Below are 104,994 nucleotides of genomic sequence, written 5' to 3'. Positions count from 1 at the left end.
CAGATCCGGACCACCACATCATTTGTGCAAATCTTGTGCATCATCTTCAACGATTGTTGTTAAAATCTTCCAAAATTTATAATTGCCACTTCAAGTATTGCACCTTTTTTTTTTTAGTACTAACGCTCTTTTTCCAAAAACTTAAACATTATTATGCTTGACTTAGGGGATTTTAAAAGGAGTTACTGTATCTATCAATTTGGTGTGTATAATGAAATGGCAATTAAACATTTATATGGTTTCACAGTCACAACAGCCCTTTGAGGGGAAACAAACGGCAATATGATCCGTGACAAAAAAATTGACCAAATAAGTAAAAAATTGTACCAATTAAGTAAAATTAGGTAACTTCCCACAGCACACCAAACGATCTCTCAAGGCACACTAAAATGACACAACAGTGGATGGGAATTACTGGCTTAGTCAATCCCCAGAAGTTACTATTTCAGTTTAATTAATATTGTCTTGCCTCATCTAGATCCTCAGTGCCTTGCCACCTTAAGTCAATATGTGCTGTGGGGGTGTGTTTAAATGTGTGAATGAGAGTGGTGTTTTTTGTGTATTTATTACTATTTGTCCATAAATTTATCCAAAGGATTTGCTGTTGCATTTTTAGATTGTGAAATTTACTACCGGTTTCTCAGTAAAATGTGAAATTTAACGGGACGCATTAACTACAGAAGTGTACTTTTGCTATGATACATTTGCTCCTTTGCCATTAGGTGCCAGCCAGGCATTGTGAAAGAGTGAATAGGTTTACGCTTTTCCTTTTGCAGTAGTTCACTTTTTTTTACACTCACGTCAGTGACTTTGAAGTCAACTAGCATAACTAGGAGAAAGCTGGCATGTCTTGTTAAAAGAAGCGTGTCTTGTTCCAGATTAATCGACTTTAATGAATTTTTGATTATCCCCGGCACTGACTTCTTAAATCGAGATGGAACCACGATCATGTGCACGTACAAAAATAGCTGAGGCCACGCTGATGTTTCTCATCAGCCAAAGCCAAGTTGAACCACTGGGGGTTAGGAAACAATGGTTTCATTGTTACCACCGCCAAGGCGCTTGTTTTCCTGCTTGCTGTCTCACTGTTTGTCCGTTACCTGAAAGGATATTTAACAGACCTCAGTGAAGCGCAAAGAGCAACCGTTTGCACTTTTGTGTGACTTGAGCTGCAGCTGTTGTGTGTGTGGGTGTGTGTGTGTGTGTGTGTGTGTGTGTGTGTGTGTGTGTGTGTGCGCGCGGGTGACACGTGCTGTACAGTTTTAGAGGGCGGTTTTTAAATGTGGCTTGCCCACAAGTAGTTGGCTGGCTGTGAATGTAGCCCACTTGAGTCCCAATGCAATAGAAGTATGCTGTGCAAATGCAACCACATGCATCTGCTTCAAGTCGGTGAAACTGCATTCCAAGGGGTCGTGCATGGAAGGGCCCATCAACTCATTCTGCTGGCCACAGCGGGTGTCGAACTCCGGCCCTCAAGGGCCACTATCCTGCATGTTCCGGTGTATTACAGGGAGTTACGGACGTAATTGGTTCCACATCAGAGCCCTGAAGAGTAAAGTGGATTATATGTCCCTTTATTATACTACACTTCTGCAACAAATTATCACAGTGAAATGGTGATGAAATTCCGCCTTTTCACTGCTCAACAGGAGCTAAATTGTTATTAGTGAAGTCAGCCAAAGTGTGCCAACTAGCTTAGTTGGCATGCAGTCACGCCAGTGTGCACGTTTGGCTTTGTGGGCATTTTGTCATGTGGAAAGTTTGGCAAATTGTTCATTCAATCACTGTGTGAAAAGAGTCAGTGTCCAAAACTGCGATCAGGCCTGCCAACACTTGAGATTATGAGGTCATGCCAGCCTCCATTTAGATTTTCAATATCTGTTTATCGGTGGCGTGCTGTCAGGGCCTTCAAGGCCTTCTCTGCTGACCCAAACGCTATCGGAAGCATTGAGCCAAATTTACAACTTAGATGAATTTAATGTATAGTAAATGTTTGTTTTTGTTATTTTTTTGTCCAAGCAGACAAATGTTGCTGGCTATCTTTTGTTTCAACCTGAAAATGTATTATTTTTATTTTATTTTGGCACTTCAAGAGCAACATGTATGAGCACTACAGCTACCAGACATGTGAAGCAGACGTGCCAACCCCGAGTCAATCATGCTACACCAAGCTAATTAATTTGTCATTCATTCCCATGAGAACAAATAAACTATGTTGCCGGTTGCATACATAAGTTGGACAACTTATGCGCAGAGAACACTGACCATAGACTCTAATTAAAAGTTTAATATGCGCAGTCGGTCCTAAGGATATTGCTGAGGTAGGGAATTGAATTTCAGCCCCCGGTCAGTGCTGGATTTCACTTTCCTTTCTTTTCTTTGGTCCTTCCTCGGGTCTCCTGACGGCCTCACGGCTCTGGCTGGGTTCTGAAGTGTTCGGTTTAGGTGAACGGTATGGGATTTTTTAATAGGTTTTAGGTGAACTAATGAATACACACTCACACGCATGCACACACGCACAAACACTTACTCACCCACATACAAAATAAAAATTCATAAGAAAATATATATATATAAAAAAAAGAGAGCAATGATAATGACATGTCAAATCGGTAAAATTGCCGAATGAACAATACTGAGCTCAAAAAAAAATAAAAAAAAGATAAATATAAAGAATTTCAGACCTCGGAGTTACAATTAAATCCTCCCTCTGAGCCGAATTAGCTGAAGTCAGTTCTAGTTCAGGTTCTCGTGCCTGAGCCAAGTCAACCGAAGTCAGTTCTGTTCCCAGTCTCCCACAATCAGCCAGTCAAGTCTGCAGATGTTAAAAATGGCAGGACTCAGACACAAATCAACACTGTTGATTTCAAAGCAATTTTGAAGGTTTGCATCTAAGCTTAGACGCGCTTTATTAAATTGTTGCCTGCACTCACTGTGAAAGCAGACCTCACTTATTGACTGGTTTAAGAAAGGTGTTTGTTCTATCCCAGATAACATTGTGTTTAATTTTGGCTTTTTTTTTTATTGACATGCTTTTCATAATTCAAAGGTCATGGTACAGTATAATTCGGTTAAAATTGAAAACTGAACTCTATATTGCAATGTAACAACTGTAGATGTAACAAAGTGCTGTACATAAAAAAATAATTAAAATAATACAATCATTCACCATCTATTCTCTGAAATGCTTATCTTCCCGAGCCTTACTCACCTGACTTTTGACAATAATACAATCATAAATAACTAAAAAAGGTTTATTTCAAAGTAAAATATACAAGCTCCCTATGCCATATACAGCATACAGGAGGTTTCACACATCTTGTTGCACACTGTGTAAAAATACTACTATTACTACTAATAAAAGTATAATTAAAAAATCAAGTTACTAGTTAATAATGGTTTGACTGGATAGATCAATATTTATTTATAGCGCCCCAAGCGAAAATTCCACCAGTCACAACTGGTATTTATTAAGTTTCCTGATGAAACTATTTAAAATACATTCAACGATGTGATGAATGAAACTTTGTAACATTGGATTTGTTTCGAGAAGCGTGTCAAAGACTCAAAACATGTACATTTAGCGTAAGGTCTTCCTACATTCCAAGCGGGAGACTCGTTCGGTGGTCGCGCGAAGAAGTGACTGACATATATACATATACGTCACCATCGCGCAAAGCTCGCTGGGAAACGTAGTTTTCTTCGAAATGGAAATTTACAACGTATCGGACCAGAAGAGCCAGTGGAAATTTACTCGGCTTCCCTCCCCCTGTAATATGCAGAGCCATGTCTGCCGTTGCAGGATGTTTTGATGAAAGTCAACTGTTCTGCTGGCCTTGTTATCTCCCACTGACACTACATTTTTTTAATGATTAGATGACTGTCATGAAGATAGTCACATGTCACTTTATCACATGCACAATGACTGTATGAGGTTGTTATTTAAAATATATCATGTAAATAGTGGAATTTTCCACTAAAGGCAGAGTAATGTAGCAACCACATACAAAGATGACTCAATAACTTTGGCGTTGGTCAGTTTTGGGACAATAATATGAATGTCATGTTTCATCCTGGTGCATTAGTGTGCTTTTAAAATATGATACAGCCGGTAAAAAGGCCTTATTGCAACAATTCACGTTTTGTTTTAAAATGCAAATAAAACAATGACATGAAAACTCCCTTTTTATTTTATTGTTAAGACCCTGGGTGGGAATTCATTTATGGGACCAACCCACCATGCAATTTGAAAAACAAGTCCTTGCAAGAACATCAAACCCATCCATCCATTTTCTATAGCACTGGGATGCAAGTAAAACGTAGACCATCCCTAAAGGTGGGGTGCACCCTGGAATGGTTGTAGCCGGAATATTTTCACAAGTACAGGGAGAACTTGCAAAATCCACAGATGAAGGCAGTGCTTTGAACCCCCTGAATATCAGAACTGTGTAGCAGACATGCTAAACACTCAGGCAGTGATCCCACTATATAATCAAGTGTGCCGCAGGATTATTCAATTTCACTAAATTTGTAAGGTTGGGAAACACTTCACTAGGCCATGCTGCTAACATGTAACCCCAATGTATAGAAATAAACATATTGTTGAATCTAGAATGTTCTCCAGGCTTGATCCTTGAGTATTCGCTACCAAATCAGATCACAAGTTCTCTAATCACTCAGTTGCATGGGGAGTTCTAGTATTTTCCATGATTTTATCAAAGTCAAATTATTTTATGAAAATTCTAAGTGATAGAGGTGGTGGTATATGTATGTTACACGGTCTTTAGTTCGTTTTACAACCAATGTTTGTGCTAACCAATGTTAAAACACACACACACACACAAAATAAACAAGTGAGAGATGTTGCATTCAGGGGTGTGTCTTGGAGAGAAATGGGGAAGAAAATGCACTTGCCAAGTTCTAAAAACACAAGTGCTGAGATAACTGGTTTTGCCTTTAGTTATTATTTTTATTTTATTATTTATTTATTTGTTTGTTTTATTGTATTTTATTTGGGGGGGTTTACAGCCTGACGCGTCACGGGTGAGCCACACGTGTGGGGCGTGGCGGTAGAAATACGTCCGCTCGCTATAAGGAGAGGCAGCAGAGCAGCTTCGACTTGTACAAGACAAGCCCGTCATTCAGAAAACATCGCATCCAGAGAGACACAGAGGGACCACTTCTAACGGGGCAATGAAACGAGACAACCTGGGCTTCTCCTCCGCCTCTTCTTCATCTTGCTGTTGACTTGTGCATCCTCCTCTCCGGGGGGTGTTGCCGTTGCATAGCTGGCGCTAGCTTGAAAGGTATATGTTGTTTTGCTCATCACTATCAGCATATCCACCAATTTTACTTATGCGTGTGGATGCGTCTATATATTTTTATAAGATTTTTATTTTAAAAGACGCGTGATGAAAAATATTTGCTCGTAATGTAAAGCTTTAATTTCCTGTTTCGTGGTGCCTTCACGTGTCTTGTTAAATATCCAGAATTCGGACTACCCTATTCATTGTATATTTAATATATATATTTATGACATTAAAAATGCGTTGAGATGTCCGTTTTATTTATGTAAAGATACGGAGACTCGTGAGATACGCAGCAGGAGAAGACATGCGAGTGATAGCTCTAGACATTTCTCACCTACTACGCAGGTTGCCAAACTCAGGGGCCCAGAAACAAACTGCCTCGCGAGTCCCTTTTTTTTATTAGGGCACATTCATAATTTTACACAAAGAGAAGCCCGTTTACCCATACTCACTTTGACAAATGTTCACAGTTTTGTTGAAAATGCAATGTGTAGACTGGAGTTACTGCAAAAAAAGCCTTCTGTCACTCAATCTGTTCTCATAGGCAGCATGGTGCACTAGTGGTTAGCACATCAGCCTCACATCTCTGAGTTTCTGGTTTGGCATTCCTGCGTGCAGCCAAGACTTCTCATCTTGTATGATGATGACTACAAAAAAATGCTTTCAATGTATAGGCACATGTGGCTGTTAGAGAAAGTTCTCACTACACAGATTCCCAAATTTAGGAGCCCATAGCCAAAATGGGAGTCACTTTTTATTGCACCAGAGTAATAATTTGTCAATTTTTTTTTAAAATCATCTTTATTTTTTGATTCATTTGTTGCATAAATCAACCCATGGATTAGTGTTTAGCATGTCTGCCTCACAGTTAAAAGTTCTAGGAATTTCTCACCTTCTGCAGATGCCGAAATGGGTTGCAAGGTAATTGATTGGATTAGAGTAATTAATTAATTTTTTTTTAAAGCCTTTAAAAACAAAACAAAACAAAAAACTATTTTTATGCTTGACTCATTAATTTGCTGCCATAGGGCGGGACTAGTGGTTGGCATTTCTGCCCCACAATCTGAGGTTCTGCGTTCAAATCTCAACTACATTATAGGGCCATTTTTCTCCACTTCAAAATGTATGTTTAATGTGTATAATGTGTGTATGACTTAAAAAATACCTTTAATGTACACGAGTGACTCCACTACTTCTACAGAGGTTCCCAACTTAATGCTGCATTCACACCAAAACCGGTGGGAGGCGTTTCGGCGGCGCGTTTGCATTGTAGTCAAGGTACGTGGACCAGAACAAAAGTGCGTTGGGCGGCGCGCAGTACGCGTTTGGAGCGCTGGGACGCGGGGCGGCGCAGCGAAATCCGCACATTCCTGCCGAAAATCTGCACACTCGCATGTTCGCCAAATTTGAACTTTATTCACATTTCGCCTCGCGGTAGCCAATCGGCTTCGTGTACCGGCTACCTCACACACAGCGTCCTGTTGTCACCCCGAGCGCAACAACACGGCCAACCGGGACCGAATGGTGAGCAAGGAAGTAGCATACAAGTGCTGGTAAGTGTATTTACTTGCTGTTGAACTGTACCGAGGTAGCAGCAATGTTTTTCATCCATGTCAAAGTTATTTAGCATAACTGCCGGCCGCCGGATTGCCACTAAAAAAGCAGAAGTGCTATCACGTACCTCAAAAACCTCTCGCTGCTGGAGAAAATAGTACCCAGGAAGGAAGTGGAAGTAGTTGGCGATGGTAAAGTGTTCACCAAGGGACACGCCTCCTCCTCTCTGGCGTACGCAAATGCATGAATGAGGAAAAAAAACTCAAAAAAAGGAAGCTCGCCTTTCCGGTTTTGGTGTGAATGTAGCATAAAGGACCTGGAGCCAAAATAAGTCAATGAATAGTTAAATCTTTTTATTGATACATCGCTTGCATTGCATGTTTTTATCTTGTTGGCTGGTCAATGTGTATGTTATGGTAGTGCATGATGCTTAAAAAAGTTTGCGAGACCCTTTTAACAGGGTGACCTTTTATACAAATTGCTAAGTCAGTCCGTCACTTTGCACAGTGAATTTAAGCAGCATTGTTCCATCGCAGTTGCCTTGCAACCTTGCAAGCCTTTCTACGTGTGTCAGCTTTATTATGCACTGCAGGTAGCCAGGGAGAGGGTGAGGGAGTTGAGTCGCCATTAGAGAATAAAGTGTGGGCATATGCATTGTTGTACCACTAGGTCTAATCCCCAGGGTTTAGTTAATTGACTTCTGTCAGCTTTGTGCAGACTGGTTTTGGTGTCTTATTGCAGCAGAAAAACAATAATACCTGGCCCGTCTCCAGTTTCATTGCTCCTGCGGGGAGTTAGTTGCCTGACATTGTACATCCTGTCGCTAAAAGATAAGGGCAATACTAATTGATTGGTCAGCTGAACTTGAAGTTGGTCAGTTTTGTCTCGAGGTTAGTGCTAGATGTAGTTGGAAACCGTATGAACTTGTGTGAGCTGAGCTCTTTAAAAAAGAAAAAAGAAAAAGTGGAGCAATATTTTTAAAACTGTTCAGGAATACAAAACGATTCAGCCAGAAAAAAATGCCTCCGTGCATGGTATGTCAAATGAAATCCAATTAAATTCTCAAAACAGGCTAATGTAATGTAACCTATACAAACACTATTGCGTAAGATCTTTCAAAGTAGTCAATCCAAGTTCTTATTTTTTGGATAAAAATCAAACCAATTTTAAGTGATAAAGGGTTTTTTAGAACACCATTAAGTCAGTAATATAAATAAAAAATCATTCATTAATACTTTTTTTTCAAGGAATACATAGATTATTTTTCATAATATTCACACAGTCAAAGGTAAAAGAAAAAAAGAAAGTGCTTTGGTCTTACAAAAGTACATCCCCGACAATAATTCAATCAAAAAATTACTATGCTTCTTCGGTTCAGCTCTAACTTAAAAACTCAGTGGCTGTGACTGCTCTACACAACAATCTCTTCCTTTTTTTCCAATTTTAATGCTGCAGCCTGCAGGACACACAAGATGGCAAGCATGATAACTCAAGTTTACAACTTGATTAGAATATATCAGAAACAGATCCACTTGTGTCGTGACTTGGGAAAAGCAATTCTCATGTAATTTTTTGCTGATTAGTTTTTTTTTGTTTATAACCTTTGACTAAGATTGTTTTCTGAGGTTTCATCCTTTTTAATATAACATGCAGGTATACTTCACATTTTTTTTGGGCAAACGGGGCTCATTCAAGAACCGTTGCACATTTGTGTTTCCAGTTTGACTTCTTGATTGCTTACATAATGTTATTAAGATTCTTGACACGTTTACAGTGGCCGTGCTTAATCTGTTAGTTTTTCGCCCAAAAGATTAATCTGCGAAGACAGACCAATTTAAATGTTTTCCCCATGTTCACCTCACAATTTTCCACCACTTTTGAGAAAATGTGCATCTGCTGTCGATTTGTTTTGATATTAAAATGCCGAAGCTTATTTCATGTTTATATAAACGTTCAGCCTTTCCACCTTAAGTGCGATCTCTAATGAGGTGTTTTTCTTTGCCTTTGCTGTCTTGCAGGAACAAAAACTCAAAAAGTAGGATAACCTGAGTGCTGGTGGATAAGCCCATCCGAAGCACAGCTAGCGAATTTGACCTGACCGTGGATACTACAGCTTCCATCCAGACAGCAAACCAAAGCAGAGCATTTCTGCTGTTTTTGTTTTTGGTGTTAAATAACTGACACTGTTTCTATTTCTGGCAAGAATTTGTTATTTTCATGTCATCTGCGAAAATGGGTCCTGGAATGGAAACGGCCGACATTGCTGTGGTTGCGCTCTACTTCGTCCTAGTGCTGGTCATCGGCTTTTTCGCCATGTGGAAAGCCAACCGCAGCACTGTGAGTGGCTACTTCCTGGCCGGACGCTCCATGACGTGGATCGTGATCGGCGCCTCGCTCTTCGTGAGCAACATCGGCAGCGAGCATTTCATCGGACTGGCCGGGTCGGGAGCGGCGGGCGGCTTTGCTGTCGGCGCTTGGGAATTCAACGCCATTCTGCTTCTGCAGCTGCTCGGCTGGGTCTTCATTCCCGTGTACATCCACTCGGGTGTGTACACCATGCCCGAGTACTTGTCAAAACGCTACGGGGGAACTCGGCTGAAGGTCTACTTTGCTTTCCTGTCAATTCTCCTCTACATTTTCACCAAGCTGTCCGTGGACTTGTACGCCGGCGCTCTCTTCATCCAGGAGTCCCTCGGGTGGAACCTTTACCTGTCTATAGTCCTGCTCATTAGCATGACCGCCATACTCACCATCACCGGTGGGCTGGTGGCTGTTCTGTACACAGATGCCCTTCAGGCCGTGTTGATGATCAGTGGAGCGTTAACGTTAACCATCATCAGCCTCGTTAAAGTGGGTGGGCTGCAAGGTGTCAGAGCTAAGTACATGGAAGCTGTCCCCAATGTTACCGCCATCTTGGCCACGGGGAACTATACCTATTCTCCCTCCTGCCGTATCCAACCCAAACCCAACTCCCTGCGCATCCTCCATGGCCCCTTGGATGAAGACATCCCATGGCCGGGTTTCATTCTCGGCCAAACCACCGCCTCCATTTGGTACTGGTGCGCTGACCAGGTCATAGTTCAGAGAGTGCTCGCCGCGAAGAACATCGCTCACGCGAAATGCTCGACACTCATGGCGGGAATCCTTAAGATCCTTCCCATGTTTGTAATCGTCATCCCGGGCATGATCTCCCGCATCTTGTTCACAGACGATATCGCCTGCATCGGACCCGAGCACTGCATGGCCGTGTGCGGCTCCCACGCCGGCTGCTCCAACATCGCGTACCCGCGTCTGGTCATGGCCGTGATGCCCGTGGGACTGCGCGGCCTGATGATGGCGGTCATGATCGCCGCCCTGATGAGTGATCTGGACTCCATCTTCAACAGCGCCAGCACAATCTTCACCCTGGATATCTACCAAACCGTTCAAAAGAAGGCGTCCCAACGCGAACTGCTCATCGTGGGGCGCCTTTTTGTGGTGCTCATGGTGGCCATCAGTATCGCTTGGGTTCCCGTCATCATCGAGATGCAAGGCGGGCAGACGTACCTTTACATCCAGGAGGTTGCCGGCTATCTCACCCCGCCCATCGCCGCTCTCTTCCTGCTTGGCGTGTTCTGGAAGAGGTGTAATGAGACAGGGGCGTTCTGGGGAGGCATGACGGGTTTCACGCTGGGTACAATCCGACTGGTCTTGGCGTTTATGTACCGCCAGCCTCACTGCGACCAACCGGACACCCGACCTGCTTTCATCGTTCACGTCCACTACATGTACGTGGCAGCCGGTCTGTTCTGGATCTCGGGCTTTGTGGCCGTGGTGGTGAGTCTTCTCACACCTCCGCTGGATGAGCATCAAATCCGCACTACCACGGTGTGGGGACTTCGTCATGTTGAAAAGTTGCCTGACAACAAAAAGGACAGAGAGCTAATGAACACGCTGACTGAGAAGAACCTCTGCAGCGGCGACGCAAGCTTGCACAAAGGTTTGCCGCCAGATGTCAGAAAGGAAAGATGTCTGGACGGCGCCGATATCAAACTCCTGGTCCCGTCCACGGACCACGACCCGGCCACCCCCAGCGCAGAGCCGTCCCCCGCCAGCACCCCCGCGGACAGGTTCGCCAAACTGGACGAGGGAGAACGCCACGAGGCCAGCCGCTGCATTCGCCTGTTGGACTGGTTTTGCGGCTTCAAGGAGCCGTCGAAGGACGCTCAGCCCAGAGCGCCGCAGGACAACGCCAGGGTGATCGCGGAGATGCTGCACGAGCCCCCGCGAGTCAAACTGTTCCTCAACCTCGGCCTGCTGTTAGTCTGCTCCGTGGGCATCTTCATGTTTGTCGTTTTCTCGCTGTAGTCGATCGACCCTCGCAATCAGCTAACTGGTACCGACTGGTGGGGAGGCTTTCGCCAAGGTGGACGTCGCCGGCGTCGCAGGGGGGCCTGTTACAAACAGAGGAATTTATAAAGCTTTGAGAAGATCTGTCTGTAATATTTACAGTTGTCTTTTGTAGCATCTCTAACAGGGATCTAAGCTTATTCTAATCATTTTTTTTGGAATGATCAAAGCTTCCCCACCAACAAAATGTGCTCCTTTTCAAGACTTTTTCATGCTTATCTGGCACTTGCCTGTCCATTTTGTACAGAGCTTGTTGTTAATCCTGCACTCTGAATATCTTGTTGGCTATTGAGGATCATTTTACTCCAAATTAATTTGAATATTGGCCTTATTTGACATATGCACTCATCTTATTGTTGTTGTTTTTTTTGTATCGTGACAAATTTTGTGATTCATTTTTCTGTACTGTTGACTGTGACTGTAAGCTTAGTTACTCCTGTAGCATTTATGTGTTTTGTGGTAAGAGTTTATTTAAAATCATAGACCACGAGAAGTTGTGTTCTAAAGCTCATGCTTCTTAGATGTTAAATTTGAGGTGTGTCTGTTAATCTTTTTTTGTTTTGTTTTTGGGCCTGGACATACAATTAGCATACTTCATGAAATAAATCCTAACCAAGCCTCTCTTCTTTATGGGGGACCATTTTGACGTTTTGTCATTTAATCTTATAAAGCTTTGCCTTTTTACTGGTGACACAATTATTAAACACGAAGCACAAATTTGACAGATTGTTTAGTATGGTACTTAACCGTGTGTGTGTGTCGTTAAAATGTGTTATTTTCTGTTGTACTTTGATGTTAAATTTGAAAACCATAAAAAAAAAGTTTTTCATGCACTACTATAGCATAATAACAAAAACGATTTTGTATCCATCTATGTTTTATGCATATCTCATGTTACGTTCAAGAAGTGCGTCAAGTCTTGCATTTTATTAAAATGGATTATTTTGTAGTTGTGTCCGTCAAATAGCATTCTCAAGTGTATCTACTGTGTCCACATGTACGCACTGCACTGCTAAATGATTATTTTTTTGTTGTGCAAATGCAACTTTTGTATAACCTTTTACCAAATGTGTCTTAGTGTGAGTTTCTAGACTGGAAAAAAGTCAAGTAACAGACAAAAAAGTTTTCACACTCCAACTTGTGTGCTGTGTCATTAAATCCATCTGCTAAATCAGCTTTGTTGTGTCGTAGCTTTTCAGTTATCTCCATCTGAATAACTATTGGTCACTGTTGGATTGGGTTTAATTGAACAAGGTTCATTGTCTGTAGATACCAACAAAGAAAAACAACAACAAACCATGATGTATTTAATTGTGTTGTATCAATGTCGGGTGCGAATGATGGTAGATTGATTGTGACTGTTATAGTGATGATAACTGGGAAAGAGCTTTAAACATGTCATTTTTTAAAATTTGTTTTTATTTTTTAGAGAGAGATGCATTGTTATTTTTATGGAGTTTCTTTGAAGAGATTTTAAATAAAGGATTTTGTGGAAACAAAAAAAAACATGATTGCTGTTCTGAATAATTGAGCAATTGTTACAAATATGGTAGCCCATGTGTAATATCAGATTCTACAATCTTGTAAAAAAAAAAATGAAAAAAAGTTGAGTAATTGATTCATTTAATTAATTACTGTAAACCTCTGTAACATGCGCTGTTTGAAGAAGTCAACCCTAAAATTTTCTTTACAATAATATGTACTATGCATCCCTACTATTTTAAACACAGTATTCTGATTAATAAATATTACATTTGTGGAATATGAATTGAAGGGATACTTGACCATTTTCAGCAGTAACATTTGATTTGTCCAGAATTAATTTGATAGCTTTGTTAATTTTAATGTACAATTATTACCTTTAAAAACTTTAAGCAGCAAAATCCACCCACTTTTATCCATCTTAGGGGCGGCCATTGATTAAATGCACTAAAAAGTTAGATGATCACTGCAGATGTACTTTCTTTACCATGTATTTGTTCAAAGTACCTGGGAGCTAGCCTATTCTAGCTAAGCTGACATTAGGCGAAAAGCAGACTGGTCGCCTGCTGTAAATCACAATGTAACATTTAGAGACAAACACAACCCCTGCAGATTTTTTATGGATCATGTGGTCTGCAAAGCATGAGAAGACCAAGCATCTGTTTGTAGATATCCTTGAACAACTTCTAATTTGAACCAGATGAGACGACTTTCACCTGAGGGAAATAACTCATTTTGTTGCCATGCGACATCCAACGATATATTTAGTAGTTGTTTCGTTTCTGTTGCTTTTGACAAGGATTACAAAATGCCTTGGCGAGGTTTTATTAATCTGTTCAGTTGCAGAAGAGGATTGGCTGATTGCGCCAATCTTTACTCTGGATGCAGCCAGCCGAGAAGTCAAGTTTATGACCTCACTTGATCTATTAGAGATGCTGTACTTCTGCGTTTTTATGTTTGATACCATGAATTGGTTGTTTTCAGTCTTAAGGTGAGCATGATCTGTATTGGCATTTAAATGGTGACTAGTTATAACACTGTCCTGTGACTTATAGCAACAAATTCACCCAATGTAGCATGTGCTTTTTAAGGAACACAAGGAACATGTTATTTATAACGTGTTATTTTTATTTATTTATTTTTTGACACTTTAGCCCTCTCTTTTCCTGAAATAAAAAGCAGCAGTTACAGAGGATTTCAAACCACTTTTCCCCTCCTAAACCCTCCACTTCCTCATTTTCAGTGAGGAAGTCTTCAGTCTCGTCTTGCACGTGTTACTGTGACCGCATGATCCGTCACATTGGGCATCATTCTTAAAATCATGGGCTTATCAATATCATTCACATACTGTACATACAATTGAGAGGTAATAATGTGTCAGTATTATTTAGTGCATTTAACACATAGCTGTTAACTACAACTACAATAATAAATGTTAAACAATTACCTCATGATGCGCATGTGTGCATTTTATTGGATTTCATTATAGTGTGCTAGTGTATGTGATGTTTTGAATCAAGTGAATGTTGATACAAGAGGTATGCCTCAGTTGAAGGACAAATACAACTTTTAGGTGCATTTGGTATTCTAAAAAAAATATTGATTAGTAAGCATGTTACAACCTGTTAAATGGAACACAATTCATATGTTCCATTCTGAGATGATGGTTCACTGATGATATGTTCATTTTTAAAACAAAACATGCTATCAGACATAATTGAAACAATCCATGAAAACACACAAAACCCATTAATGGAGTTAATCCCACAAAATGAGCACCATTATTGGTCAAGTTGTTTCTTGCACATACATTGTGGTGTATAATATCGTAGATTGTTTGCATTGATTATCCCTTAATCCTCAAGGCATCCCACATTCAACAATGTACAAAGCCTTCTGCGAAACACAGAGGAGGCTCGATTATGTTCTGGGGCCGCTTCGCTACAGCCGACAAGTCGTGTCTTGAATGAAAGACCATCAAGACATTCAGTAGCAAAGTGTGCTTCCCAGTGTTAGAAAACTTGGTCTCAGCCACAGGCTAACTGGGCAAGGACCCCAACATTCACTGTAAAAATACATGTTGGCAATACAGTACATCAGACTGAGAACCTTGAATCTAGATTCTATTCAACATGCCTTATATAATCAGAATAGTATTTTCTATGCATGTTATATGTATTTTGTGGCCACAAATGGGCATTTATTTATGTGTTTATTTATTGCAATTTATTTATTTTACTATGTCATGTTTTGGATACTTGATCACTACTTGTATGTACTGTCAGTATACATGGTCAAATGCGTAGAAACAATCATTTACAGCTTGATGACATGAACTTGAACTCGCATGAGGACACATTTCGAGGTGTATTTTTCAAAATGTTGGCTGAGATGCATAACATTGTTTTGGAGAGGGTCAGAACACGTTCTCCGGCGTAAAAATATTATCGTCAACAATGCCCTATTGTAGCGCTACGCTTCTGTTTAATATCCCTCAGGAAGATAGGATGTGCTAGTATTCCCGCATGCAGTACTTTATCTTGTTTTGACGGACTTTCATTTTGACTCAATTCACTCAGCCCAGCACCTCTCCTACGCGTTTTAACCTCAGCCCTCCCTCTCTCTCTCTCTCTCTCTCTCTCTCTCTCTCTCTCTCTCTCTCGCTCTCGGACTCTGTGTCTCTCTCAAGAGGAAACCCCATGATATTGTCCTGGTGGAAAACTACTGGCATCCAGGGCCAAGCTTTGTTCATTGTCTCATGTTGGACGGGCCCAAAAACAAGTGTTTTTCTGTAACGAATGCAGCGAAAGGACTTCATGCTCTTGTACAATATCATTAGTCACGGTTTGTAATCAAGCAGTATAAACTTCATAAGAAGCATGGATAGAAGCAAAAACACCCAAAATGAGTGTGGCGATTGCTATCGGCTTACAAAGTAAACTCAAGGCGACACGTTTCCTTGCCTGAAGGCCCACTGAGTGACTTTTTCATCACAGGGGCTGCTGATCTTTCTGTTCATACATTCTGAGGCACTGCTTCCCGTCATGCCGCATTACCAATAAAATGGTTTATAAATTGATTGATAGATTGATGATTAAGATCGTGTTACCATTTGGGTTCAGGTCTGTGAACAAAAGTGGGAGACCACATTTAGTGGCTTCTTTTGCATGGCGTGGTTTTGAATCAAAACAGCAACAGGATGACGGTGGTTAAAATGGCAAATAACTCCTCATACAGATTATGTTCCCAATCATGAATTTTTTATGTGGTGGGGAAATCTTTGTGGTGATTAGGTTACCAAGCAACAGCTCCAGATTCTCAAAGGAACCACGTGGTTCCCAAAGGTACATGAGCTACTGTACACTAGTCTCCTCTGTGTATTCTGTCTTAACAGCAACATTCACACGTCCATTTTCTTAAGTGCTTGTCGTCATTAAGGTCACAGCCAGGTGAGCTAGGTCCTGGTCTGAACATATTTATAGTACTGTATATGGAGAAAACCCACGCAAGCATGGCAAACACATTCTAACCACTAAGACAACGTCAGTAGAATCCTGGGAATATTTCATGGAATTGTAACTGCATTATTTTTAGAAAAAGGAAGTATCAGCTGGGACACAAATTAATTTCGAAATCATTGATTTGTGACAGGGTTTGAAAAGGAAGCAGGCTAATTAGTGGTCACATGGTAGTGTTAAGTGGTCTGATTCATTCGGATTGTCCTCGGGCTTCTCCCGGATCTTGGATGTCAGTCAAAAATGTGGCAACGAGAGGACAGGACCTCTTCCTTCTTTCATAAACACTAGATGTAATTCTGCAGGCAAGCACAGAATTATTCCCTGTCAAAAAACACCTGTGGACAAAGTGTGGTGGAATTCCTTAAATTGTGCCCGTAAATCAATTTAATAGCCCCTCGATGACACAAGAGAAGCTGTTGATATAAAATAAGCAAGGAAGCTGCATATTGTTTTCAATCTGAGCATTTTGTTGATATGGCAAAATAGTTTGAAAAATGTTATGAATCTCCTCAGTTACAATGTACACAAAGCAAAACAAGCCTTTAAGTCTTTATGGCATCGGGACTTTGAACTCATAACTAGAGAATGTAGGTGAAGGTGAGTGGAAAACTTAAAGACACGTGAGCGATGCCTCAGGTTACAACAAAAAGTCTGTTTATGTTTCAGCTGTCTGATGTTTGGACCCTTATTTGATCATTTTCTTTTGTCTTTTTCAGCCATCTGATTGGCCCTAAATGCCTGCGCCTGATGCTAATGATGAGCTTAGCATGGCTAGTCAAGTCAATGCAATTTTACATGGACAGTGTCAATTCAAAACACAAGTTATTGTAGAATACATTCTCCTCAAGTACCGAAGCCCAGAGGACATCGGAAAGGTAAAACTCCCTCTCCGAAGGAAACTTCCAACGGACCTAAGACTCTGTGAGGGATTATTGTCTGCCTTGACTGGTTGAGTTGAGATGGAGTGATAGCATAGCGAAAGATAGGATATAATAAAAAGAGATAACAAGAAAGAAGCAGGTCACTTGCAACTAAGGGGGATAAAGAAAAAGGTTAGTGATATCATGGCAGCCAAATTAATAGATTGGTCATCACAGTGAAACAGAAGAACATAAGTGTCCTTATCACGGAGACAGACATTTGAACTGAAAAAAAACCATGGCGAGTAGTCTAACTGGAATCTGTGTTAAAATTGAAATTAAACGGTAAATTACACACAATGTGGATGAGTAGGAAGAAGAGTAAATAAATAGCTTGTATAATGCAAATATCCATCAAACAACAAAAAAAATGTTGTAATTGTCCATCAACACCAACATCAAATAAAACCAGTGACATACTTTAGTTGTAAGTGAACATCACTGCAGTATGGCAACTTGACTATAATAAACTAAGCTTGATTATCAGCTTTAGCAAAGAGGAAGGTTTTAAGTTTGCTCTTAGAAACCTAGTTTGCCATGGACAATAAAATGTAGATAGGCAACAGTCATAAGTGCTCAAATTTAGCCTTTAGGTCTTGACAAACACATATCCTAATAAGCATAGGTAAATTTTTGATGTCAGTGTTTTGTTGACTTTGTAAGGGGGAAGGAGCATGACAAATGATAAATACAAATATAAATGTATTTAGTTGAACTAACTTTGCACATTTTAATTTGTTGTTTTGGTTTTACAGCGATCAGATTATTCCAGAATGTTGTCTCCCATAGCTAAAGATTAGCACAGCGTAGCTAGTTAGCTTGCTATAGATGATATCATCATACACGCAATGATTTAAAAAAAAATGATTTATACCTTGTTTATATGTACTGGAAATATACACACTTTAGGGACTATTTGTTTGCCAAAAGTGATCACATTTACAATTCCCAATTTTGATGAAGTTGATACATTGTGTAAATCTCAGCTAAAAACACAATAAAATAATTTTAAAATATCCTTTCCAAGGCTTGATAAGACTTGGGGACCAAAAAAGATCTTAAGAGTAGCTACAGCCCTGTTCATTGCCACGCAAGCAATCGAAGTTCGGGGATTGGGGGGCATATCATTTAAGGTGTGGTTTGCGGCTGACGACCATGTTGGATGCCCCCCCTTTGGTATACAGTCAGACTTGTCAGGCAAGTGGACGCCCCTGCTTTGCATAGCCCGTGTGCAGTCAGGTCTAGGCCAATATTCACAAGATACACAAAATATATCATGTTCAAACTGAAAAAAAAAGGCAGGAAAGGGGCATGTTTACCACTGTTACATTACCATTTCCTTTAACAATGCACAATACATTTATTATTTTCTTATACTTTCTTCATATACTGCATTTCAAATTCAATTCTGCTGTTTTGTGTGCGTGTTCCGCAATTTTCCAGAAAGTAACCTTATCGTCTCTTTTCAGGTGTGTTCACCCTCATTTAAAAGGTAAAAGGCGGAGCTGGATGAGGGCGTGGGAGCCTGTGTGGAAAAGTACAGGGGGGAAGCATCCCCAGCTTAAGTCAAGAAAGTGATGGGTCATTGGGATCACTGCATTGCCTTCCTGGTTAAGCCGTTGCCCTTCCCAAATAAGCAGGTGCACAAACAAGGGAGAGACAAAGTGCATGTTGTCGTCATTTGTGTAGTTGTAATAGTTGTAATATGTGGTATTTACAGCTAATGCGTTGATTAATGCACGTGTTATGTTACGAATGCATGTGAAGGTAACGTTTATGTAACACGCCACTTGATGAACCATCCTCTTTCCCCCCTCCCCCGCAAATGTCAGCTTTGCCTCGGCGGTTGCGTTGTTGTGGTCTTGTCTGACGACCGCCGTTCAAACGGGCCTCGCGTGTTAGGTCATAGTGCCGCCGGTTTGTTGAGCCCTTAGTGTGTTTGCTTGACACGCCACACCACACCAATGCTGACTTGGCAGTGCATCACATGACACATTTACAGTCTTTTGAGTTTGCCGTTAGAACATATTGAATGAGCAGCGATATAGAGGTCACACAACTGCAATCTCATCCCTTGATTTGTTCATATCTGCAAACTAATTACACGTTTTAATTTTAATATAACAAATATTTTTTGAAAATAATCTAAGTATAATGATGGCGGCGAAATATTTTAAAATTCCTAACAGTCATGCATTTGTAAATTATTATTATTCAGTTTTGCCTAAACAAAACGGAATTAAAGCTGCTGAACACAGAAAATTGAATTTCGAATTGCTACTGCCACCTGTGGTCGAAAAAATTAAACTACACACACCCTTCTTCACGTACACAATGCACACATGATGTCACATCCACAGACAGGGGGCGGGAAATTCGAACCCGAATCCAATCTGAAAACTATTGGCCAGAGTACCCATTGCGAACAGCTAGGGAAGATGTTTCAATCATAAATAATATATAATAAAATATATTTTTGGGCAAATTGTTATCCACAACATAATTTTAACGAACCATAATCCTAGTTACAAATGTCTATAAGTCATTTCCCCTTAATTTAAGATAAGTGAAATGTGACATTGAGATATATTGAATTTAGGTGAATTAAAGATATATTGTATTAAAATGATGATTAGTCTTCTTTGTCATATTTTACACTTCATAACGCACCACACATTTTCAATAGGAGACGGGTCTGGACTGCTGCCACTTTTTTACCACAAAGCCATGCAGTTTTAACGTATGCAGAATGTGACCTGGTATTGTCTTGCTGAAATAAACTGAGCCTGGAAAAGTCACTTCTTGGATGGAAGCATGTTTCTCCAAAACCTGGTTGTACCTTTCACCATTAATGGTCATGTCATGCCATAAAGGAACCAACACACCCACATACTGTCACAGATGATGGCTTTTGAACTTTGTGCTGCCTTCTTTTGCGGAGTCAGTGCTTTTGGCCTGTTTAAGCGTTTCAAGAATTATTCCAAATATTCCGGATTTGATCCCCTGGTGTCCTTTCAACAGGCATTGTGTCGTAACATCGTTTTGGTACGTGGGAGCCAGCAGTAAATTCCTGAGGTTAAAAACATGCCATGACACTGGAATGAGCAGACCTGAAAAAAGTTGACCGGAAATCAGAGGTAGTAAGCTCCGTTTGAGTTCTTGTGCCAATGTTATGATTAGTTGGCACCGACGCACCCGGTCATGTTTGATTTAGCATTACAAGAACAATGCCGCGTGCCAAATAAGTCACATTTCTTTGCTGCGTTTTTATTGGCTCTGGTCAGCTGGTCACCACTCCTTTAGAATGTGGAAATTTACAAGCTGCAAGCTCATTTCCACTTTCAACTCTACTCCCTGTGTGTTTATGTTACAAATGGTAAATTTCCCATTTGTCCACAAATCTACGTATACTATTAGTCCACATGTGTTGGTGTTAATGTTTTTGACCCATCTAAAGTGTTGAAAATGGCTAGAGCTCTTTGACGAGGTACAAGGAATTCGCCCGACTCCCGCATACACCCAGAAACAAATGAATCGAGCCTTCTTTGGGTGTGGATTGACTCCAGGGCGCATCTCATGGCCAACACTAATATTGCACAATGACAAACCAAGGCCTCGTTGTCAACAAGGTGCCTTAACTGAACATGTATGAAAGTCATGCAACAGTGTGAGGTCATTTGTTTGCCCCTTTTGCCTGGAGAAACTTCACGAGTTGAGTGCAAGAAGGACAAATGTCAACATTCTCTTGTCTTGGGCTCCCCCTATAGGTTGCTATTAAGCGGCAAAAGAATTCCAAGAATTTTAATGAAATATAATGAAATAATTTGTCATGCTGCTCACGTAATTTATCAGTTTATGTAATCATTATCTAATTTAACAAATTATTTTATATATACACTTTATTCACACATTAACTGATACTTATGAATTATAGTTTGGTATTCCTATTACATGTTGTTTATTGACAATATTGACTTGATTACATTTTTACTTTATATACCATATATTCATATTTTATCTACTTAACAGTCACAGAGAATTTATTGATTTTAGTAATTTACCAATCAGCACTCTGCTTTAAAAAATAATAGTTTTTTATTATTTATCTACAGTACCTATTTGTTTTATTAACATCTACTTAATATTTGTTTTTACTACACAGTATAGAAATTTGCCGTTTTTGTGTGTTTTAATTGCTTTTTATATACATTTTTATATACTTTATTTCAGTATATACACATGTAGGATTTAATTGAAATTTTGTTCCATAGTTATACACATTATTTATATTATTCATATTCATATACATTTTGTTCTATATTTTTTATTATTTAGTATTATTTTTTGCCTTTATGTCATTTATTTTATTTCTTTATCTATTTATTTATATTAATTAATTTTATTAAATCTGTTTTCCAGATTTTATTTATTTTCATACAGACTTGATTGATTTATGATCTAATGCTTTTGTCCCAAATTTGAATATATCATTCATGCATTTTTATAGATGATTTATGATTTTTTCATATTTTATTTATTCCTTAATGTCCTCAACTTAACAATGTGCACTTTAACTTTTACCAATAATGTTGTTTTCTGTACATCCAGCATACAAGTATCAATCTACAGTGTCTTGAAAAACTATCAACTTGACTGCTCTTCTGGAAGACCCCCACCAACCCTTAGTGGTGTTTTGGATCATCACCATGACAACGGGAGGTGCAATGGGACAGCCGGATCTGACCCAGACGGAGGAGATCCTCCTAAGCGTCATTAGGTATTTGTTATCCGGGATCACATGTTTGGCGAATGACGCCTAATGCGAGAACTGCGCTGCGCCTCACAGAGAAACTCAAAAAAGTTCCGTTCAAAGCACATTTCAGATGTGCAGGTGTACCTAATGTTGTGGCCATGGCGTGTAGGTCAGTCAGTGATCTTTTTGGAATCATGCTGTGTCTTGAGAGGACACATCAAGCTGAAACAGAGACACTTAATGTTGTTAGTCCCTCTAAGTGAAAATGCCTGCTGTGGAAAAACAGAGCAATACATCCGCCTCGCATTACTCGCTTTGCTTTCCTTCTTTGGACTCAAGTGTCGCTTGCTGCTTGTTTAGGTGTCTTGTTGCCTTCACTTTTGTCTTGTTGTGACTCTTGTCACTTTCACATTTGTTTTTGTTTCCTGTTCCCTGCTCATTTGTAGGAACTGTTGTCCTCTTTTTTTCCATCTTAGGTATCTTGTTCTTCTAGTTTTGAGGTCATGTTACCTTCAATTCGTCTCCAATATTGTCTATATGGCCTTGTAGCCTTTACTTTTTTAATGGGTCTTAGTGCATACATTTTTGTCTTGATTATAATGGCTTTATTTTATTTTTATTTTTTTATCTCCACTTTCATCCACTACTTTTGGTTTGTATGGGTTTTATATCTTCATTTATGTCTTCAGTATAGTTGGTATTTATTTATGCTTTTCTGTTGGCCTTGACGCCTTCAATTTGGTCTTTAATATCATTTGTTGATCTTTTTGCATTCTCTTTCATCTTCAGTATTTCCCCCCTTTTTGTGGGTCTTGTTGCCCTTTTGTTGTTGTTTGTTTCCCATAATCCTTTTCTGCTTGATTGTGGATGCCTTCACTTTTGTCTTGCATATTTCTTCAGCTTGTTTAGTCTTCCTTTGGCCAATCAGTCTTCAGTATTGTCATCAATATTTTTTTTTACTTCATTGTGGGTCTTATTGCCTTCACCTTTGTTGCTTTTGTTTTCTGGGCCTTTTTTGCCTTCAGTTTCACTTCAGTATGTATTTTTTCTGCTTGTTAGTGAGTCTTTTTATCCTTCAGTTTCACTTCAATATTATTGTTTTCTACTTAGTGAATCTTTTTTTGCCTTCAGTTTCACAGTATTTATTTTTCTGTTTGTTTGTGAATCTTTTTGTCTTCACTTTGTCATCAGTATTTTTTCTTTTTATTTTGGGATTTTAATGCCATCACGTTTACCATGAGTATTTTTTTCTTCTTGGGTATGCTTCCTACTTTCACTTTCATCTTTAATATTACTTTTCTGGTTGTGAGTCTTTTTGCCTTAACTTTTATGTTAGGTTCATCAGTTAATGCTGGGTTTTTTTCAAGGTTGTGGGGCTTCTTGCTTTCTCTTCTTTTTTTTGCTTGCTTGTTTTGTCACCCTAACATTTTCTTCAGTATTGTTTGTTGCCTTCACTTCAGTCTTCAGCCTTAATTTTCTACCTGTTTATGTGTCTTAAATGGTATTCATGTGTGTGTGTGTTTTTTGTTTTTTGCCTTCGCTTTTGTCTCCGGTGAGTGGAACGGATGCTCTCTTGGGTTGGGAGGTGGGGATTGACTTGACGGTTGAAGAACATTCCAATTCCCTTGCCTTCTAAAAGTCCTGACTTTCTTTCACGGTATGTTTATAGTCAGTATCTGTCTGTCCTATCAGTTTTGTAGCAGTCACATCATCAGTTAACATCAGCGAGCCTCTTGCTTGAGCATCCATATATATTTGTCGTGACCTAATGTATTATTCAACAACATTTGTGTCTTTTTAAGACATTTTGTTGCAAAATCTTTCCACACTGTGCCCCAAACTAATAACAAAAGGCTTGTAAGTGTTCAAGTTGCCCTTTTGCACACACCTGTTGACAGATATGAGCCGTCACCTAAAATACTCTCCCGTTATCTCCTCAAAGCACTAAATCACACATCTACTTTGTTTTTGGTCCTCTCCCAAAATAACCAAACCCCCTAAAGCTCGACATCACGGCCATCCAACCGTCCAGCCCCCCGTAAGATGCCTCTCTTTCTCACTCGGACGTTTATTTTTAGCTTTTAAACAACTGCTCTCCTAAAAATGGGCCTACCCATTACGGGTGGAGGTGGAGCGCTGCTATGTATGGCTTTCCTTCTCCCCGGTCAGCCCCCTTCGCAGGCCGCACCGTGCGCTCCTCTGTCGAGGCGTGAAGGAGCGAGAGGAGCAGGGGGAAGTAAGGGATGCAAGGAAAAGTGTGATTTCTGGGGATAACTCGGGACCGCTGATGGACGCTTTTCTTGAATCTTCACATTTCCTCTTGTAACCTCTCCCAGGGCCTGCGTGACCTTTGCGGCTAACAACTCAAAGCACACTTGTGGGACTTTTTGGAGCTTGTGGACGCCTTAGCTGAGGATCATGCTTTCCCTCTGGTTGTTCCTGCTCCCGTGCCTGGGCCTGGTGCCCGTGGCCCCAGCCGAGAAGGGCCTGGAGTTCCCGCAGTACGACGGCAAAGACCGCGTCCTGGACATCAACGACAAGAACTACAAGAAGGCCTTGAAGCAGTACAACATGCTGTGCCTGTTCTACCACGAGCCCGTGGCCGACAGCAAGGAGCAGCAGAAACAACACCAGATGACCGAGCTGGTGCTGGAGGTTCGGAGAAGGAAGCATGATGGGAGATAGAGTCTATTTAAACATAACTACAACACATTAGAGATTTGCATTGCAAATCATAGGTTTCCATGTAGGACTGTACTGTAGATGGACAGTCCCGAGGTTTGTGGGTAATGGAGTTGTTTATCACAATCAAATGATAAATTCAAACTGTAATCCGGCACGGCTGCTCAATTATTTATTTTCAAGTACACTCTGACACTTGAAGGCCACATTCTTCCTTGAGGAGAGCGTCATGTTGCTGCTAGGTTCAAACAGACCACTAGATGGCACACTACCAATAACAGTAGCGTTAAATTGCTTCACAATGTAAGCGCTGACTTTTGGAAAGGGTAAGCACAATACAGTGATAATAGCGAAGAGGATTATTGTGATAACATACATTCAGTACATAAATAACTGTATCCATATTTAACTTCTTTAAGTCTTTATATTATATAAAAATAAAGGGCCCTTTTTCAATAGCAGTTGCTTTAATTGCTAAAACATAATTTATTCATAATTTGATCATTTTATTTCCTTTCATTTACATTCCAGATTTATTTGATCTTACTTTCATTTCAGTTCTGTAAATCTGAAGAGTTTATGAACATGTAATTGTATTTATTTATATTATAATATGTATATTATTTATATTAATTAATGTATGTATTTATATTTCAGTTTTATCAATGGGATTATATGAACATGTAATTTTATTATTACATGTTACTTAGTTTTACTACACTTAATTTAATTTTACATTTAAATAATATTTCCTTATGTTACAGCATTTTCAAATTTCTGTAAATTCCTGGATTAGGGCTCAATATATGAAGAGGTTATTTAATTTGTCTTAATATATAATTTAATAATAATTAATCAAACGTTCTATTATTATTTTAATTTAATTTAATGTTTTAAATCAATTTTATCTGCATTTTATTTTTGAAGTCTTAGAGCAGGGGTCACCAACATGGCAGGCCACAAAGTCCACATAATTAGCCTGTGAGCCGCTTCTAAAAACAACTCAGCAGTGATGGGACATTGTGACTTCCTGGGAATGTTTTACAAGTGATCATTTGAGAATGCAAATTTATGAAGAGTAATGTGCTGCATATCGACATTTAGGTAAATCATGAGAGAAATGTGAGAAATAAATAAATAAATAAATAAATAAAAATTGAATCAGTCATTTTTTGGACTATCCAGTTTTGACCTGAACTGAATAATATTACATTGAATAATATTACATTTTTTACTTGTGATAACAATGATCTTATCAAGCCATATGTATTTCCAATTCAAGATCATTTACCACGTGGAATAGTGTAAAGAAGATTAAAGTTAATCTCCTTTTGAATCACACACAGTTGGAAACAATGTGCACAATGCAGCTCGTGTTACACACAGAACAGTCGTGACCTCTCGCTTCAGATTGACTTTAATCCCATGCCAGCAATGCATACTTGATATGTGCTAGTGTACTTGAACATTATATTACTCCGTAAAAACAAAAAGTATTTGTATCGGCCCTAAAGTAGTCATTCAAGTTGGAAAAACTTTAATTAGTATTTTCTTAACATTTATGGAAAAAAATTATATTTAGCAAGCCAATTTTTTAATCCAAAAATAACAACAGCTCAGCAACAGTTCTATGTTGTGAAATGCGGGAAAGTCAATGGTCACAAACGCAAAACGGTACAGTAATTTTGTCGTTCCACAGTGAGTGGCACATGGATGTAGAATAACTGAGGGACAGACATGCAGCCCTACTGTACCTCCGTTTGTCATCCAAAAGCATTGTGAGACAAATATAAATCACCATGTCAGAGCGTTTGCTTCGGAACAACTGCCACACTCATACTTCAGTGCTATTTTTAGCAATCTAGCTAATTATGTAACTATGTCTCTGTGCCCTCCAGGGTACGATAATCTTCCCCTTCATCTTCCCACTAAGTGGCTGCATCAAGTCATTAAAAGACTATAAAATGCCATTGACAATTCATCTCATATATTATTTTTTTTTGTGTTTAACGTGCAGCTAGTGGCCCAGGTCATGGAAGACAAAGATGTCGGCTTTGGAATGGTCGACTCCCAAAAAGATGCCAAGGTGTCGAAGAAACTAGGCGAGTATACTGTACAGCACGAAGGATGGTCTCATAAATAGGATGCAGATTTATGTTAATTGTTTCACTCGCCTCACGGATTATACGGCAGTGTTAGGAAAGGGTTAATAACTGTAGAATAGGATAATAACAATGATGGCTAAAAAATATATGATCAAGAACTTATTTACTTTGAAACTTTTTTAATAATGGTTGCTCTGTTGTTGTCAATCAATTTTCTATTGAATTGCATTAAAAAGCCATTCTAATCGTTTAATTAACTTAAATGAATGTAATTCTACTTGATTTATTTTTCTGAGTTCTCCAAGTCATGAGAATGTCATTTGTCATCATTTTGTTTGATTCGATTGCTTTTCCGTTGGTTTGATTTGATTTGCGTTTGCTGTGTCAGGCCTGGAGGAGGAAGGCAGCGTGTACGTGTTCAAGGCCGATCATGTGATTGAGTTTGACGGCTGGCTCTCGGCCAACACCCTCGTGGAGTTTTTGCTGGATGTGAGTTCAACCACTCGCAACCACTCCCTCATTTCAAAACTAACGTCGAACCCCATTCGCATCTTGAAACCCTCATTTAAAAGCCCTGACACAGGCTTGAAAACCTACTTTGATAGTGAAACTGGGGTTTGGAACCCTGACACTTTTTTTAAAGGCTAGGCTTCAAATTCTAATTTGAAACTATCTTGAAATCATAATCATGACTTGAACCAATTTGAAAGCATAACCATGGCTTGGAACCCTAGTTTTAATTCATCGCCCTACTTTGTAACCCTAGCCCAGTTCTTGACACCCAACTTTGAAACCTTAACCTTGTCTTAAAACCTTGACCCAGGTTTCAAACATAATTTAAAGCCTTAATCCCGGTATTAAATTGATTGATTGATTTAGAAAACAAATTTTGAATTATAATTGTGTTTTTTTTTTAAATCCCTAATCCCTAATATTTGAAAGACTAATTCTGTCTTGAAACCCTCATTTAAAACCCTAGCCCATTTCTTGAAAGTATACATTGAAACCCTAAACCTAACATGAGCCCTAATTTGAGACCCTATTCCCCAATCTCTAAAACTAACTTTAAAGCTGTTTCGGAGCCCTAATTTTAAACCCCTATTCTGTTTTAAAACCCCAATTGAAAACTTTGAAACCCGAGCCCAGTTCTTGAAACCCAAATTCGAAACCTAAATTGTTAACCCTAATGTAGACATGTAACCAAATTTGAAACCCTAACCCTGGCTTGAAACCCTACATTAAAAAACCCTTACCTTGTTTTAGTTAAAACCTTAATCCAGGTTTCAAGACGTAATTTGAAACCCTAATTTAAAGATATAATCCTAGTATGAAACCCAAATTTAGAACCCAAATTCAAAATTGTAACCCTGTTTTTAATCCCTAATCCTGATTTGAAACCCTATTTTGCCTTACTTACCCTGTCTTGGAGTCATAATTTAAAACTCGAACTGGTTTTGACTTGAAAACTTAATCCTAATTTGAACCTTTCATCTGAAACCATAACCCTGTCTTGTTACACTAATGTGAAACCATAACACTGGTTAGAAAACCAAATTTGAAACTCGAACCATGACTTGAAACCATACTTTGAAAAACCTCACAAGTATTTCAGAATAACCATAATCCTGGTTTGAAACCCTAATCTAGAACCCAATTTGCTAAGCACTACACTGCTGTGCTGTCAAATGCCTTTACTATATTCAATTGTTCATTAACCCCCCCCCCTTTTTTTTTTCCTGTAAACAATTTTATGATTGTTATACTGCAAATCGCTCACATAACCAACAAAAGCATCATGTCTTAGCTTCAACCATCCAAAAATGTTTGTCCTCTCTGCAGCTTTTGGAGGACCCCGTGGAAATAATCGACAACGCTTTGGAGCTGAGGGCCTTCGACAGGATGGAGGAGGACATCCGCGTCATCGGCTACTTCAAGGGCGAGGACTCGGAACGTAAGTGACAAAAACAAGAAGTTTTTATATTTGAAAAAACAGGTGGAGTTGTCGCAGTTGTTCGTAGTGCTCAATTTTAATCAGCCCAAATTCGGAGCCATAACCCCTGGGCGTTATTATATTTTGATTAAATTCTTGTAATTTTTGCCAAAATCAGGCATTTCCTTTGAAGTGCGATAACTTAGTCATTTATGAATATTTTTTTCACTTTCAACCGCTCAAAATGTTCACTGGCATCAGACCTATCTATACATATATAGTTTTAAAAAAAATGTTTTTTTTTAATGCCCTCTATGAACAATAATAGTAGTATTATGCTAACAGCAAAATTAACTATGCTGTATATATATATATATATGTAAAATAAAGGTCTAATTTGAATATTTCATATGACATAGTTAGAGGCTCAAACAAGTCCATAAGTCATAACAATATAATTTTTTTATGCATGCATTTTGTATTCATTTATTAGCCTTTGGCGCCACCTAGTGGATTTTTGTGTTAACACTCTCAACACACAAATTCCTCTATTTTCATGCTTATGACTCGTCAAAGAAGCGATTGCATCAGTAATCACAGAAAATGCATTATAACACATCAGGTTTACAGCATATCAAAAACTGTGATTTATAATGGGAGTCAATGAGCCAAAATCGGGCATTATTACAAGAATTTCGTGTAAATCTCTCCCTCCTGTTTGGTAATAATTATAAATTACAGCATGGCGCCAATTTGAACTTCTACATTTTTTAACGATCCTGGTAAAATGTCAGGTCCCTAGTGTATTTTTTTCAAATGCTTTTTCTTTGATGAAACACAGAAAAACATAAAAATGCCAGAAAATGGACAAATAACGCCCAGGGGTTAAAGACAACAACGTTGCAACATGCTTGCTAGGCCAGTAGCTGTACAACATGCCTTAACATTGTCTAATAGAAAAACATGCTTTGCTGCCATCCTGTGGCGTCTGTAGGCAATTACACCGTAAAATAACAACTTTTTGGGCCTAAAACAGTAATTAAGGTGGAAAAATGTTAATCTAAAATTGTTTTTATTTTGTTGTTGTTATTATTCTTATTACTATTCCGCCCACCTCGGGTGGATGCCGAGGGCCAGCACCTCCTTTGCTCGCCACTGTCCCACTATAGTAGTAATATAAAGGAACACAGTGCTTCCTCATCAGTGCAATTTTGCCGCCTCATCTCAGTGGATTTGCAGCTCCATTTTTATCCCATCCGCACGATGCAGCTGCTGTCACGTCCGTGACCCGGAGTGTGGGAGCAAAAGCGCGGCTCAAAGTTCATCTATTTACGAATGTCACACGTGTGGTGAGATAACATTCCTTTTTTTTTTTTTTTTCTGTTAGATTACGACGCTTTCAAAGAGGCAGCCGAGCAGTTTCAACCCTACATCAAGTTCTTTGCCACCTTTGACAAATCTGTAAGTGAGCCATCACAAGTGTGGTCTCCCTTGGAGCCAAGTATGTTTTGAATGTATTGGTCACTTCAGGTGGCCAAAGAGCTGACCCTGAAGCTGAACGAGGTGGATTTCTACGAGCCCTTCATGGAGGAGCCTGTCACCATCCCGGGAAAACCTCATTCTGAGGACGACCTGGTCGACTTCATCCATGAGCACCGACGGTAAACAGCCAACCATGTGGAAACAGGAAACGCCTCCTAACATGTATACTGCATTTTCACTCGCTTCGGACATAAATACACCTCCATTTTGTTGACAACTTTACTGAGCAATCAATTATGTTCCGCTTATCAGAAGCTAACTGTGAACTAAAGCTAACCTTTGCATTCAAGTGGAAGTCAACCTTATACATTTCTTGACAATAATATGTTATATGTGACCTCACTAGTCTGCTGTAAACATGACATTCTGATTAATATTACACTTGTGGAATATTAGTTATGAAGCAAAATCCAGCCGTTTTTATCCATCTCAGGGAGCGGCCATTTTGCCACTTGCTGTCGACTGAAGATGACATCACAGTTGCTCAAGGCTCAGGCAACGACCAATGTGATGTCATCTTCAGTCGACAGCAAGTGGCAAAATGGCCGCTCCCTGAGATGGATAAAAACGGCTGGATTTTGCTGCTTAACTCATATTTCACTAGCGCAATATTAACCAGAATACCGTATTTAGACTAGTGGGGCGGCATAGAACATATTATTGTCAAGAATTTTTATTGGTGGGGGTTGATGTCCCCTTTCAACAATATTCAGTGCAGCTCTGCTTAACACCTTTCTTTCTTTTTAAAATGTATTTATTTGTATATCATTTGAAATTACATTGTATGGCCTGTGTTAACCTGCATTTTCTTAAATTTGGTCAGAATTATAGTAAAAATAAATAATAAGAATAGTGAGGGATTTGTTCATAAATAATACATAAAATAAATAATTGTTTGCTGCAATTTTTGTTAACTGTGGTAATATTTTTTAATCATTCATATTTTTTTCCCATTTTTTAAAGGTAAAAAACATTTAAAACATAGTTGTATGGAAAACTGATAAATGCTATCACCAACGTGAAACATTGTATATTATGATCACCTTAGGATCATAATAATAATAAGGGCCGGTTAATCCATCACAATTTATCACAACAATCCGGCGTGTTACCATGGATACCATCATGGTGTTGTATCGTCACACGTGTCTTGTGTATCTTCAGGCCTACTTTGAGAAAGTTGCGTGCAGAAGACATGTTTGAGACATGGGTAAGCCTCAATGGAAAGCAAACTTTATCAACAACTTTCTATAGTATCTCCGCATTTCTTTTTGCTTTTTTTTTTGAGACGCTTGGTTCGTTTTCAGGAGGACGACATCGAGGGCATCCATATTGTGGCTTTTGCAGAGGAGGAGGACCCGGGTAAGCGAGACCGTGTCGTTAGCTTAAACAGTTATCATGTCTTTCAGCATAATAACTAGCTATATGATAATCCGATAAGGGCCAATTATGTTGTACAGTGGTTCTTAACCTGGGTTCGATCGAATCAGTCTCAGGGGTTCAGCGGTGGTCAAGACACACACCCGATGTAACGATTCATGATTGTACGTCCCGCTTGGCCATCATTGGCTGCAGGTGATTAAGCTACAGCTGCAGGGAATTTGGTGCGCTCGTGAATCGACTTGTGGCTGTTGTGATGGTACGTCGTGTGATTTATTTATTATTATAATCCCTTCATGGTAACTGTGTAAGTGATTGGATGAATATGTGCTATAATAACCCAAGAAATGTGATCTATTTTTGTGCCCACAAATTTGTGAGCATGTTAGATCTTTATTGTGGCTACAATTCAATGTGTTATGTCTAGGGCTGTATAATTAGCAGTTCTCAGAATGCAGCAAGTTTAACGCCTCTGCCCCACAGCAACAAATAATACTGAAAAACAGTTGCATAAGAAAACTTTGATGGCTTGCTGCCATCACTATTAAAAGAAGTCAAAGGACTTCCTGTTTGGACAAAATGCAGATGTTCATCATTGTGGCGGCGTCCCCCTTGAGCATACTAGATTTAGTGGAAGTGGTATACTTGGAGGAAAAATTGTCTTCGACGAATACATTGAACATTGTGACTCTAAATGTTTTATTTCTGTTTATCTGAAGAAACAAAATGGACGTTATACCATTCATCAATCTGATTAAACTCTTGTATCCATTGTGTGATCAATTAATGGATTCATTTTTAATGGTGAGGGTGTATTATATTATATCATGTGGTTTTTGATATGGTCATATCATACGGAGGATAAAGAATAAAAGCACACTTCTGTCTCATGCAAAAGCTAGCTTTTGTTACTATGGCAACTGTAAAAGCTAAAGCATTGAGCAACATATCTTTTTTGTAGCGTTACCAGAGAAGGAGATGTTTGCTCTTTTGCGTCCAGAATGCAAATGAGCGCTGCTTACACAAAACCCACCACGGACTGATTTTGTCTTCCTTTCAGATGGTTTTGAGTTCTTGGAGATCTTGAAGGAGGTGGCCCGGGACAACACGCACGTGCCTGAGCTCAGCATCGTGTGGATTGATCCTGACGACTTTCCCCTGGTGAGGATTCCTTCATACGTTTGACATGTCAACGACAATTGGACGATCCGTTCAATCAATAATTTGAATGCCTCTAGTTGATCCCCTACTGGGAGAAGACCTTCAAGGTGGATCTCTTCAGACCGCAGTTCGGAGTCGTCAACGTTACAGATGTGAGTTCATCAAGATATGGCGTGCGTGTGTGTGTCTGCTTTACTAATGTAACACCGTGTGTGTGTGTGTGTGTGTGTGTAGGCCGACAGCGTGTGGATGCTGATGGACGAAGTGGAGGATCTGCCCTCAGCCCAGGAGCTGGAAGACTGGATCGAAGACGTACTCTCTGGAAAAGTTAACACCGAGGATGATGATGATGATGACGACGACGACGATGATGACGACGACGACGACGACGATGATGATGACGATGACGATGATGACTAATTTGAACCAGTACATTTTCATAACCCCAACATCAGCAATTGCACTTCAGAACATGTGAACAGTTACTGTAAATTACGTGTATTTAATAAGCATACATGTATTTTTTAATACAGTAAATTGACTTTTGTGATTGATCATGGCAGTCATGCATAAAATCCATCTGTTAATAAAAATACAGTAAACATGTTTTGCACTCACTGGCAATAAACCAACCGGGGTGCTTCATGTGTATTTATCTTTTCTCTACATTTTCATTTTTCAGTATTTTAATATTTACTCACAGACGGGATACTCGTCGGTCACTCCGTATATAATATAATGCTCATTTTTCATTGACTCTGTCCACCAGGTATACATTTTGTGATTATAAATTAGTAGCCTGTGCTTAATTATATGCCATGCCTTAATTAATGCTGAAAGTACGTTAATGCCACACCTCAAATGGGCACAACGCTGTATTCCCTGCAACATAAATTTAATTAGGCATAATTTACTTAAGCAAACATTCCTTTATAAAGTATTCATGTAGTAAAAATGTCCTCAAATTGATTCAAATGGGTATACAGGTGCATCGAAGTAAATTAGAATAATGTGGAAGATATGTTTCAGTAGTTCAATTAAAAACTTAACACAGTAAAATGTTTCTTCTTTTTTTTTTAACTAGGTTTTTTTTTTGTAATTATACCGTTTACAATTACAATTGTTGTACAACTAACACACACTCAACATTCACCATATCAAGTAATTTGAATATTATGTACGGTAATATAAAAATTAAGTAGGAATTGGCCTTCTGAAAAGTATGTCCTTAAGCGTTTAATAAATCTGTATGAGTTTCACTTTTTGAATGGATGTTTTTAACCATACTGTGCAGCCATTTCTACAAATAAATAACTTATGAAGGAAAATAATTATTCAAAAAATATATAATACTTGGAAATGTCAATACAAATGCTTTTTATTCAGCTTTTTTTTTTTTTTAACAAAAGCAACTTGGACAAATTTTGTGTGACGTCATGTTCAGTAGTACAAAAGAGGCATCATGACAAATGTAGGACACACATACAGTACACACAGTTTGAGATAAATGTTTTAAGTCAAGACAAAGTATGTATAGTCGTCAACATTATAAAACACTACCCTACATCAGTGACAATAGTACGTAACTAAATGCCAGTATTATATTTCAAAATACAACTTTCCCCCTTAAATGTAGTTTGACATGTGCTGTTTGTCAAAGTGGTCAATAGATGGCAGGAGTGAGACGCTCTGTGATCCAAAACTGCAAAATTCTATTAAATTCATATATCTTATTACAGAAGCATATTGCATTCACTTGAGGAAAAAAAAAATACTTTTTTTGGAATTTTTGGTGTGTATTTTTTTTAATTTTCTTTTTTTCTGATTTTTCCCCCCCGTTTTTTGAATATTTATATATATATATTTTTTTTACGTCTGTCGTAAAAAATATTCGGAAATACAGGAAACAAATATTCAGAAAAAAACATTTAAAAAAAAGAAAAACATTTTCAATATATATATATATATATATATATATATATATATATATATATATATATATATATATATATATATATATATATATATATAAAACAGAAAATAAAAAAATACTCAAAAAACAAAGCTGCCCCTTCACCCCCCAAATAAATATTATAACATTTTTTCCCCAAGTGAATGCAATATGCTTCCGTTACATTTAAAAAAAAACACACAACAAAACTTTTTTTTTTTTTAAAGAAATGTTCCCTGTAATCACTCAATATTCATATATAATATGTAAAGTCCCATGCTGCTGAGAAGTGTTGTAATACTTTGTGATATAAAAATGAAATTTAAAAAACAGCATAGTAAACACTCAGACATATGAAACATCGACTGTGGTGATTCCAGTGTTTGATGTCATAGACAAATTCACAATCTTTGCCTGCACAAAGGAAAATAAAAAAAAGGTTAAATTCAAGCAATGGACAGTATTAATATAAAAAGTATGCAGGTAATAAAACACATTGACGTATAAATACTGTACATATTGTATACCAAGAGCTAATTCAAAACTAGCAGTCAGGTTTTTATGATTGGCAAATGTGCCCCTCAATAACACATTTTTTGCATCCTAAAAAGTCACACGCTCGTCCACATGCAAACACAACAATGAGTCTTTTTTTATAGTGCATACAGAATGTCAAGATAGAAAATCCAGATATCTTCCTCTAATCTGTCAGATTATGTAAACAAAAGACAAAAACAAACAGAGCCTTTTTGAGAAGGTAAATGCAGTAGTTGTAAGAGTCCAGTAGGTCCAGACGAGTGACCATCCGCTACACGGAAGTTTCCGACTGGAGCAGAAGCACGAACTTGTGCGATTTGGGGTCGACGTACTCCTCGCTTACTCGGATGTACGGGATGCCCTTGACGGTGACGGCGAGATTGAAGTCGAGGCACCTGAGCACAAATTCGCTGCCGTCTTTCACGCCGCTGGTGACCGACGCCTCGCTCACCAGCGTCCACTGGTCGGCCATCCAACGCTCGGGGCCGTACTGCAGGGTGGGGCCAGGCGACAGGTACGTCTCCAGGAAGGCCTGGCGACAAGGAAGCAAACAAAACATGCAATGGATGCAAATTTGGGAGTGAAACAGGTGAGACAGTCACTATGTGAGGAGATGAAAAAGCAACAAGTTTACCTTGGGGCTCATGTTATTGATGAGGCAGAAGGCCAGGTGCTTCTGGATGCTCTCCATGCTGTGACACTGCTGCCTTCTAGTGGTGCGGAGGTACTTCTGCAGGGCACGGGCCATCGAGGGGAAAATGGCCAGAGCCGCTTCCCGCACATCCATGATGTCGGATGGGCTGGCGCGCTCATCCTCCTTCTTCATGCGCCGCACGTGAGTAAAAGCCTCCTCCACCGCCACCACCAACCTAAACAAAGATGTGGATTTTGGGATTACAGTGGTGCCTTCGACTTCAATTTGTTTATTGTTTTTGTTTGAGGATAAAGAATTTATTATTATTATTATTATTATTATTGTTAATATTTTTGAGAATTGTGGTCGTACCTGTCTACGGGTTTTGTTACAGGGTTTGAAGCATGTGGGAGCGGTAAAACTACAAAATGTCTCCCTAAAACGGGGGGCTGCAACCTGAGGCTCTGGAGCCACATGTGGCTCACTGTGGATCTCTTAAAAAAATAAAATAATTAATATTTTTTACATACAGTAGTTATTTTTTATTTTTTAGATAAAATATTATTCAAATGAATTAATGATTAAAGGTGCATTGTGGCGTTTAAAAAAGTAATATTAAAGCTTTTTCTACATGTGCGTCATGTCCGCGTTGTCCGCATGTGGCGTTGTGCTAACATTAGCTTGTGATGTTAGCTAGCGTACGACACTGCACGCATGAGCTGCTAACTTTCCACAGTTGGGATGCTGCAGTTACGCTTTGGGCCAGAGGTGGCAGTCGCGAGTAAAAAATAAAGTGACTGCATAAAGGTTCTTTAAATAAAAAATTAATCATTAAAACATAAAAAAAGAGTCAAAATGTTTAAGTTGGTGGAAAAAGACACAAAGGGTAGATGAAAGTTAGTTAGAAAATTACCATAAAATATCCATTAAAAAAAGGCAGAAAAAAATGAAGAAGAGAGGCAAAAAAATTACCATAATATGTCCATAAAATTGCCAAAAAAGCCAGAAATTTTACAGAAAGGCAGACATTTTTTTAAATGAAAAATGAAGTATATAATGTTTTTTAAAAAATCTAAAAATCTAAAAACCGAAAAGTTAGAAGAAAATGAAAATCAAATTATTTGATGCTGCATATTTTTCTGTTATGGTGCAGCTCTAGTGAGCTTCAGACAATTTTTGATTATTTATCTGACCTAAAATGTCTCTTTTAACAGGAAAGTTTGCCGACAACTGCCCGCTAGCCAGTTTCATGACCAAGGTCCACATACAAGCGTCGTCTTTGGCTTACCTGGCTTTCCGTTTGCGTACTCGTCTCTCGTAGTCGGCCTCCTCGTAGTACAGCTCGTTATGGGCGCTGTCTTTGCGTTTGGCGGCGGCTGCTGCGATCATGGCCTGGGACTGGTTTCCATTAGCAGGCTGCGCCCCCGCCGCGGTCCCCGGAGCTGCGCTCAAAAAGAAGAGCCAGGACGAGGACTGAATTGATGATATCACCTTGAGCGTGAGGAAGCGAGCTCTCGCAGATTAATCGACCGTGGCTCCATGTGGAGAACAAAGGGTGGAAGGTGGAAGGAGAATATCGAACTTCACACTGATTTGTTAAAAAAATATTGTGCGATGTAGTGATTTGAAAACGTTGATTTCTATTTGATAACCTTGTCCAAGATGTACATTTGACAAGTCTACTCTGGACTGTTGTTTCTCTGGTACAACCTTTGAATGACAAGTGGATTCAAGTAAAACATATTATTTATAACAATATGTTACATAAACACAATATTCTGATTAATATTGTGTTTGTGGAATATATATTAAGCAGCAAAATCCACTTTTTTTTTGTTTTTAACCATCTCAGGGGTCATTTTGCCTTACCACAGTGCAGCTTGCATTTAAAATAAATGATAAATTATTAAAGATTTTCTTTTAAAGAAAAGGACAGTCAGGTAAATTACATTACATTGAATGTGATGTTTAACAAATAAAATATATCTAAGACAGTCCGTTTTTTTGTTTTTTTTTGCCTTACCAGAATAAAGTGTAATTGCACATCCGCCACAGTAGGTGGCAGTGGTGGTCTCATCACAGGGAGCAATCGCTCCTCTACAGATGTGTAATTACAACGTAGAATATTTTTTTCTTGTAACAAAAAATATTGAGAAGCACTAAACTTATATTGTTGTAATTAATATAAAAATAATAATTAGTATGCTTGACATTTCATTCACTAACATCTTACATGAAATTACATAAAATATATTCATATATTATTATAGTCAATAATCTGTAAGAAATCAAATATATATTATATTAATTTATTAGGAATCTAAATTTAGTTAAAACACATTTAAAATCGCACTTTTTATTACCTTATAATACATTTTAAATGTCATTTTTCATAGATAGTGTATATATTGACTAATTAATTCATTGGCTATTCATAGAAATAAAAACATGAATTACTAATGCATATTTAAATACAATATATACATTTAAATGATAGATTACAAGGAAGGAGAGGAGGCTTCCCTTGACGCCCAAATCTTTTTATGGCCACGCAGATGAAACATTCATGGCCGTGCACGTCATCCAACATTAAGACAGATCTGTTACTTTACAGCTTTGCACCACATGAGCTCATGCAGTGGAGCAGTGGAGCTCATCATTATGAGGGTGATAAGCACAGGAGCATGTTTTTTTTTTTTTTGGGGGGGGGGGTGAAGTAGAAGTGGGGTAAAACCGGTAGTTTAATTAGATGTGAATCGTGAACCTGATTTGCATGTGTGTGAAAGCACATTCGTGCAGGTGAGAAAGAGGGTAAATCTTTTTTTTTTTTTTTTAAGTAAAAAATGGGAAGCAAGAGGAACTGAAGTGGGAGTATGTGAGGAATGAGCGCTTCTCTGATGAATTATTTAAGGCTTCAAATGCCGCCACCCCCTAGAGGCCTTTCTGTTGAAAAGGGGGGAGGGCCGAGGAGGACGCCGATCTCGGATGCGAGCATCACGAAAGCCTTTGTAGCATTTGTGGCGTGAAAGACAACAGTGCAACATTCTACCAACTGCAGGAGCTGATACAAATTAGGGCCTGACCAATCAGCTGATATTTTCCGGATTTTGTTTTATTTTTATGAATATGTGAATGTCACGATCTCAGAATAAGAAATCATGAAATTTGCCTTCACAGTTGCAACCAGTCCAAGAAACGTAAATACAACAATGACCAACAGAGGGAGATAGAACGGGAAGCCTGACGGGTCTCTATAAGCGTCCCAAATTCCTTAAATGAGGAAAAAAAAAACATGAGAAAGGGGGGAGGGAAAAAAACAAAGCTCAACCTCTGCTCCTTTAAAGGGGAGGGGGCACAGCATGAACCTGGAATTTTTTTTTTGTGTGTGTTTTTTTTGCCGATTTAAAAAGCACTAATATCAGCCGATTACTCGGTCAGGCCTTAATACAAAGACTTTTTAAAGTGCCTTGCAAGGTAAGTACTTACTCTCCCGCAGCAACCTTCTCAGCCTGCTTCTCAAAGCTGCTCACAGAGGAAGCGGACAAGGAAAGCACAAAATCACAACAACATTTTTTGATTGTGTTTAATATGTTGCAGTCCACAGTGGACTAGTGGTTCGTACTTCTGCTTCAGGGTAAGTATCCTGGCTCGGCCTGTCTAATTAGTAATAGTGTTATTATTGTGACAGTTGGCAAGAGCCAACCAGCAAACCAATTGTTCTTTATTATGGATGAGCTGTGCTTACCGTCAACGTTGTAGACTTTTAATCCGGCCAGGTGCTTGGCGGCGCGGTGCTTGGACGCCGAGAGGAGCGCCGGGTTGTGGAGCGGGAAGTCTCGGTAGTAATACTCCAAAACGGTGAGAGCTGCGTTCTGAACGCTGCGTGACACAAAAGAAACGCAGGTGCTGTTGATTCACATCATAAAATGTAACGACCTCCGTCGACGGTCCCTGCTTACTTGCCAGCTACTCATTTGTTTTTAATGCTTAGACTGGCCTTGCACTCACCTCTGAATCACTTCATGAATCATTACAGAGTAGGGTTACATTCCCCCCCACACTACTTAAATTCTACTTAAAGCTTTTATTTTGCCAAGACATTTTTGGCAATTGTATGCTTTGTGGGAGCACTTTTGGGGGAAGCTCTTTTAAGCTACATGCTTTAAATAACATTTTAAGAAATGCTATAAATATAAAATATATTGTAATTAAAAATAAATAAAAATAAATGTTTGATTGATTATTAATGATTTTTTTATTTTACATAATAATAATAATACATATTATTATTAATGATAATATTATTAATATTATTATTTTTATTAATTTTAATAAAAATACATTTAAATACATTATTTTAGTGTAATATTCTTGCATATAGCTGTATGCTTCCAACGTTAGAATGCTTTAAATACATTTTTAATAACTGTTATAAATATAAAATATATTTTAATTAAAAAACTAAATAATAAATGAATTTTGATTGATCATTAATGAAAATTGTTAAATTTTGCATGACAATAATAATAATAATATTATTTTAATAAATTTTATTTAAAAGATATATTTAAATAAATTATTTTAGTATAATATTCTTGCATATAGCCGTATGCTTCCAACGTTGGAAGAACACTTTGGAAATCACCATTTTTTTTCTTTTCCGCAGTGGAAAAAGCATATGTGTAGCAATGCCTTTACTCATATAATATATCTCATGCCCTCATTTGTTTTCTCCCACTCATGCATCCACACTTGATCAAATGAGAAACACAAGTCTGACAGCTGTGTCTCCCTCTAGAATGTCCCACACAGGCAAACTAGACAAGGAGACTGACTGACTCGGTTACTAGTTATGCCACTTTCACCTCTCTGATATAGGCCACCAAATTCACAAACATGCTAGACTAGACTTGCCCTGGCACGTTTTTACACCGTGCGCACGGGCACCTGTCAACGAAAATAAGGCCCAAGATGTTTTGAAACGTGCGCACAGTTTCCATGTACCTGAGCTGTCCCATGTTGTAGTGACGTGTCTCTCCGTCGGTGGATCGGATGACGCACACGCTGTAGCACGGGCGCAGGTGGCGGAGCTCCAGCAGCACCACCGCCAGGTAGTGGACAAAGAGTTGTGAGTCCACCAGGGAGACGGCGAACTGGACCACACCGTGGTAGTCCTCGTCCTGCAGTGGAGAACACGCACAGCACATCACTCAGAGAGATATCTCTTGAGTGTTACACTGCTACTACAAAGCAGTTAGCATATGCTAACATAAGCAGAATAGCTTCTGTCTTCACTTATGGTTTTTCTTCAAAATTTTCTTGCGACAAGAAAAGTCAATAAAACTCTTTAGAGAACCATTAAAACGGTTTAGAGAACATTTGCGACCTGGAGCTAACTATGACGTGAAATGAATTTGCTAGCACCGCAAAAGTCCTGTAATCACAAAATGCTGGTCATTACCTTCTCTGGTTGAGAGTCCTATCAACCTAACTAAAATTTAACAATGCTAAACATTAACAGAAGCAACAGAACATGTCACTTTTAGAGTTTTTCTTTTGTTGCAAAGTTGCATGGTAATTTGCGTTATAAAACATTTTTGAACTAACTGAGAGACATTTTTTGCTTTAATTCACAAGCAAAGATTTGAGATATGAGCACTCAACTTGACTCACTTGACAACAAGCAGACGTTTGTCACAAAGTGAAAAATTCTTGTTTACGGTCAAACTAAACGATAAGCCACCCCCCACCCCCCCAGCTTTGCCTTAATAATGTCCACTTAGCTTAATGCTAACACACAATGCAAAACACTGAAGACAGGACAACAAATAGCATCAATGTTGTGGCTCTACAACCCTTAAAGTAGCGGCTTTGGAGAATATAACAATGCTCTATGGTATATTCCTTAACTTTTGCGGAAAATGATTACTATTACTGTAGCTTACTTAGTTTCTTCTTCATGTGTGTCTCTATGACTGTGTTTTACTGCCCCCTGGTGGCCAAGGCGCACACACCAGAAGGAGCGGCCAACGTCCATTTAATTGAAGGAAAAAAAATGTAAAAAGCAGTTTTATTCTTTACTATTTGTTCTATCTATTTGAGTGCTAATTTCATTAAAAAACAACAACACTTTTTTAAATGTATTCATAGCCTTTCTATTGATTTGAATGGTTGAAAGATGATTTGAGATACAAAAATTGAGGTTGGTGCGGCATATTGCGTTCACCTGTGCATCGAGTATCCTGACGCCGTAGAAGAGCCAGTAGGACATGGTGAGCAATAGTGTGAGCGTGGTGAGGAAGGCCCGGCACGCGCACACTCTCGGCAGGCTGGCGCGGGCTGGCCGGAGAAACAGCGCCCAGATGGCCGTGAGGAGCATGAGGAGCTTGAAGGAGAGCGACAGGAAGAGACCCTCGCAGGCGGCGCCGCAAGGTTGCAGTCTTTCGGGCCACATTATTACGGGCAGGAGCAGGAAGACCAACGGGGTGGCCAGCACCAGCAGACCCCCACACAGGCCCACAGCTAAGGGGAGGTAGCGGCGGAAGCTTCGGGTGCGGTCCTGTATGCCCTTGCCCAAGCCCACCACTTCCTCCTGGGAAATGCTTAGCTCGGAGGTGCCGGTCACTGCGGTGGTGGTTTCCCCCCAGTTATCATCCTAGAGGTGAGCAAGGCATCTTCATTTATTATTTCAAACATCTCTGCTGTGAAATTCTGCTTTTTTTTTCATTTTCTCATTTTATCATACAGTGTTTAATGATTCATGGGGGATACGGATCGAGCTCTACTGTGAACGAAATGTTTTAGAATTAGCAAAAATGGTGAATGAAAAGGTCGGTAACTTTCAATAAGACATATTTGGTGCTCTTTAATACTATTAAAAAAAAATCTTCCGTTGCATTTACCTTTGCATTGCATTGACCAAATACCAGTAGAATTCGCAGATGATGCTTAGCAAGCTGGACTACAGTTGCCACAAAATGGCGGCAACGCACTTACTATTTAAATAAAGATAACTTGACTTGACTTACATTAATCTCTCGTAGTTCCTTGACAACAAAATGCCACAAGATGGCGACGAATCACTACATGAAGCTCTTAACTCATTAAAACACCAAAACGGCGAAATAAGTTTTTAATACTTTGTCCGTCATTCCCAAAAACGTATTTATATGTTTTTTTAAACTTTATTTTTATGCAAGAGCATACAGAAGGCTTTGATGCGGCTTCTGACATTAAGAGGTGGCTTAAAGCAATGGTGGTTATTACAAAAAACGGCCAGCCGGTGGAAGCAGAGTATAAGAGATCAACCAGGGCCATGTTGCAACAAGCTCTTTTTGGCAGTGTGTTCAACAGGTTTTTGAATAATGATAAAACTTAGCAATATTCTAATGCAAATTGCTGCAAAACAGAAACAGATACAAATATACTTTTTTTCCCTGATGAAAGAAGAGACTCCAATCTTTCTTTTGGTAGGTTCCATGTTTTTATAGCAATAGAACACAATATTCGGTGGGACTTGCAAAATCAGGCATAATCCAGTAAAACAGCCAGGAGCGAAGGGGGGTTGCTTCAGTGGAAATGGCTGGAAGTGAATGAGTTAAGGGCCGGGGGTAGTAGATGCAATTCCGCCCTGAATGTGATACTGGCTTGCATGCTGACATATAAAATAACTTCATCAGTCATTTGTAAACACAGGTTTGAATTTAGGTTAGCAAAAGTATTGGAACATATGGCTGATGGATGTTTCTAGTTGCTCAGGTGTTGCCTTTTAGATTGTTTGCTTAAATATTACAGTAGATTGCCTTTGGGTTGCACTTGTGAAAATGGCATTTGCTGTTAAAAAACAACAACAAGAAGACAAGAGATCTGTCTATTCATCCAAAAGGATATTGCATTTAACATTAGCCTGGTTTTTATTTATCTATTCATTTATAGAATAAATATTTTCTTTGTTTTTCTCAGGCTGCTGCACTTACTACCCCTCAAGTCACAACATCACAAAGTACTTCAAATGTTACATTTTTTTTTAAAGTTGCATTGGCCTTAAAAACACAGATGTACGGGCTGCGGGAATTAAAAACGGAAGATTCTTGAGAAAATTGCGACCGCCTCCAAGGCATCAACTTTTAACACAATTTCACATTTTATTCTATTAGCTTCAACAACTCCTTCCACTCTTCTGTGTTAAATGTGTTTTGGCACATGCGTCTCTTGTACTATTTATTTATTGGACATTTTGGACATTAACAATGAGAAGTCTTCAAACATGCTTTGATGTAATGCCGGGTGACACGCACACAGGAAGACACACTCGCTGACACAATGTACAAAACACACACAAAATATAGATCAAGCCTTCCCTCACACGTCATAATATATTAGAGTCATATTCCTCTTCTTCATCATCTTATCACATCTGCACCACAAACACTTTCCGATTGTCACTCATTCTCATTAGCTATTCGCTGTCCCTTCAGTGTGAAGAAGCGGAGCATAAATCTCCCAACATGTGAGCGCAGGATAAAAACAAGATATGATTACTGGGGTGTCAGTTTTGAGTCTGAGCTGTGAGATGTTGGATGAAAGCCTTCCCACCATTTAGCCCTATGCTTAATGAATTCCACTATGGTGCTGCGAATGGGGGAGGGGGGGGGGGGGGAAAGGAGATTTCATGCTTGAATGTGAAGGTCGCTTTTAATGCTCATTTCATTCCATTAATTGTAGCATTTTAAACAACCTAGCTATAACGATACCCAATCATGTCATTAGCAATGCTAAATTTAGCAGTATTGCTATTATATCACCATAACGTATCATGTCATTAACATTACAGCGTCAGACCGGAGCAATCAATCCACCAGCATTCCTCAACCAAAGTGTTCACAAAAACAAGCGTTCATGTGACCAGGTCATGAAGCTGCTAAACAATAACCCTCTGACAGAGCTAATACACGGCCGCCATTAACCCTCCGAGGATTAATCCTCAAGATTATCGCCGCACTAATCAGGCCGCCGGATCGCTACGTTAATGCAAAGAGTGGACAGAAAGGCTCAAGAAGGAATTACTGCAGTGTCAGGCCCAGTCAGATACTCCACTAGGGCAACTTGCATACATTCACAAAGACAAGCCATAAACCTCACTGGTGACCTTGGAGGTTAACACGGTATCAGTCACCGCACCTGGCAGACAAAAGGCCTCCTATAGTTAATGTACACTTTATTGGTATGACATGCTTAATATATAGAAAATGCTACATTGGGATGTATAGGACTTTCTTTTAAATAATCTGTCATTGAGTTTTGGGGATATTTAATGTAGTAAAATACAATATTATATTTTTTCTGCTGGGCAAAATGTATTTATTTTTGCTGTTTTGGACCCTTTTCCAACATAAGAACAACATGGAAATGTTTTTTGGGGGTTCTCTCATGTTTTTTGTTGTTATCGTGGACGCCAGGAGAATATGGCTGTAGCGTATAGTCAACCTATAAATTTAGCTATATGCAACATTTTGAACATGAACATCATGCAAATCAACTTGCGATTGTGATTGGTTCTAAGAGCCAATCATGAACCAGAAGTGTTGACATCATCCAAATGATGCGTTTGATTGGTTTAGACATGTGAATATGTTATGTCCACTGGCTTTTATAATAGTGTACATCGTATACGCAAATGAGCAGGGCATGAGAGTCCGCAGTCAAAAATAGATGACTGAATGTGGTTTGAGTTTAGTTGGAGCCAGGAAACCCAATCTGCTGCCCTCTGGCATCGACTCACAACATCCAAAAGCTCACAAAGCGCTGCCGGCCTCGTGTCAGTGACGCGCGTGTGAACATGGCGGATTATTCTTCTCAGCTTTCCTCAAAGTGCCGAAAACTGATCTAAGGCAGTAAGAATGCGCGACTCCCTCTTTGCGCGGGAGCTCTAATGTGAAGAACCGGTGAACGACCTGCCGAAGGTGATGGACGGCCTGCCGGTGTCGCGCCAACTCACTACGAGCACGGATTAGTTTACGATGCGCACAAAGGACGGAAGCTACGAGCTGGCTATGGCTATGAGTCACATGACATCCTGGAATGTGTGTTTTGTCTCGGAGGAGGCAGGAGGAGGAAAAATAGGTCGAGCATTAGAATTCTTCAAAAAGTCTGGATGGATGCTTTTTTTTTTTTTCCAGGGATGCTATTATCTCATTGGTACACCTGTGCCATCGCCATCAAGCTGTTTCATGTTTCGGTTGACACCTTAGGGCAGAGGTGGGCATTGAGGGCTGCAGTCCTGCAGATTTTGCATGTTGCTCTTCTCCAACACAGCTGATATATGATCAGCTCATCAGCAAGCTATGTATAAGCCTGATAACGATCCTGTTGATTGGAATCAGCTTGTGTTGGAAGAGGGAAACCTCCAAAACCTGCAGGACTCCGGCCCTCGAGGACCGAGATTGCCCACCTCTGCCTTAGGGTATTACTTTTATTACTATTATATTTTGTGAACATTTCCTCCCTATATTGTTTGCATACAGTGACATCACAACATCTCAACCTCATTCTCTGTATATATGGTTGTGATATACGGGTCAAGCTGCACAAGAGCAACAATAATCCTCCGTGATCCTTTGACACTATTGTATATGTTGCTGAAAAGTAATACATGGATTAAGCATTGTGACTGAAGCTCACGTTGATGCACTCGTGTCTAATACCTGGCCATCGTCTCCAGGATCCGCCCCCGGCGAGGGCTCCCCCGGCAACGGCTCGCCGTTGTGCACCGGCGAATCCTGGGAGGACGTCTCCGGGGGATTGAGGATGACCGACTTCTCGGAGCGGCTGCTGTCTTTACTGCCACTGGCCTTGTGACGTTCGCGGCCTCGCTCGCTGGATGCAGGATGAAAAAGATGGCGGGAGGTCAACGGAATGTTGTTATAGTCACTTTAGAAAATTATATATTAAAAAAAACTGGAGTTGCATATGGAAATGTATTCATTTCATCCTGCAGGGTGAACTAAAGATTAAACCCAAATAGTCGTCTCATTTGCAAACCAGACCGAGCGCATCAGTGATTCGCGCCGCTGAGCTGTGACGCTCCCAAATCACATGACTGCCTATCTACCCCCTCCCGCCAACTCATCAAAGTTATCAGGAGGCCCAACTAAGCACCAGAAGTGACGCGGAGCTCACCCGTGTCGGTTTGACCTTCCTGAACGGCTGGAGTAGCCCGAGTGGGTCGACTCGGTGTCCATTCCGCTGGCGTTCACGGGGTCACTTTCTCTTTGTGGAGGAAAGGAGGTGAGACGTTTGGTGGCGATCCTCGGGAGGACCGCGGAGGTTGCTATGGAAACAGGCCTATAAAAGACCTCAGCGATCCACAGCCACTGACTACAACTTTGTACAACTTCCGTGGCAACCGCACTGACCTGGAATACGGACACACACACACACACACACACACACAGCTGCACCAACACAAGCTGTAATAAAACAAGAAACTGCATTTCGTTAACTTAAACCAAGTCATTTTTAGCTTACATTCAAAATATCAATAATAAAAAGTTTAAAAAGTATATATATAATCATACAGGTCATGCATTGAATTTTTTTTTAACATGGATGAACTTAAAAAAAGAAAGAATCTGTCACACCTGATATGCTATTTGAACTTTGACTCATGTAATTAATACATTAATGAAATTAAAATAATAAAGTTTTTTTTTTTTACTTACAGAAAATAATCCTCCGAAACCCTGGTTTCAATTCATACCCAAATTTGAAACCTTAACTTAAAACCCTGACATTCTTTCCCTAAAATTGGCTTGAAATCCTACCTTGAAACGTGAGCCCTGCCTTCAAATCTTAGCTCATTCACGGCCATTGACGGCTATAGACGCCAAAAATTCCTTTAAACTATTTCTATTAGTTTAACATTTTTTTTCCACCTTTGCTAACAAGAGTATGAAAACTTAGAAAAAAAAATATTGTAAATTTAGAACAGATATAAAATTTGTGATTAATCGTTAGTTAACTAGTGAAGTCATGTGATTAAATACAATTTTAAAAAATTATCGCCTAACGGGCCTAGTTAAAAAAATATGTATTAAAAATAAGGGGTGTTTAATTAATAATAACATGATAATTATAATAATAATATAATATAATATAATATAATATAATATAATATAATATAATATAATATAATATAATATAATAATAATAATAATAATAATTTTATATCTCTTATAATAAATAAAAAAAATTCTAGGTTTTCATAAAACATGAAATGAAATGAATATTTTTTTTTAAACTGTTCATATGAATTTTTTACGTCATCGATGGCAGTGAATGAGTTAATTAGAAACTGAAAACCTAAAATCAGGCTTGAAATCATAACCCTGTCTAGAAACCCTAATTTGAAACCATAAACTGACAAAAAACATAAGCTTGAAAATTAATTTAAAATGCTAAACTCCACTTGAAACCTTAATCCTAGCTAGTAACGCAAAACCCAACTTGAAGCTCTAACCCAGGCTTCTTGCTAGTAGCACTGATGACTATAATATTTACATGAAATTCCACTCTGACTTGTCGACACAAAATAAATAAATTCAATTTAAAATACAAAAAAAAAAAGGCGCAGATGTTTGACTGCGGCAGGCATGAGGTTCAAGTGTGCGTTAAATGACACTCATGTTTTATTCATCTCATGTGGACACACAGCCGACTCATTTCCAATAATCTGTCCAGACTCCCGCCCGTCGTCCTTTCCATTTGCACACGCTGATGTCCCGTTGCTCGGCCATCCACGACCATTCATTACGCTGCCCGTCTCTACGTCGTTGCCATGGCAACTACCCGTCTATCACCATCACAAGTCCAGTCTTGTACGTACAGAGATTATTGTCTAAACAGATTTACAAGATGTTTGTCATCTCTGATTTTAGAGTTAGTCTGTCTTTAGACTTGCTTTACAAAATGATTGAGGTGATCATTTTGAAAAAGTAAACTCATATTGTTCTGTGGCTTGTGCAACAATGTCGGCTCATGAATTTATGGTACCTGGGCGATCCAATTTTTAATCCACATCTTAATACCACCAATATCATGTTGTATTGGAAACCATCAATACTGTACAAAAACACAGTTTGACACCACGCAACTGTGCCGCAGGCATTAAATGCTAATGTTTGAAAATCGCCACAGATGTGTTTTGCTAGACGACCAATCATAGGGCAGAAAAATTCTGACAGCATTGTAGGCTAGCTAGCTGTCCCTGTGAGATGAATTTAAAATTTAAGAACGATTACAATTGCTAATATAGTTTATATAGCGACTGATTCTGAAGGGCAGATTAGATTGACATGGCAACAGATCTGATTGGATGAAAAAGCACATCCACATATAGCAGTGCAGCCAATAGAAACACTACAAGATGAAGAGAAAAGAATATTGGGAATAAATAAATGACATTTCATTGACCGAATATTAGCTTGTAAATGTTTCGATAACGTTTATGCAGGTGTACCACTTGCACCGTATTGAAAATCTTATGTGGCGCCATTTGATTACATTTAGTGTCTTATTTGGGCTGACATCTGGAGCGTCCACTGTTGCCGTGGCGACGCCGCAAGCAGGGGGGCCCCAATTAAGCAATAACAATCAATCAGACTGGGAGATGTGCAAGATCAACTTGCTGAATGGGACAGCGCTCACAATGGCCTCGTATCACACCCAGTAGCCGCCCGCACGCTTAGATGAATAAGCTGATGATTTGATTAAAAAGTGTTAAACCCCCCTGCGGTCACCGACCTCTGGGCCAGAGGAAGCGGAATGTGGGCCAAGGAAAGAGGTGGCACTGAACCAGGCCATGCGGAAAAAATGGCCGCCACAGGGAAAGAAAAACGATCGCTTCAAACTGACAGATTAATATTAACAATAATGCCAAGTGGGACTCGTGATGCACTTCCTGGTCTCTCAATGTCAAATCTCTCTCTCTCTCTCTCTCTCTCTCTCTCTAAAAACCTAAAATGCTAGTTTTCCTTTGAGACATGTACAGTAGTACACAGCATGATGTCCAGTGATGCATGAGTGCGGATGCGTGCGGTCGAGTGCGCCAGGATGAGAGTGAGCAGCGCGAAAGTGACACTAATGTAAAACAAACACTCATTAGTGTGTTTATTTAGCGGCTGAGGAACTACCGTCGTCATGCATGAGCACAGCCACTCGTCAGGCGGCTTTCCAAAAGACAAAATGCATATTATTTGCGTACTATTGTACTAATATTAGACGCAACAAGATCCAGATTTGTAAGGTCACATCTCTGTAAGCTGTGGATATATTTCACATGGACAGCAAACCATGTGAGGAGAACATACAAACTCCACACTGGAAAAGAAAAGCACAACATTTCTGTTTGTGTGGCAGAAGCACTAACCAAATATAAACGCAGCAGCAATAAGAACGGCAAGAGGGTTCTTCGGCTCTAGTAACATTTAGCCTCCAAACAGTGCCAAGAGAGAGTCAGAGTGAGGTTTGGAATGTGAGATTCCCTTAATGCAATTCCGGCACCTGAAATGACCCGGATCAGCCTCACACTTCATCACATGCTGGAGCCTGGTTGCCATGGCACCTGTACATCCCCCACCAACTCCGCACCCCAACCTTTCATACTTATGAGCTGCCTACTTTCCTTCCTGGAGCGTTTATTATTATTATTATTTTATTATTATTATTATTATTATTATTATTATTATTATTGTTATTATTCCCCCAAAATAATAATAATAAAAATATTTTTTTATGTGGGCCACGGGCCATGCTGATCACGGATTAAGTTAAGAATTATTTTTTTATGTATAACAAGTTGAACAACAAAATAAAAATAAAAAAATCTGTGAGAATTGTATTATTAATTATTTCTAATCAATTGCCAAAAATAACAAAATGTCCAATACCTCCTCTTTTTACACTCATATATGTTACTTGTTTTATAATTTACACTAAATCAACTAACCAAACATTCAATAAAATAAGTGAATGGAATTTTTATTTTTATTTTTTACATTTCAAAAGGAATCAAAATGGCCGCTCTTTCGATCTGACCTGGTTCGGCTTAAAGGGGAAGTCAATCCACCCCTAAATATATATTTTTTAACAATAATATGTTCTATGCAGCCCCACTGGTCTAAATATGTCATTCTGGTTAATATTGCGTTAGTGGAATATGAAAATTCAGCCATTTATTATCCATCTCATGGGACGGCCATTTTGCCACTTGCTGTCAACGGAAGATGACACCAATGTTGCTCAGGTCTCAGGTAACAACCAATTAGAGCGTAGCTTCAGAAAACAGGTGAGCTCTGATTGGTCGTTGTCTGAGCCCTGATCAACATTGATGTCATCTTCAGTCGACAGCAAGTGGCAAACTGGCCGCCCCCTGAGATAGCTAAAAACGGCTGGATTTTGCTTGAATATTAATCAGAAGGTCATGTTTAGACTAGTGAATTCACATATAACATATTATTGTCAAGAAATCTTTAAAGTTGACTTCCACTTTAAAGACTGGAACTGGCTGTACGTGGCCCGCAGCCCATACTTTGCCCCACAAAATGAATGCATGTTCCCTCTATTTATCCACAAGTCAACTGTACAGTCAGATATAGTTCTTATAGAATCGGATTTTCGGTTAAGTAATAAAGATTTAGGGGTGACGTGTTTTAAAATAATTTCAATAAAAGTACATCGCGGTGATCCGATTGATCGCTCTGATCAATAACCCACGCGCGGAGCATGTGTGCATGCATTCGCGATGCATGCAGGCCGTGTAAGGCAAGGCTACATCCAGCTGTGCACAGCGGTGTAGACGGACGGAGCGGAGGCACCCTGCCCTTTTCTTTTAGCCAGTGACGGACTGCACCCGATCCTCTATTATCACACTACAATCTGTGTGTGTCTATTTAAAATGGCATTTTGCACTGCGTCACGTGATCAGAGTCCTGATTTCACACGCGTTTATCTTGTCGCAGGTAAAAAGACGTTCAACTTGAACGAATCGCCTCGCGTGGATTACTTGAAGCATGAATTGATGAAAAGATGACTGTTGATGATCAGGCGCCTACCTTTCCTCCTCATCGTTCCTTCCGCGGTGGGGCGAAGTCTCTTCCCTTACTCGAGCCTGGCCATTGTGCTGCTGACAGGAGCGCAAGGCACCATGGAAGCAGCACCGTACATACACGCACACACGCACACACACTCGGTGTATTCAATTAGGGTGTGTGTGTGTGTGGGGGGGGGGGGGGTAGTTTGGTGCCGCCAGAGGGCGCCCTTTAAAGATGGTACAGTTGGGTCATTGGACGTTGCCCAAGACGCATACGGAAGTCTGTCTGCACTCATGGACGTACTGCGCATGCGCTTGGCATCGCCGTTTCAAAACTGTTCGACCTCCCCCTTATATATATACTGTATATATATATATATATATAACAAAAAACAAAACATTTTATAAATAAAATAACAAATGCTGTAATTAGGCTACATGAAAAATAGTTGTATAAGCCTATTTAAATAAAGTAAGTTTCCTCATCCTTTATTTATCCAGGAATTGTGTTATTTAATTACAAGATCTCATCTTCAAGTTTTCAACATAAAAACCAGAGCTTCCATATATGATGCTTAATAAATGGAACAAAGACATTTTTTCCCCTCAAAATCAACCAACCATAAACACACAAGGAAATTGTGTGATGGCAAGACGCATCAGGTAAAACAGTTGCATGTTTTTTGTAAGAAACTGTACTTGTAGCATACCAATGAAGACATTCACAGTAGAGAGTGCTTCTAAACAAATTTCATTCTATATATATATATATAAAAAAATGGTGGTTCAAAGAATGGATGTCGTATTGGCAAGGAAATATTTCAACCCAATAAACAAGGAAGATTTACAAATAGCAAAAAATAAAACAAATATTTACTCGTAAAAAACGAAAGGGTAAAACTTATGAAATTAAACACAAAATAAACAACTCAATACTTGATAAATGGTGGTGGGAATGATGTGAATTCTGACAATTAAAGTGGGTCAACTGTACATAGGATTGAAGTGGAAACAAAAATAAAATACATAAATTCCAATTTGCAATCGGACAGTTTGAATAGGAAAGGTAGTTTGGAAATAGGGAATTTTTCAATTTTAGCATTCAAAGTTTTATAAAATAACAAGTACATTTTTTTTAAATAAATAATTTGTATGCCAATGTTATAATGATCTTTTATCGTCTCTTGTTTTTATTATTTCAAATAATGAAAACTGGTTTCTAAGGTTTAGAGAAATCTACTTGGGTTTAAGCTTTTTTTTTTTTGTTGTCAAAACTGATTCAAACATTTAAACATTTAAACTAAATCACCCTTCAATGTCCATAACCTCCCCTGTCCCATTTGTGGTCATCTCTGATGTGGTAGCATGCCGCCCCCCTGCAGCCAGCCTACTTTGTGTACAGTGTGTAGACAAAGCGCACACCGTTACTCTTTTTCTTCTTCTGCTGCTGCTGCTGCAGAGAACATGAAGAATGCCCCCAGCCCCCCAGGCCACATCACACAGCAGAGATGCACACAATAAAAAGCACACGAGGAGGAGCAGTGCATAATGCCTGAGACTAATGGAGAAGGTCAACAGTGAGTTCACATCCACAGCATGATCCTCAGATGATTCTACGCTAATTTGTCAAGTATATTAACTCTATAAAATGACAATGTAATGTCTGATGGAGTTTTGTGTTTTAGGCTTTTCTGTCGGCATTGTGAGTCTTTGGACTCATTTGAGTGCATGTAGGCCTACATCTGTGTTTGTGTCTCCAGAGAAAGGCTATAGATGGATGGTGGTCATCTGGAGAAACACCTGCCACCCCATTTTATGCACCCTCCCCCACAATAAAATCCTAAGAATTATTTGACAGAACGTCGCAATGGAGTGCAATAAATCACGTGGGCCGTTTGACTGCTAATAGGCTCCATTTAAAAACGAAACCCAGAAGCTCTAGCTTTGGTCTGGCGCTCACGGACACAACTACAATAAATACTGTAGAAGGGGTGGATAGACCAATTGAGATGTTCTGGGTTTGAATCTCACTGAATCATCATCTGGCAACGGGGACCAACAATACTATTAATAAATTGGTCTTTTATAATGTAGAGCTTTTCCAGACATAGATCAAATATGCAAATGAACTGAAATAGTAAAACAATTTCTCTATCTAACAGTGAAAAAAAAAAGCATTTTCAAAAGCAAAAATGTTTTCCTCAACTTTCTGCAACATGTCAAGTTAAAATTTTTGAGCATGTCACATTAATAATCATCAAGTAACTGCTTTTAAAATGGGGTTACAATGGGGTCAGTTTACTACAGATTGGCTCTTGCTTTTTCTTGATTTGGTTTTGAATTTGCATTCTTAAATTAGCCACCAGAGGGTGCTGCAACTGTAAAAACAAAAAACAACGAGGCCTTTTTGACACATAATGCCCCTATTAGACAAGATACAAATTGTCATTCCAGGGAAATGTTGATCCAAACAAGCAGCAAACTGCACATTAATATGGCATGCGGGAATACTAAATTAGGGAGGACTTTAATACTGATGTGAAGTTTAAAGCAATTAACTTGCATATGTACATTCTCGACAATTTGAAATGGAACACAATGAACATCTAGGTTAAAAAAATCTGATATATAGGTTTTAAAAAAGTTAATAGCATTTTGATTAGCTAAGAAAATCAGGATTTTTTTTTTAAATAGCTATAGCCATAAATAAACACAGCAAATAATAACACAGTCGATTAGAGTTGATTATGCTAATAAAGAAAACTAATCTCTCCAACTATCCACTGTTAAAGTGCCCTTGAAGTGCACTAAACCCTAACTTGCTTCCATGTTGCCATTGTAAATGATAAACTGTTATCAACTGCCTTACCTGGTTAAACAAAGGAAATTATTACAACCTAATTATTATAAATAATCTGTAGGCCTAACAATTACAACCAGTATTATGTTTCCGGGGATTTCAAAATTAAGAGTAGGTGCTTAAGCCAAAGAACAAATAATACCATATTTAGATTGGTTTAATAACAACAATTAGCAAGGAATCAACATTATGCATCTAACACGTACACACAATAACCCCCCCCCCCCACACACACACACACACACTCACACGCACAGAGCTTAATTTTGTAATTTACACATAACAATAGAAGTGCACGACCTGTGATTGTGCTTGAGAGGAGAAAAAAACTATTTGACTTTACTTTGTGTTTTGCCTCTTACTACTAGGTTCTAAACCGGCAGTCAAAATAGGACATTTGAAATTCAGACCGCTAAATAAATAAATAAACACAAGTAAACAATGCCAACGTGCATGGCACATGTTTAAATATATTGAATGTACCCCCCCCCCCCCCCAACACACACACACACACACACACACACGCACACATGCACACACGCACACACGCACACACGCACACACACAGGCTTTGTGACGCTCCCTGGAGGCACTTCAAAGGGCAAGGTTACGTCCTTGATTTCACACACACGCACACCAAAAAGGTTTTATGACGCTCCCTGGAGGCACTTCAAAGGGCAAGGTTACTTCCTTAATTTCTTCTTTCCTGCGGCGACGGCAGGTAATCGATCCATGGTCACCATGTCCGTAAATGTTTGGAAGTACAGGTATATCCTTATCATCCTCACCCTGTTTGGAATCATCTTCCTGTAGCGCATCATCAACATACAGGAGGTAAGAGAAGTTTGTTACAACTTTTTTTTTCCCTTTACAGCCTGCTACAATTTATAATCTGATAGAATTTGTAAAATGTGTACCATTTTTAAAGATAACATGACACATTAGACAACACTTAAAAAATGGAATTCAAATAAGGCATTTCAAATAAGGCATTTCCTTTTCCCCCAATCACTCACGCATACTGATCATATCAAATGGCATATGAATTTAAAGGAGTTGTTGTTAGATGGTCTATTTAGAAGGGGCAGCTATTCAATAGCTTGATGGCACACTAGATAACTACTTATAGGCGTGAGATTTGGGCCATGTTAACCTTATTTAGCCCATTAGCTGCTAATCTTAATGGAATGAGTGGTGGATTCAACTACATCTTACTTTGATTGAGTTTTTTTTTTAAGATAGGGGCCTACAAGTATTCTACAAACAATCAATTTTTATTTCCTGTCTCACAAATGTTCAGCGTGGCTACCACTTGCAGCACGGTCCACAAACAGTGCAACAAAAGAAATTCCTCCGAGATGCGGATCAGCCGATCTATGGAGGTGGTTGCTGTTAGTCAAGTTTCAGATCATAGAATTCTTTTTTTTTAATGAGAAAAAAATACTGTCAAAGTTGAAGATGAATTGAAATATTTTAAGTCATAAAAAATGTACTCATTTAACCTATAGATATAGATATATATGTACAGTTGAGTTTGACAGTTGAACATTATATATATATATATATATATATGCTTTACAATAAATTGTGTTTACAAGTTACTTGTCTTCATTAATTATTTATATATATATATATATAAAAAATCCCAATCATTTTTATTTTCTTTTGAGGACTATATGATACACCCCAGGAGTTATTGTTCAGTATGACCGTCTATATCTTATTGTCATGTAAAAGATCCTTGCTGATCTGAATTTATTAGAGATGGGAATATATTGTCTGTTTATCAAGTTAATTATGACGTGTACTAGTATGTGAGATGTATAAAGATTGTTGATTTGAAATTTGGAATTGTTGATGTGAAAACTAAATGAAAAAAAAAATCTCAACTTCAGTGAAATTGCATAATTTCTTGCGGCACATCTGATGACTTGATCGCATATCTTGTCACTCCCTCAGAATTGGAAATAGTGTCAGCACTGTACAAGGTCCAGAACTGGAACCAGCCATCAAATCTGTCTGAAAGCCTCCCACAAGTTCACCACAATCCCAACATCTGTTCACATCTGGGCAAGCCACTTTCACCTGAAGAGGAGCTTGAGGAACGCAACTTGTTGGACTCCATCGCCTGGCCGCAGTCGCCCTCTGGCTCCGCACCGCCCAACCTGTCCCAGACAAGTGACCCGGCCCACAGTTTGTTTAAAATCGTTCCCTCCCAAAACAACCAGCATTGGTACGTGGGCGACCAGCTAGAATTGCAGGTCCAACTGCGCGACTTCAAAGGACGACCTAAGCGATATGGAGGCGATTTGCTGTTGGCTCGTTTACACTCCTCAAAATACAGGGCGGGTGTGGCCGGACAGGTGTTGGACCATGAGAACGGACTTTATTCTGTTCGATTCCCGTTACTGTGGGCGGGCTCGGCTCAGGTAAGCATCCTGATGGTGCACTCGAGCGAGGCCATCGGCGTGTTGCGGCAGCTGAGGGAGAAACGGCCCGTTCGGGTGTACTTCTCCAGCGTCTTTCGCCGAGGCAATCATTCCGAGAGGACGGCGTGCAACATCTGTCTGCCGCAAGGCCAGGGGCCACTGAGCAACTACACGGACCTTCACACCGGCGAGCCGTGGTATTGCTACAAGCCCAAAATGCTCGGCTGTGACAACAGATACAACCACTTTACGGGAGGTTTAATCAAAAACCTCATCACCAAAAAGGAAGCATTGCTCTTTAAGAGGTTGATACACTCAGTGATTGTTTGACATTCCAAAAGTATTTTTAAACAGAACAAGCCGTTGATCCCAAAATCCCTTTAGGGTATTGAAAAAAAAAAAAAAATATATATATTATTTAATTATTTACATAAGTTCGAACTAAAATTAGCAATTACCTCATTCACTACGAGCCATTTTCACTGAAGCAACCCACTTCGCTCCCGGCTGTTTTACCGTATTTTGACTGATTTTGCAAGGTCCACAGGCTATTCTGTTGTATTGACTATAGCTAAGTTTCATCCCTAACCCTAACCCTAACCCATTATTCACAAAACTGTTGAAAACACCGGCAAAAAGAGCTTGTTGCAACATGGCTCTGTCTGATCTTTTATACTCTGCTGCCACCTGCTGGCCATTTTATGTAATAACTACCATTGCTTGAAGCGACCTCTTCACGTCAGAAGCTAAGCCTTCTGTATGCGCTAGCATAAAAAACACATAAGAATTATATAAATATGTTTTTGGGAGTGAAGGACAAAGTATTAAAAAACGTATTTACATGTTTTGGGGTTTGCATTAGTTAGTTCAAACTTAATTTTTTGATATCAACATCAGTTTCACCGAATACAGTAACTTTACAGTAATTTCTTTTTCTCATTTAGGTTCAGAAAATTACATTTCAGTCAATTTTTCACTTCCTTCAGTTCTGAGAAGACTGGACCGAGTCATCTTTTGATGTGAGCGGTATATGTACCTGTATTATCATATCGTCAACAAAGCAGTGAAAGGAAATTATGATATTTTTCTAAAAATGTAGCCAATTGGCAACATATATGAGGAAAACAAAGCTGGGCCTAGTATAGAGCTTGAGGCACTCCACATGTGAGGCGTCATAGAAGTAAGTGGAACCCTGAAAAACTTGTGGTCAATCCCTATGAAGATTGTACCTTATTTTCTGCCTCTACAGTATTTTACTACTCACACAAAAGTTGATGGTTCTACCTTGTTCATGAATGATACGTGTGATTTTCATCTCTTATAGTTGTAGCCTCATTGTTGTTACTTTTGTTTAATATCCACTTTTTTATGTCAGTGGCAAGAACGTCAAAGTTCCTATCCACGCTTCCGCAACGGATACCATCAATGTACTGCCATCCAGGAAAGGTAGTACTACAGTATAGACCTTCAGACGAACAATTCATTTTTTGGGGAGTTGGAAATTTATTCACATCATTGTGCCTGTCGTCAATTTAGAAAGCAGCAGTCAAAAACCAGATCCCGTGAAGCTGGTGACATCTGGGTATTATTACCAGGACTCGTGGAGGTCACTGGGCGACATCCCCATGCGCACGTTTGGTGGGGCGTCTGCCATCACTCAGTGTTTGACCAACAAGTTGGTCTATATGTACGGTGACTCCACTATGGGCCAGTGGTTCAAGTACCTCGTCTTCTGTGCTTCCAGGTGAGCGCTTCTGGCTTATAACCCACTGAGCAACTTTCTATCTTAAGTAGGCACAAGGTAATGCTTTGCATATACAGTACCGTAGTATAATGGCAAAGAGTTATTTGCTGCCATCTTGTGGCGAAACATAGATATTACATGTCTTTACTTATGACAAAATGGATGGATGGATTTAATAAACAAGTGGGCTTGCGCTTGGACACATTCAATTCAAAGCCATCATGTTTGCCTTCAAGACCGATCAGCCCCCCCCCCACCCCCCCCAGCTGTCTCAGATCCGTTTCCTCCTTTCATGCCTGTCCCCTCCAACCGTCTCACCAGCATTCGGCTGCTCAGCTTCTTTTCTTTGAAACTCACTACCACCTCAACTAAGAATAGATTAATCACCCTACCCCCAATTTCAAATCACAACTAAAACACATCTGTTTAAAATTAACTGCCTATCCAACTAAAACCATTTGCTCTAGTGCCCTCTGCTGGTCAACCACTAACATAACATTGTATAGCAATATTCCTCTTTAACAAAAATATCCCTCTAACCCTAACCCTAACCCTAACCCATTCACACTTAAATAGTCTGTTGCCCTACCAGCCATGCTCAGTGGCAATGCTCTGGTCAGGCATGGATCACTGCTTAATTTTATGCATTTTATCTCTTGAGCCAAGGAAATGACAAGAACCAATTGAGTCAGCTGAATTCACACCTACAATGGGAGCAAATTACCCTTTTTTGTTTTGAAATACGCTTCCATTTGCGAAATTATGAACGCCCGGTATAAACTGTCTCTCATAGCACAGTTCTGCCAAGTGAAGCACTGGATTTGCATTAATCATGAAAACGAGCCCAAATACTCAATGCCTGTCAGATATCAAAACACTTAGACAACAGAGATGCTATTTTTATTGATCTATTTTTTAATATTGATAAATAATGAAAAGGAATGTCTCCAGGCAAACTTGGAAAAACCTAGTAAAGTTTTTGAGTAGATTTTATTTTACTAGTATAAAAAAAAAGTAACTCAAGCATTGAACAAATTCATGACCTTCAACTTGGGAGACAGCCACTCTACCACCTGAGGCTGAGCCATGCCACTCATGCCACTTGCTGTTTCCCACTATACTGCATTGCTGGTGTGTCCAAAATGAGACCAAAAACTGGAATTGCAAGGATTCTACCTGACACCATCAATATACTAACACACTCCAGGACCGGCCGTCTCCCAACCTGAAGTTTGTGATTCAACCCTTGTGTTGTAGCCAATTTACACAAATGCTGTGTTGTGTGCTTGTGTGAGTGTTTGGTGAGGCACTAATTGGTTGCTATGGATACCTGTACACCTGTGGCTTGTGAAGCAATCAGCCAGTCCATTATATAGGGCAGTGACAGGTGTGCAGTGTTTTTGTTGTTTTTTTTTTTAAACCACAGGAGGCTGAACAGTTTTTCAACCGTCAGTGCATGTATGCATGTGACCATTTAAAAGCGTTTTTAGCATTTTTTGTATGACCCTTTTTGTCATTGGACGCCTGCCTTTTTTGTTGGTATTTTTATTTATTTTTTTAAACCTCTTCAACTGACTATAAATAAATTGTTCACAAACGTATTTCCATGGCAGATATCATTTTTACATAGCACAACACGTTGGAAACATCTTCAAGACTCTCATGCGGCACTTTTGCAGTAGATTGCCGCTACGCCTTGTATTTTTTAAATTTTTTAAATAAACTGGTAAACTGTACTCAAACTCTTGTAACATTTACTTAGAATTTTTGAGTAAACAATTTTTTTCCCAAGTGAACATTACTATTTTTTTATCTTTAAGTTTTTTTATTAGAATTATTTATTTATTTTTTTGAGAGTGAAAAGGTGAAAATGGCTGTTGTTGAAGCACATCTATTAAGGAGATATTTGTGACCTTATACAGGCCCTAAAGTGACTATGGATGATTGACAATATTATTTTTTTTTTAGTGCTTGTGACCACACAGTGTTTTTGTGAAAAATACTGCACCCCCAGTCATTGTATTCTGCCCTTGCAGGATTAAAGAATCTCCCCCTGGAGAATCCCAAATACTTTGGGCCTTTTATGGCAGTGGACAGCAGCCACAACATTCTGCTCAACTACCGCTTCCACGGCCTACCCGTCCGCAGCCAGCCCGTCATGATCAGCGAGCTGCACTACATCGCCAACGAGCTGGACAGCCTGACCGGCGGTCCCAACACGGTGGTGACAATTGGCGTCTGGGCTCACTTCGGCACCTTCCCCGTGCAGCTGTACATACAGCGCCTCCGGCACATCCGCAAGGCGGTGGTGCGACTCCTGGACCGGGCCCCGGGGACGCTGGTGGTGGTCCGTACGGCCAATCCTCAGGCCTTGGAAGGGGACATCAGCCTGTACAAAAGCGACTGGTTGATGCTGCAGCAGGACGTCGTGCTCCGCGCCATGTTCAAGGGTCTCAATGTTAAGCTGGTGGATGCTTGGCAGATGTGCTTGGCGCAGCGGGAACCTCACGACCTGCATCCTCCCATGGCCATTGTCAAAACCATGGTAGAAATGATGTTGTCCTATATTTGCTGTGATCGCAACAGGAAGAATGTATGACTCAATCGCGCATCTCAAAAGAAGAGAAATTTGTGTGATTTGTGAGAATTTACATAAAGTGTGTGTGTGTTTTGCCGATTTAAAGATCAAATCTGGGCTCTGTCCTTCCTGGCTGGAGTTTGCATGTACTCCCTGTGCCTGCGTAGATTTTCTCTGGGTCCTCCAGTTGCCTCACACATTCAAAAAAAACAAAACATTCATTATAGGTTAATTGAACACTGAATGGTCCCTATAGTTGTGAATGATTATTTGTCTTTTTGTGCACTGTGATTGCCTGGCAACAGTTTAGGGCAGAGGTGGGCAATCTCGGTCCTCGAGGGCCGGAGTCCTGCAGGTTTTGTAGGTTTCTCACTCCAACACAAGCTGATTCCAATCGTTATCAGGCTTATGCAGAGCTTGCTGATGAGCTGATCATATATCAGCTGTGTTGGAGAAGGGCAACACGCAAAACCTGCAGGACTGCGGCCCTCGATGCCCACCTCTGGTTTAGGGTGTACCCCGCCTACTGCCCGAAGCCAGCTGGAATAGGCTCTCACGTTTCGTCAAACCTGTTTATTTCCACCTATGTTTGCCTGCCCTACGTGTGTCAACCAATCAGTGCCCTGAGCCACTTGTATCCTGCCCAGGTGTGTACCGTTGTCATTAGTGACCTACTTACATCCTCGTTAACATACTGCAGTGACGGCAGGTAATCAACACGATCCAGTCATGCCTCTAAATGCTTGGAAATATGTGCTCATTATTCTCACCTTGTTCGGGATCATCATCTTGCTGTACAACATCACCATTGGGGAGGTGAGAGACATTTATTACATCGTATTTTACATGCTTGAGTTACTAGTTTACATAGGCTGGCAGAATTTGTGAGATGTGTACCATTATAAAGAAAATGTATCAGGCAAAGCACATTTATTTGATTTAAAAAAGAAGTTAAAAAGTATTTTTAGAGTAGGATGTTCAGTGAGTCTTTTTCTACACCCTACCCCCAAACACACCTAATGGGACTATAACAACCGAGTGGACCTTATTTCTTCTTGCCTTTTTTTGTTTAAAAAAAAAAAATTAAATTATTTTCTATTAAACATACAGTATTGGACAACAATCATAATTTGAATTTAGAACAGAACAAAATTATAAGCCTTTTTTTGTTTAAAAAAAAAAAATTAAATTATTTTCTATTAAACATACAGTATTGGACAACAATCATAATTTGAATTTAGAACAGAACAAAATTATAAACTCAAGAGAACCTACTTAAATCAATTATATTACCAGTGTGAAAATGTTCTTTTAAAAATCGGATTGTTGATTGATTTAACCTTAAGCTGAATGCCAATAGCACCAGAAAGTTTCAATCAAAAGATTGTTTTCAACATCACGTCAGTCAATTAGACATCTTAATATACATCAAATTTACAATAGCACTAAATACATTTGTGCTAAGAAACCTTGCATTTATGGCTTACAATTTTTTTTTTTACGACAAAGTTATATGTATTCAAAGCAGTCATCCATTCAGCTGAACAGAAGAGTACAGCAATAATACATACTTGTCAGACCACATAATTGCTCTTCCTAAGGGCTCACCACCTGTAGGAGGGGCCAAGGAGGTCGAGTGCGTAGCAAGCTGGGTGGCAGCCAAAGGCGGGAGCTTTCCCCGACTACAGAAGCTAGCTCTTGGGACATACAATGTTACCTCTAGGCGGGGCTCATCATGATGCTGGTGCGGGCATACTGATGCTATCATACTGAGAACCTTTTTTGTCTAAATGTGAAAGTCCAAGTTCAATCTAGCATACTGAGAACCTGTTTTGTCTAAATGTGAAAGTTCAAGGACGATCTAGTTTACTGGCAAAATGCAAACTCATTCTGTACCTCATGGGATGACAGAGGCGTTTCCTGATGTTTTGAATAAAAAGGCTGTGTGGGCAAAAGAGGACACACATTCTTGGATGACACTGCTTTGGTGGTATTCAATTGTGTGACCAGAGATCTCTGTAATAAATCAACCTTGCAAGGACCCTCTTCACAAGAGTCTCATCTTTGATTTATTTGAACACGCAAAAGATTACAAAATTAAAGGAAATCCTTCAGTAGCCTCCCTCTGTTTTCGGGTGGGGGAGACTGGTGGTGTTTTGTTATTGGACTTCTGTGCTCGTCACGGATTGTCTAACGAACACCATGTTCAAACATATTGGTGTCCATATGTGCACTTGGCACTAGGACACCCTAGGCCGCAGTTCAATGATCGACTTCGTAGTCGTGTCATTGGATTTGCGGGCGCATGTTTTGGACACTCGGGTGAAGAGAGGGTCAGAGCTGTCAACTGATCAGGGAGGGACTCTGAGTAGAACCGCTACTCCTCCGCATTGAGAGGAGCCAGTTGAGGTGGCTCAGGCATCTGGTTTGGATGCCTCTTGGACGCCTCCCTGGAGAGGTGTTTCGGGCATGGCCCATCGGCGGGAAGCCCCGGGGATGACCCAGGACACGCTGGAGAAACTATGTCTCTCGGCTAGCCTACGAATGCCTTGGGATCCCACTGGAGGAGCTGGTTGAAGTGGCTGGGGAGAGGGAATTCTGGGCTTCCCTGCTAAAGCTGCTGCTCCTGCGACTCGTCTTCGGATAAGCGGCAGAAGATGGATGGATGGTTAATTGCTCAGGGGAGAATTTACATAAAGTGTGTGTGTGTGAGGGGGGACATATATTATTGTAAATTTTTGCCGATTTAAAGATCAAATCTGGGCTCTGTCCTTCCTGGCTGGAGTTTGCATGTACTCCCTGTGCCTGCGTAGATTTTCTCTGGGTACTGCATTTTCCTCACACATTCCAAAAAAAAACATGCATTATAGGTTAATTAAACACTGAATGGTCCCTATAGTTAAGAGTGTGAATGATTATTTGTCTCTTTGTGCACTGTGATTGGCTGGCAACCGGTTTAGGGTGTACCCCGCCTACTATCCGAAGCCAGCTGGGATAGGCTCCCCCGTCTCGTCAAGCCTGATCATGCCCACCTATGTTTGCCTGCCCTTCCTCGTGTGTCAACCAATCAGTGCCCTCAGCTACTTGTATCCTGCCCAGGTGTGTGTCGTTATGTCATTAGTGTGTCTGTATATAGTCTCTCGTCTCCCCTCGGTCTGCGTTGATTGTTCCTCTGGTCATGCTGTTGAGTTGTCGTCGTCGTCGTCCCACCATCACACGGTTTACCTTGCTTGTTTTTTTTAACCTTGTTTTCTTGCCCAACCAGAACCTTGTTTCTTTCCTTTTTTTGTTTCATTAAACATTCGTTTTGAACGTCACTGCTGCCTCCTCGTTCTGCTTCGCCTCATTTGGGTCCACCTCCAAGCCACATCGTGACATATTCAAAATAGTATTAATTTCCAACATACACTTGATAAAAATAGAACAAAAGATTTAATTAATAAGATAATGTCAACCGGTCCCACATTTGAATTTGAGCAATGAGTAAATTTCCGTAAAAGTTTTAAATTTGCTATTACTTCATATAGTTGTGTTGAGTTTGCTTAGTGCTATTATGCCAAATATTATGTTGGACTAATTAATGAATCATATTGAATTCACAAAACGTCATTACATTTATTAAACATCATTATGTTGTATTTTGAGTTTTATTTAATTTAACGATCATCATTATGTCAAATGTATTTAACACTATTTTGTTCCAACAACTAAAATCCATCCATCAATCCATCCCACTTATCTTCATTAGGGTCGCAGGGGTGCTGAAGCCTAACCCAAAAGTCTTTGGGCGGTAGGTGAACCCTGAACTGGTCGCCAGCCAATCGCAGGTCACACATAGGACAAACATTCACACTCACATCTATGGACTGTTAGAGGATAAGCTTTTTCCTCCGCGTGTTCATTTAATTTCGGGTAGTGAGAAAGTTGGTTATCTGAATACAGGCTGGAGATCGATGAACAGTTCCTTCAAAGCTTTTATTTCTACAGAATATTCTGGGCACAAGTGAGTTACAGACAATGGCTGTAGCATCTCACAAGTGCGAAGTTACAGAGGACTTACAACATTCTTATATCATCTTGAAGGGCGGTACCACAAAGTTTCCAGTAAACAGTTAGGAAGTTAACCGGACGTGCACGATAACATTCAAGGACCCTATCCAGACACAGAACAAAGCCCATTTGATGAATAGAGGAAGTTATTCAATCATGACTACACCTGGCAGGGATAGCGATAACACTCACAAGGATATATCCGCAGATCAAAGCTCTACTGAGGAAATGAGGAAATTAAAACAGTTATGACTAAATCTGGGCAGAAGACACACTTCAGGACTTACATTTTTTTTTTTAAGAAACTAGTAAAATTTACTCAAAAACTCTCCTTGTAAAATGTACTTTTTTACCCTATTTATGGGTGAAATAGCTCTCTCTCCTAGTTTCCCCCCCCCCCCCAAGTATATATCACTCCCCATTTTAAAAGTGTGTCTGTGCCTGTCCGACTGAAAATTGGCGAAAAATCTCCTGACCGCTCTCCTCTTGTCGAGTGTTAAGCGGTGGGCATGTGACAGGTGGATGGAAAATGCGCCGACACAAATTTAATTAAATTAGTATAATAATTATACTTATAATTAGAGTTATAATGCACCAAATTTATACAGCACTTTTTTTTAGGCACTCACTCTTTTTGGATACATCATTCATGCACTCTCACATTCACACTCACAGCTGCCCTGGGGCCGTAATGGAACACAAATTTTTATTATTAAAAGAGCATTGATTCAATATTTTCAGCATAAATACATTACACATGAATACTACATCAATGTTCCATTTTCTTGAGTGTAGGGTGGTGTGAAAGATCTTTTTGCATACTGCAGACATATATCAGTTGTCACTTCATTTGCCTGGAAACACACACATACACACACACACACACACACACACGTCGCGCTTCACTGACAGGTGTACCGACACCAAATGGGATAAGAAATTAACATTGGCATTTAAACGCAACAATTAACGTGAGGAGCTACAGATAAAAGCTCGCTAGAGAGGAAAAAGCAAAACATTGACTTTTGTTTGTTTTTGCCTCATACAAGATGCATTCAGAACCACCAGCAAAAGTAGGACATTTGAAACTCAGATGCCCCCCCAGAATAATTAAACATAATGCCAACAAGCATGCAAACAATGTGGGCTTTACAATGTTTGCATATATAATTTTAAGAGTCAATAGTAATAATCTTTATTTTATTTTATGGCTCTCCCCGTGGAGGCAGTCCCTTAAGGCCTAGATACACCAATCCGACGTCGGCCAAATGTGACCGACGTCGGATTGGTATATATAGGTCTTAACTGACAAGCTGGACCTTGGACTCAGGTTACTTCCTTGTTATCATACTGCAGTGACGGCAGGTAATCAACACAATCCAGCCATGCCTCTAAATGCTTGGAAATATGTGCTCATTATTCTCACCTTGTTCGGGATCATCATCTTGCTGTACAACATCACCATTGGGGAGGTGAGAGACATTTATTCCATCGTATTTTACATGCTTGAGTTGTTGTCATTAGTTTACATAGGCTGGCAGAATTTGTGAGATGTGTACCATTATAAAGACAATGGATCAGGCAAAGCACATTTATTTGATAAAAAAAAAAAAAAAGAGCCCGTGCTCGTGTGTGAGCAGAGAAATTCCGACTAGATATAGTCGGACTCTCTTCCACACACGGCGTGGGCTCTGGTACCAATCCGCTCGAGAGGGGCTGGACTCTCTTCCACTCTGGAGTTGCCCACGGTGAGAGGCGCAGAACAGGTGTGGTCATACTGATTGCCCCTGACGGTTCCTGACTGTTGTTTGTGCATTTGGACCAAACAGCAGTTCAGAGTACCCACCCTTTTTGGAGTCCTTGCTGGAGAGCGCTCCCTTTGGGGACTCTCTTGTTCTGCTGGGGGACTTCAACGCTCACGTGGGCAATGACAGTGAGACCTGGAGGGGCGTGATTGGGAGGAACGGCCCTCCCGATCAGAACCCGAGTGGTGTTTCGTTATTGGACTTCTGTGCTCATCACGGATTGTCTATAACAAACACCATGTTCAAACATACTAGTGTCCATATGTGCACTTGGCACCAGGACACCCTAGGCCGCAGTTCAATGATCGACTTCGTAGTCATGTGATCGGATTTGCGGGCGCATGTTTTGGACACTCGGGTGAAGAGAGGGTCAGAGCTGTCAACTGATCATCACCTGGAGGTGAGTTGGCTGTGATGGTAGGGGAAAATGCTTGTCAGACCTGGCAGACCAGAACGTATTGTGAGGGTTTGCTGGGAACGTCTGGCGGAATCCCCTGTCAGAAAGTGTTTCAATGCCCACCTCCGGCAGAACTTCTCCCTTGTTCCGGGGGAGGCGGGGGACATTGAGTCCGAGTGGGCCATGTTTCGCGCCTCCAAGGTTGAGGCAACCAATCGGATCTGTAGCCGTAAGATGGTCGGTGCCTGTCGCGGCGACAATCCTCGAAGGGGATGCCGTAAAGCTGCTGAAGAAGGAGTCCTATCGGGCCTTTTTGACCCTGTGTATTTCTAGGCGCAGCAGTGGTGTTGAGGGGGTCCAGTTTGGTGGCCTGGCATTGCATCTCTGCTTTTTACAGATCATGTGGTGCTGTTGGCTTTATCAAGCTGTGATCTCCAACTCTCACTGTAGCGGTTCGCAGCCCAGTGTAAAGCGGTTGGGATGAAGATCAGCACCTCCAAATCCGAGACCATGGTCCCTCAGTCGGAAAAGGGTGGCGTGCCCTTTCCGGGTCGGGGATAAGATCCTGCCCCAAGTGGAAGAAGGAGTTCAAGTATCTTGGGGTCTTGTTCACGAGTGAGGGCAGGATGGAGCGGGAGATCGACAGGCGGATCGGTGCAGCGTCTGCAGTGATGCGGACTCTGTATCGGGCCGTTGTGGTGAAGAAGGAGCTGAGTCGAAAGGCGAAGCTCTCTATTTACTGGTCAATCTACAGTCCTACTCTCACCTATGTTCACGAGCTGTGGGTCGTGACCGAAAGAACAAGATCCCGGATACAAGCCGCCAAAATGAATTTTCTCCGCAGGGTGTCCTGGCTCTCCCTTAGAGATAGGGTGAGAAACTTGGTCATCCGGGAGGGACTCGGAGTAGAACCGCTACTCCTCCGCATTGAGAGGAGCCAGTTGAGGTGGCTCGGGCATCTGGTTCGGATGCCGCTTGGACGCCTCCCTGGAGAGGTGTTTCGGGCATGGCCCATCGGCGGGAAGCCCCGGGGACGACCCAGGACACGCTGGAGAAACTATGTCTCTCGGCTAGCCTACGAACGCCTTGCGATCCCGCTGGAGGAGCTGGTTGAAGTGGCTGGGGAGAGGGAATTCTGGGCTTCCCTGCTAAAGCTGCTGCTCCCGCTACTCGTCTTCGGATAAGCGGCAGAAGATGGATGGATAATTGCTCAGGGGTTAAGTAATGCATTCTTAAATGTTATTTGAAGAACTGGTTAAGGTAGATTTGTCACATGTGGATGGGGCAGTTACTACATACTATAGCTTGATGGAATGATAGAAAATGCTTGAAATTTTGGGCACATTAATGTGATTTCACCATCATTTTCTAAGTTAGTGGTATGATTTTGGATTTGACTGTATTATAATGGGATAATGTAAAAAATGTATTAAATATTGCAAAAGAGTGTCAGTTCAAATGTAACATCCTAAAGCATATCTTGTCATCTCCTCAGAGCTGGAAGTACGATCTAGTGCCACCACCGTACAAGGTCCAGAACCAAAACCTCACGACATTTTACCCCAAGCGCACCATCTGTCTCCATCAGGGCCAGCCACTGTACCTTGAGGAAGAATTGGAGGAACGCAATTTATTGAACACCATCGCCTGGCCGCAGCCGCCTTCTGGCTCTGCACCACCCAACCTGTCCCAGACGAGCAACCCGGCCCACAGCCTGTTTACAATTATATCCTCCCGAAGCAACCACAGTTGGCATGTGGGCGACCAGCTTGAAGTGCAGGTCCAAATGCGTGACTACAAGGGCCGACCGAAGCGCTATGGCGGCGATTTTCTGCTGGCTCGGTTGCATTCCCCAAAGTTAAGGGCAGGTGTGGCCGGGCAGGTGTTGGACCACGAAAATGGACTTTATTCCGTTCGATTCCCGTTACTGTGGGCGGGCTCGGCTCAGGTAAATGTCCTGATGGTACACTCTAGCGAGGCCATCGCCGTGCTGCGGCGGCTGAGGGACAAACGACCTGATCGGGTGTACTTCTCCAGCATCTTTCGCCGGGGCAATTATTCCGAGAAGACGGTGTGCAACATGTGCCTGCCGCCAGAAAAGGGGCCACTGTGCAACTACACAGACCCTAACTCTGGCGATCAGTGGTATTGCTACAAGCCCAAATTGCTCGGCTGCAACACTAGATACAAGCACGCCATGGGAGGATACATGAAAAACGTCATCACCAAAAACGAAGCTTTACTCTTTAAGAGGTTTGTGCAATCAATGAGTGATTAAAGAGATTTCAAGCAGAACAAGATGTTGAACAAAAATCACACTATTTTGTAAAGTTATAAATTAATAGGCAACCAATTTTCAGTCTAAACAGAGACTGTTGATGTATATACTATAACATTTTGAACATTCCTGTGTATGCCTCAACTGCCATTGATTGTGATCTTATTGTGCCTGTTTCTGTTGCATCTATTCAAACTCACTACTTTGATTTCTTTGTTGTCAGTGGCACGAATGTCAAAGTTCCCATCCGAGCTTCCACAACAGATACAATCAACGTGTTGCCTTCCTTGAATGGTACTACAAAACTTCAGACTAATGATTCTCACTTTTTGATGTGTTGGTAATTTATTCACATCATTGTGTTGGTCAATTTAGAAAGCAGCAGTCAAAAACCGGATTCCGTCACGCTGGCGACATCTGGGTACTACTACCAGGACTTGTGGAGGCCATTGGGAGACGTCCCCATGTCGCACTTTGACAAAGCGAATGCCATTACTCAGTGTTTGACCAACAAGTTGGTTTACATGTACGGCGACTCCACCATGCGGCAGTGGTTCGAGTATCTCCTCAGTGTGCTTCCAGGTCAGCACTTCCATGTCATAGCATTGTGCAGGATTGGCAAAAGTGGCAAATCCAGGTCCAGAAAGTTAAAAAAAGAACAAAAAAACCCTGCCACAGTTTGGCTTTAGGCCCAGATGCTAGCTAGCGAGCTCCCTAGCTAGCTCCCCAGGTACTCGTTTACTTGCATTGGAGCTAGCTAGCTAGCTAGCACAAGGGGTTAAAGCCAAACTGTGGCAGGGTTTTTACTTTGTGGACCTGAATTTGCCACCTCTGCAGATTGGTGGTGGACAGTGGTGTATAAAGTATTCAATGCCTGTACTTAAAGGGATATTCAGTGATCCCTAGTGCCATCTAGTGGCATTAGAAGCACGCAGGAGCACACACACTACGGTGGCTCAGAGAGACCGCATTTCTCAAGCCTATCACCAATTTTTATTTTGTGTAAGCGACTTGGCAGCCATTGTGAAGCCCGGCGAGCGACGCCAAAAGACCGAGTGAGGTGGAATTAGCCAGAGCAGCTAACAAGAGCGGATAGCAGGAGTTAATTGGAGCCATAGGCTGGAGTGGCAACAAGAGCGGCTAGCGGAAGGAGCTAGTAAAAAAAAAAAAAAAAAAAAAAAAAGCTAGTAAAAGCTTGCAAGAGCAAAGCAGAAAGTGACAAGCGACGGGCCCGAATCACAGGACGTTAGTGATGACCACCTGCAGGCCCAAGCTGTGGAAGGTAAGCTGCGGTCAACCCATTGGGTCCGACACTCGATGCAATACCACCCGGGCGAACTATTTGCGAAGTTGTCCTTTGGGCATCCGTAGCAGGAAGATAGCAGTGAAACATCTCAGCTCTAGTGCGACTACAGCCATGTAATATAACTAGTGACCACTAGACCTACGATTATATATTTAAGTGAGTACAGATACATGTGTAAAAACTTAAAACTGGTAAAAGTAGAAAAAGAGAATAAAGATTTAGCTCATTTATATAACAATGTACTCTTACTGTATATTACTGTTTGTTCTGGAAATTTTGGGAGTTTGTCCCTGTGAGTCGACAGAGTGCATCAAGCAAACAATGTCTTCCTCGCCTCACTTCACATAAAAGCCTGAACGTAGCCCAATATAGTCTTTCAACACTGCTGAGGTTTAAATTGCTTGATTTAAATCTGCCCTGCAGCCTTAAAAAAAATCAACCTTGAGAATCCAAAGAAGTCGGGACCCTTTATGGCGGTGGGTAGCACCCACAATATTCTGCTCAACTACCGCTTCCACGGCCCACCCATCCGCATCCAGCCCGTCATGATCAGCGAGCTGCACTACATCGCCAACGAGCTGGACAGCCTGACCGGCGGTCCCAACACGGTGGTGACAATTGGCATCTGGGCTCACTTCGGCACCTTCCCCGTGCAGGTGTACATACAGCGCCTCCGGCACATCCGCAAGGCGGTGGTGCGACTCCTGGACCGGGCCCCGGGGACGGTGGTGGTGGTCCGTACGGCCAATCCTCAGGCCTTGAAAGGGAACATCAGCCTGTTCAACAGTGACTGGTTGACGCTGCAGCAGGACGTCGTGCTGCGCGCCATGTTCAAGGATCTCAACGTTATTTTGGTGGACGCTTGGCAGATGTGCTTGGCGCACCGTCTACCACACATCTTGCACCCACCTAGGCCCATTGTCAAGACTATGGTAGACATGATGTTGTCCTACATTTGCCGTAATGGGAACAGAAACAAGTTGAAAGCATGAAAGGGAGAAAGAGTATTAGATGCCTACAGTTGCCTAATTAGTGACAATTTCACTGTCTTCATTTAGTGTTTTTTACGACCTCTGGAGCAACTATTTTTGTATTTCTACAGCTCAGCATTTATCACTGTCTACAAATGTGACGTTTATAATGATTTTTGTTTTATTTTCAAATAAAAGCTACAAAAGCTTTCCTATTTTCGAAATCAGTGACATGTATTTAATTTTTTAACATGATTGTCCTCTTTTTTAAAGTGACCTTTTTGTCCAATTAATTATTAAATCAATAATTGTTAATTATTAAATCAACAATAAATTGACTCAAATTTAATATTTAAATTAATTTTGTATCAGAACCTCGAAGCACCACATCTATTTTTAAATGAGTTTTATCAGGACAACAGATGAGAACTCGTTGAATCAGTCATTAAAATGAAGGCTGTACCCTTTTTACGCTGTTGTGAGTTCTTTGTTCAGCTTATAGATTACTATAAATTGATGAAACACACACAGTCATTTTCAGTATAATCAAAGAAAAACAGGAAAGGAGACATGGGACCCACATTTAAACTCATTTAACATTTAACCTAACCACATTGGTTTAACCCAATTCGAGGCACCAATTTGTACAGTCTGGTTAATATCTGCGAAGTTGCACTTACAAATGGTCTGGTGTTGGTCCGAGACGCGGAAAGCCTGGATTGGGGGGTCGCCAAGCCCGTTCTTTGGAAAAGAAGATGAAGAGGGAGAGAAAGAGAAAGAGAGTCCGGCTGGGCAGCTGAGCCTCATGGCGGGGGAAGGTCGACCTGTTGGCTGCGGAGAGGCCTTTTCGATTGTTGATAAAGGGGCACCCCAAAATATGATGGAGCACCTGCCTGTACTTGATAAGCATTAGGTTAGAAAATCTGTCCTAACACATCCATCGACAATTATAATATTTATAGAATATATATATAATTTCAGTTAATTTAGTTGTTTCTTTTACCTGTTGTAATTTACAGTATGTTGTGATTTTTTTTTTGTCACATGGGGGGGGACTAGCATATTCTAGATGAGGTTTATAATTTTTTCATAATTTAATTGTTTTGCGTTCCATACAGTGACAATGAATGAATGAGTTCAATATAGAAAATAAACCAATAAAAATAATAATAATAAACTTTCATCCTATTGAAGTTAAAGCCACACTTGATAATACCAAAACCGTACCTTAAGCCTTCTGATCATTTTTTGTTGTTTTACCTCTGTTTACCATAAATGACACCTCATGGCTGTAGGGCGAGCCGTGAAGCTAAAAACCTTCTTATCCTTGTGCACAGAATTGATTTAGACAAGTAAAACAGTCGTTATTTCCCCTCGCAGCTGTATCGCACCCACTTACATTTGTTATTGAACCGCTCAAGCGTGTCTTCCTCTTGCAGGCCAAGCAGACGATTGACTTTGGATGCTGACGATGAAACTTGAGTGTTTCTCCGAGTGCGGCTGGCCGTCACAGTTCAGCGCACATGGCTTCATCGCTTTGAGGCCTGCAAGAGATTTTGGCAGCGTGACTCTCACCAGGATGACAAACATGTAAGAGCTTGATGAACTGCACATGGAAAGGAAAGCGCGAGAGGAAGTGGATGAAGACGCGTGCAATCACATTTCCTGTTTAAATACAGCAGGTAATGCAGTTAATGCCAAAAAGACATCAGACCAGATCAGCAATTAAAGAAAAATAGGCAAAGTAAATCCGGATAAAAAAAAAAAAAAAGCATGATTATTTGTTGCCTGAAACAAATGTGAATGTAATATGCACAGCTTTTTCCTCTCCTTTTGTATTTTTTTTTTTTTTTTAGATATAAGCTGACTTTGCGCTAGTCTTGACACACTTATTAAGCAGAAGAAATACACTTGCTGTTTTTTTCCTCTCCATGAGTGAACATTTTTCTCACATTTTAATGAGTTAATTAAAAATGATGTAATTTAAAATTCCAAATCGTGATGTGAGCACTTTGCCTCTCAATCAGCGTCATGAATATTTTGTAAAGGCAAACCTTGTATTGACTCTCATTATGTTGTGCAAACGTACTTAATGTTTGTGATCATTTTCCATGTCTCGAATAAGAGGCAGTGCTGTCTTAAAGGTCACAGTTACAGTAAATGCTAATGTTTTGTTTACATACATTCTTTCCAGTGACATTCATCTAGTAAAGGTTGCTGTTTGCATGCTTTAAGCTAACAAAGGTGTGTTTAGTCACCCTATACACAAAAGCCAAAACACATGAGTCACCGTGGCATCAACGCAGGAGCACATGTTCTGCAAAAAGGCCCCTTTAACAATATTAGAATTTTTGTGGTTGTATCGTATTGTATCGTATTGTATCATCATTAATAATTTCAGTAACGTTTTAGTTTGGTGATGCATTGTGAGTTTTTTCTAATGTAAAAAAGCCTATGTGTTTGGCTCAATAATTAGTTGGCAAACATATTGTATGGTAGGCCCACCCCTGCACAGTTTCCCTGCCTCAGAGTTGAGATACTCTGGGTTCATACAGTGCCTTGCAAAAGTATTAGCCCCCCTTGAACTTGTTGACGTTTTGCCACATTTCAGGCTTCAAACATAAAGATATGATTTTCGTGTGTTTGTGTGTGTGAAGAATAAACAAGTGGGACTTTATACGTGGGATTTTATACTTAAAAAAAAAAAGTGAAGTGTGCGTGAAAGTATTTACTCCCTTTTCTCTCAGTGCAGCCAAGTGATTCCTGCTGATTTCTGAATGATCCAATATTGAACTAAATGACCGATGATGATAGGTAGAATCTAGCTATGCATAATCTAGTCATGGGGTCAGCAACCTTTCCTGTAAAAAGAGCAATTTTAGGTCAAATAAATTAGTAAAAATCTCTCTGGGGCTGCAAAACATTTGAATATTGTCAGGAAGGAAACTTCATTTTTCATGTATTTTAGACTTTTCTGCCTTTCTGTCAAATTTCTGACATTTTTGTCAATGTTATGGACATAATATTGTCATTTTCTGTCTCCTACATTTTTGGGGGGCATATTATAACATTTTTATTGCCTTTTTTGAAATCAATTCTCTGATATTTTTAGCAATATTGTGGACATTTTATACACATTTTCTGCTTTTCCTTTTTGGACATTTTAGGGTCACTTGTTGGACATTTTTGTCATTTCTTTATTATTTATTTTTTCTACCTTTGCGTCGCTCTTTTTCAGATTTTTTTTTAATCCTGATATTTTTGAAATATTTAATGATTAATTTAATTGAATATTTTAACTAAAAATTAAAAATACATATGCTAAAAAAAACCCCATATTTTTTAAGATCCACTGGGAGCCACAGGAGATGGTCACAGGTTGCACACCCCTGATCTAGTCTCAGTATAAATGCACCAGCTCTGTGATGGCCTCATGGATCTGTTAAAAAAAAAAAAAGCAATCAGCATCACAAACACCAAGGAACACACAAGGCAGGGCCGGGATAATGTGTGTGTAAGTTTTCAAATGGCCACAAGATGTCCCTACAGCAAACATTTCATATTCTCCTAGAAGCTAAGTCTGAATGTGTTATGGGAAAACTGTGCGCCACTTTTCTACATGATAGCCTCCGATCGGCAGCTGTGCTCGCATGCAACCGATCTCCTTTGGGCGGGTCACCCGTGTGTCTTTCATGTTGTACAGTATGACACAATAAGTGTGAAACATACCAGCGAGGACACAAACAAATCCCACGTGGTGAGCGTATAGCTCAGAGCAAAACACATGATCCCTCGCCATCCACTATGCGGTGCCGGCGCGAGTGTTGTTAAAACATGCAGTCATAAACAGCACATTTGTTGTAAATCTTGAACAGTGCCGCAAACGCTCTGCCGGCTTCCCATCATGCCCTCCCTGACAAGGAGGGCTAACTCTTGGCATGCTTGCATAAAAGTTGCATGCTAATATGAAGCAGATGCACAGTTGCTGCAGGATAGATGGCACATGCGAGATATTTGACTTCCAGATGTGTGCCAGCTCGTGTTTGCCTTTGATGCGCTAGCTTTTTTTTTTGTGTGTGTGTGTGAGCATCCTCCAACTTAGTTCACATTAAAAAAACGGCAGCAGTCAAGCAAAGGGGATTCTGCACTAGCCTTAGGCCTCATGTGGTTTGAATTGTCCAGGGAAAAACACATTCGCACAAAAAAATAATAACCACCACTGGATACTAAGAATGGGAAATAGACATATGTGTAAGCGTGTTGTGTGCTGATTAACCCTCACTATAAAGCTTGCATTTTATTTTGTGGGATAGGCTACTATCAAACTCACTGGTCCCTTATTCCCCTAACGGGATTTGGAAAGTCTAGTTACTGTGGTGTACTGTCTGCCCATGTCTCGACAGCTGTTGTGTGTATGTCTACAGACTACAGTAGTGGTCTGCAACCTGCGGCTCTGGAGTCACATGCGGCTCTCTCCAGTGACTCCCTGTTGATCTAAAAAAAAAAAAAAGATTATTATTATTTGCATATTTATTTATTTTTTTAAGATAAATTAATAATTAAATTAAACATGAATAATTAAATATTTAAAACTGTCAGATGGTGACTGTTTTAAGTTGTCAGAAAAAAAGAGACTAAAGCTAGATTAAAAAGTTTTTTAAATTGCCTAAAAATGTTTAAAAACTGACGATAAAATGTCCAAAACGGAAAAGAAAAAGCTGAAAATCACCATGAAATGTCAAAAAGCCAAATATGTCAGAGAATTGAATAAAAAAGGCAAAAAGGAAAACATTCAAAAAGTAACCATCAAATGTCCAAAACAAAAGAGGAAAGGCAGAAAATTACCATAAAATGTCTTTGGAAGTGCAAATAAGTCAGAATTTTTTTTTTTAAGGCAGAAAAGAAAACATTCAAAAAGTAACTATAACATTTCCACAAACAAAAGAAAAAAACTCCAGACAGATTTGTTTGTTTGTTATTTATTTGGCCTAAAATGACTCTTTTGACAGTAAAGGTTGCTGACCCTTGGTCTACAGTACCGCTATATACACCAGTGTCCATATAGTTATTGGTTATTCAGAATAGTAGAAAATATTTTTTTTCCCAATAGAACAAGTAAGCTTTGCTGTCCTGTACTACTGGCCCTGAGGAGTGAATGTTCAGTGCATCAATGAAGACATGAATGTAACACTCTGGACAATTCAGGTATTTTACACATATGGCCTGTCTTGCTCAAATAATAACCGTGTACTGTACATCCAACAGAATGGCATCCCGCACTAGTGCCACTTCCAAATTCTGTCACCTCCAATCTTCTGGGCTCGGTCTAACGTCTCCCGGGAAGGAGAGCGCCGCCATGCTCCAGGCAGCCGACTTGATGGACTCCTGGAAGAGGTCCCTCTTGGTTTCTCACCCATGGACTGCTTTGATAAAAAGAAGGGCTTCCAGCTGAATCCAGAGGTACAGAAGGGACAGGCTGGCTAGAAGTTTGGCCTCACTCCTGATAGCCAAATGGGGGCTGGCCGCTGGAGTGTGAAGTTTATCAACATAACAATAAAGCATCTACACCTGACTGTTACTTTTGATTATATTGGAGCATTTTATTCAACTTATGTTGTCAAAATATAGGCTTGGGCAGTGTAGCTGCACAGTATAATTTATGATTTAAGACTTGCAGGTGGACTTTTGCATTCCAAAAGTTTAGATAAGGTCAAACTAAGTTCACTGATAATGGTGATTGTGCATTTTAGGTTCGTCCCGAAATAACCATATCTTTATTAGACACCTGGGAAACTAACTTAGGTTTGTTTGTGCAATCTTTTGTGGACACAAATTAGAAGTGGTTTCTTCCTTGGATATAAACAATGGATGTCGTGCTACAATCCATTTGTGAATGCCTGTCAATCAGATTTGTCCAACCCCCCCCAAAAAAGGCAGTGTTCTTTTCTTGGGTCAAAAGGGCATATGCTTGATGATGAGCTGTTGCGTCTCCTTTCGCCTTTTCGATTTCCTTGTTTACCCAGAAAAAAAAAGGTTTTATCTGTGTTTCTTCTGATTAAGACTGATCAAATAAACATGTACCAACCAATGAACCAAATGTTTCTCAATTTGGCCATATTGGGTGACGTTTTTTCAAGTTTTTATTTGTGGACAAAAGGCCCAAACAATTACTTAATTAGAAAGTGAAAATGAATATTATTGGTCTTTCTGTTCTGTTTGGCCTCGACTGCACTGTAGCACCCTCAATATCTGCCTTGTCTTCCCTTCAACTGCCTTGAGGAATGCTTTAATGGCTGAGAAGAACAAAGTTTGGTCTTCAACACTGAACAAGACTCTCTTGGTTCTTCTCAGCTCTCCAAAAAGGTCTGTAATTCATTTTTAAGATTTCGAGTTGAAAGCTTGAACGAGTCAATTTCATGTCAGGGCTTCCTTTGAACAAATCATCTTTTGCCCGCCATCTGGTTTCAAGTGTTCACCTCCCTATTTGCAGCCAGGCCAAGTGTTTCTGCTTTCTGCAACATATCACAAGTGGATGTGCACATGGCTTCCAGTCTGTTATGGAACAAATGAGACATACACTGCTGACATGGACATGTTTGGCTTTAGCTTCCTGCTTCCGTAATCCTGTTGGCAAGCAGCAAACATCACATGTAAAAACGACATGACTTTTTAATTATATGCTGTTACAACTGACTGTCACAAGAGGAGAACAAATCCCACGTTGAAGATATTGCAATGGAAGGCTTTACACAGACTATTGTCAACAACTTAAAACCATAGTGTTGGCGTAGAATTGCCGGGTTTTGAAGTGCAGTCTGTTTACATGTCAGGGACCAGTCCATGGTCTCTGATCTATTGTCAATCTCGCCGTGCCATTGTCCATCCAGTTCTCCCACCATGCAACTCAGGCAAAGCCATTTTCAGACGCTTCAATAGCAGGAAGTTGGCACCGTCTCACCAGTCGCCGGAAAGGTTAGTCCTACTTTTCTGGAAACCTAAATATACAGTACACTCATTCACAACTTAGCAATATAACGGTGCTTGGAGCATAAACAGCACCCTTTTTCCAAAGCATACATGGTTTACTCAATTCAACTCAACTCAACTGTATATGTTTATATAGCGCTACAGAACACATGCCATAAAATATTAACAATAACACAGCCATAGAAAAGAAGCTCTACAGTAATTTTGTCCACATTCCATCGGCTCCTTTAACAAATCTTGTTTATGTTTCACACTTTTGGATGATATGACATTACCATTCTTCAACTGCAATGACTTACATTCACTATTTTATATTAACAGCTCATTCATTATTTCTTTTTTCCTTTTTTAATTTATTTTTATTTTTAGCTGCAGTTTTTTTTAAAGTACTCTATGAATAACAGTGAATTGACCAATATTTTTAATTAAAGGGATAATTCACTCATTGAGCCATTTTCATTTGTAAAAAGTTAATATTTTGTCCAGACTTTATTTTGATAACTTCATTGTTTTTCATGCACAATTAATACCTTTAAAAACACATTTTCCTACTTGCTGTCGACTGAAGATGACATCACCTGTGCTCAGGAAATAGGTAACGACCAATCACGACTCACCAGTTTTCTAGGTTTGGTCAGCAAACTGAGCCATGATTGCTTGTTACCTATTTCCTCAGTCCAGGTGATGTCATCTACAGTCGACAGCAAGTGACAAAATTAATTTTTAAAGGTATAAGTTGTTCATGAAAAATAATGATGTTATCACATTATAGAGAAAATATTTATAAAATTTATAAAATAGTATATATAAGTTAGGTAGCCCTTTAAAAAAATATTATTATTATTATTATTATTATTATTATTATTATACATCCTAAGATTCTTTGCATTTTCATGAGAAATATTTAAATATGGTGTTACCAAATTTAAAGTATTCCTGTAAAAAATATTATTATTATTATTATTATTATTATTATACATCCCAATATTCTTTGAATTTTCACGAGAAATATTTAAATATGATGGTACCAAAATTCACTTTAAAATGTCAGTAATGGGTGTTCATGCTTTTGGCTATCCAAAGTCATCTATGCTAAATTTTCTAGACCCTGAACAATTATGTGATATTTGATGGTGGTAGTAGTAGTAGAATGTGTAGCCACCTTTTATGAGGTTTATATGAGTTTTTAAGATGGCAAACAAACGTACAAAGTCACATTCAGTTTGTCCCCCACCTCTTAAAAAAGGTTGCGGTGACATTTTTGAGAAGCGTATTTGCTTTCTTGCCAAAAGTTAAACAAGACGTTCTGTGAGTCTGAGCTTTGCGGTTGTGTCAAACACAAGCTGCTCTGGCAAATGCTATTGAAAATGCACACAGTGGCAGCTTGAAAATCTATGAATGGACTGTACATTACCCAAAAATAAACCAAATCCAGCTAAATAAAACTATCAACTAAACAAAATCCAGAGCATTCTCCGGAACTTGACCATAACAGTGCACCATTGAAATCATGTCACTATAAAGGAAGTCTAAGAACGTGCAAACGCTTGTTTTCTTACAAGCAAGGTGCGATTTGAGTAATCGATTCATTGATGTCAAGCAGAGCCAGATGTGTTTTTGAGTGCTTAGTAAATGGCCTCCTGTGTTTGCGCCACATGTCACAGGGTTAACAACAGGCCAGCTATTACGCAGCAAGACCCACAAGTCCAGATAAAGTGTGACTGAGATGCTAATATGAAAAAAAAAAAAACACAGGCTGACTGAGAAATGAGGTGAAATATGTTGTATCGTCCATCGTCGCAATCAGTTACAACTTGAGGAAATTGGACACGGTTACAAATATTACGAGAGGCGGCGGCCGGCAGGAAAAGGTTTGTAATGAAGTACTGCTGGTGCCGCCAGGGCCAGTTTATTTACTGATTTGCCCCCTCTTTTACCGCTGTGTCACAGTGTGGCCATTGTGTGCTCGCCATCATTACGGGACCGAGGAATTCAATCTGACATCCGAAACTGCACGGCTGCTACTCACATCCAGTTTATCCTTTACTCTGCACACCTACCGGCCATTTTAAAAGTCTATCGGCAGCAGAGTGAACTAGTAATTTGTTGTAATATTTATTTTTTTATTTTTCTTTCTGGAGAGCTCAGTATTGTTCATTCGGTAATTTTACCGATTTTACATGTCATCATCATTGCTCTCTTTTATTTTTATTTTTATATATATATTTTTTAAATAAATTTTTATTTTGTATGTGGGTGAGTATGTGTATGTGCATGTGCGTGTCATTAGTTCACCTAAAACCTATTTAAAAAATCCCATACCGTTCACCTAAACCGAACACTTCAGAACCTAGCCAGAGCCGTGAGGCCATCAGGAGACCCGAGGAAGGATCAAAGAAAAGGAAGGAAAGTGAAATCCAGCACCGACCAGACACCACCCACCACCCACCGGGCCACCAACCAAAGTCCTTCACCAACCACAGAAACATCCAAATTCCAACAAATCAGGGAGACCAAAGGAGAGACTGAGGAAAGGAAGGAAGGACAGACGAAGCAGAGTGAGATCCACAGACACCAGCCTCCACCGATTCAACGACCAGAGGAAGAAGCAGATTGTGTCTGAGTTTCGATAGATGCTGTTGTGGTGGATCTGGCATGCATGAAAATCTCCACCAAAGAGGGGCGCCGTCGTTGTTGTAATATTTTGCTTGTTGTCAGATGGGATCAACCCTAATAAGGATAAACCCTAGAGACAATGAATGGATAGATTAAAGATGTCTTGACTACTATTGCAGGTCTCATCAAAGAATGCAAAAAACACACGCCAAGCATGTGGTTTTCAAAAACTTTGACGAATAAGCTCAAATGACCACCCTAAAAGCTAAACCAATATTTGGAGCCATATCTGAGGTGTCAAATATATTGTTATATACAGTAAGTGGCGCCCCCATGACGAGTCACTCCAAAGTCATACTGCGTTATCAGCTATTTTCCTCTGGAGTCTTCGGTTTCCTGTGCAGCAAAGTGAAGGTCACCCACCACTTGTTTTCCAAGAAAATGTCAGTTTTTGTTTTCATTATATAGAAGAAAGCAGTTTAGCATGCAATGTCTTGGCTATTCCAGACAAGCCTGTCAAAAGTGGTATGCAACTTTGTGTGAAGAGCTCTTTTCCAAAACGAGAGTAAATTTAATAAAAGTAAATTGAAAGATAAATTGTGTGAAAATTACAAAGTATTAATTGTAGTTGAAAGATAAATGAATAAAAAGAACACTTGAACCCGGGAGGGCGTGAATTTTTGAAGCACGTTGAGATTTATATGGAAAAGTGTTATCTGAAAGTACCCTCCATTCATTCAGATGGAAAAGAGGAACTAATGAAATCCAATGGGGAAATGCAACAACAACAAAAAATCACTCAACAACGCCACCTAGGCGTGCAGTACCCTCCATTCCCCCGCAGATAAAAAAATATGGATATATTCAATGTATTACAGATGCGCATGATGGCTTGGAAAAGCCACATTTGTGATGGATGGCAGACTGAGGATGAACTTTACTGCCCTTACAGAGCTGCGTTAAACATGTGAATGATTAGGCCCTAATTATCTTCTGAATTGTTAACGACATGCAGGACAAACATATTCAATAATTTGTGAAAATGTGCACAAAATGAGCTCTTGCACTTAATGCTGGGTTGCTGTTCAGCACATCAAATCACAATATGTGTTTATTTTCTAACCATTTATTGTTGAAAGTGGATCAAATATATTAAGATATTGATCTGTACATTGTCTCAATAAAAAAAAAAAACGTAAATATAGACATATTTTTTTATTATTTTAAAATAGCATTTTTTCATACATCTGATTGGGAAGTCGGTCTCATATGGCCCCTCAGTAGTGCTGACAAAAAGTTATGACCCCTAAATCATTTAAGTTGCCCATCCCAAACCTAGTGCTTAGCACATCTGCCTCACATTTCTGAGTTTGTGGGTTTAAAATCTCAACTCTGGCCTTTCTGTGTGGCGTTTGCCTGCTGGATGGTAAGGATGATAAGGATCAATTTAGGTTGTATATCTGGCTTTCAGTGTTAAATTTCCCAGTGTTCAATCAAATATGCATAAGCAGTGTTATTTTAACACTGTCAGAGTAAATTTCCTTGAGTGTTTGGGTGGATGTTGGGTGTAACCTGAATAGCACTAACTGGAGTGTTAAATTGACCACACCCTCATTTCCGGTGAAGGAGAAACTTTGCAATTTTCCAGCACGCTGTCGACATTTCTATAGTGATACATCCAGTTGTTGTTGTTGGGGTGGCCTGGGTCAGTGGAAGAGTGGTCGTCTCCCAACCCTCAGGTTCGATCCCAGGTCAGTGTGACTATGTTAAAGTATCCTTGAGCAAGATACTCAACCCCCAGTTGCTCCTGATATTGTGTCATCATCTTTGAGGGCCTTGTAAGGAGGAGAATGGCCATATAAATGAAGCGTCATTTACCAAATTAAAGTATTAGTAGTTTGAGTATTTTTTTTTTAACACTGACACTAGTGCAATACACTCCTAAGTGTTTAAACACCCGCTAAGTGTAGTTTGGCACAGTTAAATGTTTAACACTGACACTAGTGTAGATTACTTTCAGCTCTACTCAGTGTTGATTTTTAACACTACACGGTGTTGGAGTAACACTGGTTAAGTGTGAAAAACACTTGGCCACTTGAAAAGTGTCAGATTTACACTCATTGGTGTGGACACATATAAACACTTCCACTTCTCAAACTATCTGTTTTGTGAAAATTGACCCAGTAGTTTCTGAAATAGGAATCAAAGGAAGGCAGACACACCCCTTTTCGCCGAAAATATCAACACTCGTTGGGCCGTAGCTCCCAAACCTTTGCTCCAATTGAGCTAAAATTTGAGATTTTGTGTTGTGTGAACACTGTCAACAAGTACACCAAGTTTCATTAAAATTTAAATCTGCTTGGTTAAAATGTTCAAATTTTTATTGGTGATTGGGCATGGAACAACCAATCACGATCAAGCACTAGTTCTTTAATGTTTCTTCAATGATGATGAAAAATACAACCCGAAACCCACATAATTCTTTTCACAAACCAACCAAGCAACAAATAATTGCTGGGAAAGAATACCTCTCACATTAATGTTTTTATTATCACCAAATCCCAGTGTTGACGCACTCTTGCCTGAGAAAACTCTCAGGATGTGATAGCAAACGTAACAGCTGGTTGGAATAATGGTAAAAAGACATCAGCAGCTGCGGAGGAACAAGTCTACAATTAAAGCCGAGCCGGAGTGCTTTAGCTCTCTGTACGAGGTCCAAACTGTGTGAAGGAAAAGAAAAATAATAACAATCACAGCCTCCTTCCTTTTTTTTTTCTCCAAGCAACTGGTGCAGGATGTGTCTTTCAGGCCTTTTCATCCTCGTCTCCATCCTTCTTTTGTGTGCGTCTTCAGTGTGAAAATACACAGGAAACCTCTTCCGCAAGCAGACTTTTCACACACTTTTTTGCTCATTAGTGTTGTGAATGTTCACTGGAGGCATTTTTCAACACCCCCCTCTCACCTTCCTCCCTCCCCAGCGGTTTCACAAGTCAACCCTCGCCCCTCCCTCAAGTTGCCCTTCCCTGACAGGCACTTGATTCAGGTCGACTGCCTATGATAGTATCCAGGCAAAACCTACTCTGGAAAAACTTCCACGCAAGGCCTGTCACTTTGGTTTTGATGGATGGAAATCATGCCGACCCAGGCTTCCACTTAGGATCTGATGTATGGAGTGCCTGGTCCTTGCTGCCTGACGTGAGCGATCACATTTACCAGCAGAAGGAGGACTGGGAGGTCCAGAGAGAGGCGGCTTAGGATGGTGGCTTGCGGAGTCGAAGGAGATAAAATGAACTGGCAGCCTTTTAACTCCTCTCAAAATCTTTTCTATACCTCCATAATGAGAAGCAGATCTGACCCAGCAGCACACTGCATACATCTGCTTACTCGTCAGTCTTTTTTTTTTTTTTATAGCTTATGTATGTCTCTCTGTCACTAATTAATACTACAAATGGCAGCAATTACCTGAGAGATGAAAGTGGGTCTTACAAAAATGCAATAAAATGCAGTTTGCCAGAGCATAAAAGACGCTTTACCATCTATCACTAGCATGCTGAAAGCCAAACCGATTGTCAGCCATATTATGTGTCACACCGACAAAGTTTTGAAGTTAAGCCCGTCTGCGTGATCAGCTCTTTTATTCTGGAGATGCGAGTGATCACATTCCTCTGGACAGCACGGTTGGACTACGGGTTAACACGTCTAACTCACATTTCTAAAGTTAGGTGTTGAATCTTGGCCTATTGTTTGGCACCTGCATCTTCTCCCACACTCTAAAAAGAGAATTGTTGAACCAACTTAATAAAATTGCTTCAAGGGGGTAACACGATTGAACCAAGTTAATCCAAAGTTAATGCAATGTATATTAAGTTTAATGAATTCATAATTATTTAAACTTAACTCATTCACGGCCAGCCATTTTCCCTGAAGCAACCCCCTTCGCTCCCCGGCTGTTTTACTGGATTTTGACTGATTTTGCAAGGTCCACAGAATATTGTGTTGTATTGCTATAAAAATATGAAACCTATCAAAAGAAAGATTAAAGGCTCTTCTTTCATCAAGAAAAAAAGTATTTTTCTATCTGTTTCTGTTTTGCAGAAATTAGCATTAGAAGTGGGAAGCTAAGTTGAATCTTTATTCACAAATCTGTTTAAAACTGTGGGGAAAACAGCTTGTTTTAATGTAGCCCTGGTTATCCCTTATACTCTGCTGCCAGCTGCTGGCCATTTTTGTAATAACTGCCATTGCTTCAACTGTTCTCTTCAGTTCAGAGTCTGCATCAAAGTATGCTCTAGCAAAAAAAAAAAAAAAAAGTATAAATATGTCTTTGGGACAATATTTAAAATAGAACGTATTTATACGTTTTTTGGGAGCAAATTTGTTTTAATATCTTTATTTTGGATTAATTAAATTAAATTAATATATCACTTTGGATTAACTTAATTGAATCGTGTGTTACCACTTGAAGTAATTTTGTTTAGTTGGTCAACAATTCTCTGTTAAATCTTAAATTGGTTCAACAATTTTCTTTTTAGAATACTTGTGTGGCTTCACACACAGGTGTGAATGTGAATTAGAGATAGACCGATGTTTTTTGTTTGTTTGTTTTTTTAGGGCCGATACCAATTATGAGTGGACAAGGGGGCCGAGTTGATATTCATTTCACCTAAAAAGGGAAAATATTGGCGTCAAAAGTTAAAACAAAAATACAAACTTGAACTCTTACTTTACTGATTTCTTTTCTTTTTTTGTTAGGGCATCTTCACTGATGTTGGTATTTCCTGACAGCTTTGTCGTGCCATTTGATCTACCAGTTCTAAAACTTGTGAATGTGTGTGTGTGCGCTGTATAAATAAAGTTTGATTGATTGACTTAGTGGAAACCGCGTTTAAGAGCAAGCTCCCCACTCTGGAAGCTTGAGGCGCACCCAGGCCTAAACTCCAGATGCTTCCCGGGTCGTCACATCCTGACTGCTGCAAAGCTGTACGTCGTCAGACCGCCAATAGGAACCATCTGGTTTTCCTTTTATTCCTCATCTTAATTTTCAGCCTCAAGGTAGTGTGAATGCATGCTTACTGTCTGTACATCACAGTTTAGATTCCTTCTCATGTTACTCCATCGACGTATTTATTCAATGAACTTGTTTGAGCCTCTTGCAAGTTGTGTTTACGTCCAATAAAACCGGCAGTGTTTGGTTTTGCGTGCAAGCTCAGCTCTAGGGACATTTTCTTGTTTGCAAATGGAAGGCCATTTTGTTTACATTGAAGTGACTTGTTTAAGCCTCGGTGCACCTTTAAAAGTGATCCAATGAGGGGATGACAAATTGTCGGATTTTGTCATAGTTTGTTTGTACTTTGTGCTTATAAAACTTTCAACACACTTGACACAGTAACAAAGTAGACACAGATTGATAAAATAATGAGGAAATATGGAATAAAAGGCTTGCATAAGATGTATTTAAAGGACAATAAATTACAAAGTAGCAGTTATAATTACAGGTATATGAAAGTAGAATGGACCATCACAACTTAAAAGGAACCCCGACTGTCATGACAAGTTTGCTTTATATTCTTTATTTGGTTGTTTCTAACATAACTATGAGATTCTTTTTTCAAAAATCATTTCCAGTTTAATACATTTTGTAGAAACATTATTAGAAAGACTACAGAAATCAGTGATAAATTACTGTTGATATGCTGAAATCAGACGATAGGGACAATTTAAAATACAAAAAAATGGCTCCAAACGATTACTCGATTAAAATTAAAATTAAATTAAATTAAAATTTATTTGAACTATTTCTATTAGTTTAACAATTTTTAAAAGGGGAAAAAACAGACCAGATATAAAATTTGTTAACTATTGAAGTCATGCAATTAATTACAATTAAAAAATAATAATTGCCGGACGGTCTAATTTTTAAAAAAAATTGAAAAAAGATTATTAAAAAATATATATATATATATATTTTAATAATCTTTTATTTTTTTGAAAAAAGATTATTAAAAAAAAAAGAAAAGAAAAGATTATTAAAATTTAGGTCGTCAGGCGCTGAATTTTTTTCATTGTAATTAATCACATGACTTCAATAGTTAACTCATGATTAATCATAAATGTTATATCTGTTCTAAATACGCATACTCTTGTTAACAAGAGGGGATTTTTTTTAAATAGAAATAGTTCAAATGATTTTTTTCTAAAGCCATCAATGGCAGTGAATGAGTTAAAATAGTTGTCGATTAATTTGATATTTGATTACTTGTTGATTAGTCAATTAATTTTGACAGCTCTACTTCAAATTGATGATTTATTTGACTTTAGAAAGATAAGGAGACAAAAGGGACTTTCCACCACATGCTCAAGTCTTTATAAATCCAAAGAAGACAAATCAGTAGCCTAAAGAATGTACTCTTAACAAAAATGAATGAGATGCAAATTTCCAATTGAGTACTGAACATAAATCAGGGATTGACAAAGAAAAATCCCGTCTAGCATTGATTCCCCTTCAGGCAGCATTTCTGGGGACAATTTCACTCACTCTACTACGGCTCCCTGGGGAACACCATCTTTGACAGGAGCAGATGATAACCTCAATAAATATGCTGACCCCCCCCCCCACCCCCCCCCCCCCCGCCCCAGCACTTCTGTCTGACTTAATGGTTTTTAGTGGTCAATTGCGTCCCCGTAGCCATTACATGGTCATTATTGACATTCAGTCGGGTGGCTTCCATTGTCTGCTGCTCACAAAAAAAGCCGTTTTAGGATAGAATATCTTTATCTTTGCAGACAACAGCGAGGTCACTACCACAGGAAAAACTTTTAGAAAACATTATTTTGATTTTCATTATAGGTTCTAGTTTCAGAGCTTTCCACATGGCAAAGCCTGACGGTGTAGATCAGTTTATCTGATCGTCTGTAGTTATCAATGTGCTCTCCTACAATGACCAAAATGTCCCAAAAATCGTATTTTTTCTGGAATTTTTGGTCAGTGTCACACTGTATATGACAAGCCGATGTCCATTCAAACACAGACATAGAATGTCAAGTGATCATGTAGAAGATTATGCAAAAACAATTGAATGATACTTTGTGAAAGAATGTGGAAAACCTTTTCAATCTGTTGTGAATTGAGAGGCTCAGTGTGAAGCTATAAAGATTGGTATTCAGCAAATTCACAATGTTTGGCCTTGGTGGAGGTCTGTGCTCTCCCGAGTGCCTTTCTCACTTTGACCTTGAGATTGTGCGAAGACGTTTATTGTCAAAAAGGCAGGCAGGAAAGAAAAAAAAAAAGTCAAAGGTGCGAAAGGCAACACCTCCAAGTAATGCTAGTAGTTTCTTAAACGCTCCAAAACACGAGTGCATTCCAATGCGCTTGATGGACCATTTTTCTTCTCTCTACCTCCAACACATGACAAGACAATAGGGGTGAAAGTTAGCAGCCTTACCTGTGAACTTTATGTCAGCAAGCACGCATCTGGTATGTGAGGATAAGATTACTAATTTGGCCTGGCGGCACCCCTGGGCAGCTAAACGAGATGAAGAACTTGTCCGTCTTGCAGCTTGTAGACAGATGCTGTCATTCACAAATCCATATTGGATGCTCTCACCATCCCCTGGAGCAAGACGTTTCTATGGCTATCACTTTTTCTTTTTTTCTTTTAAACATAATCCCTCTATGACTGTGTGTGCGCGTGAAGAAATGCATGCAATGGGTACGGTTGAGGGAAAACAGAACTTGACTTTGTCGATGAGTTACTGCTGCCCTCGCAGATGACAGACATCGTCAATGGAGTGAGCCACAGATGGTCACGGTCAAAACGGCGTAGCAGGAAGGCACTGACAGATTCATTGAGGTCACAGAAAAAAGAGGAGAGAGCGTCTGCGTGACTACAATTGGAAAATAATTCACATTTATGTGTGGGGTTGTCACTCTTACAGCCACTGATGCTTATGTACAAATTCACAGCGGGAGACGACCATTGTGAGCATCCTATAATCATATCACTTGTTCAACAAAACAAATTGGTATTCAAATTTAAACTGTATTTGGAATGAGAAAAAAAACATTGAAGTTGAACACCATTTTTGACCTGTATTGAAATCTCAAGGACTTTTGATTTGTCTCATCAGGAGTCGCTTGTATGATTTATTTGGTAGTTTTTACGTCAGACATTTTTAGTGTGATGCTCGCTGTTCTCTTTTTTCTTTTTTTTGTCAGGCAGCTCTGTGGAAAACCCTGGGTCCATTGGGTCAGGAAGTTCAGTGCTGTAAGTTGACAGAAAATGCCTGCATGGAGAAATAAGCAATTCAAAAATTCATGTGGTTGTTTATAATAGCGCCTGCTGCAGAAGTGTTAATTGGGCTAATGCTATCTTATACGCAGTATGGTGGACTAGTGGTTAGCATGCCAGCTAAGTAAATTCTCCATTTTTGTTTTGGTTTGCATCCTATTTCCCGAACAGTTCTGCAAACAAACACAAACATGATTTAAATACTGTATAAGATATGGGCGATACCATCAGTTTTATTATTGATATGAGAAAAAATATTGTCACTGATACCAATATTACTTTTAAAAATGTAATGCTATTTTATATGATACTGATAGGTAAAATAACTAGTTCCAATATTATTTAAACTTCACATGGTAATTTGTGATTTTTTAACCATCTGACAGAGATTTTTTTTTTAAATGCATTAGTCCAAAACCCATTAAGAGTATGACACAACTTCCCAATGTACAAAGTTATTTTTATTTTACTTCAAAAATGGTAAATCACATTATTTCTTGATTTTTATGTCAAATTAGTTATTCACTTGTATTTCTGATCAGAAAATTAAGTTTTAGTAGCTGAATGTTATGCTTGACTAATGTCTGACTTCTCAAGATCCCAGCAATCAAATTTGCATATAAAAAGCTGAATTTTGTCAGTAATTCTTTTATTCTTTTTCAAATAGCAAAACTAGAAGAATCTACTTTAACGCAATTCATGAGACTGGATGTTGACAGATGTGCTAATCACTATACATATATTCTTCTTTCTTTCATCTGTATTTTAAAATATAATGGTTATTCTCCCTAACTTAGTCAAATATTGATTTTCTTTTTCTTCCGAGAATGCCATTATGAGAATGGCTGGTATTTCCCAGTATTGATATTTCAGGATCGAACAGCCTATATCATGTGCACTCCCAAAAAGAAAATATCCGCGGCGGTGTTACGTCTATGACTCCAATGTGACCCCCGGTGGGATACAATTACCAACTCTTTAGTTCCCCTTTGTGCTATTACATGTTATAGTGTGTTCCAGCTCATTAGCAAGGCATTGCCATGTTCACATTAATGGGTTTGCAGCACAACAACAGGATTTTTTTTTTCATGATAAAGTTAGGGACCATTTAAAACTCCACCATGCAAAAAAACACTTAGTAGTTTAGTGTGTTCCTAAAGAGACAAGGGCTCTCACAATTTATGGCTTCTTCCTTGTTTGATGTTTCCCTCCTCATCTCTGACCATTCTATGAAATTACCTCCCATACAGAAAAATAAAGAACTTTTCTTTATGGTAATGTCATAAAGCCGCTTTATTGTAGGACGTGTCTTTCGGTGGTTTTCTTTTTACAAAATGTAGCTTGTGAGATATGTCAAAGAGATAATGGCTCAAATTCTCTCCAGCATGTTTTGACAACCAAGTGTTTCACACACACATTAGGAGAGATGCTCTGTCAATGTCAGGAAGGTCTTGACAGCTTCATTTTTCAAGCGGGACGCGGCCTCGCTGCTGAGCTTGCACCTGCATGAACAAATCCTCAAGGAACACAAAAGGTCACCGTGTTTATAGCATGCAGGGCGTCACGAGTGATTAATAGAACTTACATGACAGCGCAAACCCAAAGTCCAGACATTTGGACTTAAGGAGGTTTTTCTTAGAATCAAAATATTCATTGGTGGCGAAATCCATTTTTGTCAATCTGTTATGATCATTAACTATTTAATATTTTTATGGCTCATTTGAACTATTTCTATTAGTTTAACTTTTTTTTCATTTTTGTAACAAGAGTATGAAAACCTAGAAATTAAATTTTTGGGTACATTTAGAACAGATATAAAATTTGTGATTAATCGTGAGTTAACTAGGGAAGTCATGCAATTAATTACGAATACAAATTGTAATCGCCTGGTGCTTGATGAATTTTTAATAATCTTTTCTTTAAAAAAAACATAAATAATTTGTAAACATTTTTTTTAAAAATCTTTTTTTAAAAGAAAAGATTATTAAAAATATTTAACAATTTTTAATAATTAAGTAATTAATCGCATTACTTCACTAGTTAACTCACAATTAATCACAAATTTGATATTTGTTTTAATACAATAAACAAAAAATCTAGGTTTTCATACTCTTGTTAACAAAAGTGGGAAAAAATGTTTAGCTAATAGAAATTGTTAAAATGAATTTTTGACGTCTATAGCCGTCAATGGCAGTGATTGAGTTAAAGTTCACAGTGGAAATTAAATGCTGCGAAAGTCAAATTCTCTGGGAAAAAAAGCCTCAAAGTTCACGTGCGTGATGAACTCTGACTTCCTCGGGCATTCCTAAAAAAAGTGGTGAATTGAAGACTATTGTCAATTGTCCATAAATTGGAATTGGAACGTGAGTGTGAAGGGTTGTTTGTGTATTTGTACCCTGCAATTAATTAGCAATGTCAGCTGGGATAGGCTCCAGCTCACCCGCGACCCTAATGAGGACAACCCCTATAGAAAATGAATGTATGGATGGGTAAAAAAGAAAGCAGGAAGTATAGGAGGGATGTGAGGGAGAAAATGAAGAGGAGGTAGTTTGAAGACGTGTATGAGAAGGAGATCCAATGAATAGAGATTTGCACAAAAATAGTCTGTCAGACCCCCCACGATCGACGTGGAGGCTAGACCACAATAGAAAGAGAAGTCATTAGCAATAAGTCACTCAATCTTTTTTCCTCTGCTCGCCTCAACTGCCTCTCCCACACTCTCCCCTTTCGATGACGTCGCCACGGACCCCCCACTCGCCGTCACCCACCCTTTTCCTTCTCCTTATCTCGGGGTCGTTGTGTTTATAAATGTGTGTAATGAATTTAAATACTGTTGGCTGAAAGAAATTATGACTCAAGAAAAACACTTTGTAATAATGGACCAAAAGGTCAGCGTGTGTTATTTTGAGCACCAACACATAAGAATAGCAAGTCCAATTGTGTTTAAAGTGAACAACGCAGTCTCGTGGGATTTAGCGCTTAACAACGTGGACTAAATCTGCGACGCAAAACACTTGAAATCTTATCAGGAGTAAACGGAAGTGAGACTCCTCTGCCAAGACTGGCAGACAAGCAATGGGATTTCCTTCTGTTGTTTGCATAAATGTACCCATGGTAGTACTGAGGAAGACATTTACAAGTACACGAGTACTTATTTAGTTTAACGGTGCCACAAATAGTGGCCTTCACTCTAGCAGGTGCTGCCGCTAGGTAGCTGTAATTACCTTTATGCTATACTGTACTGTACTGGGCCAGGTCACTTGTAGATACTGTATTAAAAAATTAAAATTAAATCTAAAATGTGATGTAAATTTTTTTTTTTTAAATCAAATAATCAATCATTTTAGAATAAATTATGTACAGTAGAGTTATTATTATTGTCATTGTTATTATTATTATTATATTTATAATGCATACATTAATCAATTGATTCAATTAGATAAATAAATAAATAAATAAAATGCTGGGGGAATATAACTTAATAATTTAATTAGCATAAATTACATTGATATGAATACATTTGTAAATTCATATATTATGTTAATTAATGTATGTAATGCTTACATGGCTCAAACATGCTTCATAGTTATAGTTAAAGGGAACATACATCATACTGTACAGTATCATGGAAATTTTACTTTTTAGGCAATGATGGCTTTGCGCAAACACCGTGAACATCAAAAGTTGCTAGATGGGTTGAAAAAGTCTTTAGAAAATCTTATGAGTCAATAAGTATCACCAAAAACAAGTGACTTAAACCGGAGTGGGGCAAGTGGATATTTGTGCATTTTGATGGAAAAGACCCTGTAAAGCAAAAATTCTTGACACACTACAGAGAAGTGTGTTGGTAACAGCTCTATCAAATTTTAATGATTAAAAGAACTTGTCAAGTATATGAAATGAGGCTTCAAAAAGGTAAAAAAAAATCAAGTCATTGTCTCTGCTCTCAAACATTGTGGGTGTTAATGCACTGAAATTATACAATTAATTCAAGACGCGCAAATATGCCACTAAGTGCTCCTTTTATAATTCTCAGGCTTTACACACTTTCATTATCTTCAAACATGTATACTGTATTCAGAAATAAATATATGATATCACTCTATAATAAGTGTCTTTTCAATCTGATCTTATTGTCGTACCTTAACCAAACGTTTGCATTAATCTGCTTTGGCCGTACTGTTGAGACAGGCACATTGATCACATGTAATGGTGACGAAACAAGCAGGGAACAGGTTTACCACAAAAACAAAAAAAGACCTTGATTTCCATTGAACACTTCAGCCTGAAATTTTAAAGGGTTAACAAGAATGTGCAATCATTTTTGCCAGTAAGCCTTCAAAATCGCTTGGCTTCCTGGTTTGTTTTCAGGCATATGAGGTCATCTTTAAATGCTTGAAAGGTATTTGTTGAAAAGTGCCACTTGCAAAGCGCTGACAAGCTAGCATGTACTGATGTGACGTTTGACCCAAGATGACCCCATCCACGTGGATCTGATTACCTCTCAAGCCTTCCTGGGACTGGTTAAATGCTGTGTACATGTTTACATACATGTAAACATTTACTGTATATAAACAAACAAACAAAAACGAAAATGTGAAATGCTGATTGCCGAACATCTGTCTGGATGATACCTAAAATATAATAGAAGAAATAACGTTTATAGTCACTTTAAGGAAGCTTTTTATAGTACTTTATTCTTATTTCTTCTTCTAACTCCTTTTCCAGCCAAAAAGACAACCTCTAAAGTGCCAGCCGATTTCCAACAATTCACTCATCTTTCAAGGCAAACAGAATATTGTGTTCTATTACTACAATAACAAAAGATTTGATTCCATTATTTCATTAGGAAAAAAAAGCATGTTTCTACCTTATTCCGTTCTTTAGTAATCACCATTTGAAAACAGGTAATTTGAGTGACATCGTGCGAAAATGCAAAAAATAAGGAGAAAACAAGCTTTTTGTGAAAAGATAAATTTTCTGCACAACAGTGACTTTGACACTAATATGGTTTTGTTTAGTGACGCTCTGTGAATTTGATTTAATGTGACAAACGCTTTGCTCATTCACGTCATCCTTGAAAACATTCTATTTCCCTAAGATCCACCATGTTTTCATGTAATTTGATTATACCGGGAGCCTATTGAAAAGAGATAAAATGCTGCCACCTGCTGGCCATAGTTAGTAGTGTGTTTTTGGGATTTCACAACCCCAAAGCAGCGCTGCCCATTGAGAGAAAAAAACCCCGTAGTTGACGTCAATTGACGTTATTGGCAGTATACAGTGGTCGTGTCCCTAACGTCAGTTGACGTTTTTGGTGGTTAAAGTGCTAATTCGGATGTTACTAATAATTGTTTGTAATAAATCAACTGCTTATTCATCACATCCTTCTGGTCTTCCGCTGTGTTCGTTTTCCTGACAAAGAGCCGGAATGCTTTTTCTCAGGCTTCACACCGGCGCACACACACCTGCTTTCCCAGAACCCCCCCCCCACACACACACACACACACACACCGCCACCCCCACTTTGTGAATGGGGAGTGCAAGAACAGAGGTTGGCAGCGGCGTGCGGGGATGCGGATGTTTCTGCGAGAGGCTTATAAATCCCCCTGATGCTCCCGATACGGAGGACAATGGGTATGCGTGCAGAGCGGGAGCTCGCTTTAAAAGCCTCTTTGAAACTGAATTCACTCCACTGCTCTTTAATGAGGTCACCGAGCAGGCAAGCAGGCAAGCAGGCTGCTGGCTGTATTTCATCGCCGCATTCAGTCATGATAAACTTAAGCGGAGTGACTTGTACCATTCTGCGATAACTTCTTTTCTTGGACAAACAAGCTGGACGGTGCACACCTGGCGAAGATAACACTTCAAACATATCAAAATATACACTCGTGAGCTCCTTATCGAGACAAGGCAAGGCAAATAATATTAATCAGTCTTGTCTAATATTCCATGAAATTTTGGGGTTAACTGCGGGGCTTGAAGGGACAAGAAGGACACAGAGTTGCCCAAAAATGACATGTCGTCTTTTTTTTCTTCATATGTGTACAAAAACTAAAAGTCCATATCCCACTGAGGGATGAATGTTTACAACACAAATGTTGATTTCACGTCAGGGTTCGTTCAAATTTGCAACGTTTCCTAAACGTTCTCAAAACAGTCTCAATGGTCTTGTCGCAAAGAAATGTTGAACTTGTTCAAAATGTAGAAAACAAGTAACAAAAACAACAATTAAGACCGTTTAGAGCAGAGTCCTGCAAGTTATAGAGGTTCCCCATGTTCAACACAGCTGATTCATATTGAAGCTCATCAGCAAGCTCTGCAGGAGCCTGATAATGATTCTGATCATTGAATCGGGTGTGGTGGAGTAGAGAACCCTCAAAAACATGCAGGACTCAGGCCTTTGAGGACCGGACTCTGACACCTGGGGTTTAGAGAATATTTCGGAAATGCTGCGACCTTGAACGAACACCTATGTGAAATTATTTGTTAAGCTCGTAGGTCAAAAGTAACCCAATTATGGCTAAAAATGGATCGATCCACTTTATGGGTCAATTTGACCCAACTTTCTGGGTTGTTTGATATAAAATGTCCCCATTTTTTGGACCCAAGTAAAGGATCTGACCAATATTCATGAGTTGTTTTACACTAAAAGACCAATTTCTTGACTCAAAGTAGAGGATCGGTCCATTTTTGACCCATGGTTGGATTATTTTCGACCCAACTGTTTTTAGAGTACATGCAAATGTAACAAATGTTGATTTCACTTCAGGGTTCTTTCAAAGTTTTTGTGTTTCCTGAACATTCTCAAAACAGTCTTAATGGTTCTCTAATTGTTAGGTGCGCTTTGTTGAATTTTGCTTGTTTTGTAGCTATTTTATTATATTTTGTTGTTGTTGTTTATGACTGTTATTGTTTTGGTTTTTACTCTTTTTCATGTTCAAATAAACTCAAATATAAACAGTTTTAAAGTTTATACTTCTTCCTACTTCTTTTTGAACATGTATGTCTAACTTTTTACCAAGGACTGGGTTTACTGGTGTTACTTTATATCTTATTTATTTCTTGTTGCTTCATATGATGTTTTTTCTTTTTTGTTTTGGCTTCACAATTTATATTTTTTATTTTTTTAGTGCACGTGCAAAATAAAAATTCTAATTCAAATGGTCTTTATTGTTGCAAGGACATTTTCAAATTTTAAAAACTTGTTTGCTATTGTGCAGGTTCATGGTCTAAAATTAGGGTATACCATAATGCATTCTAAAATGCATTTATCGACGTCAAGTAAATACAAACGTTCTATACTGTATTCTACATTTCAATAGTGGGCTTCTAGGGAATGGGTGGTAGTGCCACCTGTTGCTTTGGCATGCACATGACAGCCATATGGAATAGCGCCATTTACGTAGATGGAAATGCAATCCCATACACACCCCCTCGAAAGATCATAGGGTAACATTTAAATCCCCCCCCCCACCCTGTTGCCCGTATTAATTTCATAGATGTACTGTTTTCCTTAACTTGAAATAACAACTCTGTGATTAAAATCAAAACTTGCACATGACTTTCATTCGTTATTCAAAGGGCGTTTCAGTTGCTCGCTCTGCTGAGTTTAACCCGTTGGTTGGTTTTAGGTGGAAGCCGTTCAACCGTGGATGTGGTTGACTGAGTCTGGTTTCATTCTGAAGTGACGGCAGGGCGAGGCACTCCCTGGATGAGGCCCCTCAACCCAAAATGTCAGAGAGCGGATCGTGCTTAAATGCTTTCCCACTATGTTTTTGTTATAATTACATAGCATGTATGGATTAGGTAGGACAGAATTTCTGGTATGTGTGTGCAAGCACAGTGTTAAAAAAAAAAAGAAATGAGAGTGGGTCTTTGCATTTCTTCAAAGTCCTGACACAATAAAAAAGAGTCATATTGACACTATTCTTAAAAACGCAGTTGCTTTTTAAATTATATTTTCACTGCAGTGATGTGGAGTTTGCATGTTTTCCATCTTGGCTACTTTGTTTTACTCATTCATTCCAAAACATGTACTGTATATTAGGTTCATTGAAGACTCAAGTCATTTGGGAGAGGCGACGCTGCCACTGCAGTCGTCCCCAACCTTTTTTTCCGCTACCGACCAGTTCATACAAGCCCTTAACTTTCGATGGCTGGAGGGGTCTGTCTGCCCATGAAAATGCTTTAACAACAAACGCAAATCCTCTGTGCATTTTTATGTACCTGTACTAGCAGCACAAACACGGCAAAAAGGGTAACAACAATGGTCACTATGGTAACGCTTATCATGAATGATATGAGCAGCCAAAAACGCAAAGCCACATTTTCCACTGGACAAGTGGGAACCTTTCAAGTTTCAACATGGCGGAGAACACCGAAGGAATGGCAAGAAATATTGTCGTCCTCTAGCAGGTTATTTTAGAATTTACACAATTACGTAGTGTATACAATTAAATGTCCTGCCCTTTACCACTCATTATTTCCCGCACTTGTTCGGTTTTACAAGCAAAAACTACGTCAGCTGGCATGTGTATTTTTTGCTACAACAACAAAAGCACATGAACAGAACTCGCTCGTAATTAGGAGTGTCCAAGTGGTAAGGTCCATCTTTCCCGCATAGCACGTGAAGGCAGGATTAGAATGGCTCATGGTTTGTATTTCAATTATCAGTAGCTATTTTTAATTTTTTTGTAAATTCAAAACTATGGGAACATGTTTTGATCGCATAAAAGTCTGAGCTAATGCTACCTAGCTTTTCTTCACAGTAAATGGAATATGGAGATTTATGGTGGTGGTGGTGTCTGGTCGGTGCTGGATTTCACTTTCCTTTCTTTTCTTTGGTCCTTCCTCGGGTCTCCTGACGGCCTCACGGCTCTGGCTGGGTTCTGAAGTGTTCGGTTTAGGTGAACGGTATGGCATTTTTAAATAGGTTTTAGGTGAACTAATGAATACACACTCACACGCACGCACACACGCACATGCACATACACATACTCAAAAATTATAAAAAAAAGAGAGCAATGATGATGACATGTCAAATCGGTAAAATTACCGAATGAACAATACTGAGCTCTCCAGAAAAAAAAAAAAAAAGGAATATGGAGATTAATAAGAGGGAAAACTATTTTCTACGTGGATTTTTTTGTTTGTTATGCCATGTGTGCGAAAATGTATAGTGTTCCTTTGACAGTAGCCTATAGAAAAAATATTTCTGTACAAAAGTACATTTCAAAGTCTGCACTGAATCTTTTGACTTAGTTGAATCTACCCTACTATTTTACTTTTTTTTTTTTTTTTTTTTACTTTTTTAAATACAATCAAGTACAGAATGTGAGTACTTTGAGGACCTCTATGCAAGGTGCATTGTTTGATGCACCTCTCATGAAAGTGTTCAGATGTGCGTATATACACCAGTTTTTTTGAATATGAGTGCTTATTCTCTTAAAAAGCAGGACAAGCACGTTCTTCGGCCCTCCGAAACCCGGCCGTGACGACGACGACAGCCATGCAACACCCCCCCCCCCCCACACACACACACACACACACTCCCCACACACCCCCAAAACGTCCAGCTTTGGAGGCGTTGCTCTCTCTGTCAGTATCAGCAAGTGCACAACGAGTCACCGAGCCATTCTCGCGCGAGGAGGACTCGGAGGAGAGACCCCGAAAGTGTACTTTAGTGGACTTGATGCAAAGCTAAGCGAAAAGCGGAGAAGCGTGCAAAGAATCTGCGAAATACTTGCTCAAAAGAAAGAGGTAAGCTGCAATGATGAGTTCACGTGCTGCGGGAGAAGTGAGCGTTGAGACTTTTTTACGCCGTTTTAAGAACATCTCTTTGATGAACATGTCCGTTTTTATGACAGTTTGAGCATTTTCCCTCCGAGACATAACAAATAATGAAGAGGCTGTTTGCATGGTTTCTACACAGAATTACTGCCATTGTCTTTCTTTCCCCCATCCATTAGTTGTGTCTGATAAGAGTACTTCAATGCCTCCAATGCGCTGATACAAATCAACAATTACATTGTGTTGTGTTTAGTCTGAGACAAACCGGCTCGGATTTAACAATAACGACACCGGCGACTGTTCCCAGAAGAACTAGTGACAGGAGAAACTTGTGACAAAACAACAATATGTTGCACCTGCGCCAATCTTGTTGTGGGAGACATTAGCACATGAAACCCCTTCATTGACGTTTTACTGTCTGTGTATTGAAAGACAAAAGCTGTTTTGAGCTAATTTGTAACTGGATGCTCGCAGGGCTGAGTCAGGGGGAGAGAGTGCTACACTCAACAGAGAGAGACTCATTGAACATTATTGGGTCAATGGTTAATATGTAAAAGTAAGAATCAAACAATGTGCCTTTATATAGTTTTTCTCATTTAAAACATATGATTTATTTAGTTATTAATGTTGACTGAAGCTCTTCTTTATCAGTATTGCTGTTATTATGCCTTCAAGAAAAACATCCCTATACCCTTTAGATTCCCCCCTGTTCTTAATGCTTAATAAAGTAGATCTAAGTTATTATTACAATACTTAAGAACTCAAATAAACATTAAATAACTACAAAAGGAGGTGCTGATTTTGCACTGATTTTTGGTTAATTAAATGTTATCGTATTTGTTGATCCAAAGATGTTGCCAACTGTGTGCATGCAGCATGCTGTTTTCAAGCTTCCAAGCAAAAATCAATGCCCTTTAAATATTTTTTTTTCTTAATTGGATACATTGCCATTTTTCACGATTGAAGAACAAAAATAAAGAAAGAAGCTACAAAGGTGCTGAACTAAAGATTCTACTTTCTGTGTGTGAGTGTGTTTTATCTGATGGCTGTGGGTGTTAAGGGGCTAATTAGCTTGAAGCCTGCCGGGCTACCTGGCTGAGGTATTTTCCATATAATATGAGGGAATTGGAGGCCATTGTGAGAGATTATCTCTGCATTGAAAATCTCCCTGTTGCAAAGAATGGCCCTATCTGCTGTCTAGTTAAATTAAAAAACCGAGCATGGAACGAACACATTACATTGTATCACAGGAGAAGCATTCAGTTAAATAATGGTAAAATGTTTCCTCGGAAATGAGAATTCTTATATGATTTACAAGCCTAATAACTCCCCAAATCCTCTATAATAATAGTAGTAAACACTTAACACTGACAGCAGTTCTGGTTAGTGATTTGTAACGTTATCCCCGATGTTACATTACCCAGCTAGCCACTGCCAGTTTTATTTCCGTACTTTACTACTGATGGATTTAGGGCAAATGTGACTTGAGACATTTTCAAGTGGAGTAGCTAATGATTAAAGCAAAAGGAAAATACTTGCAGCTGTATGACTGGCAAATAGTTGCTTTGAATGGCACATGACTGCTGAAACTGAGTGGAGAACGTGTATTTAAATTGTGTCAAGTGGGTGAAAAGTCATTATTATTGTGTGTGATGTGATCCTAAAATGTCTCCAGGAGCTGTGGAATGTTTTTATTTAGTTAAAAAAAGAGGCGTGGGTTCAGAGATGTCTTAAGGCAGTCACATTTCAACCTGTCACCATGGTGGTCATCGGCCCTCCGTTTACAACGCGGAGGGGAGGCATTTTGCATGGTGTCAAGCCTCCCGCTGATCTCGGCACACAGTTCCCCTCCGTGGGTGTACAGGTCACTGTGGGGCATTAAGCGGGGTTAAGGCAGTCGTGCTCTGGTTTTGATCCGTCTCCCCTTCTACAAAACCCCCACCCGCTCCCCAGCCGACCTCTCACATCGCGGCGGGCGGCTGGTTGGAGGAGCCGAGAGAGACATCGCAGCACACTGTGAAGCCAGTGCAGCAATTTGGCCCAAATATGTCACTATAGGCTTGCCTCATTCTAAAGGAGCGTGCCGAATTATTAGCATGCCACACTGTCTTGTATGTCACCTGTGAGCTCTCAATCATATTAATTCCTGTAAATTCTTAACAGTTTGGTAAAGGCAAGGTAATGCACCTTTCTTTATATAGCACTTTTCATACACAATGTGCTTTACATGATTAAAAAACACATTTAAAAGCATGTAAAAAAAACAAGTACAGAAATAAAAGATTGGACCTAAAACCATTTATAGTTCGTTCTTCACTATTCTTCAGCTGTTGGCATCTTATTCCATTGGTGTGCAGCATAACAGCTAAATGCTGCTTCATCATGTTTGCTTAGAACTCCGGGTTTCACTAATTGACCCGAGTCTGCTGACCTCAGAGGCCTACTGGGTTAAATTTAATACCATGAACATTTCTTTAATATATTAAGGATCCTGAATCATTAAGTGATATATAGACCAGTAGCAGAACTTTCAAGTCTATTTTATTTGGAGTAATATTCTCTGATGCCGAGCTGCATGAAATTAGGAAATATTTCATCCTACAAAGCATCAGAGGTTTTAAAGTGGAGATTTTTAATTTATTTTTTTATTTTTACTGTATATGCATGGTCTCCTCATAGTGCTTGTTAATTCCATCACTGCAGTTGCGCAACTATTTGAAATGTTGAGGATACACTCCATCGTTATTAGCTTCAGATGTTGTAAAAATGACGTGCTCAAGGTTACAAGCTGCCTTCTCTTTGATCATCCGCATGGCGACAGCTCCTCTCCGACCTTGCAAGAAGAATAAAAAGAAACAGGATTTCTTCTTTACTTCTTCAGGCACGTTATGGGAAAACATTCTTTAAAGTGGCATCAGGTTTCCCCCCCAAAGTGACCCGTGCTTTATTTTGGAATGCCAGGAACGCTCCGGAAATACACTGTTTGGGTTTCTCCATGCTGCTTCCTTATAGCTAATCTGTACTGCGCCCAAGGAGCTAATGTAAACACTTGTTTGCAACCACACGCCCTCACTCCCCTCGACGGCGCATCAATCATATTGACAGCAGACACGACGACAGACTATTAAAGGCTGAAAGCCATGTTTGAACAAGTTAACAACATTAAGATTCTTCAGTCAGTTGGCAGACCACAGGTGACTATTTTATGAGCTTTGATGAAACTAAAACCTGCATTCAGGAGCCAGACAGTGAGGTGAAACACTGACTTCACTTTATTCATTCATTTGTTTGTGGATAAGTGCTGCATTTCCTTGCAATGTGGTGCGCTGTTAAGTCATTTTGGTCCACAGACTTCCACGATGGCACAACTCCTCCAAGCAGTATAATTGTGCTCAGCATGACACAAACATAGAAACAGGAGTTCAAAACATTCGAAGAATGATTGCCACATTCACTTTGATCATTTTGGGAAAGGCAGCAACCGCTTATATCTAACTCGTTCCGCCGTGTGCGTGACAATGGGATGTATGTGCCCATCCTATTTAAAACATTTAAAACAGCACACCTGGAAAAGAGAGAGAGAGAGAGAAGGAAATATTTACTTGAACAAAAATCTAGTAAAGTTTTTTTCCCTCAGAAATTCTAAGTAAATATTACAAAGAGAGTTGTAAGTGCATTTTACAAGTTTATTTAAAAAATAAAGCTGCTCAAGGGTTGAGGAAAAACCCCACAGGGTCAGGCGGAATCCTTATACCTCCAAGAGACCCGTTTTTGGTCTCTTTTTGGACACGCCAGTAAAGTAGTATATAGGCAAACAGCGTGGGTGACATGGCTCAGGTGGTAGAGTGGCTGTCTCCCAAACTGCAGGTAATGAGTTTATTCGTCAATGCTTGAGTAACTTTATTTTTTTAAATAATCTGGTAAAATCTACTCAAAATTTACTCAAAAAGAGTGAAAAGACTTTACTAGGTTTTTCCAAGTAAATATGACTCTGTATGAGGGTAAAAAAGTCTCCATGCTGCCCTTCATTTCGCACCTGCCATTCAGACAAATGTTCTTGGACTGTCTATTTACATTTCTTTCAAGTGATTTCTATATTATATTATTGTGCACATGTTATTTTGTAGACAACCATACCATGGGTGATGACATGTCAAAATGTTTTATGTCCGTTGTAAACCAAGGACCTTCCATACAGTCTTACTGAAGGTGTCCAAATTGCCCTTTTTGCGCTGATTTGACTTTGACTTTGACTATTGACTAGAGCAAGATTAAAACATTTTCAATAATGATGAGGTAATGTCTTCTTTTTGCAGGATTCCTCAGTGTGTCTGCGGTTTGCGGAACTCCCTGCGGTTGTTGAGATGAGTCTGAGCACCAGCGAGATGGAAGACCTGTGGGAGTCCATGGGCTATCTCAACTTCTCCGACACATTTTCCAACATTTCCAGCGTGGGCACCACCGTGTGCCTCACGGCATTCAACCGCAGCGCCCTCTTCCACTCCATGTGTGTCCTCTACACTTTCATCTTTGTGGTGGGCCTGGCGGCCAACGCTCTGGTCCTGTGGGTGAATGTTCGTGCCCAGCGGGACTCCACCCCTCGCCACGAGACACACACGTACATCGCCCACCTGGCCGTGGCAGACCTGTGCGTGTGCGCCACCCTGCCTGTGTGGGTGAGCTCGCTGGCCCAGCATGGCCACTGGCCCTTTGGCGAGGTGGCGTGCAAACTCACGCACCTGCTCTTCTCCGTCAACCTCTTCGGGAGCATCTTCTTCCTGGCGTGCATGAGCGTGGACCGCTATCTGAGCGTGACACGCCACCGGGAGAACCAGGGCGGTGCACGCAGGAAGCTGATCCGCCGCATGGTGTGTATCGGAGTCTGGCTTCTGGCTCTGGTGGCCTCGTTGCCAGACACATACTTCCTAAGCACAGTGAAGGCCTCGCACGGGGACCGCA

At 39.7% G+C, this 104,994-nt stretch overlaps 6 protein-coding genes across 13 annotated transcripts in view; 5 read left to right on the top strand and 1 right to left on the bottom strand.

Moving 5' to 3' along the window:
* Positions 1 to 5,157: 5,157 nt before the first annotated feature.
* On the top strand, positions 5,158 to 12,426 carry slc5a3b (solute carrier family 5 member 3b). Of its 2 annotated transcripts, none has more exons than XM_077580928.1 (2): positions 5,158 to 5,306; positions 9,067 to 12,426. In XM_077580928.1, exon 2 carries the CDS (start codon positions 9,081 to 9,083, stop codon positions 11,208 to 11,210), a length of 2,130 nt encoding a protein of 709 aa, XP_077437054.1. In that variant the 5' UTR covers positions 5,158 to 5,306; positions 9,067 to 9,080; the 3' UTR covers positions 11,211 to 12,426. The 2 variants fall into 2 exon arrangements, with proteins under 2 accessions (XP_077437054.1, XP_077437053.1); XM_077580927.1 differs by having other exon boundaries at positions 5,160 to 5,306; positions 8,882 to 12,426.
* On the top strand, positions 5,159 to 33,368 carry casq2 (calsequestrin 2). 3 transcript variants are annotated; one of them, XM_077580929.1, is made up of 15 exons: positions 5,159 to 5,306; positions 16,969 to 17,127; positions 18,642 to 18,812; positions 21,781 to 21,949; positions 24,262 to 24,580; positions 26,625 to 26,709; positions 27,101 to 27,201; positions 28,552 to 28,663; positions 30,030 to 30,103; positions 30,173 to 30,303; positions 31,349 to 31,394; positions 31,492 to 31,546; positions 32,625 to 32,725; positions 32,803 to 32,877; positions 32,960 to 33,368. In XM_077580929.1, the coding sequence occupies exons 5-15, from the start codon at positions 24,344 to 24,346 to the stop codon at positions 33,143 to 33,145; spliced, it is 1,203 nt and encodes a 400-aa protein (XP_077437055.1). In that variant the 5' UTR covers positions 5,159 to 5,306; positions 16,969 to 17,127; positions 18,642 to 18,812; positions 21,781 to 21,949; positions 24,262 to 24,343; the 3' UTR covers positions 33,146 to 33,368. The 3 variants fall into 3 exon arrangements, with proteins under 3 accessions (XP_077437055.1, XP_077437056.1, XP_077437057.1); XM_077580930.1 differs by lacking the exons at positions 5,159 to 5,306; positions 16,969 to 17,127 and adding an exon at positions 17,168 to 17,304 and having other exon boundaries at positions 18,642 to 21,949; XM_077580931.1 differs by lacking the exons at positions 5,159 to 5,306; positions 16,969 to 17,127; positions 18,642 to 18,812; positions 21,781 to 21,949 and adding an exon at positions 21,968 to 23,582.
* Positions 33,369 to 34,731: 1,363 nt separating this feature from the next.
* Positions 34,732 to 52,109, bottom strand: LOC144060675 (vang-like protein 1). 5 transcript variants are annotated; one of them, XM_077580416.1, is made up of 10 exons: positions 51,957 to 52,109; positions 47,026 to 47,315; positions 46,551 to 46,722; positions 42,074 to 42,502; positions 40,852 to 41,027; positions 39,593 to 39,726; positions 39,334 to 39,369; positions 37,136 to 37,289; positions 35,848 to 36,082; positions 34,732 to 35,745 (listed from the first exon to the last, which is right to left on the bottom strand). In XM_077580416.1, the coding sequence occupies exons 2-10, from the start codon at positions 47,085 to 47,087 to the stop codon at positions 35,485 to 35,487; spliced, it is 1,659 nt and encodes a 552-aa protein (XP_077436542.1). In that variant the 5' UTR covers positions 47,088 to 47,315; positions 51,957 to 52,109; the 3' UTR covers positions 34,732 to 35,484. The 5 variants fall into 5 exon arrangements, with proteins under 5 accessions (XP_077436542.1, XP_077436543.1, XP_077436544.1 ...); XM_077580417.1 differs by having other exon boundaries at positions 47,026 to 47,261; XM_077580418.1 differs by having other exon boundaries at positions 47,026 to 47,300; positions 51,957 to 52,095.
* Positions 52,110 to 53,495: 1,386 nt separating this feature from the next.
* Positions 53,496 to 63,586, top strand: LOC144060435 (NXPE family member 3-like). Its single transcript, XM_077579983.1, has 5 exons — positions 53,496 to 53,511; positions 56,754 to 57,528; positions 58,599 to 58,669; positions 58,760 to 58,967; positions 61,004 to 63,586. The coding sequence occupies exons 1-5, from the start codon at positions 53,496 to 53,498 to the stop codon at positions 61,428 to 61,430; spliced, it is 1,497 nt and encodes a 498-aa protein (XP_077436109.1). The 3' UTR covers positions 61,431 to 63,586.
* Positions 63,587 to 66,932: 3,346 nt separating this feature from the next.
* Positions 66,933 to 72,576, top strand: LOC144060516 (NXPE family member 3-like). The gene is made up of 5 exons (XM_077580147.1): positions 66,933 to 67,067; positions 69,293 to 70,050; positions 70,299 to 70,369; positions 70,451 to 70,657; positions 71,805 to 72,576. Exons 1-5 carry the CDS (start codon positions 66,981 to 66,983, stop codon positions 72,371 to 72,373), a joined length of 1,692 nt encoding a protein of 563 aa, XP_077436273.1. The 5' UTR covers positions 66,933 to 66,980; the 3' UTR covers positions 72,374 to 72,576.
* A 27,295-nt stretch (positions 72,577 to 99,871) lies between these two features.
* ackr3a (atypical chemokine receptor 3a) overlaps positions 99,872 to 104,994 on the top strand; it is an 8,534-nt gene continuing 3,411 nt past the window's right edge. Inside the window, exons 1-2 of the mRNA XM_077581007.1 lie at positions 99,872 to 100,005; positions 104,352 to 104,994. The exon at positions 104,352 to 104,994 is cut by the window's right edge and continues 3,411 nt beyond it. Of these exons, the coding sequence (XP_077437133.1) occupies positions 104,400 to 104,994 (595 nt within the window). The 5' untranslated portion in view covers positions 99,872 to 100,005; positions 104,352 to 104,399. The remainder of the gene's footprint in view (positions 100,006 to 104,351) is intronic.

The sequence above is a fragment of the Vanacampus margaritifer genome, chromosome 11, assembly GCF_051991255.1.
Source record: "Vanacampus margaritifer isolate UIUO_Vmar chromosome 11, RoL_Vmar_1.0, whole genome shotgun sequence".
Classification (NCBI taxonomy): domain Eukaryota; kingdom Metazoa; phylum Chordata; class Actinopteri; order Syngnathiformes; family Syngnathidae; genus Vanacampus; species Vanacampus margaritifer.
The sequence above is the reverse complement of the archived record's forward strand: the minus strand, read 5'-3'. Positions and strand labels throughout refer to the sequence as shown.

What these genes read in the sequence shown, in the direction of transcription:
- slc5a3b (XM_077580928.1), top strand. Translation starts at nt 9,081, where the DNA reads ATGTCATCTGCGAAAATGGGTCCTGGAATGGAAACGGCCGACATTGCT.
- casq2 (XM_077580929.1), top strand. Translation starts at nt 24,344, where the DNA reads ATGCTTTCCCTCTGGTTGTTCCTGCTCCCGTGCCTGGGCCTGGTGCCC. An exon ending in CAAGGTGTCGAAGAAACTAG is followed by an intron (nt 26,710 to 27,100) that starts GCGAGTATACTG and finishes TTGCTGTGTCAG; the next exon opens with GCCTGGAGGAGGAAGGCAGC. An exon ending in TCGTGGAGTTTTTGCTGGAT is followed by an intron (nt 27,202 to 28,551) that starts GTGAGTTCAACC and finishes TCCTCTCTGCAG; the next exon opens with CTTTTGGAGGACCCCGTGGA.
- LOC144060675 (XM_077580414.1), bottom strand. Translation starts at nt 47,339, where the DNA reads ATGCAGTTTCTTGTTTTATTACAGCTTGTGTTGGTGCAGCTGTGTGTG. An exon ending in ATCCTGGAGACGATGGCCAG is followed by an intron (nt 42,503 to 46,550) that starts GTATTAGACACG and finishes GCTCACCTCTAG; the next exon opens with GATGATAACTGGGGGGAAAC. An exon ending in TACAACATGGGACAGCTCAG is followed by an intron (nt 39,727 to 40,851) that starts GTACATGGAAAC and finishes TGTGTCACGCAG; the next exon opens with CGTTCAGAACGCAGCTCTCA.
- LOC144060435 (XM_077579983.1), top strand. An exon ending in TGTACTGCCATCCAGGAAAG is followed by an intron (nt 58,670 to 58,759) that starts GTAGTACTACAG and finishes TCGTCAATTTAG; the next exon opens with AAAGCAGCAGTCAAAAACCA. An exon ending in CTCGTCTTCTGTGCTTCCAG is followed by an intron (nt 58,968 to 61,003) that starts GTGAGCGCTTCT and finishes CTGCCCTTGCAG; the next exon opens with GATTAAAGAATCTCCCCCTG.
- LOC144060516 (XM_077580147.1), top strand. Translation starts at nt 66,981, where the DNA reads ATGCCTCTAAATGCTTGGAAATATGTGCTCATTATTCTCACCTTGTTC. An exon ending in ACAACATCACCATTGGGGAG is followed by an intron (nt 67,068 to 69,292) that starts GTGAGAGACATT and finishes TCATCTCCTCAG; the next exon opens with AGCTGGAAGTACGATCTAGT. An exon ending in GAAGCTTTACTCTTTAAGAG is followed by an intron (nt 70,051 to 70,298) that starts GTTTGTGCAATC and finishes CTTTGTTGTCAG; the next exon opens with TGGCACGAATGTCAAAGTTC.